Genomic DNA, 123,441 nt, shown 5'->3' on the forward strand with positions numbered 1-123,441 from the left:
ACTTCACTAAAAAGTATAAATATACTGCATAGAAGAAACTTCTTTAAACCTGGTTGCTACCTAATACATGTATAGACATATATTTCAGACCAAACTGAAATATCTTATACTAACCAAGCAGTGAAAATGCAGTGGTTAATTTAACACCATCAACATAAAAAACAAAGCAGACAATGCGTGTCAGGAATAAAAAAATCTTGTATTTTTTAATTGACAGGGAAACATCCTTCAGGACAACGGTTGGTCATCACACACAGCAACGATACAATGTAGAGAGTCTGACTGTGTGTCAAGCATTTAAACACCTCCCCTGCCCCCTCCCGTCTCCCTCTGTTATGGGGAATAATGGAGGGCTTATTATTGCAGACACGTTGGCTCTCCTCTGACAGACAGAACACACCTCCTCCCCTCCTTGTAAGGCTTGGGGGTTTGGGGGCGGGGGTGCCTGGGTCAATCACTGAAGGGTTATAAAAAAGAAAGCAAGAAAGAAAACACAAGGCTTCTGATTTATCAAAGTCAAGTTCTATCACAGTTTGAACTTTCTGGAGTCTGGTGTTGTGGTAGCACTCGTCTTGTAGCTTGAGGCCAGAGCAACTCAGTGTCAACTCAGGAAACAATTATTACTGTCCTGATCTGTCCTTTACAGAGAATCTGGGCTGAAGCTACTCCTATATAAAATATACATCAGTTCACTAGTTTCACCATCACCAGAGTTCTAATGTGTTTAGAGTATCAGGAGGAAAAGTGACAAAGGTTCACCTAAACATTAAAGAACGTTGGTTCTGAACAAAATAGAACCAAGTAGGTTTCCATGTCTCTCTATAAAACTGTATAAAGAGGAGCTATGTCCCCATACAGTAAATAACCACCCAGTATTGCATTGGACAATAAAGAATAGGGTCATTTTAATTAGTATTTTATCAGATACCAATTAATCAGAGCCCAGTGCAAGTAGGTAATCAATCTACAAATGGAAACATCTGAAAATGCAAATATCAAAATCTCTAAAACATCCAGATGATTATTTCCCAATTTTTTTTTCTTAAATCAGAACATGCAATAGTCAAAACTGTTTCCTCAAAAGCAGGATTTAAATACTGAGATCCAAAGATCAGTATATCATAAGAACAATTATGCAGTCACTCTACCAAACTGTGTTGATTATTATGGCAATGTGATGTAGACTGGGGTTGTCTGCACTAAGTCGAATAAGAGGGAGACAGAAAGAAGCTGTCTCTGCACTGCTCAAAACCTCCCACTACTGACAGTCTGTGCAGGCAGAGGACATGAAACAGGACAAAGCAGTTGCACAATGGTAGTGTTCAAGCACATACTGTATAAAATTATTTTCAACTAGGGGAACAGCCAACTTGTTGCCATGTTCAGGAGGGAGGACAGCATCTCAGAATCTAACATCAGATGTGCTTCTGAATGTCAGAACTGGAAGAAGAGTGCTATGAAAAGATGAACAAGCTGACAGCTGTGCTCATCAGCAGCAATGTTTTCAGTTTTCATTCTGACTTTACAAGATGCCAACGTGTATCCAACTTTTGCTGTTATTTTTTTGCCTCTCCTTCACATAAACTCACAGCAGCACTGTACTACCAAACGTGTCTCTATCCTGACCTGTGGGCAAATTCAACTAACACACAGGAGTTTATTTTTCTTCTGCTTTTTTTCTCATGTTTTATCTCCAAACCTGCCCACTGCATGCAAACTGCATGGGAGACATAAAAAGTAGAAGAATGATAATAAGATGAAAATAATTAGTGATATTCAGGACCTCCTTCCATCACTGACCTGGGTTTTAATGCCCTTTTTTTTTAGATCAACTATGTATCTGAAAAACAAGTCAAGTCTTCTGTCTGACTTTCACCACTCTACAGAGACCCAGCTAAGGTGATTAAGGTACAGCATCAAAGCACTGTGGTTTTCACTCAGATTACTGAGGTCTTGTGCATGTCACCTGCTGATCATAAAGCATAAAGCTGCTGTCTCAGCCAGCTGCCTCTAAAAGGGAATCAGTATCTTACAAGCATGCTTCTTGTGTGTCTGTGCCACACCACTCTGTGCACAAAGGAGGACGATATACAGTACATATTGTGCTGTGTTGGAATAAAGGTATGGCTTGGTAAAAGAAAACATTTAGCCACTGGAAGGAAAATGCTTGCAATACTTGTTGTCATTCACACCTTAGGTGTTGCATGATTTCATTTGTAGATAATGCACTGTAGTTCACGTGTGTTTGATAAATATGATGTGTTGCCTGATGTGATGTGTTTGAATTAGGGATTAGAAAAGAGGAGTGATGAATGGCTTGTCGAGCCCACAGCAGAAAGGCTTGTCAGTCTTCTGCTAACAATTACACTATCAGTGGGTGGGCCTGAGCTTTTGGAAAAATCTACAGTACCTTCTGCTGCCAGCCACACCCATGCCACTGCAGCTACACACAGGGGGCAAGTACCTATAGTAGCATTAACACTAGAGATAGAAATACTTTCAATCATCATATAAAATGGGTTTATATTATATATAGTAGTTCTATGTACGGACACAAGAATGTGGTTGATTTATGTAGAGTGGATGTCACTATATTTTCCACAAGTATATATTATTATTGCACTCTGGCTACACATATAAGTTAGTTTGGTTGTCTTTAGATGTACAGAAACACTAAGAGGTGTCAGAGCTGATCCAGCTTGAAAACAGTTGTGGAAGGAGAGGCTCAGTGATGCCATTTTCAGTTAAAATAAATAATACTGGATTATGATTGTAATGTATATTGGATTATAGCCTACAGACACATTTAATTTAGTTTTAATTTTTATTTTTTTTTAAAGAACTACAGTTTTGTATTCTTCGGGAATAACAGCCAAATTGAAATTGAGATTTTGAAGATACAGCTTAGAGGTTTAGCTATCACCCCCAAACAAATGTATGCACATTTAAAAACCATATAACTCTTTGTGTGGAAAACATATCTTGTCTTGCATCACTGAGCCCACTTCATGACACTGTTATTTGGACACCAGATACACAGAAATCTGAGACAGAGCTACAGAAACACATCACACCCCTGTTCTCTTCATTCTCTTTTTCAAAATAGAAAAATAAAATCCCAAGCTAAGCTAAGTGTGTTGAGAGGAGGCTTGAGCTCCTCCAATCTCTCTCTCGGTTCTGAAAAGAAACATACATTCACAAGAGGACAACAAAAAACAAGCAACTTGAAATTCAAATTCAAATCTGTGTGCAAAAACAGTTTAGATCTCTATAAAAATATGTGCATATGGATAGAGCTATTTTTAATCTCACCAAATACAGTATTTTCCTTTATTTACACTGCACAGATACACAGATAAACAAACACTACAGCTCTGCCCTGCTCCCCCTCTCTGTCACTGCAGGCGTAAGAATAACATGGCCGACTTTCATGACAGCAGATTTGACAATACTTGCACACACGCTCTCTCACGCACACACTTCTGCTCTGATCAATGTGATCGAGGAGAAGAGGAGGGGCAAGCAGAACTTCTGTAGAAAACCTGAAGTTGCATATCCCACAATTCCCCCCACGCTCGCATTTCACAAACCACTTCCTATAAAGGTCAGAGGTGATCAGCCAGACGCTGCTTCCTGATTGGCTTGCATGGGTAAGTACAGTGTGTCAAAAAAAACTTTGGCTACGGAGTTAGGTGGCTTTAGTCCTGGTGTGTTACTGGTCTTAGTCCAAACACACCATGTACTGCGAGTACTGTTTGACTGGTACAGCCTTGGTGGATCTGCTGTCCTTCATCCAGGGTTCAGAAAAATGGATCCACTGTCTATTATTCTAGGACAGGAGTGTACCAGCATCATCTGGAAAAAGCAATCAATGTCTTATTTAGTATTCATCAAAAAAAGTTATTCTCCCATTAAACTTATTTCTCTCATTCTCTCTCCCCAGCACCAATCTCTGCTGAAGTCAGCCGAGGCTTCACTATTCCAGCTTCAGAGATTTAGGACCAATTAACTGACTTCCTGAAGGCAATGGTCAGTGTTCACTGGGCGGTCCTCCGGTTCTTTGCACTGAATCCCGCACTGCTTCCCAGTCTGTTGTCAAAGGGGGAAGAGCAGGTGTCTTTCTCAGTGTCTGACAGGCCAGCTGATAGGCCACTCATGTATCTGGATTGCGGTTGGTCAAAGGTGAACTGGGGCAGGGGGATGTAGTCCCCTGTGAGAGGGGAGTGCCTTGCAGCAGGGGAGAGGGACTGTGTCTGTGAGAAAGGCATAGCGTTTGGGAAAAGAGGTGCATGAGGCTGAATAAAGATGTTTGGGCTGATTGGGATGTGTGGATGAGTAGGTGTGGATGGGTGTGGTGGAGTGTACGTCTGACTGTGTATCGGTGTAGATGCAAGTGAGGGTGTCAGGGTGTGTGTCAGTGAGTGCACTTGCAGCGGTATGTGGATAGGCGTTAGCGCTGTGTGCATTGGCGACTGCACTGGTGTTTCTGCTGAGACGTCTTGTGTGTTTGACCGTATGTGCGGGGTCAAGTCATAGGAGGGTGTCCTGCGTCTCAGCATCATGCTGCAGTCAGTAAGTTTTAGGGGTGAGGTGATTTGTGGGTGTTCCCTCTCTGAGGGCGGATGGATGGATATACAGGGAGGACTCATCTTCTTCTTTCTGTGGCCGCCCCCGACTGATTGTACCCTCACAGGAAATACCTGGCCAACTTTTTCTGGCCTGTGAGCCTCTTGTGTAAAGTGTTGGTCGTCACTGGTGATGACAGCTTGTGGGAGGCAAACCTCTATGGAGTGGCGTCGCTGGTCATCAGGGTAACCAGCAGACAAAGATGACGGTTTGTCCAGGAAGGCCTGGTTGTCAGCACTAAAGCCCTTCCTTAAGTCCCGGTCCTTCAATCCTGAGCCAAGCAGACTGAGCGTGCTTCTTGAGGAACAACTTGGTAGCTGAGGTGGAGGAGGTGGAGACGTGGACTTGGAGTCCGGAGAGTATGGAGAGGTGTAAGGAGAAAGGGAATGGCTGCGACCAACCTTCCCTCTGCTTTCCTGGCCTCCCCCCTCTTCATTTTTCCACCTTCGGTTGGCTGAACTCGTGATGTGATACACCTCCTCATCAGCCGGGTCGCAGAGGGAGGCAGCGGAAGGTGGTCTATGTCTCCGAAGGCTGGGATGACGCAAGGGGAGACGCGGGGAAGGAGGTGGAGGTAGAAGAAGTGAGGGAGAAGACGGTGGAGGAGGTTGGGGAGAGGGGGAAGACAGCAGAGGAGGCAACAGAGAGGGAGAGGGCGGAGGGAGCGAGAAGGCAGAGGGGGAGCATGGTGGGAGGGAGAGCGCTGAGGGGGAGGAGGGAGGAGGAGGAGGCAGGGGAGACAGTGGAGAAGGGGACGGGGGAGGCAGATAGATCGGGTTGGGCCGTTCCTGTTGCTCACAACCCTGGGACTCCATTGAATCCACTTTAACCGCCACCTGCACAAAAAACACACTTGTCAGTCACGTTAAACAGCTGCTTACATCATAATGAGTGTCCGTATGTGTGCACACATAGGCAGCTCGCACCTGTCTGTGCAGGGCTCGTGGGGAGGGACTGGGCGTGGGCGGGGCAATGCGGGGCAGGGTGAGGGTGGGAGTTGACTGACGGTGAACGGGGGAAACGTCCGGTACCTGCAGTAGAGAGCGTCTCTCACATGGCTGGGAGTGGACCGACGTCACTGAGCCTGAAGGTGTAAACGTAACACGTCTGAATCACACCGATACAATCACATGTGCACACTCTCATCGCAAACACATGCATTTTTTTTGTAGAAAACACATGCATTTTGTGCATATACATTCACAGACTGACAAAGTCCTAATAATTAGGAGTAATGTGAACTCATACATTTGAGGAAAGTTCACAAAAGCACTAATTCTACTAACACTTTATCTTGATAGTAGATTTTGATTTAAACGGGGAAAAGAATTCAACTTAACCATTTTAGTTTCTGGTTATTTCAAGTTTCAACAAATCTGCTATCAACATCAAGTGCTTACTAAACGGAAATCATCGGCACATATTTTCTCATAACAATAAATTAGCAAAGTAGTAGCAGTGAGCTGAATGTATTCGTACAGGACAGTTGTCTGGATGTCATATTCTGCATTAGATCCTGGTTACATAAACTGTTTCGTGTGAATGCATGTAAACAATCATATCAGGAAAAATGAACTTCCTGATTGCATGTAGCACCCTAATGCATCACGATGGTCAAGTGTAATTACAAGAAGACGAGAAAGAAGCAACCGTTTATGTACAATCTGTGATCAGTAACTGCTGTGAAGTTAACTGTAACCAGGGTCTCAGGCAGTCTGCACACACAGGTCCAGGAAACCTGTGAGTTCAGATGCAGAAACATGTAAGTTTATCATAAGTTTGTACTTAGTCCAAGCTGTAAAGTCACTTAATTAAATAATAAGAATTTTTAAAAAGCAAACAGCACCAAAGAGGTGATGATTACAATTTTTACATGTACAGTGTTTCTTTGACTTTGCAGCTTGGCTATGATGTTATCCATCATTCTAGCTGAGTATTCAGCCATTCCACAGCTGAGCAGATGAGCCTGTGTGAAGGTTGCAGAGATTCACGTGTATCAGCTCATCCACTTCAGTCAATACCTTGGGACAGAGCTGGGTCTGTCCACAGCCTGGCCACAACATGCCATTAGATTCTGACTGCAGATAAAACAGTGCTTGTCAGTGTTTAGAGTCTTATTCCCAGCAAATGTATTCTGCTTCTACTTTGTTTACAGACACAACTAGAAAAAGCAAAAAAAAGTAATGTGTGTGACCAACAACATGTTTCATATATTAACGAGATTGAAGTTTAGAACGATGAATGTGTGGAAATTTGGAAAAACATTAGTTTGTATTATTCCCTCCCATCAGGGCAGGGCTCGAAAATGCTGCAAAGATTCCAGGTTAGAGTTTTAATCACACTGAGTGCTAATATTTAACAACTAGTCAAGAACTACTGGGAGACACAGGAGTCCAAAAAGTGTTAATAAAAGTTCACATTTCAGTCAATTATATAGAATCACAGACCTAGCTGGCTAACAGAGCACTAAAACGATAAGGTAATAAATATTCTGTAATATCATGTGGAGTATTTAAGTTAAAGTACCGGAATGCTGGTGCTGAGGACTGAGATCCACTTCCTGCAGAGGGTAAGGGGCACTGGCGGGCCGTACAGGTCGGAACATGTAGCTGTCGTTGGGTAGAGAGTGCATTCTGGATACAGACATCTTCCTTGATGACAAGTCCTGGCCTTCGTGTTGCACCTCTTCTTCCTACAGGGGGAGACAGAGACCACACAGCTCTAAGACTGACTCTTTGCTGTACTATTCAGTGACACTACACACTATAACACATACTGGTTTAAATCATCACCTGTCCAGGTGAATTTGGACATGGCCCAACGTAGGTTCCTGCCACTGAACTGTTGTTGGAGGTTGTGCTTAATTTGCGTTGCTTCTCCATTGCCATTTCCAAGGCGATCTCTGCATCCATCTCTGCTTCCTCTTTAGCCTCCTGCGAAACCAGATGGACTTGTACTAACTACATTTTACAGTAACTGTTGATGATTTCTGGCCAAAGATGGCTAAAAACGACATGTCTTTATAACATACATGCTTCCTTGTGCTTCCTTAGTCTTTCTAGTTACTATACCTTGTTGCTTTCCTCTAGATGTTTCATCAAAACAGCCACCACCACATTGACCAGCACAAACTGAGCCATGAGAACAAAGGTGACGAAATAAATCGGAGAGACCAATGGCAGGTATGTGAGACAGTGGCTGTCCTCTGGACGACACTCCCTTAATGTATCCTTAAAAGACACAGGGAAAAATTGAGTAACAAATAAAGAGAGAGAAGAGAGAGAGAAAGAGGAACAATAGAGACAGAGAGAGCAGGAAGAGAAACATAGTGGCATACACGTCCATCACAAATTATAATTTTATAGCATAGACACTTTTAAAGACGACCTTACATTGCACTTGTTTAAACATGGTAAATAAAAACTAATGAAATTACATTATTAAACAACCCTGCCTCTACACCATTTCTACTATAAACATATCTACCCTGTGTTATATGCCATTAGTTGACACTTAATTTGAAGAATACCTTTTTATGATCCTTATATTTTCGAAACAGGAACAATTTTGTCACATTTTTTAACAAATGATAATTTATATTCGAGTGTCGACACCGTTCAGCGTCATTTATTATTCCATAAAAAAGGTTTTGAGAGGAGGTCATTACTCCCACTGTCGTTATGTGATACTCAACACTAGAGTGTTCCAATATATATATATGTGTGTGTGTGTTTATGTGTGCTCTTACTTTCATAATCCCATTCCAGTTGTCCCCTGTGGACACTCGGAACAGAGTCAGGAAGGCCATCCCAAAATTTTCAAACGTTGCATGACGACTCAGACCCTCGCATGGGTTACTGGCGTTACACTCTGAGTGACAAATGGATAAAAGTCAATGTGTGTGATCACATCTGAGTGAAATAGTTTATTCTGAACAGACAAATGAGGCTGTATTGTGCAATGTGTCCCTGTGGAGGAGAACAGATAGCCGTCTTGAAAAGGACAGGGAAGAATCTCTATTAGTCTCAGGGTCAATATGACAAAGAGTCCTCAGGAGACTTTTTATACAATCAGCCACCAGACGATATCTTCCTCTTTGTTGAACCCCGGGTCACTTTAATAGGAAGCTAGAGAGGAACAAGACAATCCATGCAGTGTTAGACATCTTGTTGTTTATTCTGAAGTGCGTGTCACCACGAGAAAAGTGAGACGATTTATGAGTGATTCAAAGTAAAACCAGTGGGACTGTGTTGTCAGCAGTTTCTCCAATAAATAGGTAAAAATAGATTGCTCTCCCGAAGCCTGAGTCATGGCCCAGTAGTAAAAGGATGGGGGTGGAAATGGAGATTCGAGTGGACATTAGGTTTCAGCAATTCGATTTAAGGCCAGATTCAGAATGCAAGATTTTCCAATATCAGCAGCAGGAATCCAACAATATGAGCATTAACATTCAAACCCTCGTTCCATCCTCTTTCCTATCTCCTTCACTTATGACCTTTTCTTATCTGTTCAGCCTTCTGCAGACACCACAAGAGTTAGTGCCGCCCCACAGTATCACCTGTGCCTTAGGTGTCTCAGCCAATTACAGCAGTTACTGATGAACTTCTGAGAAGGTTTCTAAGGTGTAGAAATCAAAATGGTCAAATTTTACAACTCTGAGGGGAGTTGACACAGACACAGACAAATTATGCACCACACTTTCAACTTGTCTGGATAGTCTCTGCCCTCTCGCTTCGAGGTCTGCCCATACATCAGCTCCTAATTCATGGCTCACTGACCAGATCCGCGAGCAACGCACCATGCTCAGGAGTGCTGAGAGGAAGTGGCGCAAGTCCAAGGCTCCATCTGCTCTAGCAGAATATCAGAGCCTGCTGGCGTCACAAAGGCAAAGACGGAGAACTACCAGGACAAACCCAGCAACACCACCGACACCAGGAAGCTTTTCTCCACTTTCAAGTCACTTCTCCACCCCCCTCCACCTCTCTCACTGCCATCTTCTTTACCAATAAGGTACCAGCCATCAGCTCCCTCTTTTACAAACAGAGACATACTACTGTACCAACCTCATCTAACAGCATCTCTCATCTCGTTTGCTACTCTGAGGACGATACATCCACCCTCCTCCTCTCAAGCCATTCTACCACCTGTTCTCTTCATCCTATCCCCTCCACTCTCCTTCAAACAACTGCATCCACACTAATCCCAGACATTACACGAATCATTACCACACCTCTCACAACAGGCACCAATCCCACCTCCTTTAAACAAGCCCCAATGACCCCTCCCTTCTGGAGAATTACAGACCTGTCTCTCTCCATCCATTCCTGGCCAAGACCCTTACACCTTCCGTCTTCAATCAACTGGCTGACTTCCTTTCTAGGATTGACCTCCTAGATTTCAACCAGTCCAGCTTCAAGAGTGGTCACTCCATAGAAACTGCACTCCTGAAGGTCGTAGAGTCCCTGTGGGCTGCACAAGCTGCAGCTCAATCTTCTGTTTTAATTCTACTATCTATCTGCACCAAATCCTCCTCTGTACACTTTCTGATTTAGGCGTCACTGGGACAGCTCTGGCTTGGCTTTTTTCCTACTTGTGTGTATCAGGTTCAAAGCGCTGACTGTTGCCTACAACGCACTCTCAACTTTCAAAAACTTGCTGAAAACAGAACTCTTCCGAATCTTTCTCTGCACACAAAACAAGAAAAAAACATCTTGCACTTATACCCCATGAAACTGAAACAGCTTTTTCGACAGCACTTTATTTTAGAGTCTCCTTGTCTTAGATATTTGCTTTGTACCTCACTTGTAAGTTGCTTTGGATAAAAGCGTCTGCCAAATAACTAAATGTAAATAACTAAATTTAAATGAAAAGTTTTTATCAAACCACTTTAATCCTCTAAAAGCAAAGACATATATGTAGAGACTTTTATTATGTTACAGCTGCCTGCTTTGTATTCTTAGTCAGCCTACAAATAATGACAGACATCAGCCCTCTGATGGAAAAAGCTAAGTTTCTTTATTGAAAATCTTTCACTGGGAATAGAAAGCATAAAAGGCAGCAAAGAGACACGTTTTGACCGCTGTTTAATGCAAAATTCAATAGGTTACCATCAATGTGAGCCTGTTTCTGTTTTTTTCATATGACAGTAATGTTTCCTGATGGTTCTTCGCTATGACGTACAGACATATTCTCCACCGAACTTCTCTACAAGCCTGTCCTAAATATAGTTCGCTCCCTCAGTTTTTAAAACAGCATTTAAAATTAGGTTCACACAGTGAAAAGGAGCGTTTCACTGTCAACATCTTCAAAAAGTCTAATTCATAGTAAAGAATGAGAAAGATTTTCTTTTGTGAATCTGGAAAACAGACATCCCTTTATTTTCGCTTCTGTGTAGAGCAGACTGAAACTAATATTTCACAGAAAGCAACCCCTTCTTCACCAAATTGTTTTCATTTTGCCACCCCAGATGCCTTTTTGCTAATCTGCTTCCCTCGCACAATGTCGCACTCTCAGAGAAAATGAGTTAGATAGAGCTAGCCTATTGAGGAAGCAATATGTAAATAAATGTGATCATGCAAATGTGATCTTTTCTTGTAGAAACAAGCCTCTGATGTGAGAATGGTGGAGAGAGACAGACACATGGAGACAGATGGGGGTAGAGCGTGAGGACTCAACAGAGACAGCTCAGGCACGAACATTTGCTGTAAGTCGTGACTGTGGTAGTAATGAGTGGATTCAAAAACCTTTACTGCAGATACTCGTAGACCGTGGTGTGCGTGTGTGTTTTTGCCAGTAATGTGACTGACCCAGTTTGCCGAAGAGCTCCACTCCCAGCGCAGCATAGATGAAAAAGAGCAGCATGAAGAGGAGTCCAAGATTTCCCACCTGGAATCAAAATGCATGTCTGATCTCTGTGCACACCAAACACTACAGTATAATAATAGTTGTTTAAAGGTGTCGAACATAGAAGGCATTTTTTCATTCTCTTTCATTCACTTCTGTTTAATCTGTTAAAAATGTTATAAATGTGCTTCATACAATTTACATTAGGTTACCCATTGCATGTTCTTATTCAACCTGAGCAATGTGCATACTGCGGGTTTCAAATAGACTACCACATTTTCTTGTGTTTTCTGTGTTTTTGCCCTGACATTTTCTATCAAAAGTCTGAGCTAAATTATTGACGGTAGCTTTCAATCCAGTGCACTCGGGAAATCTGCTGCTGAACCTCAACTGTTTTTAAAAAGCAGACATCATGAAGAATTTGGGATCAGATCATAACAAATGAACATACTGCCTAGGATAACACATGCATGATACAATAAGGAAATTGTATCCAGTTCCCTAAAATCTGTCTGTTTGTGCACCTTGTACTTGACATTTAGAAAACAGCAGAACAATGGAGTCTGTCACTACATGTGCATCATAGGTTTTGGTGCAGGTGCTCTTTGTCCATAAGAATTGTGCCATGCAGCAGGAGAGAGACCTGACATACTCCTAGGGAGGAGGTCGGCTTATAGTCTGACTCTAAAAAAGCCTGAAAAGACTCCTATATTGAGGTCCAATCTATGTAGGAATGCTGTATGAAGACAGCATCTATTCGAATTAATAACAGTTCAAAGAAATACTAAAAGTGCACATCTGCACCATCTACCTGACAGATATGTTTAAATAAATCAGATGTTAAAACAATGACGATGTTTTGTGTAACAAAAACTGGGGTTCTGAAAATTAAAATCAGACCTTTTAGGGTCAGAAAACAAATTCTGTAACGACAGATATGCCTCGTTTTAAAAATTCATCAACAAGCATGAATCTTTCAGAGGGCTGTCTATTCCAAAGCAGACCTCCATACTGGCCCTGCATTCATAAAGAAGGCATAAATAAAATAAGAAGCAAAAAAGTTTGTCTTCTGTGTGTAAGACCCTGCAGAGTCTGTGTTTACCTGTGGCAGCGCTTGCATGACAGTGTCCAGCAAAGCTCTCATCCCTGTGGCCATCTTCAGAAGTTTAAGCACTGCAGAGAGACGCAGGAGCAGGTCTTAAACGGCAGCTGTCGCTTGTTTCTACTGGTTCACTTGCTACAGAACTTAGTATGATACTGTAGTACTGCACCCACAGCAGGACAAGACTAGATTTTCTATTTATTTCTAGAGGTCGGTAAGGATACTGTAGGTCATAATTTACATGTAAAACTTTAATTTACTACAATAGACAACAGAAATTAGGGTTAACTACTGTGTCACAACATATATACCATTATTATCAGTGTCTGTCTGTAGCATCACTCACAAACTGACACAATGAGTTACTGTGTGTTCTGTGATTGTATTCAAGATAAATAGATAACAAACTGGTTATTGTGTGTGTGTGTGTGTGTGTGTGTGTGTGTGTGTATCTACCTCGTGCTATTCTGAGTACTCTCATGATTCTGATGATGGTAGGGTTTATGGGCAGCGCTGCGTTCATTTTCAGCTCCTCCAAAGTGATGCCCATGATGGACAACGCCACTATTGCTATATCCAGCTGATTCCATCTAAAGATACAGAGAAATTTGAAATGCATATAACATTACAGAACATACAGCAGTTTCTGTTGATTAACTCAGTTTCCCCTGTGATATCTACAACTGAGTAATAATGATGATTGAGGGGATGGAGTTTCTGTCTCTAAATATACCGTCTAAAGGAGAACTGGGAAAGAGGTGGAGCTGTCTGCCTGTTGAACAATTGAAAGACCACCCAATCATCCCCTATGGTAAGAGAAACACCGAGTTTACCCCTGATAAGCCTCCACCAGCGCACACTAAGACCAACCAATCCCTAAATTTAGAGATCTACACGTGTCATCAAGGAGCTGGAGTTACAATTTCTGTTTTACACAAATTGCAATTAGGAGATAAAGACATAACTAATATTAACATTCATTCAACTGTGTTACCTGTCTTTGAAGAACCGTTGTATGCCAAAAGCCACAAGCTTGAGCAAGGCCTCGATGATGAAGATAATAGTGAAGACGTAGTTACAGTACTTCAGGACCTCCTCTAAATACTGAACACATACACAGACAACACACATCAATACATCTAATAGACTAGAGGCTTAGCCTATTTTCCACATACTAAATTAATTAGTTAACCTTTCATGGAAATCACACAAAATACAAAAGTTTTCTGTTGCTTCACAAATACTGTCAACTGAGACCATAAAGGAGCAACAGAAATAAAATCAGCCCATAAAGAGTAAGTAAACAGCAGCGTAAAATAAAGTTATCAGGGCATTTTGTTAAATTTACAAAGTGTCTATACGTTTAGGTGGTAGGATCATAAATCAGTGTTTACCCTGATGCTAGTGGTGTTGTCAGCTCCAGTTTACACAGCTTACATAGTGTAGTTTTACATAACTACGTAGTTGTTTTATCTGATAATGAGTACTCCCTTGGCGATAGGTCAACACAGTCATGTAATTCTGGGAAGTGGAGCTGCTTGCCAACATACTCGTGCTGTGGAAGTGGATGAACTGACTGCAGCAGCTGCTTTGTTCAGAGAATCCAAAACACTGCAGAGTCACGACATGTTGTCCCATCGGGTTGCCGGTTTTTGGTTGTCAGTTTGCGAGACTGTTCCTCAGTTATCATTAGAGCAACTCTAAACATTTCGTGCTTGACAAAAAGCTGTGTTGAAGGGAATGTCCACTGTGTAAGCTCTTTATATGTATCTGACTAACTGACTGGAGCATTTGAGTTTGTTTGTGCACACATTACCTGTGGCTGATTGTAGTGTTCAACGCTCATAGTGAAGACATTGATGCAGATGATGAATGTGATGAAAAGGTCCAGGTAGTGGCTGGTACAAAGTGTGTGGATCCACAGACGCACGGGAGAGTAGTCCGCATAGTAAGGCCTCTGCTTCGCCTCTGGAGCACACAACCAAAAGTATAGAAAGACAGACACGAGAAGGCAAATATACAACAGTCAGAACACAGAAAGACAGATAGAGTGAGCTGTGAATTTAAAATTTTTAATATTGCATGTATGCAGTGGTGTGCACAAGGGCAGCGAGGAGCAAAGGAGGAGACCACCTTTAATTTTAACTACTTTATGGATCAAAAGGGGAAATGTGTCTAAGGACACCTCGACATGTGGCCAGGAGGAACCCAACCACCAATCCTGGGGTTTATGAACAACTGAGCTACTGCCGCTTCAATTAAATCAGGACTCACGTATTATTTTGTCACAACACAGGGGCACTTGAATTATTATTGTTACAAGCACCACTCTGATGGCACAAACACATCCTAATTGTAAACCTGCTCACGGAGGTGGTTCCCCTTTTTGCTTTTTACCCATCTCCTAGTTTGTGCACACCACTACCTGCGTGTATGTTCAAATATGAGAGGACATGAGAGTCACAGGTAGGCTGGATTATATAGGTATATATCACAACCTGCCTTTTATCAACAGGATATAAATGACTCAAAGTGTCAGATGGGTTACAGCTATGACATCCAGCTCACCTGGTTTTGTGTATTGTAAGTTATATGATAACACTGCAACATACCAGGTGTAAATAAGAAAGGAGTTTGGCAGTTTTTAGCTAGTTAAAATGATTCTCCCTTCTATCCCTGACCTGTGTACTGAACTGAAAAAAGTGGATCTTATTGCTCCTACAACAGTGACATGCACTAGTGCCTTTAAATAAAAGTGTAGATGTAACATTGAAAAACGGTCAGAACAATACCCAAAGTTTATTAAAAGGTGGTTATCACAAAACCACGCAAACATACGTAGCTATATTTCGTCAGACTGTGCACTCACATGTCCGTACTAATGATTTGGTGTAGATCTGTGAGTATACGTGCAATGGTACGTCCCCCTCCCATGTACTCCATGCCCTGTCTGTCTACTGCATGCTTACATGCCTGATGTAACGTCTATGGCTGAGAGAGGTGGCACAGAGTGTGTTCAACAGCATCATTTATCACAATCACAAATGCATGTATCTTGATTCACTGAGTTATTTTTAATAATATTACAAAAATTTAAGAACTTTTTTAGATTTAAAACGCTGCTGTGGTGTTGAACAAACACTGAAGACACTTTCCTCTCTCCACTGGCATCACTAAAGTAATCTCAACCCCTCAGAACAATCTCAGTAGTCTAAAACTCTTTAGACTCTCATTCTGTGTTGGCTTCAATATAACTGACATAACGTTGTCAGGAGCTTCTGCAGTTTTAGACCAGTGAGACTTGTTACTAACACAAGATGAAAATAATGACGTTCTGCTCACACTGTATACTGCCTTCTAGTGTAATTCTGCCGTTTATGTTTTGGGTAGATAGATTTAATTTTGCTGTTGCTTCTATCAATGTCTTTCCTTCAGCACATCATACAGATTTAACACAATAAAGTTCTCACATAATACAGGTTCGCACTTTTGCAACTGGTGGTGTGTTTCTGATGCTTATGCCGGCATCTGCTCTTATCTTCTACAAGCTGTGACTTATAATCCTCTGCATCACACATCGTCAGCCCTATTACCCAAGATATGTGCAGGAATAGCAGCCAAAATGTCTGCTATGTTTCTGAGTCTGCCAGTCAAAGCATGTTTAGAGGAAATATCCTTCGTCTGTCTGTGTCAAAAGACTCTTCAGGGTTATGGCTGTGCATGCACTGGGATAAAGGAAAAGGGGTGTCAGCATTTCACTGATGACAATTTTGCTAGCAAAGGTTCTGAGACTGATGGGGGAAAGCAGCAATTTCAAACTGATTCACATGCAGCTGCTAAAGCCAAGGTTTATATTATTTAATATTTGCAGAAATATCAGGTATTAGTAGTTCTCATTCTCTAGTAGGAACATTATATGTTAAAAAAGACTTTTCTTTTCATTGTGTGCTACTGAATAGATGCTTTCGTCTTTACACTACACTGGTGGCAGTTGTATTGTTTCAAGAGTGAGCATAAACATTTAAGGTTCATACAAATGTGGTGTTGGGTGGTTGGTTAGATTAATCAAGTGCCATTGGTTTTCCATGCAGTGGTGGTGCAGGGATGGGGGAGGGCAGCAGTCATGCAGTTACATGCATCAGGACTGGCGTAGCCCAGGCCCTCTGTCAGTTCTCTCTCTGTCATTCTATTTCTCTTTCTTTCAGGCTCTGAAAGCAGGCAGTGCTCAGAAAAATAGACTACCGACCAGCCCCTCCATTCTCCTTACTCCTGTGCTTTTTCTCTATCATTTTGAGCCTCTTCTCTTCCCGTAAGCGGGCCTCCTCCTCTTCCTGGTCCTGCCGGCACTTGTGGAAGTTCTCCACCACCACACCGACAAACATGTTGAGAACGAAGAAGCTGACGATGAGCAGGAAGGAGATGAAGTAGAGCAGCATCCAGGGATTGTGGTTTCTCACAGGCTGAGGAGAGTGTAGTAGAGTATAGCAGAGAAGAAAAGTGAAGCAAAGAAAAAAGGAGATTATTTAAATATCATCCTATAATAGAATGGTACACATGTAAAGCAATGTGCATTTTAAAGCCATAGTACTGTATGTGGTTTCCAGTGTTATTTTATAAAAGGGGGAGTCTCATTTTAGGTCTTTAATGAAATGGATCAGGCTTAATGTAGCTGACAGAGTGATTAACAAATGTTTGGTAGTGATCATTCCTCATATCATTACCTGCTGGTCCACTCCTACTGCATCCAGGCCATCATACATGATGTTGACCCAGCCGTCCTTACACGACAGTACAAATAATGACATCAGCGCCTGGACGAGGAAACACAGAGGTTTTGGTGAACTGGATTTTAAGCTCCTGTCCTGAGTGATAACAGTATGTTTTAGCTTCTCCATAGTGCACCGAAGATTGTGTTGACCTGAACACTGTTTTTTTCCTTTCCTCCATCCCTCTCCTCCTCTTCTTGTCAATTTAAAACTGTCAGTCTGTGAGTCCGTACCTGAATCAGGTTGTCAAAGTTGTACTTCCTTCGTATCCAGCGGTAATTAGCCAGCTCACAGTCTGACTTGTTGGTGATGTTTTTTGTGTCCAGGCCTTCACAGTGGTAGAACTTCCCTTTGAACAGCTACAGAGTGACAAAGACAGACGGAGAGAGATGTTTGCAGGGCTTTTTGGCTGCCATTTAGACATATTATCAGTTGCACTAGAGCTTGCAACTTTTCAGTTAAAAGCTACTTAACCTGAGTGTGAATACCTATCAATACCTTCAAATCAATACCTTACAGTGCTCCCTAAGGTAGAAATGTTGTGCTTTGTGTAAACCAAGCAGTCCTTTGTGTGTGTGTGTGTGTGTGTGTGTGTGTGACTGTGTGTGAATGTAAACTACCTGCACACCCAAGATTCCAAAGACGATGAAGAAGGCGCAGCAGATAAGCACAATGTTCCCGATGGGTCTCAGAGAGGTGATGAGAGTCTCCACAACCAGCTTCAATCCTGGCGCTCGACTGATTACCCTAAAAAACACAAATTCAGACATATGAGCGTTTTGTAGTAACAGCACATGCAGTCCAGACACAAACACAAGTAATAAAAATATGAAATATGAATGTGCCATCCCCTACAAACTGATATCCAATACCTACATGCAAATACACAACTAAACCATGTACCTCAGTGGGCGTAAGGTTCGTAGCAGGCGTAAGACTCTGAGGATGCCCAGGATCCTGTTTCCGCTAGTGTAGGCCAGAGACACCAGAATGTCGACGAGAGATACAAACACCAACAAACCATCCAAAATGTTCCAGCTGGACTGGAGGTAGTTCTGCTTCCCAAAGCAGAAACCAAGAGCCACAACCTGGTATGAAAGCACACAGAACATGGCCAAACTGAAAACGGTTACGCAATTATTCACAGATTACATCATCTGTAGGGGAGTTACTGATTCAGAAAAGGAAATTGTCAAAATGATATTCGATACAACTACACCTTTTTATCAAACCAGTGATGATAAAGCAACTATATTTACCTTAATGGCCATCTCTGCCAGGAAGATCGCAGTAAAAACGTAGTTGGACACACTCAAAAATACTCGCTCCTGTAAAGGAGATTGAGATTATATCTTATTCCAAACACATTAAAGACAGCAGCAGATGTCATCATTGAATGGAGCTAGGACTAGCTGTTGTTTTACGTGGTCAGTGTTCAGTAAATTAATTGTTTATTGCAGTTTTTGGCCTTTTATGTTGTTTGAAGATGGGGTGTTCAGTTGAAAGCTCTGGAAATCATCAAACAGCTGAATCCACTGGTTTCTAAGGAGCTAAAATCTTTGTACTATACCTATGTGCTCATAGATTCATTCATATTTCATATTTATTACTCTTTAATTTTTGCTTTCAGTTATGTGAGTGAAGCGTGAATATCTCCAGTCTTACCGTGCTATGAGCCTGTATGTCAGGTCTTTCCAGAGCAATGGTGATACAGTTAAGGAAGATGAAAACCAGAACCACATGGTCGAACATTTTGTGTGAGATCACACGCTGGCACCACGCGCGTAATCTAAACACACACATACACACAGAGTCATCTATAAAATGTCCACGGTCGACTAAAGCTATTGACCAAATAATTAGCAGTGAAAAAGCAATAAAAGAAGAAAAATGAGAGCAGGATAATTAAATAAAGCTGAAAAGAGGAGAGAAGAAAAGAAAAACTGTGAGAAAGTCAGACTGAAAATTTGTGGTGACTGTTCGTATGTGTGTGACTCACTGGTTTTCTGGAGAGAACAAATACAGCGTCCAGTCTTCGTGCTCTTTGCACCAGCGGGGCTTCATGTTGTCAATCTCTTTTTTGATCCAGTAGCACAAAGAACTCTGCATAGGTGAGAGGTAAAAATAACACTCTCATTATTAGAAATTAATCTCTAGACATTCTTATTATTTTATTCTCAAGACAGAAAGGATGTTTCTCTAAATCATAAACAATGTCAGCATCTTCTTCATTCTACACAGTGAAACTATCAGTAACAGTTATACCATAACCTCTCCTAACACTCACCCTGCCTTCCTTTGCCTTGTTCCTAACAAATTACTAAATGTAAATCTATCACAAGCACATTTAGCGATGTGTTAGTGATGTCAACCTTTCCACATTTAAATCTATGGGGGCACAATAAACAACTGTTCTCTTGCATGAGCTTCAATGGAAATATCTGGACCATAACAGGCAAACACCCAAATGAGCTAGTCCACAAGCTCAATAGAAAGTCCTGTAAAACTCATTAAAGTTTGAATTAAAACAAATAGTAGAAAAGCCTACGTGCACAGCTTCTGCATGTTTGAGTGTGTTAAAGTGTGAGTGTGTGAGAAGAACCTGCTGCTCAGATACTGTTTCTGTAGGGCCAAAATGACTGATATAGACACACAGAGAACCACATGTATATGCACATGTCACAACTGACACACCACACGCACATGCACTGATGCAGACTCTTGCGTGCTACATGAAAACACCCCCCCACCATGTTTGGCTTCTTGTATTTAGTGAAACCAGGGACTAGACCTTTTGTTTCAGTGGATTTCATGGCTTTCGAAACTCAATTTGCAGCCAATAAAACCATCAGCCCTGTTGTAACAGAGGTCAACCACAACCACCAAGGGAGGACATCCTTCTCCACTTCACACACACACACAATCACAGTGACTATACATACACAAGTTGTGTATGTACAGACAATTACTGCTTAAGCCAGCATGACAATTAGTGTCCCCCCTCAAGACTTCCAGCGTGAACACAAACATAATATCTCAGAGTAAGACAGAGACAAAGGGCAAAGAAGACAAAGCAGAGAAAAACAGAGCAAAAAACTGGTTTTAAATGCAGAAACAGAGTCAGAGAGGACAGATTAAGAGATTTGGAATTTACATAAGAAAGCAAAACCAGAGAAGCTCAGCTGTTCTGCAAAACTGTCAGACCCAGAGGGCAAGTTTAGAAACTGCTAAGAGATCTCACTGGAGTTTTCTTAAACAAGATTTGGAAATCTATGACTCATGGTAACCTACATCATCGTCCATGTCATCCTCAGGCGAGGAGTCTTCCTTGGAGTCAGAGATGGGGTCATAAGTCAGGGTTCGTCCATTACAGTCACCGTACTCTGTTGTTAGAGAGGGGCAGAGAGTGGACGCCTGCAGCAGCTCCAGAGACCCCGGCTGTAGTCTGTTGTTTCCCCCGGCCTCCTGCTTTTCATCCCTGCCATCGTCCTCTTCTCCTCCCTCCCCAGACAACAGGCTCTCCCTCTCTCCGCTGGTGTCTCGCCTTTTGAGACTTGGCGCTCGACTTAGGCTGTTCCAGCTGGAGCGACGGCTTCCCCACGAACTGCCGGGCCCACGTGGAGGAAGAGGTGAACGCCTGCCTGGACTTGAGAGGCTCTGGAGGGACAGAAACAGAGGAGTCATTATTAGAAGTTAGTGATGGCACTTTATGAAGAAGCTTCAGGATTGTCTGTCTGTTCCACAGGAAAAGGTGACGGTGATGGTTTCACACAACTCACCAGAGATCGCTGGTCATAGGCGAAAGGTTCCATTGAGGTGGAGCTTCCCCGACGAGAGTCACCATGACCAACTCCTGCCTCAGACAACCCCAGTCCTCCCTCGCCATATTGAGGCACCCCCTCTTTGTACATGAGCTCATCCCCAAGGATGGACTCAGGCCCCAGAGAGCTCTTAGGAGTGGGAACCGGTGTGGCTGCTGTGCGCATGATAATGGGAGGTGGCATTGAGCCACGAGGGTCAACGTGACCATTTGCTGTCATCATTAGAGAGTACATCTTCAGCTCTGTGAAGGAAAATAAGAGATGAAATCACTGTTTTTACCTCGTATTCATGTAGTTGTCTGTCCATTTATTGTTACTATTACTATTATTTATTGGATTTCATTTGCAGTTAAGGTGAAAGTTTTACTTCTCATTTAACCTACCGGTGTGTCTGAGCTGTTCCACCTTCTCATCTTCTTCAAAGTTGTCTGATTTCTTCTCATCGTCTGACTCTGACCTATTAGCATCACCCTACAAAATATCATGAAAGGAGTAATTAAGGACTTACATTCAGAGCATTGAAGTTGCACATTGAACAATATTGAGTTTAACAATATAAACTGTTATTGTATACAAACACTGTTATCAATAATTATTCTCACCTCAGCCTGGAAGCCCTCAACCAAGATGGCCACTAGTAAATTAAAGAGCACATAGTTTCCAAAAGTCATGAGGGCAACGAAGTAGAGAGCTGCCCATGGCGAGGTGGAAGCCATGCCGTTATACAACACTACATTCCAGTCCTCCTGGGTAAGAATCTGTAGATGGAAGACCACAAAGATAAAGGCATAAATAAAGAAGAGGCAAGAAAGGAAAATGAGCAATATTAGCCTTTGTAGATCTACATGCTTTAATATTACCCAGTTAAAAGCCGCCATCACGCCATAATGCATCAACTTCATACACATGGAATTACTAAAAGCTGACATGAATTTGTGTGTGTGTGTGTGTGTGTGTGTTTGTGTGTGTGTGTGCCTTTGGTTAAATCAATGTGAAAGATGAAAGCATTTAAAACTAGGACAGTCTTCATGAGGCAGCATGAAAGATTACTCTGTCTTCGCCCACTCGTTACACACACAGTGGTAGGAAGGCAGTTGAATGTGTCTGTGTACATATAGTATGTATGGATGCATGTGTGCATACAGTAGATTATTGTAAGTACTGTATGTAGTGAGTGCAATTCGTTCAGATCTGGAGAAAATGCTTCTTCAGCATCTCTCACCCACACCAGCGAGAGACAGTCCACTGCATTCTGTGCTCTACCTTTAGGCAGGCACATATATATCTAAAGTGACTAAACAAGATCTCCAAATAGAGCAAAGCATAGAACAAAAGTGAAAGGGAGCTGGTAATCAGACTGCACATACTGAAAGCAAAATTCTCATTTTACAGCGTTTGAGTTATGAGAACACATACAGTCCATATCAGCACTCCAGACGTGTTGATTTGAGATGGTGAAGCAGCACACTTTGTCTTTGTTGGGTCGAGTAACTCTGTCAATGTCCAACTCAATATTGTTGTAATAAGAGTAAGTAAGGAGCATTTAGGTATGTACAAGATGACTCCAAGCTAGAGATCAACTTAGAGTAATATGCATATGTCAGGGAATTCCACTAATTCAGTATCAGTATAGTTTTGGATGATCAGCATAAAGAAATCAGTAAGGAAAAAAACTGATCAGGAACAAAGAGCCTACCACTAAAATAAGGACTAACCTGGAACACAGTTACGATAGCCCAGAGTAGAGAGTCAAAGTTCTTTCGGTCAGGGATGGTGTCTCCATTCTCTGTGCGAAGACTGAATTTACAACCAAACAGATGCATTCCCAGTATACTGTAAAGACAGGATATATTTTTAAATATATGCATGTTGTGGTAAATACTCCTGCTGTAATGATATAAAATGTGTATTATCTCTGACAGATATGTCTGATACAGACGGGCTGTGTTGTACCTGAATGTGAAGATAAAAAGCATCAGCAACATGCAGAAAGTGGCCACATTGTCCATGGTCTTCATCAGCACTACGAGTTGTCTCCTCAGGGCAGGTAGAAAGCGAACCAGCTTCAGAACCCGTAGCAGACGAAATGTTCGCAGGACTGACAACCCACCGTCCGCCTGACCAATTATTTCCCAAACACTGTGGACCACAAACAACCAAATCTGTCATGTTAAGAGGTTCACTAGGAGTACACTCGTACTGATTATTATGGAAATTGCACTTAAGTACCAACCACACATATCAGGAATATGTTTCAAAATATAATCTCCATCAAACTATAAAACAGCCAAACATCACATCTCAGCTCCTGACAGCATCAAGACTCTGCTGAGCTCAGCAAGTGGACCTATGTGGTCCATCATGAAAGTGTCAGCTTTAGTTATTGTATGTGCTCATGCTGCAGCACTTGAAACCTAATGACTGACAAGCTGGAGAAGAAATAGATGATGGCTCTGAAATCAGCAGGATTTATGGTTAACCATGCATTTTGTTCCTGCATCTAATCAAAATGGTAGTTGGAGTAATTCTAGTTCTAGTCTAAATTACTGCCAATGCAACTCCAAAATGTACTTTTACCTCATTTACACATTGAAAATTAAGTATGGGTGGATTAATATTACCTGATGATAACAATGATGCTATCAAAGATGTTGTATGGGTTCCTGATGTATCCAAACAAGCCAAAAGCCAGCAGCATGAAGCCCATCTCCAGGACAAACATGCTGGTGAAGACTATGTTGCTGATCTCTAACACATCAGTCAGCTCCTTTGGCTGAAGAGAAAGAAGAAGGAGAGGAAGGAGAGAGGAATGGGGGACAAAAGAGATGAGGCAAGCAGGAAAGAAAGAAACAAAGCAAGAATAAACGAGTTAGTTAATATCTCCATTCTGTTATCACTGAGCTGAAAAACCCTTTTGGTCCCTGTGCCCTGAGCTGAGACATTATCAATCAAGTTCAGCTCGACAGTCAGGCTCAATCAATCAAATAGGACCAGCAGGACCAATCTGCCACTGCTGATCCACTCCACTCACCTTATAATATCATCTGCGATCCAGCAAGGATTTAACCAGCACCCTTTCATAAGGCTTTCGTGGAAAATTCAGCAGTTTTTCATCGGAAAAATGAATAATGGAGTCACATCCTGAGGCCACATGGTCTTCACAGAAACAGTAAGACTTTCTTTCTGTTATCTAAATGTGTTGAATATGTAAGATGTGGCACAGATTCTGCATTTCCAAACATATATGTCAACAATATAATGAACCCATGCATAAATATACATACAGATAATGAGTGCTAATTTCTTTCTATGTGTTTATTAGTATGTATAAGGTACTCCATGGCATGCTGAAAGATCTCTCTTAAGCTCTTAGTTTTATTTTAAACCCCATTCAGAATATTAAAGAATCGTTTGCTATCAGCAGATATAAACCTTTAGGTGTAGAACAATAGTGAATCTCCTGTTTTTTATCTGTATGTTGACTTTATGTATTATCCTTATGAAGCTGAAATCTCATATAAACCTCCTGCAAAATCTAGTTCAAAAGGTCATTCTAATAACCTATACTATAGCCGTATTTCTTTCTAATGTGTCATATTGCATTTTTCTCTTTTATATTCTCACCATTCCTTGGTAACAAGCTTTGGGATCCCCAGATGACTGAATCATTTGAAACCATTAATTCCTGAACTCTATATCCTACCTCACCGTCTGTGAAGGCCTTTACCCTGTGATCCGCAGTTTTATTCTCGTGTTATGCATTATGCAGACTCATTAAAACTAATTGTGATTCTTTTCATGTGTGGGATCAGCAACAAGTACAAATAGTTCAAACACCCATTTTGTGCCTTGTCTTGTGGTTATTAAAGCAGGCAGACCCTATTCTGGACTCACAAAAACAGCGATAAGATAAATATAGAACTTCCCTCACAACCTGCTTTTACTAAAGATAAGGCTTCATTGCACGTTATTTTGCACCATCAGCATCCTGCAGAACACCTTCATGTGGCCTTTGTGCTGATGTTTCTAGATTCTGCATATAATCAGTTTGTGGTTTGATTATTTACTGTTCACAATATTGAAAACATGTTTCTAGTAACACGTTCTGATCAAAATCACAAGCATTACAACACATTCAGGCCCCTGATGTGTCTACTAAAATACAATTGAAGATCCCTCTCACTCCCCCCCAAACACAGTGACAGACACTCAGAAGCACAAAGCCTCCTGTGAAGAAGCAATAATAGAAAGAGAACCGTATATTAACTTCTACATTTCTGAGGTACTTTGTACAGATTGTTTTTAGTCTCCTTTATAGCTAAATGTTGAATATTCATAACTTGTGTGATGCTGCTGAATCTCTGGACCAACAGAGAGAACTGTTTAAACTTGATTCAAAAATGATTCAGATCAATGAATGTAATGACCTGATTCTACCAGCTTAAATGATTCATTTTAAATGCGGTCCTGGGTCCTTGCTGCATTTTTGTGTCTATTTGAATGATCAGGATCTTTGAGGATGTGTTGCTACGACAATCAATACACACACACACACACACACACACACACACACACACACACACACACACACACACACACACACACACACAGGACACCAAAACGTCATTCAAACCTAGTCTTAACCCCCAAATTGCTCTTTAAACACTGTTCCCACTGGGAGGACCAGCTCACTTTGTAAAAATTTCCTCAGTCCAATGATCCAATGATAGCTACACACAAACACACACACACATTTACCCAAACAGCTCATTGGTGTCAGTGAGCGGACACTCTAAATAAAAGGAGAGCCAGTGTCATCATTGTCTTTCCTGTCATTATCAAGTACACATAAATGTGTGTCTGTGTGTGTTTGTGTGTGTGGTTCAATATCAAACCAATCCACTGATCATTAATGTACCTTTCACTTTGATTGTAGTTAATTAGATTCCTGCTAAGGTTAGTGTAACTGTGACCTCACTGTCAATATGAACTGAAGTGCTGTGTGTGGAATATCCTGTACCTGCAGCCCAATGCAGAATAGCGTTATGTGTACGAGCTAGTTAATATGAGCTGTTTAGTAAATCTACACCAACGCAGAATCACACACAAATGTACAACTTTACCTACACTTCACAATAACTGAGAAGATAATATAGCAGCGAGTTGTTTTCTGTCCTCACTGTTTGTCTTTCATTGACTGGCCAGAACATAAAGACTTTACAGCACTTCAATAATGTGTTAAAGGAGCTCTCAGACAGCTATTCTATCTCAGGCACACACGATGCTAGACTCACATTTATTATTATTTAACAGTGGGCTAGTGGCATTTTCATTACCTCTTTGGCCCACTGCCTTCACACTATAGAAATGAAAGTGCATATTGTGGACTTGCAGGCCTATAATTTCCATACAATGCTACATGCCATTTTTTTATGGCTAACAGAATGAAACATTTATCCTTACATGGCTGACATGCTCAGTTAAAATAATACTAAATAAAATACAGAAATAGCTGAAGGGCACAAATGTAGCTGTAGCCGTAGCTGAAGGTGTGCAGTGCTAGAAACTCCGTCAGGGACTTTAACTAAACAAAACCACATCAGCAAACTGAACCCTAGTTCTGTGGGCTAATGCATGACAAGCTGGAAGTAAGCTTTCAGGAGCAGGTTCTGTTCAAATCCCTGGGACAGTGGGTAAAATGTCAGTGTTAGTGAAAAAAGGAGTAATCTTTCAGGTGTTGTTGAGCTGTCTGCTCCATCGCTTAACACTCTTTATTTAGGCAGTTACACATTGTCAGGATCATTACTAACTAAGTTGTTTCAAAATAACAAGATGTTCTTAAGCATATGTCAGTATTTTCTGTAGAGTCTACTACCTGAACCTTCAGAACTATTACTTTAGGTGTTGCTATCCACTATCATCAATCCATTTGACGGGCCTAGAGCAGAGTTAAATCCTCTGTTTGTGCCCTCAGGAATCTGTTTTTCTGTGTTTCGGTGTGTGAGTACAGCTCTGCATATGACCTTGCCCTTAGAATATGAGAAAAGGAACTACAATAGGTAGAGACTTGCACGCCCACACAAACTTTCACAAAAACACGGATTCTCTGCCAATGCAGCAAAGGAGGACGTAAATAAAATTAATTAATTAAAATTAATACATTTTTAAATCAGATAATTTATATACTATATTATAAGCATACATTTAAAATTATGGACATGACATGTTGACCTAACCATTATCAAATCAACAGTTAACTGGCCTACATCCTCTCACTGGGATTTTATGGACACACACATTCAAACACAAGAATCTAAGTCCAGTCTAGAATCCGTATAAACGTGGCCAAAACAAGCCACAATCATTTCCCTTTTTCTCTACACCTCTCTCTCCCTTTTTTGTCTCGTCCAGCCTCTCTCACTCTCCACTCACATTACTCTACACTATCCCTCCCACGCTCATACACCTCTTCACACACATATCCACTCATAGTCTCATAAGGTTTGGCTAGGTGTCACATAATGGGGAGTATGGGCACTGAGGGGAGGAGGAACTCTTACATAACACTTCTGTCTGTGTGTGCACGCGCATGTGTGTGTGTGTGTTATTGGCCCAATAAGGGCATGGCTCTCTCAGTCTCTCCTTATGTTTATACTACAAAGATAGAAACACACACAAAACCCCTGGAGAGTGATTTAAGGGGAAGGCAGAAAAGAGGGTGGAATGGTTTATATGCATGCACAAGAATCTTCTCTTTGGGTTTTTATCCATTTGTTTTTCTGGTGGGAAATGGAAAGGTTGTCGGTGTGGGTATGCATATAAAAACTCTGTAGATGAATGTGTCTGTGCTACTGCACACGTTTGCCAGTGTGTGACAGTGGAGGAAGGGAAATGGGAAGTGGTATTATTAGGCTGATACTTCCCAGATGTTGGCCACACGGGGTAAACTGGAAACTTAATCCTGGAGAGTGCGTGACAGTACCCTGATGGCTATTTGCGTGTGACAGTGTGTGTGAGAAAGAGGGAGAGTATGACTCTTCCAGCCTTCTACTTCCTTCTTTCAGTCTCTCAGTGCAGCCCACACAGTACCTTCATTTCCACTCACTTAGGCCCTTTTTTATACAGAAACTGAGAATGTGGTCCTGCTTTTTTTTGTAAAGATGCTTTTGCCTGTTTACAGTGAGCGTAAAAAGACGCCCGACACGCTCTCCAGCATTGACGGCAGGGGGCTGTGATGCTGCGATGCCAGAATCGTGATGTTCTTTGGCATTAAAGACATGATTTGGTCTCAAACACAACTGATGCAGACTCTCAGACAGGAAATCAGTATTCTCGGACAGAAATACAATTTCTGAAGCACTTCCCATCAAACTACTTGTTACTCTAGAAAGGTCAACTGCCTCCCTGTATAATCGACTGTATCTTAAACCATTGATCTGAACTGTTCACAGCCTTCATTCACTGGACATCACATAGACAGTATTCTTACCTGCTCGTGATACTCTATCCCCATGCTGAGAGTATTGACAAGGATAGCAATCATGATCCCTCGGTTGAAGTACTTGCTTTCCACAATCCTCTTCAGTTTTTCCCTGAAGTCTATCCAGGCCTGAACCGCTCCATTTTTGTACTCCATGACACCCCGCCGTCTGCTCTGACCTCTGCCAGCTCTCAGATCTCCCCCCTAGAGGGAAAGTGGACAAGTGTTTACAACTAGAGAAACAAAGGTGAAAAAGCTGCATTTTAGCATTTAGGATTTTTGTATACAGCAAAATACAATTGATGTAGTATTTACAATAATTATTAAAAACAACTGTACATTATTTTATTTATAAATCAACTATATCATAGTTTTATAATGTCAAACATAATAAAATCAAATGAAATGTTTATTTGTTCATCATTGCCATTAACACCAAATCACCACTTCCTTTATCGTAACTGTTCACTATAACAAATGCACCACGGTTTTTCTGACCTGGGAGAAGTCGTGCAGTCCGTCAGCTTCTCCTCTGCCTCCTTCCAGGTCTCCCAGCTCCAGCTCCAGTGTCTCCAGGCTGCGTGCACACAGGGGGCAGCTGAGCAGCTCCAGGAGCAGAGGGCTGGGCACCACGCCTGCCAGCTGGTACAGCAGCCTCTGGCGACCTGGATGGGGAAATAGGTGGAGATGGTCAAACATGGCTAAGACTTTGTTCCACATGTATTGTATTTTAACTTATTACAAGAATGTTCAAAAATGTTTGTGTCAGAGACAGACATATTGTTTCAAAATAATGGTGTTGATCATAATGTTCAGGAACTGTTCTTGTAGGATGTCCTTTTTCAGTGGAGAGGCAAACTAGCTGGTTTCTGCAGTGAGGACTCACAATGCCAAATCCTGGCTGACTCCTCTCACCCTCTGTTCTCTGACTACATCCTCTTCAATTCAATATGGAATAACTGCAAAGCACAGCTGAAAACTAACAGAACCGAAGCTTGACTTCTGGAAACATCAGCACTTCAAAAGCAGCTTCAACACAACATGATGTTGTTTACAACGCTACCTAATACCCTAAGCTCGAACTGAGGTTGCGAGAACTGTCATCACATCGCGCTGTCTCATTATCTTTTGAATATCACTGATGAAAATAAATATCCACGTCTGCTTATTTGAATTCTTTGACTCTTTGAGTATTTGCATTCTGAAAAATCTGTTTAATAAAATCATGTGATTGGCAAAATATTTGTCTGTTGTTCAAATTCATTGCAATCTCATATTACATTATATTGTATTACATAAGGTTAGATCCAATTATATTTGTGCTACAATTAGATTTGAGAGACCTGGACATGATAAATATTAATAAAAACATTAAGGCTCTTCAACCAAAATAGCAACTAAACTCTAATTTCATTAGATTACAAGGTTTATCTGAGACTGAGTCATCTGTCAAAGCAGAAATCAAACAATTACAAACTACGCATCCAGAAATGTCCAACGATGACTTAGGGCACATTGCTTCATTTGGATTTTAGTTTTCAGTTAAATGCAAACCATTAAATCACGGCCACTCAAAGTCGATTTAATTTCTGTGATCTTCAACGCGCATTAGTCGGAGAGGTGTTGTACTCACAGGTTAATCGTTACACTCACTCCCCAAAGGATTGATATTGACTTTGTGCAGATCAGAGAGATCAGCTGACACGTTAAACACAACAGTGGAGTTAGCGCTTCTCCTTCATCGCTCGCTTTTCTATCTTTATCACGTGTCTCACTCTAGGAAGTTTAATTCATATGCATTTAATTTTGTTGAGAGTGCTGACAGACAGTTGCGTGTAAAGGTGTGTGTGCCGCTGTTGGCAGCCTCGCCTCATTACGACAGAGCAGACAGGTCTGTGATTCGACCTCAGCTTTTTCCTTTACCTTTACAGCTCTCTGTCATCTTCTCTGTGTCTGTTTAGTTTTTTTCTCTTCAGGTTTAATGCCATTCCCTGAGCTTAGCCTCTTTTCTTCTTCCTCACAGTCTCATACTTTTCTCTTACCTCTTTTGTTCTAATTTATTTTTCTGTCTGTCCCCCCCCCCAGCTTCTCTCTCTGGATCTGAGCATAACATACCTTACCTTGCTTCTCTATCTGCTTACATATTTTAGATTTTTTTCATCCAATGTTCTTATTTACATTACTCTACACTGCTTACTTTTCCTCCCTCAGCTAATCCCTCAATCCTCCCCTTCATCCACCTCTCTCCACTGATGAGTGTAACACTTGAGACATGGATTTCCTGTCAGGACTCTAAGTGCTGTTTGAGACACATGCACATACAGACAGAACACAAGACACCTCAGGTCAAACTTGAGAAGAGGAGTGTAGCTGTGATGACAAATATGTAAAGGAGCCATGTAGATGATTGTGTACACCGTGTGTCCGTCTGTGTTTGTGTCCTCTTACTGTGTTGTCCCATGAGCTGGTAAAGCTTGTTCAGCGTTTCTGTGTGTTCAGATGCTGAATGGTTTGATGGCTGCTGCTCACAGCTGGTCTCGCACTGTTGGGAGTGGGGTGGTGGCGTCTTACTGCTGTAGCTGCACACAAAAGACGGCAGAATAGTCGGATAATTCATTCCCCCGTTCAGTCGCCCGAGCAGTGCCCCCATGCCATGGGTGACAACAGATGGATTGTTGCCTGCACCGCTATTTCCATTAGTACTTCCTCTCCGGACAGAAAGCGATTTCATCTCTAGCGCCTCCTTTCCTTCTCCATCCACGTGGTCACCGGTCGCCACACTGATGGTGTGCTGCCCCCCGTTGCTGAGGCGACAGTGCTGGTGCTGATGGTGCTGTAGGAGGTTATGGATCGGCCTCAACCACATTGTGCTACCAGGACCTGAGCCTCCACAGCCCCTGTTGGAACTGTGGCTGTGTCCATTACCCCCGCCATTACTGCCTCCACCACTTCCATTAGGATTCACCTTTTTACGCCGTTTACTGGTGAAAGAAGAAGAGACATGACTATTAACTGTACATGGATATAGAAGGTGCAGTAATGCTTCCAGACCCGTGTTGATGTGTGTCTGAAGCTTTACAGCATCTGTAGTGATGTGGTTCTCAGCCATTTAGAGGAATAAACCCAACGTAAGATACGTAATTACAAAATGCTGCTAAATAATTAAAAGCTGACTACAAAACACATTCTACTTTCCCCAAATGATGTGCACGAACAATGAACTGCTGGACTCACGTAACCTGGAGAAAAAGTGGGATTATAATTTCATGAAAGGGAATTTATGCTGACATTTTTGACAGTAATTTGGACGTATCACAGAAAATCTACAAGCACTTGGGTCTGGTTGATGGCATCCACAGCAGCACAGGGACAGATGTGCAAAAAGCATTCTTGAGGGGGAGGAGAAGTATTTTCTTTCAAATCATTGCAGTCTTAGAAGTGACCTTAATTTGATGTTAGGTATATTTCACTTACTTACTCCACTATATTCTATATATGTTATAGTGTAATACTAGCAACTTTGTCCAGTCCATAGCACAAACTCTTTGAGTATAAAATTGGTTTGCGTGTAATCACGTACTGAATGTATAACGAAGTTCATGTCTAACCTGTGCCATCCAGAGTATATCCTCTGCAACCTGCGTGTTAACTTTCGATAAAGGTGACTGATGTAGCGTAGCATCTCCTCATAGCATGAGCCTGGTTCACTATAACTGGCAAGCGTGGAGTCATTGGACATGTAGCGTGCACGCTGTTCCCTCATCAGGGCGTTCTCCCTTTGCTTTGTCTCTGAAAACTGGGTGGCGATGACCACGAGGCACAAGTTGATCATGAAGAAAGAGCCCACCTGTTGGGTAAAGGGACGACATTTCAAACAGTGCCATTGAAAAAAAAAAGTGACATTAATTTCTGTTCACCCACTTCCCACATACAGTGGCAAGAAAATGTATGTGAACCCGTTGGAATTTCATTGGTTTTCTGCATTAATTTTTTTGACTTAGATGAAGATCAGATCAAGTTTTATGACAAATTAATGCAGAGAACAATGAAATTCCAAAAGGTTCACATACATTTTCTTGCCACTGTAAATCCCTTCTCCGGGCCACTCTTTTCCTCACTACCATCCTGTCTATCCTCCATTTTTTCTCTCCTTTTGTCCCTTTGAAAGCCTAATACAGAAGTTATTCTGGATTTTCTAAAGCAGAATTGAAATGAAAATGCATACACATACAGTATCTTTGAGGCAATATATGTTATACATTATATTATATTATGTGCATAAACCACAACCCACAATGCTGCTGAGTGTATAGTGCTACTAACTGTGAGGGGTTCGCTTACTGCAATAATCAAGTCAGTTTTTATTTAATTTGCTTGCTAATGTACAACAGCGTGTTATGTTAAACTGCAATCTATTAATGTTGTTATAAAGAAAAGTGTCAAGCAAGCAAAGAAATTCAAGGTGCTACTTACAATAATGAGCAATATAAAATATATAAAATTGTAGAAGGAGTGTGCATCCATGACATAGTACATGATATCTACCCATCCTTCCAGAGTGATGACCTGGTGGTGGAGATAAAAAGACACAGAGAGACAGAGAGGGAGGCGCTGTATTACTTTATAATGGATAACATGAAACAAAAGATTGATTTGTAGCTCAGCACAATGTTTTTACTTTAACACCACACCCATACATGCACAAGACTGTGCACAAACACACTCTCAGTACTCGCAGTACATTTGGAATTCTGTTTTAATAGCTTTTCCTCAGGAGAAAACCTGTTGTTTCTCTCCAACCTCCTGTGTGAGTGAGTGTGTATGGGAGCCAGGGGACCGGCACGGGTCTTTCATGTAGTCACTATGCTAATGAGCAGCCAAAATGCTAAGACCTGAAAGTGGTGGCTCAGCTCATCCAAGCCAGTAATACACTCACACCTCAACCTTTACTCAAACTCTTAGTGAGCATAACACATTACAGCATATACTACCAGAGTAAACAAAACAATGGCATGCCTGCCAACAGGCATGTGTATCCACAAATGGACCAGGTAACTCAAATGTACATTATGCATATGCACGCCCATAACCTGAGAGGCGACTAATCCAGTCTCCTCTGGAAAGCTCTGTTTGCATCTGAATAACAAAAGAGCCTCATTTCCGGACAAAAACACACAGAGCATCGTTTTATTCTATGGAAACAGATGCAAACAGCCATCAAACCTAAACATGCTGCTTGGTGTATGTTTAGTCAACCAAAATATGAATTCTGAGGTTGGATATCAAACAACTGTGACAAACAAACACACAACTTCTATCTTAGTGAAAGACAGGGCAGTACATTAAGGGCCATCAGCTCTCGAGCACATGTGATTATAAATCTTGATTCTGCATCAAGCCTTTGTGTAAAAGTCAATTGCATGTCCATTAAGGGAAGACGTTGACATTGTTCATTTAACAGAGGAGACAGAGGTGATAACCTGAATAAATCACTCCCCTAGCCCCCCGGTCTAATGCATCTTCTGCTCCTGAACCCTCCTTATTCCTGCTTTAATAGTTTTCTATTCATTTGTCAGTGTGCCACCCGGAGTATGTCCTCTGTGTGTTCACTTGTGATGCATTTGACAGTAGTGTAGCATCTCCACATAGCAAACAGGGAGTGGTTGGACGTGATTTTTTATTATTTTTATTTAAGAGAATATGCCATCTGAATATTATCCCCATGATTGAAACACCAGGTTCTAACCTGTCATTGAAATTAGCTGATAATCCTAGAGGTTCAGATATGTAAGACCATTTTAAATAGTTAAATGAGTTCCCTATTATTCTACTTATCTTGTTTGAAAACCTGATCAAATTTTTAGCTCATACTTATACAGAAATAGGAAATTCAGTGAAAATGCCACAAAGATACTAAAATAATCAAGAAAGGAACCCATAAAGGATGCTATCATGGTATATTTGGTGTATTGCCCAGTCAAACCTAGTCGGGATCCAATTAAGCCACAGGCCTCGTTGTGGTGGATGCCTGAAGTGACATGTTAACAGCTTGTTGCACTCTGCAGGAGTCCCAGGGTAACCCTGCATTAACTCAATTTGAAGCCAGGGGCTGAAATGTTTTCAAAACCCTGTACTAAAACATATAATTCATTCTTATCTTTTCATATTTACAGATACTGAGGGACTAAAGCTGTAGACTGGAATAATGAGACAAACACCTCATGACACACTCTTTATTTCTACGTGGCTTCTATGAAGTTCCCTTTGCATCTGTACGTATGGTACTCTCTATTTCTCTTCCTGTCTCTATTCAGCTATTAATATATATTATTATATTAAAATATTAAATGTTTTGTCATTATAATACTCCAGGTCAGCATGATTATTGATTTGAATCTTTCCATTCTTTTCCTGACCAATCATAACATGTCACACAACTGTTTCCAACTTCTCTAATTAAACATGTTATAGTATAATATGTAATGAAATTTGTGGCCACAAACTGTGAGTAAACAGCCACCAAGACATGGCGAAAAACTAATCTTATTTAGGACTCAAAGTAATGTATACTAAAGCAGAAAAAATAATAAGTGGTATCTAATCTTTAAAGCCCCTCACTGTGAGCTGAGACCCCCTGCACACACTACAAAGTACTGAGCAGCTATTTCTGAGTACTTAACAGGGCACGTCTGTTTGTGTGTGCATGTTTGCAGTATCGCTGCTGTTTGAAGACGGTTTGAGAAAGTTGTGTTGTGCAAATGAAAGCTCATTAAACAGAGACAGATCTAACAGTACTGTAGGTCCTGGACAGATCTATTAGAAAGGCTGGAATTCATATCACATGCAGTGCAGGCAGCATTAGCGCAAAGACTATAATAGGGAAAAATGACTATTCCTGTGTCTCAGAGACCTTGAATCAAAAAGAGAGAACAGAAAAACATGTTTTCACAACCAGTGTGTGGAGAGGGAGGCACTTTTTAGTCATGACGCGTGCTCTCTGAAGGAGTGACTGAAGGAATTTATAACTTTCCAAGACTTAAAATGTTAACATGTCTGAGAGAAAATCCCTTTCATGTTGTTTTTGAGAAAAGTGATTTAAACTAGATTTCCATTTGTGACCAGTTTCCCATTGCTGCCTCCATGTGAAAGTCTTTGATTTTAATAGTTAATACACAAAAGAGCAGTGTTTAAAAATCAAAGGAGTCGTCAGATATAGTGAGTGTTAGATGCACTCTGGTATGCCAGTCTTATTCTTCCTTCTTCTACAACAGCATGTATATGGTATAAGTCCAAAAATGCACTTTCAGCCTTTCTTACCTGGAATATGGCTATCCAGGCGTAGCCAATGTTGTCAAAGTTGACGGCTCCCTTGTGAGGATTTAAGTCTCCAGGGCGACACACATTATAGTACAGGTTCAAATTAATGCACCCATTAACACTTGCGCCTTCCGCCGCAGGGGTCGAACCAATCAGAGCTGAACTTTGGCGGGGGGGAGCCAACGAGCACTCAGCTCCACCCTCGGTGTAGGGCGGCACGTCATGGCAGCGCAGCATCCCATTCTCGCGGGGAGCGGAGCAGATAAAGGGGCTGTCTTCACCCTCCTCTGACATGTAGTAAAGAGACAAGTTGTACATTCTGGATGGAAACAGAATAACAAGAACATAAGACTGCGTTGTGAGAATGAAATGTAACTGCAACTGCATGTCAGTGTGTAAATATGATGACAATAATTTGAAGTAAAGATCTCCTGACTTGAATTTTATTGACTTCATGACTTGAACTGCTGACTTTCCTGCCTGCACAATGTCAATACAGATAATAATGTTGTTACTCTAATCCCCAGGAAGATGAACTGTTAAAGAATGTCCTGCTGCAGCAATACGCACTTTTAATACAGCAAATAAAACATATAATGAAAAATATTGGTAAGAAAACAACCTAAAAAAGACACTTCTATTCACAATCAGGTAGAATGTGTAAGCTTCCTCATGATTTCTAAAAAACAACTGGAGGACGAGCTAAAGCAAGTTTGCACATGTTGCCGTCAGATAGTTTCATACGGTACCAGAGGTCAGAGAAAACACAGCAAGCTGCTCTTCTGCTTCTTCCTTACCCACAGAAAGGATTCAGTAATATTAACTCTAGTACAATTTGTTCCATTACATCAAAAATAGAATTAGTTAAAGAATGTCTAAGTGACATTTTTGGCTTCCTGCGCTTGTGAACACTGGAGCAGTATTCCCCTTATCTCATCTCCTTCACTCCCCCACGGCTAAGTCGGTGTCTGCTATTTGCTCTGTCTGTGTGGTGTTCCTGTTTGTCCATCGGGAGATGTGGAACATATAGAAGACATGATATGATACATCTGTCAGAATAGGTTTATCTACCTCTCTTTGGGAGCTGGCTGAACAAAGTCTGTCCTCTCTGGTCCACTTCTACTACAATCTGTAGCTTGTTAAAAACTGTATCATTAGTAAAGATAATAAATGGCATCCTCATCTCCCTCCGTGTGTACATTTCTCACTTTTCTTTCTGCCTCGTAGAGTTTCTGAGGGTGTTACTCAGCTAACGTACTAGAACAAATTATAGTTTCTGTATTTTAGCTACAGGCGACACTTGACTGTTACGACGTTTTGTTTTACAGCTCGACACAAACTGTGACAAAGGAGAGAGGCAGAGAGAGAGAAGAGCAGAGAAGGACAAAGGCAGAGTGAAGGAGGAGTGTGCAAGCTGGAGGCACTGCTGGTCACCATATGGATGTAGAGAACACTGCGAGGTGTGGGGGAAATAAAAAATTTATTGCAGCTCTCTTGATGGAGTTTTTATTTTTCACTCCTTCCTGTTTTCTGTATACTCAAGGAAAACGGCATCCTAATTGTTTCTTCCAGCACATTCGATCAAGATTCGATTAGAGGAAGCCGCCTCCTTAGGGGCCATTTCTGCTACTTCCAGCCCAGAAACAAACGCAAAACCTTATCACGAGATAAAGTTCCTTACGTTCTAATGCTTTCTTCTCCCAGGAAGCAGCGGTTGCGCAGAAGCCCGGCCCACAGCTGGACCCCCACTATGCCGAAGATGAAAAAGACAAAGAAGCAGAGGAGGAGGACGTTTCCCAGCATGGGGAGCGTGTCCAACAGTAGCGTCACCAAGATCCTCATACCTACATGGTGCAACAGAAACAGTAACATAAATACATTTTTAGATTTCTCATATATTCAGAAAATGTTAACTTGACAAAAAATGATTTTGTCCCACACGCACAAACATCTAGAGTAGACAGGAGCCTTACGCTCGCATACAATATATTCTATATAGTGTTCCTCAAGGTGCAGCAGGTTGAAAACTTTATTGATCTCCAAAGCTTAGAACTTAAAATTCTATCCCCACAGTCAATATAATTACAAGCAAAGACAATAGTGAAAGAGACAGTTTGACATTATTTCATCCTCTGGTACTTGAACTCACGCTGCCCTGTGGCTAGTATTACGTAACCACATGCATTCAGCAGCGATGTCCAGTTGTCAGATATGTTTAACATCAGCAGATCGAGGTCCTTTTAGTCCACGTGTAGCTGCTAATTCTGAAATTGGCAGTGTGCTTGTGGTGTGGCACAATGTGATGTAAATTTATAACAAGTGAACAATGATTTGACAGGTTTAAGGATGAACCTAAACTGCACTAAGCTTAATGTTGTTTAGTAAATATTAAAAAACATAAATTAAATAAGTCAGGTCATACATATTTAGCCAGATTGTGTCGCCCTGTTGTGTACAAGTTGTGAAAGTGTCCTGATGTTTTCACTGAAGCACAAACTGTTCCCACTCAGAGGGAATGACTCATTAGTGTTTAGTGTGTAACTTCTTATTTGTGTGTGTCACTAAAAAGTATTTGTTTAGGACACAGCGGCACAGGAAGTACGAGTATTGTGCTGTAGTCTTCACAATGTGTACTAAATGGCAGTAAATCCATCCTTTCATCCTCCATCCATCATTCATCAATCCATTCTTTCTTTCTTAATAATTATTACTTAGTCCATCTGAAAATTGACATCCACTAAACACAATATTTCTGATTTCTCCAAAGATGTGATTCAGTAATACACATTTATTGCTTAGAGAAACACAGAAGGGGTCAGAAAACACACAGAGATCCTAGACAAAACTAGATTTATATTACATTTATGCCCAGTGGTACAATTCACTGTGTTGTGCTGGTTTAATTAAACTAATTAAATCAAATGGCCCACAAGTGGCAGAGTCGTTATTTAACACATTATTTTACTAAGATTGGATTGGAGTAGCGCTGAGAAGACAGGAAGTGACAAACAAAGATGTAAACTGATCCTTCTAAACTTTGTCTAATATTATTGTGTAATATATTATTTTTCCTTTGGAGCTTGAGATTCTCCCACTGAAATGACGATGCTTCGTCTTTAATCAGCACCTTTTCTTATGAGCCCTGCCAAGTGGCGACTCTGACCACATTTGATCATTTTCAAGACCTTCAGACAAAATGATAATTCATAAATTAAAGTTATGAAATAACAGTGTGTGTGCTGATGAGTGCTTCACTTATACAGCCCTGTATGACGTACAGGTTAAAATAACAAAACAACAATTAAAAATTGTAAGAATGACAATAAAATTACTGAATTAATGGCAATTATTTGATCTTTTCACCAAAAACAAGCCTAGTTCTAAAACCGATGAAACTATCAAACTATCACACACGTTACCAAACATTACGAGACCTTCACAGTCACATAATTGTTGCTAATTGTTAGCTGAATTGCGATGCTGCCTGACTTTGGGAGATAAACTGGTTCAAATAAAAAATAAATGCCAACCGACAGTACATGTTCATGTACATGGAAACATTATCAAACAAAGAACAACCACAAAGTCTGTCATGTGGATCCAATTCATCACTTCCAATTCATCTCACATCATTTGTAAATAGGTATTTCTTCGGTTCTTTCTTTTCTGACAGCACATGTAGTTGGGACAGGGGAAAATAGCTGAAGTGTATGACAAGACAGAGGATGTGCAGATCCCACTGCACGCAGCAGCCATGTAAACAAGAAATACACAGAGAGCGCTGCTCAATGTATCTAGGCTACAGCACAAAAACACACTGAGCGTCTGTGTAACAATGGATACTTCCCATCCACTTAAGCAGAAAGACAAACAGAGAGGACAGAGTGACAGTGTAATGTTTAAAGACAAACAGACGCTAAGTAGGAAGAGACAAACTTTAAACTGCCCATTAACCTGACTGGCTTGCAACCTCAACCACTTGATCTCAAATTAAATGGAAAAGTGCACTTCTGAATATATGAGTCTGTGGGCTTAGGGGTATCGTTGTGTCTTTTTTTTTTTTTTTTTTGTATCTACACTAACCTTGAGTTTCCAGCCTCAAGTCGTAACTCTCATTGTCATCCTCACTGGAATCCGCTCCCTCGATTTTTCTCTCCATCTGTGTACTTCTCTGTGTCAGATGCTCCAGGGAGCAACTCCAACGTCTTACAATAACAGAAGTTTGACTTCACCTTGTCCGTGGTGGTAAAGATTGTTTCTTTGGGCTGTTGTTTGAGCTTGCTGATAAGGTTATGCCTGATTTTATTATTATTATTATTATTTCCTCACAGAGAAACAGATGATCTGCTGTTTTTTAAGATCGACAAGCAGACAAATTTAACCCTGACCCAACACTCCTAGTCAGTGTACAGTAGTACAAATACTCCCATGTACAAATAACTATAACAATTAAAATAATTTTAACCTGACAAAATGATTTAAAACCTGTCCACTGAACAAAATGCCTACCAGTAGATGCAGCCAGCTTGGCCGATTGCCTAATGTATGCTGGTTAATAATCTTGGACGCTGTTATGACACCATTGTCTAGCGTTCCTCTTTAGCGGTGGATTCATGGCCACTTTTGTCACAGAGCTTTTAAGAAAATGACAAACTATGTACAAGTTCTTACTCCGCACTGGCGAGGCACAACCTCTGGAAGCGAGATTAAAGCAAACATCAACCTCAGATCATTGGTCAACTTCCTGCTAAGTGGTGAGAATACATTCACCAAAGTAAGATGGCTTGTTTGGTTCTGTTCAATGCAAACTTGTTGAATGATAACAGGTGAAATTTAGAATATAAACCTCTCCCTAGTCTTATATTAGACCCATGTAGATGATAAAAAAAAATGCCAGAAATACGTTATTTATTTAAATAAATACTCCACTTTTTTCTGTAGTTGACTAAATGATCGTGTAAAAGGATCAAATTGCATTAACCTGCAAATTCTGGTGTTAATCACTCACTAATTGCTAATTAAAAGGCCAGAATTAAGAACTATCAGTGCAGTGAATCACAAGCATGGGAGCAAATGATCTCACATTCATAATTTTTTATGTCCTCATCACTGATCAGCGACAGAATACCATTGGGCTATTTTCCAAAACAAACTTTGCAGCATAAGAAGCCCTTACTTGGTACTCTGTTGATGGCCCGCAGTGGCCTGAGCACTCGGACGGTACGGATGGCTGACAGGCTGGCATTATGGCCGTCCAGAGAATACTCCATCACCCTGAAGACACAGTCGTCAGAGAAAGGCAGAGACAGAGAGTTAATGTATAATAGTAGACAGACAGACACAGAACAGCAGCAAAAAACAGCGTGTACAGCCAAAATATAATATTACTTCTAACGACATGAATCCACATAATTACAGACATTTTATGACATTAATTACATAACATCAGAAGCTCAATTTCCTCTATAATGCAGCACATCTCAAATGTGATAATACCCAAGTAGGCAGAAAGATAGTTATGAGCCTGATTGTGCTTTTTATTTATTTTTTTGTACTCAGCTCTAATTGTGTCTGGCTGTGTGTGGAGTGTGTGTGGTCATACTAAGCTGGCCCATGGAGCGTGGGAGTAGCGTGTGAGTTCTGACCCTGCCTCTACCTCTTAGTGGATCCAGTCATCAGTCTGGGTCTGCAGCAGGAGCTGCAGACAAGCTTTGAAACTGGAAGTTGCATTTTGGAGTTGCTCAGGTGCATATTGTACATCCTTTATCTCACGAGGAGTCAAGATCCTAACTGACTGTTTTCACTTGTATTCATCTTTTCAGTTGCCTGTCTGCGAAGTTCAGTTTACAACTTGTGTGTTCACCTGAAAAACCTCTTGTTAGATGTCAATAAAGACCCGATAAATGATTTGACTGCAACATTTCAGTCTGATGAGACCTGATGGGGGTACTCTAGTTGCACTGGACAATAGTTTCTCCTACATTACATCCTTATTCCCCTAAATGGGTGAAACAGAAAACACAGTGTTCCTAAGTAAAGGACACTTCTATTTTGATAATAACAGGACATTTTGAGGACAAACACACAAAGAGGTACATAACCACATCTCCGGACCATCCTGATTTTCTTAGAAATACTGTTTGCTGTTAACCTCATGTTCAACATCACACCAACAGGCTGTTTTTTTTATGCGTAGCCAGCTGCTATGACATGACAGAAAATTCAGCAGTTTGTTGGCATGAGCAAAAAGCCCTGTGTGATACTCACCCAGCCATGACGATGACAAAGTCAAGCTGGTTCCACTTGTCACCAAGGTAACAATTGGGGCCAAAAATTCCCAGCGCCACCATCTTGATGACCATTTCCACAGCGAAGAAAGCAAATATACAGTCGTCCAATACCTGGTCATGACAGAAAACAAAGAGTGAATGGGAAATGTGGTCCACAACAACAACAAGAAGAAGAAATTGACTTCTTGCCAACAGAAAAAGGTCACATCGTTAGTAAGTTTTCTCATCAATACAGAGTCACATTTTGAGAGAAACTGTGGAAGTGCCAGAGGAGGTTGTCTGAAAAAGAATCCTTGTCTCCATTAGTTAGTTTCATCCCAGCAGGGAATAGCTGTAGCTTAGCATGGTTACAGCTGTGTCTCAATTAATTAGACATCTACCACAGCAAAAAAGAACGTCTTTGAATATAATGAGCACATGTCAGGATGCCAAGAAAATACATTACTGTACAGTAAGATCATGTTGAAGTGTGAGTGAATTACTGTTCGTTTACTTTACTAACTGGCTTTACTGTTATTGCTTTTCCACATCAACACAGACCACCACATGAAAGCAATTCCTACTATGAAGCAACATTTTGTTCACAAGCAATTATCATAAGTCCTTCACATCATTACTGTACACATTTGGCATGGACCCTTGTGGCAGAACAAGCTGTTTAGTCTTTATAATATTAAAGCTAATGCAGATCTTGGTGGCCTTAAAGTAAACTTTCCACGTGGAATTAATCTGTTCTTTATGTAAAAAAGGAAAAACTATAGTGACTCACATGCTTGTGTGGAAGAATACATGATACAGTTATTCAGCCTTGGGTTTATTTCCCTTTATATACGATGATAATGTTACTGCACTAACCTGTAGGATTCGGCACCACTCTGAATGACATTCGACATCTTCACAGGGCTGGAACATCCCCAGAGTCACGCAGTTGAGCAGGATCACCAGCATGGACACGTGCTCGAACCACGTACAGGAATGGGTTAAGGTTAAACCAAACATGGTGTGATTTCAAATAAACATCACAGGATGGAGGTTTGCATACTCAGAAACACACAGGAAGCAAAGCAAAAAAATATATGGCCTGAAATCTTCTGAAGATCATAAGACATACAGACCCAGAGAGCAGCAATAAAATCCATTGTAAGCCACTAACATCCACCATAAGAACATGTGAGTAAACAAACACCCGAGAGACGCTGGAACCTGATGTCTTTGCGAGTCTAATGCATCTAATGGGCCTAATAATGACCCAACTGGCTGCTAATCTACTTACGGACCATTTCATAAATTCACAAATGAACATTTTAATGGCTCCTTGTCTTCTGTGCATCCTGTTGTAGTGCTTCCTGGTATTGATCAGTGACAAAGAGACAAATCCATAAGAAAGGATTGTGTACCACAACTATGGATGTGTATTTTATAATCCTATATATCTGTGGTAATTATTTTAAAGATCGTAATAGAGAGAGGTATGACAGGAAGTATTCATGGAATGTTTGGAATGCATCAAAATGAAGTCCTACTTTCTTATCTCATAGAACATAATACAGATGTCAGCTGTCGCCTCTGTCCTGACTAAAAAGCACTTCTGCATAATCTTTTGTTGGTTTCCATTTGCTTGTTTTATCCTCTCTTTATCCTTTTTGAACTGCCAGAGAGATTATCTATTTAGGACAAAGCGGTTAGTTACAGAGGGCACCGCCAACAGTGGATTGTTTTCCTTTCTTTTAGCTTCTTTTCTTAAAAGGAGGCCCAAGTACCATCCATCTACAATTTCTTTTCATCAAAACAGATCAAAATCTGGTGGATTTCTTTCTTTGCAAGTGGATATTCAACGTGAGAACTCCTAAAATTCATCAGTGTAGCTGGAGTCTTACAAAGAAATCAAGTGCACTGACAACATGTTGCAGCATGATGCAATATTACAAATCACACTAGTCTATAAAAGCACATATAAAATAATAATAATACAAGGATATGTCTCATCATCTTAATGAGAAAAAAATACAAATCAAGAGCACAAAGAAAGGATGAGTGAGAAACAGGGAGAAGGTGGAAGGTGACAAGGAAAACAAGCAGGAAGCAGCCTTAAATCGTATCTCCTCAACTAGAAAAATGAACTGATGCTGCACTTTTTCTACTTTAGTTTAGCTTTAGTTACACACACACACACCCACACCCACACACACACACACACACACGGGAGTGATGCTGTTTGTTGCAGCACTGAATTCCCAGGGTGAATTCTGTTCTAATTAGAACGGGAGTTAAAGCACAAAACAAATGGTCCTCTGCATTACTCACACTGAGAGAAATACATATGGATTCACAACGTGCACACATAAATGCATGCGCACACATATTGTATGCAAATTCCATTAAGGTTTATGGTGCACACACACACAAATACAGAGAGAGAGACAATGGGGACTTGGTGCTGCGATCAGGGGCCAAGACAGGTTGTAGTATCAGCAAAAAAGTCTGACCTAAAACTTTTCCCCATTGTCTGTTAGACTAAGAAACAGCTGTGGCCTGCTGCAGATTTTCTAGCCTCACATGCAGAAAGTGTTGATAACTGATAAAGTTACTACAGAGCACTTACTACTACAATCACAACACAACTGCATCAAGTAAAAATTAAACATCCCCTCTGAGGGATACTTCTCTGTAATGGACACAAAAAGCCAAGTACACATGGAAGCTCTCAGCCCTGTCTGTAGTGAAAAATGGCATTTAGAAATAAAGTGGTGTAGTTTTAGAAGTAGTGTTTAAGGGAACTAAGTGCTAGTCTGTATTGGACATGTTAAAGGAAATGAATATATTGTTTGCAATTGCCAACAAGTGGGACATAGCAAAAAATTATTCATTATGCCTTTACATAATGGCTATAATGGACATATAACAGAAATGAAATGGATGCATTAGTATGTATTATTAATGTACATTAGGATTCCTACACACTCAGTGGAGATGCACATTGTGCATGTAATGTCTATGATAAATGGTTCATACTAGCTATCGACAGCTGAAGGAAACAACATTAACTGTTAACCCCTCAGTTTAGTTTGGGACATTTTTTATATACAATACAATTACATCTTTTTAATCCATTAATTACGGTCATTTCACATTTAGATACCAGGATCAGGATTTCCTGAGGTAACTACTTACCTCTGTCAAACCAACTAATGACTCAAACCTGTGTGCAAGGTGTTCCAGACACATTATTCATGGATACAAAATCAATAAAACTGTTAATCACATTATTGTATTTTGTATCCAGGGATGCAATATACATGTAAGCAGAAAACCTGCTATGCTGAAAACAGAATGGTCTGTGCCAATGGGCCAAAATCCTATTGCAAAGATACTGTATGTAACAGGGGGATATTCAAGTTAACCCTTGTGCTACTACAGTGGGAGGCAAAAATAAAGTTGCTTATCCCCTGGAAACACACACTTAAAAATATGAACGAGAGAAATAAACAATGGGTACCTGTGTATTTAAGCTTTTAATGTATGTAAAACAGAGGCAGGGTGAGTGGCATTTTGAAAGGAGCAGTCCAGCTTTATGTTCACACAAGAAGTGGATCATTTTATTCAATAATTCTGTGGAAGTAACAACAGCTCTGAGGCATTAGTGCTATCGTTGGTTGTATTACATGCACCCAATCCACAAATGAGTTAGCTGTGCATTTAGCTATCCCATCAGCGTGTGGTGCCCTCAGGGGAACAGCAATAAAACACTGTGTTAAGTCACAATGTGTTGTTGTGACTATTAATATAAAGAAAATAAAACATATTCACTCACACGGAAAATGCCGTGAGCTAGTTTGTGGCCATACAGTGTGTGCTTCAAACTTGCACGCAACTCACACTCTGAGGCAACGAACGTAAGGTTGATCCTTCCCTCACAGATGAAAGACTTGGTAATCTGCAGAAGTATTAAAATGGGAGATTTGAATATTCAGAGGATCTCTCTCTCTGTCCCTCTCATGTTTGTGCTTCCCTCTCTGTTTTTTCCTAAACCCCCTATAATCTCCACAGTCAACACCTCCTGATCCCCCTTCTGTCTTCTGATGCTGGGATAACTTTACCCACTGCTTATTCTCAAGCAGAGTCAGTGTTGCGTTTTATATATTTTACCATCAGGAAGTTTAAACGGTTACAAATTCTCCTACAGTTACACAAAACAATGGCATATAATACATAAAAACAACATGTAAACAGCTACAGTTCATAAGAGCTATCCATGACTGTGACAGGTCGCAGCAATAGCATGGTCATTTTAAATAGGAAACAGAACAGCTGTGGTCAAAATGTTGGTGCACATCAATAAATTATAAAAACCTTAGTGTTCTGTCATCTGTTTCATCTTTTTGTAGCACGTTGTCAGCACCTGGATTTTGATGTGCATTCAGCCAACAAATCTTTTTGACTAAACACTAGAGTAAGAAACATGTCGAGTGCTTTTCTACTGAAGGGTTCCCAACTGCATTGCCATTAACTTGACCTTCTCTGTGTACTGGTGCTCCGGTGTTTCTTATTTAAACCTTTAGGGCCAAGAGTTCAAATCTAAAAACACAAACTAAACTCTAAAAACAATTCATGACAGGGCACAGCTATTGGAAGGCTTTAGTTGTAAAGCAGATGCAGAAAGTTCAGCCTCTTTGTCACTGATCGTAGTGAATGGATGATAACTCCACACAGTGAGAGATACTGTAGACAATTTGCTGTCTATTCCATCTTGTGAAAGTTAAAGCCCCAAGGTGCCAAAAGTCCTTTTTATTGACTGGATTTATGATTCTCACTATCCTTTAGCTCCTCCATTATAACTTCAGTGGACTTTAGAGGGCACCATTTACTGCAGCGAAGGTCTACTAGAGCAGCAATTTGGTATTTCGCTCAAGGACAAAAGTAATTTAAAAAACTGCATTCATGTGATTAACAAAGGATATATCAGCTTGCAAATGTATCAAAACTGTTGGAGACAAAGCAGAGGCAAGCTACATTATAAAGGATGATCAAGAGCTCCCAGAAAAGACGGATGTATGAAGCATCAGCTGCATTTGTCACAATAAAGGTAATGAATCAATATCTGCTGTGCAAATGTGAACAATACAACCCTTCCAACGTAAAGAAGGCACCGATAGCCTAATGCAAATTAAGCATTTGTACGAGCCTGTTAAATTTGTAGCACCCTCTGTCACAACAAAGTCTCACACCTACAGGGACTGTGATAACACTTACACACTTTCACTAAGTGAACATTCACAAACGTGTTGCACTGGTACACATGTGTACCATAAGGGTGCAGCATGGTGTGCCTTTGTGTTTTTTTTCCCATCTAGACCTGAAAAGGACAGTAAACACGCTGCACCTTCACATGTTCAAAAGAGCTTTCATACCTTTGTGCTCACACACATACACAAGCACACACCTGTTTAGACACAAGTGGCTGCTGATGCATGAAAACAACAATTCCCCTACACAGCCTCTTAGGCATACATGGAAGCATACAAGTATGAATACACAGGAGAGGAGAGGTCTCAGTGCACACACACAACGTCAAACCCACTGTGCAACGCATACATAGTGTCAAGTCCACTCCAGTTGAGCTGTCAGGTCAGTGCCAATGCACCCAAGAGGAGGCTGCAGACAGCGTGGAGAGGAGAAAGGAAGGTGCATTAAACAACAAAAGAGCACTGGAGCAGTACAAACAGATGTCCAGTTGTCTTCCATCACAACAATTCATCCAGTCAGTGTGTTGTTTAATCAAATTAAAAGCACGATGTTCAGTTTTAGCTCAGGAGCAGAACTTATCCCTATCTGCTCCACGGCTTAGCTCACTTTGGTCTGCAAAAAGCTGCAAATTTAGCTTCTCCTGTGTGATTGCAGCTCTCAAACTTCCATTTGCACAAGTTGGCTTTGCTTAAAACCACTGTTGTGATGGTATAGAATTATTTCATCATGGCATCAGCGTGCACTTTTCTATCCATCCATTATTTTATTTTCTTGTACCATAGTGAGCCAGGCACTCAACCAGCACGTACAGGGAATCTAATTTTAAAAAATGTTCTGTGCAGATGTCATTGGTCACATTTATTGGTCACAATTGAAAGAGCCTCAGCACCTCCTGCCTGGAGCTTACCGGCTGTGTCAGGTGCAATTTCTTATCCAAGCGGATGCATTTTACCCTGTCTGGTTTGCTTTGTTTGCCTCACTCCCTCACATTTGGAGCTAAAGGAAAGGTATTTAATCTAGAGGTTTGGATCAACTCTGCCATAAAGACAGATGCCGAGGAGGAGGGAGCGAGTCTATGCATCCACACACAGATATAGGTAGAGAGCTGGAGAGAGGAAGCTGTGACATAAGCATGTTTAATATCGTTCTGCTATTAAGAGATCGTTGAAAATAAGATCAACTCCCCCCTCTCCCCCTACCCACTCCTCGGTGTTTTTCATCTCTCCTTCCTTCCCTCCTTTCCTCGACTCTCACCTTCACACCTTCTCTTTCTCTTCATATCTCTGAATTACTCACCCTCTATGTCTTCTCATAGCCTTTCACCTCCCCGCTTTCATCTCTGCACCCCCCCCCCCCCCCCACCCCCCTCACCGCCACTCTCTTCCTTCCTATTTTGCAATCTATTTCTCTGAAACCTCCCACCCCCTCCTTGTTTTTCATGCTCCAGACCATCCCTCTTTCATTAGAGGAGAGCAAACTCGATCCCATCAGATGTAATAACCTAATCACTATCTCTGCTCAGTTCAATCATCCGGCCAGCAGTGTGTGTGTGTATGTGTGTGTAGTACAGTCAGTAACAGACTAAGTGCACATGTGTATCTGTGTGTCTTGGTATGATGCACATACCAATTAACTAATTATTTACATCCACTGTAGTGTCCTTTGTCATTTCCATATCTGCTTTGGATATTATTACTCTGTACCAGCTGGTTTAGTATAAGCTGCCTGTATTAAATCCTGTCAAAGGCCAAGTTTAATGCAAAGAGTCAGAGAGAGGAGGTTGTACGACCAGAGAACGACCTGACTTTACAGCGCTAATGCACAGTCTGTGTTGGTTAAATATTAACGACAGATCCACATCGACCTAGTAAGTATTCACAGAAGACCACTATCTTTCCTTAACCCTAACCATGTGCTTTGACTTGCTACACATAAGCATTAAAATGTTAATCACGCTTCAGTTGGCAGCAGCGGACACTGTAAGGAGAAAAAAGTCTTTGCAGACGAGTGTAATATGAAGATTTTGTGCTTGATTTGGTGTGTAGATAGGAAATGCTTCCTCCGTATGTTGATATAATGAATATATGAACTGTGTGTTCTCACCTCGATACAGGAGATCTTTCATCCCCACAGCCGTCAGGCTCTACAACACCCTAACCAGCAGATGATCACTAACTACTTTTACTGTCTTTATCTACAACACTACCTATATTTCTCGTCAGAAATTAATAAAGTTGATCTTATCTTATCTTATTAGATGTAGACACGGTGGAGAATTATTATACTATGTATTTCTTCAGGGTAGTTTCACTGAAAGCAGCAACACCTTGATCACATTCACACACAGTTACACACTTTGACACCTGGACGCTGCACAGTTCCCACTACGCAGCATTAAGGGATTAAGGATCTTGCTGAAAGCATAAAACACTATCACTGCTTTTTCAGTTTGGATATAAGAAAATAACTATTATTTCATCAAAGTCTTCCTTTTTCTTCCTCCTTTTGGTTGCCAGTAAGGAAATGTGTGTTTACATTTTTCCTCTCCTGCATCGGGGCACTTGTAGACGATTTTTAAAGACCTTTCACTGATTTGCTGATGAGAAAATCTCAAAGGAGCTTATTGCTGCTTGAACAAGCCGACAGCTATGAATAGTTCTGCTGGGTTTCAGAGCTTCTCTAACTGCTGGCATCATGCTACAGACCATCACAGGCTGCTTCTCCTCCTTCCTTCATCCCTCCATTCACTGTTAATGAGCTCTGCTCCCCCTCTGCTCTCCTTTCTTCCTTTTTACCCTCTATCGCTCATCTCAAAAGTTTGCCGTGAGTCACTGCTGTAACCAAAATCTGCCCTTCTCGCTGTCGTGTTTGTCCTTTCCTCTTTTCTCTCCTCTCTCTCCTAGCATGTCCGTTCTCTCCACCTCTGCTTCTCCTCCTCGTCGCCTCCTAGTCGCCTCCTAGTGATCTCTCTCACTCTCTTGATGTGACAAGCGACTGCTTCCGATCCAGATTTCAAGCCATGTTTGATCGGAACGATTGTTCATTTATTTCACCATCTGTCACATATAACACACACACACACACACACACACACACACACACACACACACACATGCTCTACCTTTACCTAAAACATAAAAAAGACTCGCCCATGCTGTGATTAGAACTTTAGGGATATTTGCCAACAGAATGACTCGTTTCAGAGGCGCATGTGTCTTATGTGTCTTATGTCTACGGTGTGCGCGTGTTGTGTAAGCGCCTGTCTGTGTGAACTCCAGAGCTGCTCAGCTCACTAAAATCCCCGAAGACTTTAGCGATTCTGAAACAGAAACTCATAAATCAGCCTGTCCCTGAACTTGCTCCTCTGTCTCTCTCGTCTCATCTTTCCTCTTTCATCTCTTCCTTCCTGCATCCCTCCATCCCTCCTCCTCTAACACCCGTGAGAGGAGGCTGAGGCAGCAGTGACGCAGTTACACCAGGATTCCCTCTGTCTATCTGCTGTACGAGCTTTCATCACAGCCTTTTTAATCTTCTGTGTTGATGCCAGTGTTTGTTCATGTTGTTCCTGTTTTGAGAGCAACTTTACATCAGCTACAAGCATTGATTATATTCAACTGTTATTTCCCATTTCTCCCTAAAGTCTGACGTGGAGAGATAAACGTGTGTGTGTAATAAGACAGAGCACATAGTCTTTTTTAGTCTAGTGCAACAAAACAGAAACGGTTTCGACAAGTGTTTGTTCTCTGTTGTGTTTGAAAAGTGCAGATCCTGTACTAGATTGAACATTTTCTGACACACAACACACCTGAACCAAAGGCAGCCCAAGGTGAGATTCTCTTTTCTATGTCATCTGTCTTATCAGGTGCATGTGCAATGTGTGTGCAGGTACTGTATGTGTGTGGGAGAGACAGAGAGAGCCTTAAATAGGTCTGCATCTGGTGGGGCCTGGCCTTAAACCTGTACTGGCTCACACACACACACAGAGACACACATCAGGCTAGCCAACATGCCTGAAATGGATCAACCGTTCAGCTCAACCTTGAGGAATTGGCTCCTCTACATTTGCAGCAGTAGCAAAGGACCACAGACTCACACAAAACACTTAAGAAGGAGCCTGATGATATTCTATGTTTCTTACTATAAACAAAACCTTTGCAAAAACCAGAAGTAAGAACAAATTCACCCCATCTGCCATCCTGCTTCTATTAAGACTCATCAATACATATTAATGCATGGTTTAAAATAGACCCAAGCTGCCATGTGATTAAGAAAATTATTAAAGAAAAACTCTAACTTGTACTGTAAGATTGGGGGAAAGATTAAAAAAGAAACCGAAAATAACCAAAGTAGCAGAGACTGGACTGTTCCACGTGCCAGTGATGGTTGTTCTGAAGCCCTTTCACAACGTATTATGTTGACATAATTAATTCTGGCATGTGGGAGATATCAGAGGTCAGAAATTCCAAGAGGGATTTCCACTTCCCATTTAGCATCTCGGTTTAAATAACATGATGAGGACGCAACAAAAGCTAGTTGACAGTAAGAAAAGATATTAGCAAACTGCTTTCATAGACTCACAAGTACTAAAGCAAAGACCAACCCATTTATAGTTTGTGTCTCCCATCATCTCCCTGTAATATGAGGAGTTTACATAGGGTCTAAATGGACTCCTGCAGGCTTGTGTAAATTACATAGCTGGTGTATCTTAATAGTGACAACAAGCATACCATGGAAGACCGTCAGACATAAACACTCTGACTGATTATAGCGATTAGGAGGTCCACGTTCGTCTCTGTTGGTCTCTCTGACACAGTTTCGACAGGATCCTCGTTGCTAAGTAACCAACCGCAGTCCGAGGATTCCAGCGAACAGTCCACAGAGAGAAAAGAGAGAGGGGAGAGTTAAGGACGCGAAGGTGGAGTGTTTTGTGTCTTTTGTCTGCATGTTCGGCCACCATGTTCACATTTTTCTTTGAGCACTTCCTCTGTATTTTCACCTCTTTTCTCCGTTTCCTCACTCCTCCCTCTCATCTTCTCCTCCTCTTCCTCCTCCTCTCCCTAAACTACTCTCACGCTCTATATCGTCAAGGGAGATGGGGGAAAAAAAGATCACCTCCCGCTCATTTGTCTTGTATTTCTCCCTTTTTGCATGCTAACTACATATTAGCAATGCATGTAATTAAATTCCAGTATATGAATTATAATCTCCTCACATATAGGTAGTCTCCCCCTGGATGTATGCTTCCTTAAGCAGTTATGTTAAACTTCCTAAGAACCATTTATTAAAACCACATCAACATTGTTTAAGCTCATTCTTTTCCATAATAAATTACACTACGGCTGTTTGTAATATATTAAAAACAAGCTCCTGCAATCGTCCAGTTAATCTGTGGCAGTATTTCAGTGCTGTAGTCTACTATCTGCTGGGGAGTGTCTGACTGTGGCTCTCCAGAGGACCATAGCGCTGACCCCACAGTATTGTTTTGACTGCTTTAGTTTGTTTTATAGATGAGTCCTGCCAACTGTTTCACTGCTTGAAGGGTTACACAGGCAACGATGTAATAGAGATAAAGCCAGCGGTTAGGAGGTAAGGATAAAAATAGACAAAGATCGGAACGATTGACAGGAATACTGCAGCAATCCACTAGAAAGTAAGGTAAGGTCCTAATTAAAATACATGTTCTGCTTGTGTAAACCAATTTATACAAAGACAGGAGAGAAATAGAGGAGTGTGATTACAGTACAGTTATCGGTTGCACAGTGGGTGGTAAAATGAATAACTACATGGAGAAACCTGGAAGGAACCTGAAGAATTTCAAACTGTTTCAGAAAACTTGTAAAAATAACTGAAGCATAAATACAAGAAAGAAACACGATTAAATTAATGATGAAATGTAAAAAAGAAAGAGTGGGAATAAAATCAGATGGTGAATTATATGATATATAACATATATATATCATATGTGCACAATATATCAGAGAGTAGCACAAGTGGAGTGCAGAAAGTTATTTTGTTTAACTGCAAAAACACGAAACGCTGAACGTGTGTAAAAAGTGTACAGAATTTTCTAAATTCAGTCTTAGAAAATTTTAAAGGAAAACATCCAAATTCATTCTTACGCATCATCAAACACATGAAGAAAAATAAGGATGTTCTTTTTTTTCCTGTAGCCAGACAGATGCTGGGAGCACTAAACTTGCAGCAGCTTCACTAACTGCATTATGAATACAAGTCTCACTACAAACCAAATCAAAAGGTTAAAGCCTATTGGTTGTACTTCTGTCTTCTACCAGATGGCTCCATGCCCTGCTCTGCATGGCAGCATATGGACATCTGGACACAACCCAAGCCATTGGATGCACACACATACACACAGTCACACACATATTGTACAGACTGCCACACACAAATATATGTACTTTCGTATTTCTCACACAACTTTAGAACACACAAAATACAAAATACACATCTTTATACAGCATCAAAACTCATACCCACAATGAAAATCAGTCAAAAACCTGTGTGTACATCTACAGCAGTACACAAGTTTTTGCATATATGAACCATTGTGTGTTTTTAAGTGTGTGTGGCCATGCGTATGAGTGTCTATCCATGTGTGAGAGGTTGGCAGCTTTCTCTGTGAGCTCCCCTGATTTACCAGCTACAGCTAGCAGGTCTCTAATGGCCCGGGCAGGTTACCTTCACAGGTAACTTTTACATACACACACACATGGACTCACATTTTCTATTATAAATAAGTAATTTCTGTTATCATATTATTAATTTCTGCATGATAGCTGCATGTGCTGGCTGCTGGTTGTGAGGACAATCGCCTGTATTCCAGTTCAAGCACTGGTTTTAATGCCTGTAAAGAAATAAATAAACCAGTTTTCAATGACAGAAAACACAGATGGTTGATGTTTCCACACCTACTGTATTCTCACAGTTTGCTAAGTGACATGAAGTAGGACTTCTGCAGCAGCTGCTACCAAAACAAAGTGAGTCATGTATTTAAAAACAGTTAAATCAGTGAAAGAAGCACCCTCCATCAAATACTGACCATACATTAACAAAAGTATTGGTTTTCAATAAGCTGCTGTAAAAGCACATATCAAATTCCAGAAGCTCAAATCGATTAGTAAGACAAATTTAGTTAAAGTGAATACAGAAGTACTAGAAGCCATTAAAAAGCTGGAATATGGCCGATTAAAAACATAAAAAGTGTATGTTTGGTTCAGTTCAGTCAATCTCTGTGTGCTGCAGCTGAGTCATAATTGTAAAAATGCCACACTTAGCCTGACAACACTGTGTGTTAGATGTTAACAGTCAAACAATAGATTATTGCATATTCATGAAACATGTGCCATCCTAACCCTATGCTTAATGAAGCCCCCTTTATCACAAGAGCATTGATAGGATGTTAACATCAAAAATAAGCTTGAGGCTACTCAAAGATGATATTTGTCTCCATAAAACTTTCAGGCTCCTTGCTGTTCCTTTAGGAACTAAGAGTGTTGCTCTTTGAGTGGAACTGGAGGACCCGAGAGGAGGAGAGAGGCAGAGACGCGGAGATTAAAATTTGGATTAATCGGAAGACTGACAGGAAAACAAGAGGGAATGCAGAGAGAGAGAAAAGGTGAAAGGAAACTGCAACAAGGGAACATAGGAAAGGAAAGCGCTTTCAACATCAAGTGCTCCCACAGTAATCTCTCTCACACACACACACACACACACACACATACACATACACTGACCATAGTTTGGCGGTGCTCTACAAAATTTTCTGCTTATTGCCTCAGATCTGTAAAATAACTCCTCTTCACTGCACTCATCCGCAGCACACAAACATAAACAAACAAACACACACCTACACACACACGCAGACTGCCAAAATCATCATCTGACAGATTGGTGAATATGCTTTTTCCCTGTTCATTTTCATTTAAAGCCTTAAATCTGCGACACTTAGACAGAACAACTTCCTTCCTTAGAGTCTGCTCCAAATCACCTCTATTACTGAGTGCCAGACGGAGAGCTGGAGGAAGAGGGACGGGCTGCGGTGAAGAGACAGAAAGACACAAAATGGAGATCAGAGACAGCTGAGGGCAAAAATCGAGGGAAAGAGTAATTGAATTTGTTTCCATATTCTCAGGTCATGTTACCATAGGAACCACATTTCCTTGCAGCACATCCTTTAGTTTGTTTTTCTACACAATCCATGGTTTGATCCCCCGTTCCAGGGGGTGTTAGTTAGCAGCAGGTAGTGGAGCCCTGGAGGACAAGGGAACAAATGGCTTTTCTTATAATTGTTATTTATTAGGTACAATTAATTCAATTAGGGAAATCGTGTGCTTTAGTTTCCTCCTGGGCTCCACTGCCCACGCCTTTTGATCTCCAATGGCCAGTCCTCTGAGAGCACTGATGTCCAGGCTGAAGTGCAGTAAGTGCAAGTTACTTACAGCACAAACAAAACATTACATTATTGAGTGTTATATTTCCAGGACTTAACCAACAAAGTATTTTGATGAAATGAATTTATGATTGAGAGACAACCTGTCTGTGTGCTGCCTCTACCTTCTCCACCCAGCCTTGTTTAACAGAGAAGGAGATGCAGAGCGATACATGGCTGACTGCACAGTGACCAGAGGTCCTCAAGTTTTTTACAGCACAGCCACAGAAGAGTGGGCAGAATATTTCACTGGGTTTTATTATTAGCTGATGCAGCATGAGACACAAGAGATTAGCTTTGGTGGGACTTGTTCCAAAGAAAGCGAAAGCTTCTACTTATGACTCCTCACAGCATGAAAACAAGAGTCAACGTAAACAAAATTAATGTGGAGAAGCACACTTAAACAAACCGCTTCTCACATTAACACATAACACAATCAGGTTTCACCAGACAAAAATAAATAAAAACTGTTATGCAATCCATTTTAATGAGCCTTGTGTCATGTTCAACCTTTGTTGAGGACACAAATTTATACTGTTGCTCAAATGTGCAGGTTTATCTTGGATAAACCCTCAATTAGCACAACACATTATCTGTGCTGCCTTTCTAGAAACTTACTGTGGATGTTGAATTAAAATCGTCAGAATTGGGATTTATGTTGCTAATAAGTTTAAATTTTGATATCTGCCAGGTGTAGATCGAGCTCTAACCCTGATCTGGTCTTAAAAGTCAACGTATCCCTCTGAATTCTGCGTTAGAGCGTTGGACTCTGAGAAGTGACTCAGTGTTTTCCAGATGTCATTATCACCTCATGGCTCACTCCCCAGTCATCAGTAAACAATAGTAAAACCATATTTACAGTAACCATAGCAACAGATGAGCAACAATGGTTGCACCTGCAGCAGGTACCACCGATTACCATAGCAACCACTCCATGGCGTCATGTGGGGGGGGGGGTTCTCACAGGAAGAACAGGGGTTAATATTAACTAATGTAAATACGGCACACTGACAACATTTAGACCAAGTTTTCACGTGTTGCAGATGATTTACGTGTGTTTGCGGAATGAGCACTTTAAATTCGTCCATTCAGCCTCTTCGCAAACATCCCAACATATTCTACATTAACAAACAGACTATAAGCCTACAGAAAATTACCATGGAAACAGAGCTTACACAGACTGCACAAATGAACAGAGAAGAGGAAAAGACATTTTATTATCAGAGGCTAAAATGTGCTCTGTTTGGCTTTTGCAAAATTAGGATAGATGCTTATTCTCGTCATGGTTGTTGGAAAGGCCATGTTTTTATCTTCAGCATGAGTGATCTTGACGACACATGAACCTCTTTGAGTAGGTTATTTTGTTCTAATGTGATTAATTTTATTAAATTAAAAACTAATTTTTCCTTTAATCACCAAAGCGGAAACTTCACATTGAACAGATAACGAGTATTGATCCTGGCTGCAGTAAATCTTGTTAATCTAGTTAATGGTGGTGTTGTAAAGAACGGTTTTATATTCTGAGGTGTGTGTAATATTCTAAATCTTTAAGTATCTGCCACCATTAACTATGACCTCAGTGATGCTTAAGCTGTAAATCTTAACGACAAAGTCACTAAAAACTGATCATTATAAACTCAGAAACGGTAAAATGTATTTTTATTGCAGTTGATTAATTCTTAGGTAATGATTAAATAATTGCCATGTTCTGTATAGGATGTTTTGATTTAAAAGGCTGCATTTGCATGTATGTGTTTAATAAATGTACACCCCCCTCACACACACACACACACACACACACCCATAATTAGATATTTCCCCAAACGTAATAATTTCCACAGAAACAACAACAAGATGCATGCTATCACTTCCTGCAGCAGCGGAGCAGTTCCCTGCTACACTGCATGGTGCCTCACACACACACAAACACACACACACACTTGCTAAAACAGCAGCGATTGATTGTCGGAAGCGCAGCAGTGATTGTTAAACCTGAACTGTTTGCACACACATAATTAAAGGGAGTGTTAACTGGAAAACTAGACGCCTGTAGGAAGTCAGAAAAGATTTTTTCCTCCTATCATCTCTCAACCCTTTGTACCTCCTTTCTTTCCTTTTCTCTCCTCTGCCTTTTCTATTTCCTCTGTACTTTGTACTGTTTTTTCCTCTACTTCACCCTTTGTCCCTGTATTCCCTCGTTCCTCCACTCCAGCATCAGCGCTAAACAAGGTAGGTAGTGTTTCCTCCCGCGGGAGAGGAGTGCAGTGAAGCTTTAGTATAGCAAATAGAAAGTGACAATACATTCATTACTTATGCCCACACTCTTCTTTCCTCTCACTGCCGCCTCCTACACACACACACACACAAACACACACACTCAGTCCACCTTTTGTCTCCCTGCAAGGTACAGTACATAGTGTGAACAAGCTCTCTTATCGAGGGCAACAGGGAAATGTGGACCATTATACTGGGTTTTCAAATCACTTTGGACCAATCCTCCACTACACATAAGTGGCTACACATACAATCCCTCTACCAAGCACAGAAAAACAAATCGCCCTCTACACGGCAACAAATAGCCAGTTGAGCTCAGACACAGATTGACGCACTTCTCTGCTGTTGCACTAGCTGATGTGAGTGCAACACGAACGTTGATGAGCCTGTGATTTCCAATTTGCTGAGGTTCTGACAGCTGTGTCTTCAGGGTCAAAATTAAATGACGCAGGTGGACCTAAATCTTCCCATTACTCACCTGACTCTAAGACATGCTTTCCTTTGGCAGAAAAACAATTTCCCCCTAAATAAAATGTCTTTTCCCTCAGTTGTGCTGACAGTAGAAAAGTGCCTGGCAACCCACTGGAAGAAATACCTTTGCTTTGCCTGGCTTTATTGAGCTCTACTATATAAGCTGCTAGTCTGATATAAAATATCCTTTCTTAGTGATCTAAACAAGTTATCTCTGAAATGTGAAGAAGGTTGCAGAAACAACATTAAATATTCTGAATCATCGACACCAAACCCCCACTGCACTGCATCAAATCTATCTAGAAAAGACACAGGCGTCGTCGTGTGTGTGTGTTTTGGGGAATTAAAGGATGAATCTGCTTCTATGACAAATGTGCTGGAGTCCAAGCACAATAAGAAGAAGAAATATTGACTATGAGGATGGTAAATGTCATTAATTCTGTAGCTGACTGCATCTCAAGTTGCGGTTTCCATAGAAACAGATAAAGTATGTACAGTAGCCTCTCTGTCTCTATCTGTGTGAATGAGCTATACCATAATACTCCGACTGGTGTGGGTGGACAGGCACCAATTGCAGCAGTCTTTTCACAGTGTAGCACAGAGCTCTGTCTGCGCACTGCTGCTTTTTTTTGAGGAGACCAACTTCTTTCCAAAGAAATATTTTGTAGTGGATTCAAACAAATTGGAAAGCGTACGCCAAATATATTCTGGTGCTGCAGCTGCAGATAGCAGACATTCAATGTTGACACATGACAACAAACTGAAACGCTCAGTATGTCTATGACAAAATTGTACTTATCATCAGTGGAAATGTCACTGTGAGCGTTTTGACTGTCATGTATTATTGCAATCCAACTTAGCACTGGTGATACAGGTTACTAGCTCTTTAAAGTGCTGTGATCCAACACACTCTTTCACTGACGGGCTTGGTGTCTTTCTATACAGTCTTCTCATGTGGATGAATCAGCACAAGGTATATCAGGCTTTTAGTACATGGACAACACTACAATGAGAAGACATTGATAGTAATAAATAAAACAGTACACACACAGATGTGCTTTTCCTAGGCTCAGTCAGGAGCTAACACTTCCCATAATAATCACCCTGCAGCTTGATGTAATTTCCAGTCAAAGACATTGCCAGTTGATAAACTGTTTAAACATTTTCAATATTGTCAATTAAATGATTGGAGATTGATTCAAAAATAATTAAATTGCCAACATAATATTAGCTTCTTCACTTCTCTGAGTGTTTGTTAATTATCTTTGAATATTACTTGCTGTAAAAATGAAAACAATGTATGTACGTAAGTCACTTAGAGCCGCTCCTCTATGCTCTTCTACCGTCTGCTACATTCTGCCATGCTCTGCACAGGCCTGATATTCTGCACTATTATATAGCTAAGGACTATTATCAGCGTCCCCGCCCCCACCTCTTCCGTTAATGCTCTCAAAGGTAGACAGATAAATAACACGTTTCAAAACTAACATCTCCACGTGACTGATTTAAAACTCTAGTTCACATGAATCTAAATAAATCAGCTGCAACGTGTCCCAAAGGAAACTTTTCTGCTCTTGTTTTGGCCAAAGAGGCTTTCCTTGAGTGAGATTATGTTGACCGGAGGACCTGGTAGCATATTTGACCAGCACACTGAGATGTGCTCAGCAGGGAATATGTGGGCAGACGTGATTTTCCAAACACTGATTCACTGTTCTGTCATCCTGATGTTTAGAGGCACAAACACCTGCTGTTTATCTGATCATACTTGTTATGACTGTCCACTGCCGCCCGTCAGTCCTCAGCCATGATCCAAAACTGTTCCCAGCATGCCTGACCTTCACCTCACTCCCTCATATTGGGAAAAATGTATAGTGTTAACTTTAGAAACAGCTGCTAGCCTTAAGTTAAGCATTTCAATGAACCCCATTAACATAAACTGATTCTGAACTAACATCTTTCAGATTTCATTCCTAAACTCTAATTCAAGTTGGAAAACACTGGATGCAAACAACTCCTTCCTCATGTCTTTATTAGGTAGAATAAAAGCATGGACATGCTAGATGAAGAAGAAAGATGTGTATACTTCCGCCCTTATCGCCATGGACAGATCATGAAAAAATAGGCCCCTGGGCGTAGACTGGTAAAAACCCAACTCCCCCACCCCTCCTATAGAGGAGCAGGCTGAAAGAGACTCAAGATACAAATGATGCTTTAGCTCATTATGTGACTCTTCTGGTTCTGCTTTTTGTCTCTCTTTGTGGACATGTCTCGTTTTGGTAATTACCACAGGGGGTGATTATAGCTCAGGAGGTTGAGCAGGTTGTCCACCCATCCCCAATCCCCAGTCCCACCACATGTCAAAGTGTCCATGAGCAATACACTGAACCACAAGTTTCCCCCTTTTGTGTTCCACACCCTTGCAAGTCGCTTTATAGAAAAGAGCCAGAGCCAAATGTCCTGTCAATGTAATTCTGTGTGTCTTGTAGGTCATTTTTTGTCTCCTTGAAGTAGTTTTGCATCTCGTAATTGAGCTCTGTGACTTCCACTTCAGTCCACAGGAGCTCTGGCTCAGAGGCCTCCTGCTCTCTCATGCCCCTGGATCCCAGCCCAGTACACCCATTTGGTAGCTTAAAGTCAGCACTTTAACTTCAGAGTCATTCTTTCATTCCCAACACATATTGTATCTCACACTTACTTAACCCCCTCCCTGTCTTTTCTATCACTTTTTATTTTGCCTTCCTCTCCATCCACCAGCTCTCCACCAACTCCCTTCCCCTATCCGTCCTTATCTCTCTCCTTCTGTCAAGGAGCTGTCACATGCTTGAGGAAGCTGAACAGAACACTACAGCCCTACTTGACAGTTTCCTGCTGTACGTGTATACGTGCATAAGCGTGTGTGTGTGTGTGTGTGTGTGTGTGTGTGTGTGTGTGTGAACATAGAGAGAGATTATTGGTAGTGTGTACAGTGGAGCATGTCAGTACACAACAACCCTACTCCAACCACAGGACGGATAATTCCTTTTCGTTTATTTGTGGGCGTATGGGAATACACACACACACACACACACACACACACACACACACATATAAAGATATATAACACATAGAGAACTGTAAGGTCTAGGTGTGTGTGCATCTTCAGTTGTGGAGTCTGCATTGGGACATGAATCCATTAGGTGGATCACACATTTTACAAATAGAGCTTAAACACCAACTTTGATCCAGTTGAATACAACAGGATTAGCCTAAAGCCTTTATACACACAGACACTCACTTTGTTCCTCACACACTCACTTGCTCTCACACACGTAGCTCAACGGAAACGGAAACTCATCATCCACATAATTAGTCTCTTTACTTTACTCTGTGCTGAACCAGTGGATTCTTTGCTTCTGTTTTTTTATGAAGAAGCGTCATTTTTTTTTACAGATCTATTCTTTGCCTGTATATTGGTGACAGCAGCACCAGGTGCTTTAATTGAGGGTTAGGTATATCTTACTAAAGATATAAAAATGTCCTAAGACAAGACTATCTTTTTCACATAAGCTTCTTCTTGTGTAAAAGTGAAAAATGAACTATCTACGTAATGTGTCTATAACTCGCACACTCCCACACGTTCCTACCAGGCTCATGGAGGCAATCCAAATCATTTTCTCTGACATTTTTCTGACTTTTTTTTTTTTTTTTTGCAACTTTGGGTTCCTCATGATGACATTCTGTGAAAGCAGTAATTCTGTGCTGTTTGACAGATAATTTAGTCCTTGGTCCATTTTTGCAGTAACGTTGTTGGGAGACGCTTTCAATTCAGTAATTTATTTTCCCTGTGGCTGCAAAACATATAATGACAGCCATCAGACACGTCTGTCGGTTCAATTGGGCTTTCTAAACACTTCTACGACTCAGTTATTCTAAAAGTCAGACTATAAATGTTCTTAAATCTGCATTACCTCATTTAGTGGGACTCAAGACAAACTCACACTGGAGACTTTCTCGTAGCTTGCCTATAAATGGATATGACTGGTTCAGACAGAGCGATGGGCAAACGTTAGCTGCTCTTGTGTGCAGCAGCATTTCAACCTCAGTGGTTTAAAGTTTAGCAATTTGTAATAGTTTACAAATATTTCAAAGTATTTCCAGTGTTGTTTATAGAAACTGCATCTACTTTATTATTTCTATTTCAGTGAGGGATTAGTTATACTATTAGTAATTTTAGCAATTTTACTTTCTAGGCTTCATCATAATGGTAACATGTGCATTTAGCAATTAACTCAACTAAAATGAGTTGATACAGTATATGGTCAAGTACCAGACTTATAAGAATAGATGAGTCTGTGTTGTTCATCTTCAGATGAAGCTAAGCCAGGGTTCATTTTCCTCATGGTTCTTTTAAAACCTTTGCCAAGAAGCAGGCAGGTCTAAGTTACATCCCGTACAAAAGAAAACAAAGCCAGTATCAACCAAAAAGCTGCTTGCAGACAAACACTGTGGCAGATTTCAATTGCTACAGCTCATCACACCACTTCAAGTCTCACAGTCCCAATCATAGTAAATTGAGTTTTTAGGAAACCCCCTATCCTACCAACATTAGAGCTGCAAACAAGCCACAACAGAACACTCTCAGTAATAGCCAGGGATGTACCAGTACTCTCCATCCAACCATTATTCTAACCAAGAGATGGGCAATTACGGTCCTTGAAGGCCACTGCCCTACTTGTTTTCTCGCAATCCCTGCCCCACTCAATGCTCATTACAAGGCTCCAGTGTGTTCAGTGAACCAGAAGCTGGAAGATACCATCTTAGATGATGGTGGAGGTGAATTGGTATCTTCCAGCTTCTGACTGACAGAACACACCTAAACCCGGCAATCAGGTAGGCATTGTTAGAAACAAGCAGTGCAGTAGCCCTTGAGGACTGGTTTGCCGATCCCTGAGCCTATGTCAGCTGTCATTAGACGAGAGGCAGGGCACCCACTGGACAGGTTGCAAGTCTGTCACAGGGTTGACACATAGAGACAAACATCCGTTCACACTTATGGCCAGTTTTGACTCTCCAATTAAGCCTTAACCTAACCTCACCTAACTAACATTTCTTCGATACGGTACAGGAAGGAGGAAGAGTACAGAGAAAATTATTACCTCATATTGTTAATATGTAAATTATGGAAAAATAATGCACTTATATGTCAGGTATGCTCATTTTTAAAATTTAAATCTGTCTCCACCACCTTCTGTTGTCCACAAAAGCTAGAATTCATTAAAGTCCTCTCTTTCAGTTGATTAACTCCCTTTACAGCCACCTGAAGGCAACAGGTATGTGCTCCATCTGCAGCTTACAGTTTGAGTGGCACGCATTGTCAAAGTGTGATCAAGCATGTCAAATCCACTTTGGTTACCTGACTAAATCCCCATGCCTGGTGCAGTGGCGTAGGAACACTTGCCTGTATTTTGAGTACTTTGCCTGAGTTATAAAACTAGAACTCCTACTCCTAAAACTAAAGTAATAATCTGTATTATTACTACTTTTTATTATTAGTTGCACTCATTTAGTGACAAAACAGTCAGTGTCAGTGTCTGGCAGCTCTTTCACAGGAAGTGATGCATTTTATAGCAACAATAACAGCAGTGTGCATAAGACTAACTAGACAGACTAGGGCAGTTATCATGAACAGCACCCTCCACCCTCCTGCTCTCCTCCATCCTTTAGTCTCTTCATGATCTTCCTCCCTCCTCCTCTCATCCTAGTGGAGTTAAAGGTCAGACCTGTCTCTGCCTTGAAGATAAATCAGCTCTCATCACATCATAGTGTGTACATCTTTATGCTAAATCCCAACACACACATACACACACATACAGATACAGACCACCTGACCTTAGCGGCATTTACTGTAAAGTTGCATAAATATAAACAGAAAAACAGCCCTAGTTGCTCACAGGTTATTGATACACATGCACGATGTGAACAGAGCTGGCTGTTGAGGGCTGTAACAGTAAAAAGAGTTTTAATGTCACGTTTATATGCTCTGTCACAGGCACTTATAGTTGAATAAATATGTTTGCTTTTACTCTTTTTTCCCTCCCTGCAGAGTGAGTAAAAGACGCACTGCGTTTACAGTGCCAAAGATCATCATGTGCCCATTACTTTAAAAGTTAGAATGAGCTTTGCTGCTGGTGAATCGTCTGAACATAACACACTTGGCACTGACTTGGCCAGTAGTGCCAAAGCAATATACGCCCGCTTCCATAAAGAGACAGAGATATGTATATAGACAGAGGGAGACATTCACATTATGGCGTTCAATGTGGCTGCGAGTTACTGAGAACGAGAAGAACCAGATATGATGTGCTATTTCCTCACTTCATTTACGGTTGCGTGTTTGTGCACACGTGTTGGTCGTAAGAGTTCATTTTATAGTAATAACAAGGTGAGGCACAGAGTGATACTCTCTCCTCACAGCGCTCATTCAACATTCAAAAGCTTTTATTTCCCTCCTCTCTCCCCTCTTCTGGTGTTTCTCACTCATTCCCCTCATCACAATTCAACTCAGTCTTAATGTAATTAACCTGACTTAACTTCCTCAGCTTCTCGTCTGCTTCTCTCCAAGGCTCTTTTACTTTATTTCTGCTCTCTTTCACACCTCCTCATTAAAATCTGATCCCTTCATTCCTCTCTTTCACTTTTGTATTCCCCTGTGCTCCTCTCTTATCCTGTATCTCCAACTGTAAGTATCCTCCCTATGCTCCCTTAAGTACATTTATCACAATGCATATCATCAATTTTCCATTTTCCAAAGTGTTTCTGTGTTTTCGTCCCTTCTGAGTTCCTGTAATTTATTTTATGAAATAAAAGAAATATCTACTTTTGCATAAAATACTGCAGAAGTAACCTACTGATATTATTCAAACACCTGCAGCAGCTCCTGGTAGCTGGAAGTCATTCACTTGTTCAGAGATTCCCGTTAGGAGTTAAACCTCATACACACAAAAAGATTGCAGTCACTAATGGCTGCCAGTTTTAATGCTAAAGGATTAGAATGTTTTTATGATACCCCTTGTAAAAGTCTGTGAAAAAGGCCATTACACCCATAAACGAAGCTAAATCTTTTGACTAAACCTAAAAAGAAAATGATAAACGCAATAACGCATCCCTACTGGATTCCATTACCATCAGTTCTGATTGAGGAGTCCCCATGCACTGACCAGTGTTCCAGTAAATATGCATATCACAGTTATTATATCAACAGTGGGAGACACTGACTGGACAGAATTCAATTTATATTAAAACACCAACTATCAGCCAAGGTAATATGCCAGCAGATATGCAGGGAAAGCAGCACAAAGAGCCAAATTTACAACCTATACTTGCACTGTTCCCATCCAAACTGACACATTTAAAGGCCAGTTGGTTTACAAGTCTACAAGTATTGGTTTAGTCTAGACGCTTCCCAATATTCTGTCTTCAACACATTTCTCTGTTATAGCATTTCTATAAGTTTCTCGTTCTCTCCTCGCTCTCTAAATGTGTCTGTGTGTGTGTGTTTGTCTGTGTTAAGAGCCACTTAGAGAGGCCCTCCATTACTCCTAATGATAGGAGCTGTAAGAGGCATGTCATTTCATTAACCTCATCAGTATCAGCACACATGCACATGCACACACACACACTGCACAGACTTTGATGCTCTCGTAAATGTGCATGTGTGCTTGTATTTACAGAAATAATGATCTTCAGTGCAGTCGTCTGTGATAGATGACACTGAGAGTCTCGCACACATACAGAAACAACAGCTGACATAAATTGCAGGTCACACTGAGATACAGTCACACACATTTCTCTCCTTATATCTGTAACCTCTTTCTTTAACTACATTCCCCGTCATCAGAAAAGTTTCAAGAGCTTATAATCCATCTAATCACTTTAAGGTTGGGGAAAATGTCTTCTGCCACAAGTATGACACACTACAGTGGAAAGAAAAAGTATGTGAACCTTTTGAAATGTCTACAGAGTTTCAGCTGATTTACAGACATTCTCACATTATACTGAAGAATTTCATCTTTCACCCAATCACTGATGCAGCAAAGCAGGCCCACATCATGATGTTTCCTCCACCATACTTTATAATTGGAATAATGTCTTTGTGATGATATGCTGTGACCTTTTTATGCCAGATGTAGTGCTGTGTCCATCCATCCATCCATTTTCTTCCGCTTATCCGGGGCCGGGTCGCGGGGGGAGCAGCTTAAGCAGAGATGCCCAGACTTCCCTCTCCCTAGACACCTCCTCCAGCTCTTCCGGGGGGACACCGAGGCGTTCCCAGGCCAGCCGAGAGACATAGTCCCTCCAGCGTGTCCTGGGTCTTCCCCGGGGCCTCCTCCCGGTGGGACAGGACCGGAAAACCTCCCCTACGAGGCGTCCCGGGGGCATCCGAAACAGATGCCCAAGCCACCTCAACTGGCCCCTCTCGATGCAGAGGAGCAGCGGCTCTACTCCGAGCTCCTCCCGGGTGACTGAGCTCCTCACCCTATCTCTAAGGGTGCGCCCAGCCACTCTGCGGAGGAAACTCATTTCGGCCGCTTGTATCCGCGACCTTGTCCTTTCGGTCATGACCCAAAGCTCATGACCATAGGTGAGGGTAGGAACGTAGACTGACCGGTAAATCGAGAGCTTTGCCTTTCGGCTCAGCTCCTTTTTCACCACGACGGACCGGTACACCGACCGCATTACTGCTGCCGATGCACCAATCCGTCTGTCAATCTCACGCTCCCTATTTCCCTCACTCGTGAACAAGACCCCAAGATACTTAAACTCCTCCACTTGAGGGAGGATCTCCCCCCCAACCTGGAGGGTGCAAGTGGTAGTTGTGTGTTCTTTCCAAACAGTTCAATATAGTTTCATCAGTCCACAAAACATTTTGCCAATCCTGCTTGGAGTGTCAATGTGCTCTTTGGCAAACTTCAGGCGTGCAGCAATGTTCTTTTTAGTAAGCAGCAGCTTCCTTCATGGTGTCCTGCCATAGATACCCTGCTTGTTCAATGTTTTACCTACTGTAGACTGATGAACACAGATGTTAACCAGTACCAGTGATGCCAAATCTTTGGCTGTCACTCACTTTATCTCATTAATGAGTGTTTGTTGTGCTCTTGGGTTCATTTTGACTGGCCGCCCACTTCTTGGTAGAGTAGCCACAGTCCCAAAGTGTCTCCATTTGTAGATTTTTTGCCTAAATGTAGACTGGTGAATTTCTAAAGTCTTTGACATCACTTTGTAACCCTTTCCAGCTTTATGTAAATAATCAATTCTTGATCGTAGATACTCTTAAAGCTCCTTTTGGTGAGGCATGGCTCACATAAGCTTGTTCTTGTTGTGAAGAGCAAATTCAATAATAAAACTCAACGTAGCTTCAGTCCACACCTACAAACAAATTTTCTTAAACTTTGCTAACACCTGACTCTAATTAGCTTTTTTGAGGTCATTATTCCAAAGGTTCACATGCTTTTTTCACTAACACTGTGAGGTTTTTATGGTTGCTTTCAATAAATCCATAAAAGATCAGAATTCTTTTGTGTGTTATTATTTTTGTGTGCACATTATATTTGTTAATATTCCCAACCTAGATGAAGATCACATAACTTATTATGAAAAATAAATGTAGAAAGCCATGAAATTCCAATAATTTTCTTGCCACTGGTAATTTTAAAAACATGACATTCATACTGAGTGAGACATTTAAGCACAATATGTTTTCTGTTTATATTTTAGATTACCCAAAATTCAGTGTGACATATTGGTACTTTTGGAGACTTTAGGCAACTAGAACTTAAAGACTGTTTGACTGATGTAATGATTTATCTACTTGTGGGCCGCTGGGGGTTAAGATGTTAACACTCGTCAAAAATAACAAAAGGTTTCTTCCTTGGTTCACAGCTTTGACAACACTTGATGATTCAACGTTTAGAAATCCACTGCCAAAGAAGATGATAAGAACTGACGTTAGCCCTAGGAGACTAGAATGCCATGCAGCCACATGACATGTTTTGAGTGACATGCATGACTCACTCTTTGCCCATCTTTATGTATAACCCACAGATAGCTGCGTGCAACAAGTTGTGAACTGAATCCTATATAAAATCCTAAAATAGCATCTTGTTGAAATCAGAACCAAGTGGTGTCCTCAATCAGCAAACTAATGGAAATTTTTTACACTCAAAGCTGTGGCCATCTTAACCTACTGAACGTCTGCTATACAACTTGTGCTTAGTAACATGTTTAACATAAACATACAGATGTTCTATGTCATTATAACAAATGGCTTCTGTGCTGCAGAGCTGTGCACTACAACACAGAGTCTAGGCTCAACGGGAGAAATTCCAGGGTCTATTTTTGATACTGAATGTCATCTTCTCCTGTGTGACCCACTCCAGGCCTGAAGTGTTTTTATATTCTGCTCAGCAACGTATTTCTTCTATCTATCTGCAAGAGCTTCAATGTTAGCTATCTATATGGAGTTATCTATGATTTACTGTTACTCATGCCCTCCTCTGCTTTTATTCCCAGTCCTGCCCCACCCTTTCTGTCTCTTGCTTTCTCTCTATCTGTCCCCTGATCTCACATTTGCCCATGTGTGTGTTTTGTGTGTCTGTGTTGGATTAGCTGTTGGCATTTTTATGTTTCTGCATGCCTGTGTGCTACTGCATTTCTATGAGCACATAACTGCATAAGAAGCGTGCAGCGGTGTGTATTAGTGTGCATATACCCTCCCAAGGCATGGCTCCAGATGGCCCTAAAACAATGAACAATCTCTCTGACCCTCTCATTATTCTCTCCGATTCAATTAGCAGCTGATCAAACCAAGCGGGAGAAGCTGTGCACTTGTACTAGAGGCCCTGCAAATCACCACACATACACACACATAAGAAAGTACAGTTGCTGTAATGCACCAAAATAAATAAATAAATAAAAAAAACACAAGCACAGAATCCCCAGAGTTACCACAACTCATGCAAAAAAGTATGGGTTTCAGTTTGTGTTGGTGCATCACAGCTGAGACACACAGAGAAACAGATATTTTTAAAATCTGGTGTATCTCCTGGCTGTATGCAGTTAAAGTCACAGGGTGAAACATCGCTTGGCTTTGTGCTCCGCTGCAGTCTGTCTTTACTGCAGGATGCTCAAGTCTCACCCATCTTCTAGTCCTCTCTTCCTCTTTACTCTTCTCGTTTTATCTTTTGTAATCTACTTTTCATCCACTTGACATCTTCTGCTCGTCTCTCCGTTCCTGCATTGCCTCCTTTTGTAAGTGAATTTCAAAACTTTCTCCCTTCCACTGTCTCTTCATCACTCCTTTTTTTATTCTCTTTCTTCTCCCTACATGAATGTGCTGTTTACTTTGAACTTCATACTGTGTGAAGTTTTTTTTTCTTCACGCTTCTCCACACACTTATTTTTTTATTTCTCATTTCCCCCTCTACTCTGCATCATCATGTTGCTATACTCATATTAGCATGTTTAGATGGAGCCTGTAACTTCATTAATAATCATAGTTACAACCCAATTACAGTAAGAAATGCCTCATTTAACCACTGCGATCTAAATTCAACGCCCACTGGGCGATGTAAATTTCATTTCATTAACTATTTATAACTGTTTGACAGATGACAATTTGTTATGTAACGCTGAATCTCATTACTTTCTATTTTCAGGATGTCTTTCTGCACGTGTCCGATCACTTGAGCGAAGTCACAATGGTTTCCTTGAGACGTCTCTTCTACTGCTGCATCATTTACAATAGCACTTTGGCACTGGTGGCATTTTAAAATGTCTTCTCAGGGGGATAATCTGTGGTTTTGTGATGTTTACTTTTCCCTAAGCGACTCAAACCCTTCCCCGTAGGGTTCTGCAGGTGGCTCAACTTCTCCTGCAGTGTGGAATACCCAGACTAAACTGCAGCTTTAGTAAAAAGCATAACATTAACTGAGCCACTGCATCGGTGGAAAATATACTGCAGTATGAACAACGATTGTGTTCAAAGATACAGACCACATTTATAGCATGGCAAACACACTATCTGTCTCTGCATGCATCAGTCCCAGGCCACCGTTTCTTCCAGTCCAAGCCCTGGATGACAAGTTCCCTCTTCAGATAAGTGTGCACTTCAAACGAGTACAGACACGAAGCTAGGTGGGCTTGGATGAGTGTGAAATTAGCAACTATCCATGCTGAGCTGTTTTCACCACATCTCTCCTCCCACGGTAACTTTGTTTTATCCATCTTAGTGGATTAATATCAAATACCTGAACAAAGACAGACACATTGTGAGGTTCACTTCATTTTCAACTAGTATAAAATCAAGTTAAAGCATCAGTGTCTTATAAGTAAAATTCATATTGTGTGACTCGTTTTCTTCTCCTTCCTGCTGATATCTTTATGGCTCCCACTCTCGAATGGCTTTACGGTTTCTCGTTGCTTCACCTCTCTCTCTTTCTGCTATAACACAGGAAGCGCCACTACCTCTAAACAATAACACTCTCAAATGTGTTAGCACACACACATTCACAGGACCCACTCCACCTGATAGTAATTATTCAGAAAAACATTAGATGCTTGTAAGCATATACACAAACTCCCTCCCTCACACACACACACACACACACACACAGAGCATAGCTCATCATGTGAGTTACCAAATTAGGTAATAATATGCAAGTTCGCACAAACATCATGATCTGTTCAGTCAGGAAAACACACACATCAATGCTTGTCTTTTTATAGTTGTGGGGAGCTCACTGACATAATATACCGTCACCTAGCCACTTTACCCAAACACCACAACTCAACCCCAACCTTAAAAACTAAAATACAGCTAATTCCTTTTGGAGTTGTGAGGACTGGCTAAAATGCCCTCATAGAAATGTGAAGGAAATGTCAAAACACAACTAAAAGAGACACAGACACATGCTGTTGTTGTAAGCAACTGTCTATATAATATACTGAAGTCATATTCATTATCTATTAAACAACTGTAATCGTAACATCTGTTTTAGTATAAGGGATCAGGCTCTGAAGGGCAGCACTAATTCTGATGCACCAGTATCTTGCAAAATCAGCTTAGACAATTTCCAAGCTTAGACAGCCTGAATTATGATACTAAGGCTCCCTACAAAGATTAAGTCCTGGATTAAATCTAGCATGAGAAAGAAACATGACTAATGGCAAACTCATCTAATTACATTAGAAGCTGTCACAAGTTTCTTTTTTAGATTTTTAGTTAGTCTTCAGTGGAAGTGCACATGGCACAATTTTATCTAATGCAAATACACTATGAAATCTACTTTTAATTAAAAATCTCTTCAAAACCTTTATATAATTTAATTAAATTTAGCTTTAAACATCTAAAACTAACTAAAATTGTAAATAACTAGAGCCTAAATAATAATTTAATATTTCTTATCAGCTACACAGCTACAGATGAGCAACTGAAGACACGAACAACATGTATTCTGTTCTCTGTGATACCGAGTGCAACCGAAGTGAACCAATTACAGGATTAACTGTTAATTAGCAACAGTTAATACACTGATCAGCCACAACATTAAAAGCACTGATGAAGTGAAGCGAAGGGTGGGACCTGTGACCTGATCCCACGGAAGAGCTACTGTAGCACAGATTGATGAAAATGTTAATGCTCGCTAGCACCAACAGCTGTCACATCATGCAGTGCATCAAAGCACGGTGCATATAGTGCAGCGTTGCTGCAGCTCTGTCAGCGTGCCCATGCTGACTCCTGTCCACTGCCAAAAGCTCAAAGAATGGACATGTGAGTTTGCACCAGCATCCATTATGAGACGGTAACTGGCGGAGGAAGCGTGATGTTCTGGGCAATGTTCTACTACATGTCCTTGAGTCCTGGCATTCATGTCAATGTTAGTAAGAAATCAGATATACCTGATGTCATTGGCACAGAACTGTTCAGACATTCATCAGATATAAAGGGCATTGTCAGAGAAAACAAAATACAGGAGGCAATAACAAAGATCGCACACAACTGCATTACACATGTGCAACCTTGCCATCGTCCAGCTTCCTACCAAACTGTAGCTCACAGCAAAAAGACAAAACTTTCTTTGAGCGATCAATACAGGATGAAAAATTGTGTCTTTTGATATTTCTGACATGGTTCTCCTATAATCATCTCCTAGATTGGAAACCCTGATTTTCTCCAATTGATTTCATTCCCCTAAAATCACTGCCAGGTCTGTCATCAAGTTTTTTGATTGAGATGGGTGTACGCTGCAGGACACTGAGGATGAAGTATTTTGTTTACTTTTCAATTAAGGGCCAGAGTTTTAAAGATTGTTCCTCTGCATCAGCATCAGCGGTCAATATGGACTTCAGTTTGGCTGTCCGGAGCTGCACTGACAGATGATGCTCCTATCACACACACACAAAGACAGCACCACCACGCATCTTCCTGCCTCTCTCTCTCTCTCTCACACATACCCTCACAACCAAAACACACATGGCCACTCAGTCCGCCACACTCTCTGATCCGTTCGTTAGCACAACACCTCGTCAGTATCTGTGCCTGGCACTCAGCTAAGCCAAAGTGGGCCTGTCCAGCATCCATTGCCATGCCGACACAAGACTGCCAACCGGAATAAACCGGATCAGAGCTTCATGTGTGGGAGGTCTGTCACACACACTCTTGTTAGCAGTCCCGTCTGCGCCACTGCGTGCAGGCAGACACACACACCAGTGGAAACCCTGACACAGTACAACCAGACATACATGTACAAACACACACATAGTGTCACCATGGAGACATAAATGTCAACTACTACATAAGCTCAGGACTGCCTTCCTGATGCAATATGCACACAGACGCACATCCACACACTTTCATGCTGTAAAGTAACAAGTGACAGTTTTTAATTGGATCTTTATTTGGTGTTTTTTGAAATGTTCTCCTTTGCCGGGTTAATTGCAGGTTAAACTGCCTGGATAATGTTGTTCCACAAAGTTTGGCAGTTCAGTCTGTCCGGTGATAAGTCCTAAGTGGCTATTGGGGAACAGATGACGCTGTTCTCTAATGAGGTGTCTGCAAGCTGTAAACATTTACCACCAGAGGTCTAACATCTCTAACGTTCTCCTTTGCATTGTGAGAGCGTTTGCTTGGGAAATGTCATATTTATTTTTTTCCCCAGTGTTGAGTGATTTAGTAGATGATCTTTCATTATCTTTTCTGGAGTGTCTCTTACTTTGCACATATACTGTATATCAATGAGCATCCAGCAGGAAAAATAAAAGCAGAGTTCAATGTAAAAATTATTATATTTCCCACTTGCATGAGATTGATTTTTAACCTCAGTGAAGTTATAAACGATTCAGTAAGTTCAACTTTATTGATTCCCAGCTGGGAATTGGCTAATTGCAGCAGCAGAGAGAGAGCTGTACGTATGGATTACAGCACTAAAACATATTACACAATACTTAGCAGGTATTTCCTAAAGGCTTCCACCTACGATATATATTTTTTCCCAATAAACACGTCTTTGGAGGTTTTTTCCTTATCTGATTCTAAGGATGAAACGTTATTGTATGCTGTAGGAACTGTAAAGCTTGACCTCCGTCCTGCACATCTACTACTATAGGTAGCAGTGAATATAGAAGTTATTACACTGCTACAGAAGTTGTGCACTCAATAATATTTAAATGGTGCTGATGCAGACAGAAATTCTTACCATGCAGGCTTTTTTTAAGCAAATGTAAAGCAAAACTATGCAGATTTTGAGCATTAGGTTTTATCTGATATGTTGCCAAGAATCCTATCTGACTCTCAGGTCTATGTAAGACATTTCTGCACACTTTGATTTTCCTTTATTACATTTTCCTCTATATAATTAGAGCTGCCAAGTGGAACAACAGATTTAATTCAGTAGGTATTCTTCAGTCATACTGTGTAAAAACTAATTGGTACATAAATTCCTGCAGAGATAAAGAGGAGGGTAAGCTCACCAACACTGCATGTCCGTAAAACAAAGTGTTGTTTTATCAGAGATTGGTTTATAAAAACTTGGATGTCTAGAAAGTTTATTCCCTACAACAGTGCATTACTAAACATTGATATATACTGTATGAACATTAATGAATAAATAAACTGCAGTCAGTACTGTTATAAAGTCCAGGCGAATTGTTGGCTCTGTGTTCAGTGTTGTTCTGTGACGTATGGCTCCCTCGCCTCCAGACTAGTATATAACAGCACCATTACAGTCACTTTGGCTAAAATCAGACTCTTTAACAGACACGGCTCCTCCTGCACTTCAGCTGGGTCAGCTGCTTCACGTCTTCCTTTCATCTTGCGCTGAGACCCAGAGTGTGTATGTGTGTGTCAAGGAAAAGGCAGAAGGTGTGTGAGGTGCACTTTCCACGTGTGTTTGAACTGTGATAATAGAGGTCCATTAGAAAGCAGACAGGGGGCCAGTGAGAGCAGCGTTCCTTCATTACAGTCTAATGGACATTAAACGGCACTCTCCCACACGCACTCACACAAACACACACATACACCAGCAAATAAGAAGTGCTATTGAAAAGGCTGCCTTCCTTCCAAAAGGTGATTAATTATCATCTGAACTGCCTGATGGAGATTCATCCATCTATATTACCCATCTGTCTGTAGTAGAGACAAACAACGCCAAGTTCAATCCAGAGAACAGCAGATCATTGACAGAGAGGATCATTTGTTGGTTTGTGTAAGATCTCGTTGACATGGTGAAGTGTACTTCCTGGTTTACGAAAGATAGAACACTATGAGTTAACTGTTCCTACTGTAAGCCCCACCTCTTTCCCCTCAATGACAGATTGGTAGCACAGATTAACCTTGGAACAGCTGTGTAACTATAAATACGTCCATGTGAATCTAGTTTGAGACAAAGCTGTTATTTCTCTATACGATATTGAAAGTGATTCGCAGAAACGATCCGCGCCAACACTGAAATCCAGTGTAGACATCAGAAACAATCTATTTAATTATGATATGAAATATACATATGTTAATAAAATGTTCTACTGGTCCCCTCTGGTGTTTCAGTGAGACAATGAGATTTCTCTTTTTTCACAGTCTCCATCCTCAGTGGTCATAACTAAAGCAAATATATAAACTGACACATTTTAATATCATCCCTCTTTCTGCTGTCAGTCTGTTCACACTGCAGCTGCAAGTGTGTTAATCCAGATTTTTGTCTGCGGAAAAGCTCTTTTTTGGTAATAAAGTGTATTAATTGTTCCTCGAGGCACGAACAGTGCTGCATCTACATGCAAGCTGTGACTTATATAACAAAACCTTGACTTGTATTTGGTCAGACACCTCAGTCAAGCAGTAAAACAAACAGATGTGACGTCTTCTCACACTGGGCACATCTCTTTGAGTTCACTGTCGGCTCCGTTAGGTGCGGGTTACATCCTTGAACAGGAACCCTAAAGTGAGATATGAGCAATTCAGAGCCGAGCATCAAGGCTGGGTCAACCTAGCCTGCACGTTGCATCACTTACCGATATCTCCAACAACAACGATTTCAAAGTGAGGCAGCGCTCAACGTGAACTAATCAACACTTGAAAACATGTGTGCAGATGGAACTTCTTTTTCTGTTGCACATTAAATATCACACATCAACGTACAACCATGACCTTCGCTTCCCTTCATCGTTGTTCAGTCCCACAACACACACTTTTCTATAAAATTGACTCAGCACTCAAACACACACACACACACAGCGGATCGACACCCCTCCCTCCCCACATCCCCAATGCTCCACTGTTCAGCAGTGCTATTCTGTTGCCTAGTAACCAGGTAGAGTTCCTAGTAAAGGCCTCTTCACTGAGAGAATCCCACTGTCCTCGGCTTCTCTCTCTTCCTCTCTCGCCCACTCTATCACACACACACACACACATTACGAAACACATTCCTGCTGTGTGAAGTTACTTTCATTAAACGCTGCACATACACTTTCAAATTCACCCAGCACTTTTCTTCATCATCAACCTTCAATCACCACTCTGCTGTAAAACTAGGTTGCTGTAACTCTTATTCTTCACACCTATTCACTCTGACTATCATTCCACCGCCGTACCTCCCTCCACACACACACACACACACACACACATTTCTGTGCACACAGGCCCATTTTGTAGACAAAGCAGGTACATGTGCTGCAGAGCAGAGAAAGCAAGAGAACCAGAAAGAAGAGGCTGCAGTTTTCAGGTCTCTAAGGAAATGCAGTTAAGTATCAGGCTTTATCCATTACACACTATGTTGTAAAAGCATCTCTCGTGCTCACACATACACAAACATACACATGCACAACGCTGGGCATCCAGCATTGTATAGCCACAGATCTGCCACACGAGGCAAAGCGGTAGTTTTAAAGCCGTGCGGAACTGAAACTAAGTTACATATATATGCTAAAACATTGCAGTGATCTGAGCTGTGTCTGTGTTTCTCACTCACACACACTCTGTGCTGTGCTTACCACATTGCCATGACAACCCAGTGCTGGATGCTGATGGGCTTCCTAGATCTTTTATTTATTCATCCATCTCTACATTTTTCTTTCATACTACAACACCCACATACACACAGATGTGCCTCCCTCACGTCTCCATCCACGTATGAACTCGTGCACACCCTTCCTAACCTTCGCAGGTCCTCGTTTCTGGGCTGGTTTGATCATCAGAGGTGAATAAATCTGAATAAATGATAAATAAATCTGTATCTGTAAATGTCTTTGTGCAAAGAAAATAATAACATGTCCCTGTGGTTATGCAGGCTGTCGTAAGCAATTTCTGGTGCCTCCAAAACATTGTTGTGTGAAATGAAAAGCTGTCCGTACAAAGTAGGCCATTAAACTGTCTCTCTATTGGTGAGTGCTTCTCATTTCAACCATCTTTCAACAGAAATGTGATCAGCAGCAAGGTGCAGGCTGCTGTGTTATTTATGTGGCGCTTGACTGTTGGGAAACGGCTCAGAACAGCAGGAACTCACAGACACACATACATCAAAAATGCATGCACACACACACACACACACACTACCAAGCAAAAAAAAAAAGCTCATTAGGAACAGCAGTGCAGCTACTAAACAGCAAACGCAACAAAGCAATATGACCTAAAAACATAACTGAATACTAAACACCCCACTGTAGATGGGATGAAGAGAGGGAGCACCCGAGGGTCTGCTGATGATCCCCACCCCAGCACGATGCAGAGTCCCTGGGGAGCCTGGCTGACCTCCCCCTCCTATCATCTCCTCCTCAAAAAGAAATACATTATCGCCTTTTCAGGTTATTTCTCACATCTTGAGGATCCTGCCGGGCGTGTGTGTGAGCGAGTGTGTCAGTGTGTTGTTTGGCGATGCGCTGTGACGTATAGTGGTGCCTCTGAATCTCTGCTAGCTCAGTTTTTCAATTATACCTCATGTCGTCCAACCTCTTATTTTACAACCATGACTGTGGATAAATCTATTTCTACTGAGCTCCAGCTCAACCCCTTGACCACCATCATGGACCAAGTCATGCCTGTAAATCACTGCAGCTTGGGAGAAAGTCTAATGTCAAATGATGATAAACGTAGAGATGACCAGAAACATCCTGATAATTCATTTCATTTTTAAGTGGTCTCATTATCTCACTTGTAAGTCGCTTTGGATCAAAGCGTTAAACGACTAAGTGCAAATACATATTTTATGCTGCAGCACAAAACAAAAAAATACATACTATAACTGATCTCTGTCTCCAACAGTGCTACAAGAAAAAAAAACACTGAAATAGGAATAAAACTACAAGTGCTTTGGTGCATTTGCAGTCAGGACTTGTCAGGACATGTTTTAGCAGCAAGAAAAAAGACAAAGGGATGAGATGCGAATACGAGAGAGAAACAAAGAAAAGCACACACTATTTAGCTGCAGCTTTTTGGATCAAGACAGGGTGAGGGAGGGGGAGGATGGGGTTGGTTGAGAGAGCAGTTGTGTGTGCATCTTCACTGCAGCAACCATCAAGTAGCAGAGAAAGACAATAAAAAGCCCGGTCGAGTCAGAAAGAGCTGAGAGGTGCTCGCTCTTGTCACACACTTGTGATTGGCTGAACGGCCGTGTCCAGTTGTCAAACAACAGAGTCGTGTTAAAGTCCACACACTGTGCAGAACAGACTGGATTTAAATGATCCTTTTAACTCCTCGCCGTGTTCCTGTTCATCTTTTACCTCATACAAGTCTTTATCCTGATGCTTTATCCTCTTTATCCCTTTTATGCCCCCCTTCTCTCATCGTCCTTGCCTCTACTTTTAACTTCTTGTCCTCTTTCTTTGACCTCCCTCGTCTGTTTTTGTCATCCTTTGCTTCCTTCTTCTTGCATTTCCTGACCTTCCATTGTCTTGTCTTTCTTTCTCCTCTCCTCAGTTCTTTGTCTCGTCCGTCCCTGTCTGTCCACACTTGTGTCAGCTTTGCCTGACACCTACCTACCACCTGCTGCACTTGTGTGCTCACATCCAGTCATTACTTATCATTATTCCTTCGTCTAATGCGAGTTTTGATCAAGAGAAGCGGCCTCACATGTTCAGTGTGGATTTTCTTGATCGAAGTGACAGAGCGGCTTTTCGATGGGGGAGTTGAGACGTGGAAACACAGAGTACACTTCTAGACCATCGTCAACATGACGCGTAGCCATGGTAACAGATGCCCAAAAAGCCCTCCCACACTAAAAGTGGACCAATCAGGCTCTGGCACTACAGGGAACTTAACTGACAGCCTTCTGAGTGAAAACACTGACTGCGGTGCAAAGCAGCTATTCTACAGCATCTCTGAACACCACTAAAAAGCCCCATAAATGACCTGTTTTACTGATTTCTGACACCACAGAGATTGACTATTCAATATTTGACTCATTAATGTGTTGACCTCCTGACCCTGAACACCAGCTGCGTCACTCAGACTGACCTCTAACCTCTGATGCAACAGACTCATCAGTATGCTCTTATTAATCACACAGGCAAAGCATGCTACCACCACACAGAAAGGACCAGAGCATCCTTGATGTGCAAGCCCCCCCCCCCACACCTTATGGACATTTTGGTGCCCTAGGCGAGACACCCTCTGGTTTCCCTGAGGGGCCCGAATTTTTTATGACAATATTTTATGATACATTTCATAGAATATCTTTAATTTTAGAATAAATTTTATTTCAATTCAACTGTATTCTTCTGTATCATGAAATCAACTTTGATAATTATGTGTCTCTTAATGTGCACAATATAATAATTATTTAAATTCTGATTTTTACTAAATGTCCAATGAATACTACAGCTGTCAGTAATTGATGCTTTCTTCACCAAAATGCCTGGTTCACCGCCTTGTGACATGTGATTTACTTTGACATAGCTTTCATTTCAGAGCAGGCTAATTGTTGATCATTCTGTGCTTTGTTTTGTCAAACCTATAGATCACTGACTACAGGACTCGAGTTAAAAATCAGTATCCCGATAATGATTTATACTGATGAGGATCATCTATTCAATATATGAGCAGCGTGGGCGTGTCGGGAATGGCGGCTGGGTTACGGTGGTGGAGGCCTGGTATTGATGCATTTCCTGCAATGTTGCACAAGCTTGGAGCTTCACATTTGTTTCTGTTGTGGTTGCAGTTCTTAGTTTAACTTCCCTCTGATTAATGAGTGGTCGTTTTACTGAGCAAATAAACCACTTTGGGAGAAAACTGCAGGTTTTATGAGATTCAGTCCCCAGACAGATGACTGTCTGCCAAGTCAGTGGTTCCCTCATAGGAACAAATGCCTAATATTTCATAGCCTATGTCTTAAAACAGCTCTGCTGCCCAACATATGTTTGTCCTTAAAGAAATACTTTGACATTTTGGGAGATATGCTTATTAACTTAAAAATGTGACTACAGCCAGTTCCCACTTAACTAGTCATTATCCCAGCTCTATCCAAAGGTAGCAAAATCAGCCTGCCAGCATCGTTATAGCTCATTTACCGTTAACACGGGAACTTTAGAGGAGCGGCACGGTTTTGTTAGCTTCAGAAAGACCTAGGATCTGTTTTTATCGAAGCCAAGCTAACCAGCTGCTGGCTGTAGCTTCAGATTTGCTGGACATGATACGGGTTTCCCAAAATGTCAAAAATGCTTTCATCTTAACTACTAAACCTTCTGGACAAAAGCATGTGGTAAATGAATGTACTGTAAACTAAACCCAGTCACGCTGGGCCAGTCGCAGTGTTTCTGTCCACAACCCCGATGGCATCCATAATTTCACACCAGCATTCATCTGGTCAGCAGCACAAACACACCCAAATAGAGAAACACACTTCTTTCCTGTGGAGTGCCTTGTGGAGTCAGACGCTCTCTGCCTGGGGCGGGACAGGGTCACTGCTTAAATCATGGTGTGTGTACACATACGGTTGAGTATACGCACTGCATGCACATGCACTCCACGTTTACACACACGAAACCCAGCGCCATTAGTTCCAGATCATTTTGCGAGCCAGTCTGTAAACATTGAGCCGGAGGATAAGCAAAGATCCTACTGTACTGGAAGTAATCCCACAACACACACACCTTAACATCCTGTCCACACACACACACACACACATATATAAACCACACAAAAATCCAACTAATGGGGGGAGGGGGCAACAAACACTATTACAGTGCACTTGTTTTCTTATGTTTAGCTACACAAAGCGTTTTGGAACTAGATTAACATTGAGCCACACTAGACTGAGTATGACTGGATCATTTGCAGTAATGATGCTGGACTACAAACACACTTTTAAATGTTAAATGCTGTCAAACACGAGGAGTTCTGCCAACTAAAATTGACAAAATAATGTTTGTATCGATCAACATTCAATAAGTAACTAAGCATGCATTAATGTCCGAGTTAGAATTCAGGATTTAGAGGTCTGTTTACAGTTTCTATGCTCATTCGGCGCCATGTTGACAAACATGGAGGATTTGTGATTATCCATGATAGCACAGAGGCAAAGCATTTATGTATAAGAGACTATGTGAATGCTCTGTCTCCCTCTAATTGCAGGGAGGGTATGGTGTTGTCATATCTGATGCTCTGCAACAAAGTGCTGAAAGACAGTTCTGGGAGGTGTGAGGCTTGTCCATTATACAGCACAACACGAGCTAGTGCCACTACACATGCACTCGTACATGAAGAGAGATCCACGCAGCCACTCACATTGTGAGGACTGTGCAGCGTGTGCCAGTGCTTCATACGTCACAGAGGCAGGATCCCTCTGTCTCTGCAGTGATACACGACTCATGACCCCCAATCTGCTGTTATCATGAGCACAGCCCAAATATAATGAGTCACCAAACACACACACACACAAACGAACTGCTGAATATAAATACCGCAGAACAAACATCAAGTCTGGCAGAGAGGCACAGAAGCACGTCTGTGTGCATTTAGACGCACACATTCGTGATGTCTGAGTGACAGTAGGGGAAAGACAACTGGCTGAAATCAAGGCTAGCTCAATTTGTCCCACACACCGCAGAGATGAAATCATTTCTAAGACATAAATACTGTACACACACACAGACAAAGAGAGCGAAAGGCTTCAAATGATGTGAGAGTGAGAAGAAGTGAGACCTCTCATGTCTTGAAGTGGATACTTATCTAGGCTACATGTTGAAATCCTTCATGCAGAAGATTTTAACTTCAACAAGTTGCCCTCCGCGTCACACGGCTTTAAATCCACCTTTATTCTTATCTGATGAAAAATGCCTAGATGGCTGTGATCGTTCAAACAAGCCAACACAACAGGTTGCCTGCTGTTCCCTGTGTGTGAATGTGTGTATGTGTGTGGGAGTGTGTGTCTTCGCGCGGCCTCATCTGTATTCATTTATGTAGGAAGTGCAAGAGACTCTCTCAACAGGTTTAGAATATAGAATGACTAATGGAGACAGATAGCATAATGAATCCACTCATCTGTAATGGATTAACTCTGTCTGGCCCCCAAATCTGATCTAATCAGCCTGAAACAGCATGTTATTCTATCACACCATCTAACCAGTGACTGATAACTGCTCAGTCCACTCAGGTATGAAACAACTTTACTGGATCTACTGGACAGACCAGACACCTCTACTGGTTTTGCATATTATAGTAGACAACAAATCACTTTGCATCAATGCCAAAGAAGCGTCATTGAAACATTTTATTATTCAATATAATCTAATAAAGTGATGATATTTTGTTAGGTTGTCTTCAGATTATTTCTTTTATGATGTAAACAGTTCAAGATAAACCCAAAGAGCAGAAACCGGATATTTATCTGATGCTTTAAGAACAATGAGCATCAATAATCACCACAGCTCTAGACTTCAGCAGGCTTAAAAGTTGCTCAAGACGGATAATGTTGTCAAAGTCAACTATTAAGATCACTGCTGTCACTTATAAGGAATCTTTTTGTTGTTTGCTAAACACAACTGATCTGACAGTGTAAGCTATGAAAACCAAACGAAAGCAGGAAAAACACAACTGATCTACCACATCTGAGCTTCAATTCACATGCAGCAACAGCAGCAGAGCACCTCAAAGAAGAGAATAGTTCCTTTCCCTCACAAAGTGAAAATATTAGTTATATATTATATTATATCAGTTTTCATCCTTAGCCTGGCTATTTGACTTCCTGTCTTGTCTTCCTTTGCCTCAGCTTCTGGATAGATTCATGTGTATGGGGGACGTGTTGAGAGCAAAGCAGGAAATAAATAACTATGATAGCTGTAATTGCAGCTTGAGCACAGCCGTGCATTTTTCCTGACATCCTTATATGTTTACAGCCAAACGAGCAGTCCAGCTGATCCATGATGATGAACATAATAAATATGATGAATGAGAAATGCTGTTCTGTAATTGTGAGCAACTGCTGATTTATTTTTATTGTCATGTGATTAGTGGTTTCCCAAAGACCGAGTACTGTAGATATTGTGCAGCACAGGGAATGGGACTGTCAGGACTCTGGATGTGATACAGCTTTGAAAAGCCAATCAGTTTGTCTCTTTATCTTGTTTCCTCTCCAGACTCGCACTTAAACCAGCATTTGCATGCCTTTGTGTGGCTGAGTGGCAGGGCATTTATGCTGTGAATAATATTTATATATCCCACTGTGGACCACCAACTCTGCACTGCTTACACCGTGGGCCCTGCACACACACCCACATGCTCGCAGACGCTCAGGAGTAAAACACATAAAGCTGTCCAGTGAGATCAGCTCTTATGACATAACCTGGTTCCAGTCTTAAACAAGCAGTTATAATGCAATGCCAAGCATGTGACAGCCTGCGTCTCATTCATTAGACTGACTATCTTAGGACAAACAGTCCTCACCACAATGGACAAACAACAACACAGCACCGAGCCCGACCAGAAATGTCAGAAATACAACCAGCAAAAGAAGAAATAAAAAAAAACATGCTGACCACAGAAGCATCTGCTTAACGGTAGTTGGCTACCTGAGCAGCTACTGCAGTATTATTCCTGCTACGCTGTTGTGTAGACAACAGACTTAATGTAATGTAACATTAACATCTGTAAAGAAGCACACTATCAAACCATATGTCATATGTGTTTAAGTCTACATGTCTAACAGGAGAAAGTTAATTTTTAGTCTTTGCCTGTCTCCTCTACTCATTTGTGCTAAGATGCTCTTATCTAAAATAAGTCTGTATTTTGCTGTATACTGTCATTCACCATCTAAAATAAGGACAGTATGTGTAATGTTAAAGCTACTTTCCCCACTTTGGGACAATCCTCCAAACTGAACAAGCTCAAAAACAATAATTCAAGTATAATCAATCAAATCCTCACACTGGAATCGCTGAAACTACCTTCAGTTGTTGCATGTAAGCACGAGCATAAGAAGAAATAGACTTGGCCAGAATCCCTGCAACAATACGTCGTATTAATTTAAAAAACAGCCAACAAGATGTGCATTTGTATAATTTCCAAAATGCAGTGCAGGTCTGCCAATTCAGTCCCCTTTAAATTATTTTCCAACCAACCTTGGATGCAACTGCTCAGACATAAACCACACTGTTCTGCCAAAGAGCATTTACAAGTCTTTCACTTCCAGTGGCCACTATACAGATAGAACACTGTCATATCAATCCCCAAAGGAAAACTCCCTCTTTGTGATAGCAACAAAACAAAAACCTTGGAGCTAGTAGAGATGCTCTGTCATACTCAGGGACATTTGATGTAATAGATGATGGATGACACTGTAGTTTGTGTCAAAGGTCACAAGTTTTAGGAGTGTCTCTGAAGGCCATTGCTGGAGGACACCCACTACCACACGACAGCACACTTCTTAAACCTGGGACTGGCCTGGGATTCACTCCAAGGTTAAGTATCTGGGGCCATAAAAGAGTCATGTCAGCAGTATTATACATAAAGAAGACCACTACTGATATATTAATATTAGGGATGTTAAAGGACTAAAACGTTGGACTCTCTGCTGCACTGATTTTCCTTGAACCTGTCCTAGGAACTTCATCTCGTAAGCAAACTTTCCTGGTCCCTATTTACCAGATTGTTCAACCTTTCTTAATCTTTGTCGTGATTACTCGTGCATCGGTTTGTTAAGTCGGCAGGTTTCTGTTTTGTAATCGGAAGTTTAGAACTTTAAAGTCGGTAAATCTATGTGTAGATTCCTGCACATTTTAGATGCACCAAGTGTTATGATATGTCGAATCACTGGGCATGACAGAACATGTCAGTCAGATAATCCTTTTGTAGTTTTGATATGTGTGTGTGCCGATAAATCAGTTTGACGATAGATGTGATAGAAACGGCAGTAAACCACACCAGGCAGTGTCAGATCTATGTTCGACTCTTCTTGAGAGCAGATTCAGACAGATTGTTGACATGGGTTTGACTGGCTTCACTGCGCTGTTCTCTATGGGGCATGATTCATCAACTCTACCTTCAAGAGCTGACAACAGGAAGCCAAGGAAATCAATCTTCACATGCAATGTTGAAGCTATGTACTGATGAAAATATTTTGGATGTATCTGTTTATCTACTGCTCCAAACTATCCAGTTCCTCCTATTTCCCCCTGAGATTTCCTTCCAGAAGACCCACTTCCACCTCCACCGCCACTGGCCTTTCACTAACACAAACATTTTAAAACACCATGCAGCACTGTTCAGAAATCATCTCTACAGAAGTCAGCTTGCATCATCTGCTCCATCTTCAACACTAGAAGATCAAAGAAAGATTTGTGGACAATGCAGATTATTCCAGGGTACACAGAAATGTACTTGCCAAATAAATATGACTCAGTTCCTGATTTAGTTTTTACACCACCCACTTAACCACATCAGGGATAAAAACATATTGCAGTGGTTCATCTTCAAATGCTTTTCATAGTGCTTGGATTTGGAAGCACATTATGTTTTTTTTTTTTCCTTCAGTGTGTTAAACATCCCACAGATGAAAATTATCGAGGTAGGATGTTCAGCTGAGAGGTAATAATAGACGCTAAAAAAGATGAGCATCTAAAAACTGATCTGGTCTTTTTGTCATGCTAGTTAAATTTAAATAAATGACTTTTAGCACAAAATGGCTGCCTGAAAATTAGACAGAGTTAATACTGGACGTCTTAGGTAACTGATTTGTATTTTGATTTGATTAAAAAGCTGCTTCAGTGAAAGCTGCACCCAAGATAAACCCAGGTACAGTATAAAAAGCAAAAATGAAAGGAAACAGGAAACAGTGGAAAGTGGACGATGCCTTCATACAAACATTCATTTAGGTATTTATACAAGTACAGCCAGTGAACACCACCCCAGACTGAACCCCAGTCAAATGTCATCAGTGTGGAGTCACCACCAGTGGAGTCTGTTTAGTCTCACAGAAACAAGCAAGGTGCTAATTTACGTAGATTTCAAAACCATTAAAACTCAACAGCTGATATCTGGCGTTTCAGATGTGTGTTTTCAATCAATGATTCACGATAAGCACAGAAGAGGACTGTGTGTGGTCTTACCACGTGTCAGACAGAGTTGGATTCCCAGTACGTGAAAGGATATGGGTTACAGACGATACGAAGACACCAGTTGCGAGGCCTTGTTGTTTGCTTCAAGCAGAAGAAGGCCATGGGGGACAGAGCTGGATATGGCTGCTGCTCCTCCTCCTCTGAGACACAATCTGGATCACGAATAGGAGCCATGATGCGAACTCCCAGTGTTGGTCCAACTTCCAGCTCCGGTTCCTGCTCTTCATGCTCCTGAACCTCAGGGCTCCATTCATCTCCTCCTTCTCTCTTCCGCCTCCTCCTCCACTCCACCTCCTCCTTCTCCTCTTCATCACGGCCTGGTCCAAGGTCAACATCCTGACCCGGAGGGTCATTCCTGTAGGGCGTCGGTATAGCGAGCCTCACCTCCTCCTGCACCTCGTCCTGCTCCTGCCCCTCTGGGCACTCTGCATACTGAAAGCACGCTCTCCCCTCTCCATCAGTCATGATAGAGCATCAGGCAGAGCCACTCTGAAGGGAGGTCAGACAGAGAGAAGTTAGACAGGGGGACAGACAGACAGACGGACAACAGTGCCATCACAGAGGTGGATATGGAGGTAAGGTAGAGGAAAGAGTGCCACAGGGAAGAGAAAGAGGTAGAGATCAACTTAGAAAAGAGCAATTGGAGGCAAATCACACAATGAGCCAAATAAACACTCTGGCCATTTCCTCATCCAATTCCTCAGCAGCACTTGCTGCTTCCAAGCAATCTACACACATATTTTCAATATTCGTTTACAAACCTGGCAACTATGAGGCTTTCAACAAGCATTTAATTCACAAAGCTCTTTGTCAGTCCTTTATTTCTCTGTCCACTTAAAAAATATTGAGCTTAGAGAAAATCAGACAAATCTGATTTATGCAGAATGTCATAAATATGTTTTGAATATTATATGAGAGATAAACTCACTCCTATGTATTTACACACAGACAATTCATTGGTGTTTAAGGTAGTTAAACATGGATCCAGTGCACTACTGTAATAAATAAATCCTAAATACTATGAGTACCACTGAATACTGCAATATTATGGGAATAGTGGGGATTTTTTCCACTCTGTCTCCCTCTCTCTTCCTGTTGCTATGTGATTGAACAGATGGACTGCTCTGTCTCTGGTCTACTGGAGGTTTTTAGCCCACACCACGCAATGGTGGGCAGGGAATGCGCAAAAAGAAAAAAAAAACTATAAATGCCACACTAATCCCGATTATTATAATAAGTAGAAAAACATAGAGAACAAAACATTAGTCATCATAATCCAACTAACAGACTTTTTTTCTTTTAAAGGCTTTTTAATGGGCTTTGTTGTCCGTCGTTTTCCATTACAAGAGAAAAGGCGCATCTGATGCTTGAGGCAGTTCTGAAGGGATTCGATGACAAAGAGGGGAAATATTAAACAAGCTGTAATAAGACTGTGGAAAAGTACTTACACATTTCAAACGGTGTCAAAGCAAATAAAACCCGACTGAGGGAGTAGACCACCCACCACCTGTGTTTTCTTTTTTCTTTTTTAACGTGGTTAAAAGTGGACTCGATAGATCCTAAAAGGTGACAGGCAAACAGAGCAACTTCATATTTTTAAATACCTTATCGAGACGGAATCGGAAGTTCCCATAAGCATGATCCGTGACTTTCCGTGTTTCTAGCGCACCCAGCCTTTCTCAGCAACCCGGAGCTTTCCTTCCCCTGTGTTTCTTTCTTTCTTTCTTTCTTCTCTCTCCTCGAAAAAAAAATCTTCTTTTGCCTCTTCTGTGATCAAAGGTAATCCGAGAGCCAATAAAAAATCACTGTAAGTAATAAAAAATCACTTGAAATGGTCTTGGTTTGCGCGTACGGTTAAATGGGAGCATCTATCCACATCCATCCGTCCGTTCTCGCTGAGGCGCTGGTTACGCAGCGTGGAGCGGAGATGCGCACAGGAGGGTCGCACCGTGTGCTTTGCTGTGCTGAAGCTCCGTGGATGATCTGACTCTGAAAAACTTGGCCCAGGACCCGGGAGTCCTGGCACGTGACGTGATGCCTGGCTTTGGAGACGTAGCGCACAGCAGGAGACACACACACACACACACACACATACATACGCGCGCGCGCGGAAAAGACACAACTGCTGCGCGCACGCAACGCGGTGTTTAATGCTTCACCATTCAGTCAGCAACAGATCATGGAAACGGTATAAAAAATATATAAGCCTGTCTCCATGAGAGTTAGGAGAGAGTCATGGGTTATATCATCATCATCATTATTATTATTATTATTATTATTATTATTATTATTATTATTATTATTATTATTATTATTATTATTATGGAAATGTAATCATAGTACTATTAGGCTACTGTATTTGTTCAAGTATATTTAATCATATTCCTCTAATGTGCTTCTGACTTCTAACTGAATTGGTTTGGTTTTGCTGGGCTGATCAGAGGTTTACAACATTGACCGTGAGCTGGATTAAAGGACAGGCGACGCTCATCAGCCTCCACTAAAACTTTCAGTGATCAATTCTGGTGCAGTGGCCAGCAGTGGTATTGCAACTTCCGCGTTGACCACGTGATGCACACTAGCCCAAAAAGATTCATCAGGAAGAATTATTAGAAAAACAGAGGCTTTAAAACCATGAATATACTTTTCAGAGTGTCACAAACCCGACGACGTGAATATCTGGTCTGGACGGATAATAATTCTTCATGCTCCACAATTACACTCTGATCTTGATCAATTTTGTAGATCATAACACACCTCATGACGCCTTAAGAACTCAACCTGTGCAGACTCAGTCTGTGAGCTATCTGGTTGTGTGTTTACTTGCATTCGATTCACTATTAGATAGTAGTTGGAAATATTAGCCAGATAAAAGACTACAAACTACATCAAACAGCAGAAAACTGCACTCAGCTGTTTTACAGCTTTTACAGATGCTTTAATGTAATTGTCATTGTTCAGTGCCTCTATTCCATCGGTAACTGCTCCATCTGTGTCGCCTCAAAGTCTTTACGGGGAACTTGATGTGACAATCAATTTAAACTCCCTTGCTGCCTGAATGATTGATCCAAAATACATACACTATATTTAATGAAGAGTGTATTGGTGAGATAAAGGGAAAGGAGACTTACTGTAAGAGACAGCGACAGGGTGTTTGACAGAGGTTTACTCTGAGATAAAGTTTATTACTGGAAATTTGGATCCTAAGCTGCTGTCAGGGCCCACGCTGGGAAACCCTGCAGAATGAAAGAGTTTCAAAGCTTCTCCATGGACTCAAATCCCTCAGGGTTCATTTAGATCCGACAGCTGATTGGATGAAAATCTTACCAGTAAAACACGGTCACGGCTAAATGAAAAGTTGCATGTCATTCAGATATAAAAAGTTTGTGGGACACTAGAGGCTGAAGGTTGAACAGTCAGTCAGTGTTCCCGGTGGAGCATTTGCTCCGGCAACGCCATGCCGATAAAACCAGTGCGGGTTTTAGTCACAAGCAGCAGATTCAGATTTCAATCAACTCAAATAAAGTTAGACCTGGAGAAAGGCCGGGGTCCGTTTGACATGATAATTGTTGTATTTATTGTTGGCAGCGGGATGCTGTGGCAAACCTGCCCTGAATCTGCAGTGAAACTGGACATGGTGAATCCTGAACACCTCAGCTTTTACTTCAGTTGAGTTTCTTAATCTAAGTAAAATAAGGTTGGGTTAATGTTGGCTGAGCGGCTCTTGTGTAAGAATATAACATTCAACATATTGATTCAGATGAACTGTCTTCTTACTTCTCCATCGATTGCATTGTTTTGATTTGTGTGCTCATATCTCACAGTGGACAAGTGCACCAGCAAGCAAATCTCCAACAACCTGAGTTCCTTTTCCTGTTGTTCCTCATATTGTACATACCTGGTAGCTACGGCATCTCAGCATCAGTGTAGTTATTGAACTTGGTGATTTCATGGTGATGGACAAGAAGCTGTGTTTTTTCACTTGTGGCTGGGGGTTCAGCGTCTTGTCCGGGGACACACACAAATCAAGAAGCCAGGAGTCAAACCACCAACCCTGGGGTTCGCACACGACTGCCCAACCCTCTCAGTCAAGGTTTCCCAGGGAGGTGATAAAAATAATGATTTGCCCGGCTGATGTTATCCTTCAAGACCTTTAGCAGCCGAGCTGTGTCCCTGGAAGACAATTAAGGAGTTGTTTGAAGCAGCGAAACTAAAAAGACAATGGCCACTCCAGTGGGTTTTATTTAAAAATGGTGGCCTTTAATAATGTTTAATCTGTTGATTTTAGACAAGATGAGAGTTCCTTTATCTATTCACACATTTTATCCTGGAGTCAAATCAGTGTCCCAAAGCTGATTCTTTATTTGAACCTTGTCTCTGCTGAATCCCTCCTTTCCATCATCTGTCTATGGAAGATGACATTACCATATTTATTTATTATTCAATTAAAATCCATCATAAAGCCGTGCTGGTCATAACAACAGAAACACACTCTACATGTGTGTATGTCCATTCATTCTCAGCTGTGAGCAAAAGCAAGCGGTGTGCTGACAGACTTAGCTTTGCAGCACATACCTCTGTGACACCTGTCACTGTGTCCCACCTGTCTGCCGCTGCCCCCAGCCTTTCCATCATGCACAGAGTTGGAGCTCGTATCATCATTACTGTAGGCTTGGCCCCAAAACGGCTCCCACAAGGCTTTTGCTAATGTTGGCTCCAGTTTCACTCGACTCTCAGCTGTGTGTCCAAACCCTGAAAGCCTGGTTTCAATTTGCCAACGCCAGCTCCTAATAAATTATGTTCTCTACCTTCAGCAGTACGTTCTGTCCAGTCTCACATCTGACAATACCTGATTTTGTCAGTTTGTTTTTCTTTTATTATAAAAGGGACGTCGCAATTCCGACAAGGGAAACAAAAAACATACCGTGTTATATCGTTAGAGAAGAAAACACCTCTCCCCACACAAATACACCTGTGTAAATCAATAGCAATCAATACTCCTCCATCAGCCTGCACACTCTGGCCTTCCATTCCCTTGCTGTCCCAACCACCTCCCCATCCCCCCATCCCATCATCCACCATCCGTTCCTCCTTTCTGACTCCTACGCTTTCATCATCCAGCCTTTTGTTCCTGCTTTTCCTTCTCATCATTGGTCATCACACGATTCAGTAAGGTTGGACTTTTGAAGTACAGTGGAAGACAGAATAAAGTCAATGCAAACACACACACACACACACAGAAATTGACTTTCATTTCAGTGCATGTACAAATATGAAAAGGTGAGACAGATTATCAATCACAGAACTTCACAGATTAAATATCGCAGGATGAGAAGTAAATTATTTATTTTAAATATAAATCCCTGTGTCATTTTATAAGAACAAATAATGTAAATTATAATTTACAGTAAGGTGTAAGGTGCGTGTACATTATGGAAGAAATGTTAATTAATTAATGACTAAAATAAGCAGAAATGGCTCAATACACTAAGAAAACTATAGCATATAGAACATTTTTGACAGAACCTTAAAAGAAAAATCATGTCCTGCCCACACTGACTGACAAGTTATCTCTAGAGATGTGCACGGCAGAAACACAACAAAGACATCAAACACGTCTCCAAAGTAATGGCTAAAAAAGTTTTGTAGTTCTTAAAGATGTCAGTATCGTCTTCATTGCTCTCCCTCGCCTCGTTCTCTGATCTATCTACATGGTGTATCCAGCCATCTTTTCCTCAACCATTCCTCCCCCTCATTCCTCGCTCCCCTGGGTGGGTGGGTGGAGGGGTTCTTCTCATTAGGCCTGCTGACGTAGGGGAGGAGGGGGAGACCCTGCATGTCATCTGCTGGGCTTTCCCCACCAGCAGCACGGGAACATCTCTGATGTACATGTGCACGTATGAGTGTACTGCACAGAGCCCCTGAAATATGCACATTGTCTATCTATTATTGAAATTAACGTATGAAAACTGCACTGAGATGCACTGAGGGAATGGCGTAGCTAGAAAGAGAGACAAAATATGCAAGAGAATTCTGGGATTTCTTTTTGTCATCGCTCTTTCCAGCTGCATGCCAAAATAATCATTCTAATTAGAGTATGGGAGAGACAAAAATATGTGTGCATTTATAAACACAACAGGAACAAACAGTTACATAATCACACACAAACACCAGCAGACTGCCTCACACACACACACACACACACACACACACACACACACACACACACAGTATGGCACAGCATCACAGACAGCTTTAGAAGCAAATCTGTCATGCTGAGCCCACTCAGCCATGCAGCTCAATCATACATGCTGACATGCGTTAGTTGTAGCTAGGTGCACCTAATGAACTGCCAGCTTAGTGTGTGCGTGCCTATAACTGCACAGACTGAACACTGAATTTACTGACATGTATGTACAAGTGCCAAGAAAAAGTATGTGAACCTTTTAGAATTTCGTGGTTTTCTGCGTTAATTTGTCATAAAATGTGATCTGATCTTCATTTAAATCAAGAGTATTAACAAATACAATGTACCTACCCTTCATGTCTTTATTAAAACAACCATAAAACCTCATAGTACTAGTGGAAAAAGTATTAGCAAATGAATTTATTAGTAAATTCACATAGGGTTCACATACCTTTTCTTGCCACTGTCAGTTCATCTGATCATATGTTTAAACCTTTATTTAGACAATGGCAGCAAATGCTGTTAAGCTAAATAACCAATATACATCCTGTTTATCTGTATTCTCATTGTTTAATGAATAAATACAATAATCAAAGACAAATAAAATTAGTGTCTCTGATGCCATCCTGTCAGACTTAGTGTAACTTTCTGCATGAATAAATAATTTAAGTTGTGTTTGCAAGATTACACACCCCTTTATCTTATCTGCTTTCTGGTATTTGAATAGCTGTGAATTGATTATTGTATACAGGAATGTCTCTGAATGTGATTCCTGTCTTTCTGTTTCTTCTCTGGTGTGATTCTGTTACGTCTGCAACCTGCCTGCTTTCATCTTTTAAAAATAAAAAGGAACACACACACACACACACATAGAAAAGCTGGCTGCCTGCTGGCCTCTTGAAAATATAAAACTCATTTTCAATACAAAGACCTGCAGGTTGTAGGGCGTTGTCACCCACATACACCCCTACTGGCAGACTTCAAAACGATTCCGAGTGAGACAGATGCTGAGACCAAAACAGCAGAGAGAGTGAACAAAGAAGAATGAAGGTATACAAAGGCAAAACGGAGATGGAGGAAGAGAGGTAAAAAGAGAGACAGGAAAAGCACTGAACGCGGAGACACAGGGAGTATGATGTGTCATAGAAACAGTAACATCTGGATTATAATCTGGTGTTTTATAACAGCGTCTGTCAGTCTTCAGCGTGACGTTATGTTAACATGTGGAAAATAACATATAGACCAGCAACCCTCCTGAATACCGATGTGAAACCCATTTACTGCAGAAAAATCTATCTCCATTATCATCGTCTACATGCATCAGTCACCAAACCGACACCAACGTCCAGCATAACAATAATAATACACTGCCGTGCAAAAGTTGGGGGTCACTATGAATTGTTAGCAGCTAACACGCTCTCAATACCTATTGTAGGTTTCATGCTCAGTATTACCTCACTGTTCCTTTTACACTATGGGATTGGGGAGACTGTGAGCCAGTTGGAAGATTATGTTTGTAAACCCCCGGAATCTACAGGATAATTCTGGCAGTTAATCAGTACCGAGTACAGATAATCAACATCTGAAACACCCCAGCGATCACTAGGAGACACAATCTCCCCAGTTGTCTACTAGTGTGGTGCCAACATTAGCCATATTAAAGCTGTTTTCACATATTCACAATGTCTGGAGAGTTAAGTCCGAACACTGTCTGGAGTTGCTTGTTCACATGCAGCACATAGCAAAAGATAATCTGGATGAGACATGTTCTCACATGGGGAAATAATCTGTTTGGTTCCTGGGTATAAAAAGTACACAGTAACAATCAATTGTGTGTTTTGTTTACATCAAAGTAGAGTCAGTCACATAATTAGAAACAACGTGTTTTGTATATAACCCCAGTTTTCTGAAGAACAGACGTGCAATAGAACAGAAAGTTTGGTAAATGTTTCTTTTACTTTCTGGTGTTGAGCAGAGAGACTTTCAGATCCAGATTGAATGTTTTCTTGTTTTCCTGTTGACACTACATTGTGTAAATCAGGTCTGCATAACTCGATGAAATAATAATTAAACTGGGACACTGAAGTAAAAAGACATCATTCAAGGACAGAGGACAATCATTTCCTGAGTATCCACTTACAGTATAAATTCCATCAGTCACAGCTTCAATTACACTCTATGGCTTTAATATTAATAGGATTATATAACTGCAGAATAACACTCTTGTCAAACCATCTCTTCATGCTGCTTATCTGGTCACGGGGCCACAAATTTGAACAGATACCGAAATGAGACATAAACAACTGAGTAGAATATAAAACGTGATGAAAACATTAAAACTGTGAACTTTTGATTGTCATCAGTGGTTTTGTGTGATGTAAATCTACAGTGTTCTGTATAGAACATGTTGCTGCCTGTTTGTGCTGAACTTGCGATGCCTCCTTTGTTTTTTAACCTTTACATCTTACAATGTTGTTTTGTTAAAATTGCATTGAAGTGTGTGTGTTATGTTTTATAACCTAATCCAAATATATGTATCTACTCTAATGCATTATTGAATAAAAGGTGGGGAATATATAATGCCCTTTACTTTAATAATAATGCATCAATATTGAAATTCCAGTCAGTTAAAAGAGATGAAAACAACAAAAGATGTCAGGTAACTTGCTGTAGGTGGGCTACCCCTTTACTTCCCTCACTACCAGTAGCCTATTGGTCTTTTAAACCCATCATTGTGCTTCTGCTCAACTTTCCACTCGACTGACTGGGTCTGAAACAGTTGTCAGATGAGTCTTCCACTGTCTGTCACATTATGAGCTCCTGCAGAGACACAGAAACAAATGCTGTAAATACTAAGACAGTGAACTGTATGTTTAAAGTGAAAACAAGCAGGCCAGCAACGCACTGGTAAAGGTGAGACAGTGAAAAAGACATGAGGGATCTAGAGACCGAATGAGATGTAAATGACTCAGAGATAAATAATAAGGGCAGCTGGCGGTCACAAAGGAGCAGATTTTCACTGCTGAGCTCCTAAGTCGCTCTACACTTCCAGAAAGTTCAGTGCAGTCTTTGCATACTCAGCTGTGTAACGTTATGCATGTGCATTTGTCTGGGTATGTGTCTGTGTGTGTGCTGGTGCAGCTGTGCATTCCAATCAGAGAGATTAACCCTCTCACCCCCACTGAACTGCAACCCACCACCACCATCTCCTTCACTCTATCCACTAATAACCCCTTCTATACATCAGTGCTAACAACTACTATGTGTATATCTGTCTTCATCCTCATGCCTCAGGAATACCCTAAATGACAAACAATATAGCAGCTTTAATTAAAATCAACATACCTGACAAATGTAATAATTTACAATGTACTGGACAACACAGACACCAATATACCATACTAATGAAAATGATTTACATATGCATCCTATAGACTATAGGATCTTTACATCAGTGATGTTCATGATCTAAATCTGCTCCTGACTGACTTTGATTCAACCCATCACTTATACTTTATTGTTGTATCTCTCTGTTTTTGCCGCCTTTCACACTACAACCTATAGGTTATAAGCTTCTGACTGACTTACATACACCTCTACATACTGTATTATACAGCAGGACTTCTCATTCTACACCCAATGGACAACTTCTGTGTGCAATAACTGCAATGTGCATTACAGCTCTACCTCCATTCCATACACAATATTTATATTAATGTTAATTATGTTTTTTTCTTGTACTCACTGCACCTTTGTATACTTGTACATACTTAGATTTAGATTTATAGTACCACCACTCCAAGGCTGCTACAATTTCGTTGTATTCTGCTTAATGACAATAAAGGCTTCTGATTCTGATTCTGATTCATTCAATCTTACCTCCAGGTTAATGATTAAGTCCTGAATTTGAAGAAAAACAAGAACTTTAACTGAATGCGAGTCAGAGCGAAATGTTGCTTTGTCTTTTAGCAACAATTTCCCCTTCCAATTTCCAAGTGGCATATATGCATAACAAAATTTAAACTGTCAGTCAAAGGTCCATGAATTCTTTGTTTCTCTATTGCACTGCTCAGGGAAACAGAATATGCTAGATGAAACAGCTGTTTACAATTTCTGCAGTGATGCATTTAAAACTCCTGTAAACATGACTACAGCTTTACATCATCAGCCACATAATAGACACAATTTATCACTGGGTTAAAATTTTTTTAGTTTGAATGCTATAAGCAGAATAAACAGTGACCAAATAACTAAAAATGACTCTGAACTAATAATCCACAACCTAAATTCAAATACAGAACTAAAAGCTGGAAGCTACTGTGTACTAGCAGGAAATGCTCTCTCGTATTTATCTTCTTTCAGTCTCAGTTGCTCCGTCCTCACTAGACTTTCAGCTAAGTTTCATCATCCTTCTTCCTCTTGACAAAGACGAGCATACACACACACCCATTCACACACGTCTAGTGGACCTACAACTCAGCAAAAACAATACAACAACAATATTAAACACAGTTTTTTTGAATCTCTGAGTCAAGGTTAGCCTCTGTTTCAATGTACAGCATCTATGAGGGGCTCCATGTGCATGTGTAAGTGCGTTTGCGTGCTCTGAGGCTTGTGAGGTTAGAGGAGACGATTCATAACGAGGTCTGTGGCGGCATCGCCTCCATGGAGCTGGCTTGACTGTTCTCACTAATGAGACAGTGACACACACACACACACACAGAGAACCAGCCCCCTAAAACTTTGAACAGACACAGTGAATCACCATTTCATCCAAACAACCCCACTCACTAATCCATTTCCTGGTTTGCGAGTCTGTGTGTGTGTGTGTGAGACAAAAAGGAAAGTGTGTGCAGCCAAAAGGTCCTTGTCCTGGCAGGTTCTCATGGTTAATCCCCACATCTCTCACTCTCCCAGTGGCACTTCACGGTCTTTATCTGGTTCTCACTTTCCATCCTAATACTTGACTTTTTATTTTTGATAATAAACTCCTGTTCCTGTTCCTTTTTATACATTTTGACAGCATAGTGTGTGTGTGTGTGTGTGTGTGTGTGTGTGTGTGTGTGACTGTGTGTGGGTTTGTGGGTTTGTGGGAGGGTGTAAGACTAAAACATATGTTCATCAAAGGAGGATTACTGTCCACTGGTGTGATTTAATCTGAATCCAGTCCTTGTAGTAGAACAACCTGCTGATACTGATCTGACAGAGTCATCGGGTCATCTGACATATACACATCGCCCAATCATAATCAGCTCCCCTTTCAGCTAACCAATCAAAGCGCTGCTTCCCACAACAGATGGCATCAACATGTAATCTGTAGGACTGATTTGCCCTTGAACTTTGGAGTGGTTTTCCTGGCATTGCTAAGTTTGATATTGAGATCCTGTGTTAACCTGACCACAGTGTCACTACTGTCCTGGAACCTTGACTCCACCGGCATAGACACTAATGATCCGTGGGTAGCTAGTTGACATTAGCTAATTAGCAGGCAAATCCATAGTGAATCCATAGTGAAGTTAGAAAGGTTCAGGTAAAAACCTCTGCTCTACATCCTTTGGATACAGAGGATGATACAGAGGATGCCTCTTCTGGTTCCTTATGCACAGTACGTCAGCACGACTGAGCTGTGCTGCCTAGTTCACTGGCTGCGACTCGAACACTGTAGTTTATTGAATAGCTAAAAAAATCATTTCTGTCAAAGTTTCAGTTTATTTGTTTAACCCACTCCACCTGAGCCACAGCTGCTCCATGCATTGTAAAGTGACAGAATAAATCTCTCTGACACCGTTGTTCTTCAATATTGCACCAATCAGCATGTCAGTATGCACTTATTCTTTTACGTATGCTCTTATACGACTTCGACGTACCACTAAACTTGATGCATTCCTTTGAGATTTGTAACTAACGTGTGTTTGTGTGTGTGTCGTGTGAGAGAAAGAACACTTGTCAGCTGATTTATGGGCATCTGGGAAGCTGCACAGTGCAGCTGCTGTCATACCACACATCAAAGGGGATTCCTGGACAGACTGGAAAGAGGAAGGGAGGAGGGAAAGAGGACATGATGGTTGAAGAAGGAAGGGTCGATGCATTGAGGAGAACCTAACGAAGCTTGCTGCAGTGATGTCAGCTGAACTTCCCATGATTCTTCTGCTCTGACGTAGTGGTGAGCTTCAGCCCTGACAACCTTTAGCTTATTAGTTGTGACCACATTGTGCTCACAGAACCAAAAGTTGGGACAGATGCATGTGCACCACTGTGTCACGAGACATTTCCATTAAATTATACTTTTAATAGTTTGAGAACTGAGGATTGTAATTGTTAAATTTGCTCAAATACACAAAATGTAATTAAGTTGGTCAGTGAAAACACAGCTGTTTACAGATTACAGCTGTGAAATTAATCTTTACTGTGTCAGGGTTTAAATGCTGCTGTTGAACACATACATATAAGAATAGTGTTGCTATATTAGACTAAATTAAATTAGCTAGATGCTAATAAATGCACAACTGAGTATAAATTAAATTAGTTTCATAGTTATTTGCCTTCCTGAGTTATATTACAGTAAGTTTGCTGCAACATTGATTCTGATCATTAATCATCTAATCTATTCTGCTCTGCTCTTTTCTGCTCCTGGTTATGTAGACTTTGTAATCCAATTGGTCCGTCAGTCGCTAAATCTGCGAAACAGCAGACGTCAATCCAGATGGCATTAAAAATCACACCAAACCATTTCTCTAGAGTATAAAATATTTTTCTACACCGATTACATTTCTTTTGTAGGGATTGAAACAGGAGACAAACAGCACCTTCACCCATCCAATCCAACCTCCTCCAGACAGAGATCTAATCACAGCCTTTACTGTGTCACCTGACTTTCTGCTTTGCTTTCATCATAATTACTACAGGTGCTAGAGTCTGCCTACAATAAAACATTAGGTATAGGGATATATTTCAGGGGAGGACAGTCCTTTTACAGGATCTGAAACCAATATAAAATAAATAAATGAGCAGAAAATGTCAACTGATAATCCAGAAGAGGAGGTTATAGAAGAGAATTAGGAAGAAAAGGAGGAAAGGCGACGAAGGAGAAACAGACGGGCGTCAGAAGGACTGTCAAAATCGAAGTGGGACTGTGAGATAACGTGGTCAGCGAAAAGAGGGTGAGTCAGACGAAGGGAATGAGTGGGGGGGGGTTGAGAAATAGTTTACAGACAAGACAGGCTAAGACAGTGTGAAGAGTGTGTAAGCAGTCGTTTAACACTAGAGACAGGTGAGTTCCAACATCAGAGACTGATCGCACAATATGTTAATAAAAATAACCTTTATATAAAAAAGTCCAGCAGTAGAAACACGACATTACAGAAAAAATACTTTCTAAATACGATTAGTTTAATTTAATAAGCCAGACAACATGAAATGAGTCTGAGTCTGAGTCATGTCATGTGTGAGACTGCAGCTACAGAGACAGAGGCAGGACTGCAGGACAACTGATGGTCAGGTCCAATTACCAGGAAAAATACTCCTTCAGGCAGATGACGCAGTAGGTAAACACTGCTCTCTGACAGGTGTCAGTGAGAGAGAGAGAGACTGGAAGTGTGTTGGAGTGGGTGGAGGGAGCCATTACAGGAGGAGAAACTGTGCATTCATATATTGCTTGAGGTTTTAATTTATTGCTCGTGTTCTTTCTGTCTGGCACCAAACTGTTAGCGCAATTTGCTCCAACATTTGAATGTACCCTGTTAAGTAAAGTGATTGTGATTCAGAGCACAGTGCAGGATTTTATTTCTTCAACAGTGAGAGAGGTACAGCAGCGATGCACAAACACACAGGCTCTGCTGAATTATGCTCATTTGCTTTTGTTCCCTCATGTAAACCTCCATTTTACAGCAGAGCTTTATGTTAAAAATGGAATCGCCACATCTCTTTTTATGCATTTTTCAAATGCATACAAACCACACAATTTGTCATGTGGTCTCACTAATTACCAGCCCTGCAGCCTTTAATAATTGAATCATTGATTTATAATTAACTATGCTGTTGTATCATTATCATACTGTGCCATCGCAGCCATATACACTTGTATTAACATTGAGATCGTATCTAGAGGGAGGTGTAGACGAGCCTCGAAACACAATTCTATGTAGATAAAACACAACATGAGTGAAGTAATGTGGAAATGAACTAAATCATTTCCCTGTTTAAAATGAGATGAACTGTTTCCTACTCTTATTACTGTATATCAAAGATTTAACAGATTTACAATTAACACGAGTGTCCTCTGTCTCCTCTACAGCACTTCCAGGCTTAATGAGATTGTGGTGGGCAGCCACTTTACTATATTAGGATGAGAAATAAGTGGACTCATAATAACTTTTCTTATGACAACAAGGACTTTACTAGGATATTTAAATTCACCCTTCCTGCGGTCTTTACACCACCTACCCCGCGACTGGACCGACATGCTGACCAGCCAGGAGAAATTACTGGTGCAGAAACGGTGAAGTGATTGCGTCCCTTCTTCAGACGATCTATACAGCCAGTTGATTTCACAGCGACCCCCATCCAAGCCTGAGGCACTGCTGCTGGGAGCTGAATCTCATTTCCTGCTGAGGGTGACTAGCCTTTATAGTGTTATATTTGACTCCAATACTCACCAGCTGCTAAGCAGCCCAATATAGATGAAATGCTAAATGATCCTGCTGGAAGCTCCTGACGATGCTTAATAACTGTGAGTGAGAATGTGAGTCAAGCTCTGCTAGACAATGAGTGAGCTTTAGTATCAGCAGGGATAACCCCTGTCAGCCTGAAGTGGCCTTCAGCCTGCTTTAACACAATGCTTCTTCAATCACACACACCTGCAGACGTGCCATTCATTCACACAAGAAAATGTTCAATCCCATCCTTGAGTGTTTTCCCCTTCATGCTCGGTGTGTTGATGTGTTATTATACGCTCAAAATGTATTTACTGTGAGTGCCCGACCTGTGACAATAGGGGAGACAGATTGGAGGCAGCATGTCATTACACAGGGCCACAGTGGAAAACGAATCTCTGCCATTCAAATGCTTCACTCCTGTGACATTATCAGCCTTTTTGACATGATCAGCTCCACTGAGCAGAATTCAGAAAAGTGACGTGTGGCTGCTGCGTGCTGGCAGCTTTGTTGTAACGCTGTGCAGTCATGTAGAATAAAGTCCTGTAACACTATGACTGGTTTTATCCAATATCTAGTAATTATTATTAATCCTATTTATAATAATGAAAGTATTTTACTCACACACTAATTGTCCTGGTCATGACAGTGCTTCAAAGTAACTGTTTACCGTGAACGTCTAGCTTTAATTTGTTTGTTTGTTGTTCTTTATAATTCAGAAAGGTGTTGACCCTAATACTGTACGTTAACTGCCCTGGGATGATCTTTGAATTAATTTTTTAAAATTAAACTGAGTTTAATAACTCTAACAAAAAGTGCTGATGTGCTTGGGGAATTATTTGGTGCTTGCATTTTACCATTTTTATTTCATTTTATGCCGCTTCATATACTTTTAGGAGACAGATGGAGCAAAGCACCATACAAGGAAGGAAAAATTCACTTTTTCATGTGTTGCAAACTTTATAAAGCATAAACAGCATGAACTTTATTTTTTATTATACAAATGACACGTAAAACACAAACTTAGAGTTTCTGTGATTATGCAGAAGGCGTCTTTGACCTAATAAATATAATAAACATAAACATAATGGTTTTCTTCATGTCAAATATTAATTTTATACTTATGTTTATCTTGATAGTCTACATCTCAGTCTGGTTTGTGAATAGCACTGTAATTAACTAGGTTATTTAAGCTTGTGCACTGCTCTAAGCTTTCCCCTCCTGCACCAACTTGCAGGAGGGGAAAGCAAAAATAACAATGATGTCGTTTACACAATCTTTTTCTTCTGACTCTTATCATCATTTAATGTCAGGAGTTAAAATCAACAGGGTTTCAACAGAGATCATGCAGCTTCTGTGCTCATTAAACTACATTTAAAGACAAATTTAAGTTAAATTTTCCTCATATTCTATATGATAGCCCCTTACTCAGTGTGAGGACTCCCACAGAAACGCGGATATTAAAAAAAGGAATGGTGCAACGGTGCAGGTATGTTACTAAGTGGCCACATCCATCAAAGACTTTTCATTGAATTAGTGCCATGAAACCTCTGGGAGACTCAGCAGTAAATTGAAGCTTGAAAATTGTGCATTGTGAGTCAGGATTTAAAGGACTTAAAGAGTGGCGGTGAAGTCACCAGAGTTGGGGGCTGTTAATAGTTCTGACAGCTATCCCTGCTCTCACTGACAGGCCTCCCCGCCTGCAGTCGTTTTATTTATGTTTCTTACCCTGTGTCAAATAAAATCAATCACTCACTTATTCGCTTTCTCTTCCCGCTCACTCGCTCATACAAGCGCACACAGACACACGTACGAATGCAAAGACATATACACGCACGTGTGCACGACACACACTCCAAAAAACAGAGGTGGGTGATGTCATCAGGGTTTCTAGCCGACCTATGATTGAACCCTCGGGCCTCTTGTTACAGTAGAGATGGAAGGCTGGAGTTGCTCCACTGCCAGTAATAAATGAACTGTAACTAATGGTGTGTGTTGGTGTGTAACCAGCTTATATACAGTTAAGTGCACAACGGGAAGAGGAATTCACTTTGTGCATGCTCTATGTGTGATTGCAAACGTGTGTGTGTGTGTGTGTGTGCCTGTGTGAGTTCTAGAGGCTCGAGGTAATTAAAACGAGGGGTTTATTATGCGTGTGTAAAATAAAACTGTTTACCTTTCGTCGACACATCAATCCCTAGATTACCTAAATCTCTCTAATGGATGCCGGTGTGTGTGCATGCAGCAGGAATTGATCACTGGTTTGGGTTTTCATTAATGTTTCGCACGTCTGGATTCACCAGGATTTGTTCTTAAAGGGCCAATAGTAGTTTATACAGTCCAACAGTAAATCATAAAATACTGAACGCCTTTCATTTCAGCACAACAGAGCCAACTACATCCAGCACGTATTACAACAGCATGGTTCTGTAGTAAAGAGTCCAGATGCTAAACTGTGATTGGAGGAGAAATAGTTTTATTATAAAACAGCCGCAAAATAAAGACCAGTCTCTTAAAATGAACTCCTAATTGGTCGGCTGCTCTTCTAACATCTGCTACATTTCAAGTATTAATATCATAGAGTACATTAATACTATAATTAGAATTAATACAGTATATAATATCATTTAATTAATAAGAATGCTGACACACATACTATAAGATTCTGCATCTGCTTAGAAAGGGGAGTCTCACTGATAAACTTTTACTTTCTTCTTATGTTTGTCTGGGGGTGTCAACAGCACCTCATCACATGACATCTTCACATTTTGGAGCAGATTTCTATTTAAAAAATTGTAAATGTTGTATGTTCAATGAGTGCAGTGTGGTTTCCAGCTGAACCTTCTTCACACATAATGTTAAATCTTCTAACGTCAAACATCAGATCGCTGCAGTCCAGTGTTAACTTCATCAGATTCTCGGATCACTGCCAAGAAACTCTTACAGTAGTTTTGCTCTCACTCATTCATATTCTCAGGTGTCAGACAGTGAAGGACAACACTGCAAGAACAACTGCTAACAACCACAGGCTGACAAGCTCAGCAACAGGCTGCATGTTTCCCAGCACTAAGGCAGAGTTCCCTGCTGTGTATTTGCACACACTGGGGTCAAGAGAGGTCAGTTCTGAGGACAGGTTATTGATGAAATTATCAGTTTCCAGCTTGGAGGAGGAGCTTTTACACCTCAACAATCCACTAAAAGTCACTGGTGTATAACACATTAAGAAAAAAAAAAATACATCTCTACACCAAACTGCTTCCTTTCCTCAATTTTACTGCTCAACTGATACTGCTGACAGTAAACACAAATACACATAATAGACAAAATGCAGTGATTTACTGCTGCAAAGCTTTGACATTTTGCTTAGAAAGGCTTTTGAGCAAAAGATAAAAGCTTGCACAACACTGACCTAAAGTGGAAAGCTAAGGGATTCATGTTCAATTAAAACTATGTAGTAAATGTCTGACTCAGCCGCTGCTGTGCTTTGCATGTTTGCTTGATGTATATTGAAACATAAGGGGCTAAAGTCAGGATTACACACACAAAGTCACATGTGGCTCATGTGGATGAAGGTCAGGACCCAACCACTGATCCTATTGCTAGAAAGGCAATTGTCCATAATGTTTTAAGCTTTTTAGGGTATGCATCCCCGCTGTTGACCTGTTATTAGTCATATGCAGAGCCACTTCATAACATGATTCGTCTGTGTTTAACTGCGAGGAGCAAGATTAGGACGAAGCACAGGAGACCAGGAAATCTGTTCTTTGTTCTTCCTGCTGTCTGTGACAGTGATTACATAACCCTGACCTCACTTACATAAGTGTCATTAGTCAGCTGTAAATTTCAAATTGTAAAAATGCATTTTAAAAAGCATCCAGCCTGCACTCCTGGTGGCCTAGATTTATTGCGGTAACATAAATACTTTTGGTTCTGGCGATAAACTATAATCCTGGAGACCATCTTTGCACAGCCGGGCAGAAACACAGTGTATTTATTTAATATGTGACAGAATATCCCACATGGTGCAAAACATTCTTGCATATGACAAAGCGTAATATGAGCAAACTATAAAATGCAAAGGTGTGCAGTGAAAAGTTCACTTTGTTTGGAGAGATGTGTTGGTGGATGCAATAAAATGACACCAATAACATATTATCACTATTCAAAACTAAAATGCTGATCTTCTCAAGGACAGCATATGCTGCATTTTAGATTTTGTCTCCTGTGTTTCTACTCTTTAACTGTAATCTGACTCCAGTATAATGCTGGTCCCTGACAGTATAGTATGACTGAGGAAATCAATTTGTGCAGCTTCACACCACGTGTCAAGTCACTAGCCACTTCTCAGCAACATTGCCAAGGCTTAGAAACGACCAGCTGGTGCAGAGAACATTATGGCCAAAGCTGTGTGGCCAAGCCAATTTGCATTTGCATGTCAAATTATTTAATTCTGTTCCCCGAAGTGCCCTAACTCTATGAAATGGTGACAATTACATTAAAAGCCACAACACTGTAAAACTGGCATGACTGTAGATGTAGAGAAAGCAGTTTGAAACACATGCTATGAAAAGTGACATGAGGAAAAGGCTCATTTCTTTTTTCCAAACATGAAATATTAATGTTAAGATTTTTTTCTCCACATCACATAAGTGGGACTCAAATGAGGATTTAAAACAGGATGAACTTATTTATTAATTCAGGGCAAAGTAATTCATGTAAATAGGGAGGCACCACCCACTATGACCTCAATAATAGAAGAATTACCACCTTTTCAACAAAACATGAGAAATTACAACAGTGCTGTTGTATTAGATGCATTAGATTGTACAGGTGAACTTAATAAAGTGGCCTGAGTGTATCATTTATGTTATTGAACTTCACACAGAACAATCTAAACACCTTTAAGGCACCTCTAATGTATTCCTATCAGTAATATGCAGTTTCTTATGTTGCCATAGTGTGTTGTAATTCTCATGAGGGGGGAAAAAGAAAAAGCATCTGTCACTGCAGACCGAATAATCTGCTCTCTGCTCTCATTTTGTGCAGGTTTGGGAGTTCTTAGACTCAATTCTCTGGCAAAAATCCCTTCTGAAGGGCTGTCGCAGTGGGGATTTGGGAATTGTTCTCACGCTGTCAACCTCTTCCTCTATATATCTTACTGAAACAAATCTCCTCTTGTTTCATATCGGTAACATTTCTCCGGCCACATCAGGCCACACAGTCAATCCAGGTAATGAACCATCTTAGGCTCTAGCATGGGAAAATCGTCTTCATCAACTGAGAGCTTAAAACGTAAGTAGTGAAACACATTTATGCTTTTACTGGAGCATCAGGTCTCAGCGAAAGAGTCTAAGTGAGACACTGTACTGAGCTGTACCGGTAAGAATCTGTCTAAATCTTCACAGGAAGTTCGTGGTAAAACACCCATTTCCTCACTTTTGGTTTTAGTTTATGTCATTTTTCTTTCTTTCTTTCAAGCTGACCTTTTCTGATCCTCAGCCAGTTGAACATGGTGCATGTGCATGCAAATATCTCAATACAGTTCTTTACATTGCAACAACTAAGGAATCCACAGTTGTAGTCGTTGCATGATAAAAAATACATGTAGTAGTTCAGCCAAAGTTAAAATTAGGCTTCAGCAAAATAAAGTGTTCTGGGCTTAGAATACAGAGAATGGGAAAATGGACACACTGAACTCCAGTCTTCTTAAGTTTAGTCAAGAAATAAGATGAATTTCAATCAATCACTACCTCATTAGTAACTCCAACTTAGTTAGTCACAGGACATCTAGTCAAGAACATGAGGTAGACACGTCACTGTCACTGTCAAAGTCTAGAGTGAAGAGAAGTTTTATGAATGTAAATACAAACCATCAGCATGCTCATCGACCACAACCAGGTATCTTCTTGTCAAACGAGACAGAACATTGCTACCACTATCACGCCTTCACATTTACATATGATGGGAATGTTTAACAATATCTGTCTCATGAATAATATATTGCACTAGACTGAACTGCACACATTTATTTGAATAGATGCTTTTTTAATGTGCCTGTTTAGTAGCGCTCTATCTACCTGTTAACTCCCATCACCCTCTGCATCATACATTTCTGCTTTGACACTGTGTAAGTCATGCACACGCACTAATGTGTTTGTTGACATGGAAAGAATGATGTCTCTAAAGCAAATAACCAGCTGCAATATGAAAGACGACTGCGTGCAATCATTATTTTATAGGTGGGAGACAATGTGATAGAGAAAAATCTTTTCTGCAGCTCTGCTGCTCATGTGGTGAATGGAACAGGTGCAGAGACCAGATACTATAAGAATAACATTCATGCAGAGCTTTTTTACTGCAGGATTAAACCCAGATCCCCGTTCTAATGTTAACTCTTAATCCAAGTCCTGAACCTTCATATAAATGAGTCTGCAACATCTCGTTCACATATATCTACACATAGACAAACGGCTTCTGAACCTGTCTGGCTTTTTAAAGTAACGGATAGCAATTCACACCCATCATCCATACCTCTCCCATGTGCCCAGTCTAACAGCTGCAAATGTTACGATCCTTTCCCTCAGCCGGCACTCACACACTCAAACACAAATGTACATAATGAACAGGCTGTCAGACAGACAACTGAAGTCGCATTCTAACATAACCAAGTGAAATTTGAAGCTCTGCTAATGAGTGAAGCAGGTTTACTCAAAGTCTGAACAGCCTAACTGCACAACAACTACAAGCTGTGTCACCTCGAGTTTCCTATTGAACATGTGGGAACTGAACAGGTGAGCAGACCTGAATGATTTCAAGTGTCTCTACCAACAAAGTCGCCAGGGGCCAGTAGCAATCAATAAATCAGGTCAGGTAATTAACCTAGTGGCAGGTTAACATTTTCTTGTTTTGTTTATAATCAAAGTGATATCAAGAAGATACAATTATTTATTTATGGAAATTAATGTCTGTTTTCACATCTTTAAAGGGGGACAGTACTATATATGCATATTAAAATTGGTAAAATCTGAATAATATTAAATTTTGTCCTGTAGAATATGCACTTTAAATAAAAATAAAGCAGACCACACCACACAGCAGCTGTACATACAGTGTACTGGCATTTAATATAATATAGAGACTCAAGATGTCGGTACAAACATTGATAACGCTCATTCTCAAGTGAGGAAGGAACAGTTGTGGTTTCCTAGTTACAGATATTTTTCAACATAACCAGAGTTTTGTGTCCTTGAAACTTCCACTAATTTTACTGATGAGTGAACATCCATTAGTTAAGATGGTTAATGTGCGTTATCTGAGCTAACGCGCTGCCTTAACGACCTTGTTACACTTAGTTGTCTTGGAGAGCCTCAGTTTAGCTATGTTTAATTCATAAGCCTCCATCACTGAGTCTGGATTAGAAAGTGGCTAATGAATATGGATCAAAGCACTTTCTGCTTTCACTCATACACACACACACAACTGAAACCAGGCATTACCCAATAACCTCAGGGGTCAGATGCGTACATGAAGTTCAGTCCTATGCACAAAATGTATCATGTATATTTCCCCACACATCAACATTGGCCTACGGTACTATTCTGTATTTGTATGGTAACAAACAACATTAGAATATTAGTGCCATGCTAGAATTGATAAACAATGTGTGTCCCTGTTAAAGTGACTGAGTAAAACAAGCAAGCCTGCACTTGAATCTGAATTGCAAAATGGCACAAATTGTGCTGTTAAAAACACATTATTTGTTTGAAGGCATATGGATTCAGAAAATTGACCTGTCAAATTCCAACCCTGTCACACAAAATGCTTCTGGCTGCAGGTATCTAAAGCTCTCCTGATACTAACTGCACCACTGAGCAATTTTTCAAGACAACATTTACCTGCCTTTATTTTTTACTGGTGTCGGGTGGGTGCTTCGCAGGAAATACGACAGGAGCACCCAGGGTGGTGTGTGCATTTCGCAACTACACAACAGCTGGACAAAAACTAAACAGATTGCTGCATCTTCAAAGACTCAAAAGTCCTTTAAGTCACAGTGCCGAACAGTGTTTGAGAAATGATCTCTGCAAAGAGTAGCACAGCCCCAAACCTGTAATTTTAGTGCTGCTTACTTGCAAGGTGGATCGTACGACAGTGTGAGTGGTAGCACAGAGAGAGACAGACGATCCTGTCGGCCAGGCCATCAACATTTAAGAAGTTTAGATACTGAGGTGACACCCCCTCTCCTCTCTTTCTTCTGTCTCCTGCTCCTCACCTTCCTTTCTTAGAGAGCAGATGCTCTGAAGTCGTTTAAAGTCGCCCACATCAGACAATAAAATTACAGTCATATAAAGTTCACAGTATGAAGCTTTCAGAACAAGCTAAAAGAGCATTCAGATTTACAGCTATGAAGAACATGAAGTCACTGAGAACAAATGATGTGTGTTTATGCAGGTTGTATCTGGGCTATATGACCCATATAACAACATGTCTGCAGAAAAAATGGCTTCACCTTGTAAAGCCACAGCTCCACGAGGGTGTGCAGAGCATCATTAACCTGGCAAGGATGGCTCAGGTAGTAAATGGTACGTTTCCAACTTCCCCTTTCTAATCAATTTGTTATCTGATCTCCCTACTGAAAACCGCCTCTACAAACAAGATCTGGACGGACATTAGGCTTTACAAGCCAGGACTGGCAACTGTATAATAGTCAAACTGCATGTGCTTCCTCCCATGTTCATAATTGCTGTGGTGTGCTACACCTACAACAGGTGGAGTGAGATTAAAGCTGATGAGAGTGAAGATGCAGGATTAAAAAAAAACAAAGCAATCAGCTGTAAGAAGCTAGAAATCTACATAAATCTGACAATTTGAAAACAGTAAGTCATTCATTAAAGTTACAATTTGCAGCACTAGCATGACACTAGCCCTCTTTAACACCACGTTCTTCCCAGTGTTATAAAATATTCACCACTATGAGATTACAATAAATAAAAAGGCTTTAAAAGCTGTGCACAACAGGCTTTGACAGCACCTCTCCTCATCAAGATAAGTTTAAGAGGATGTTTCTAGTAAAAGTTACACACTAGATATTTAAGTATAAATCTAATTTCCTGCTCACATGTTCTTAGAACTTGAACACTGTCTCTCTTTACTTTCTTTAATAGGAGCTTTAAATTAATGTGTTACCATTCTTGGAACAGTTTGACAGACAAAATAAGCATTAGGGAGACATTGCGATGGATATTTGTCATCATGTTATTTTGTTATTGAGCTTCTCATGATGGGAAATACTGGATATTGTAAACAAAACCAAATATAATCATAATGACCACATATAACGTACCCAGAAATATGTTGAGTCATTAAACCAACAGCAGTCAGATCATTATTAATGTTATGAAATGCCGTTAATCTAGACAGGCACGCTTTATGCAGAGCAGTGTGGCTGACAGTATTAGCACTTTGCAAACACGGCCTTGTTTTGACTTCCTCTGGAAGGAATTAGCTTTTTATTAATGTTTGGATTACTAGGTCACAGCAGCCTCTCTACTAGCTGCATGGTGAGACACCACATTACAGTTTGTGTTTATCCAAATCCAATCTTCCCATATTGTTGACTGCATGATACTGCACACATCCTGCACCAGAGCCAACACAGATCATTCCTTCACTTCAGCGCTCCCTGCTCACAGGAGATGCATGCAGAGGCACCACTGTAAACACATAATTACAGATATAAGCGTAATCTGATGCTACAGTTGTGTGGGTTCGCTGTTCTGAAATGTGCCTATGATTGTATTCCATGTCGTGATTACTGTTCAATATGGAGATGATGCCTCTGGGCGGCATATGTCACACATCAATGCATCATAGCAGCATCCGGTGACAGAGGCAATAACACAGCAGCACAACAGCAGTCAAATAGATGATAGAAGTTTAGCAGCATCTATTGGTTCAGTGAATTACCCAATGTACTACTTTGGCTGCAGGGGCAAATGAAGAAGTTGTGCATCTTTCTCTAACTAGGCCACAGGGGAGATGGAGAGGGAACAGTGGGTGACTGGGGGATGGGGGGCGAAGGGGATAACGTGATTTTCAAGACACACAGAATTCCCATTTTGCTAAGTAAGCTGAGGCTGATGTGTGAAAGGGAGGGAGGAAAAAGAGAGAATGAAGGAAAAGGAAGAAAGCAAGAGCTGAAAAAAAACAAGTGACTGTATAAGAGCAGAGCAGACTTAAAGCCCTCAGTGATGTTCAGACTGAAAACATCAATATTCACCCACAGCGCGAAGCTGAACTGCAGGCTCGATTTGAGTTCTGTGTCTCTCTGTCAGTGATACTGCAGAGCTGCGAGGAGGACTTTTTCCTCTTTCATGTGTTCCGCTCTGTGGAATCCACAGATAACCGGCATACGTAAAACACACACACACACACACACACATGCTGTGGTGTTTTTTAGATAAGGCGGTGCATTCAGAGGTAAGTGTGTGAGCGTGTTCAAAATGTTTTCAGGTTACCCTGTTGTTCAAACGCTTACACAGAAGAGAAGAAGAAGGAGACGAGGGGGATGGAGGGGAGTGGGGGGATTTTGTTGCTATGCAACCAGACTGTGCTGTTTGAGAACATAACCATCCTCTCTGCAATGACTTAATACATGTGAGCGCACACACTCATACACACTTGCATGCACCCACGCACATGCAGAAAGCGCACAGACAAATACAAACACTCCCATGGCTGATTCCCACCAAGAGTTCAGACACGCTAAAATGTTTGACGTGTGTTTCATTACACCACGTCAGACTCTCTCTGATCCATATCCATGTTGATGCATTCAGCTGCTGGTCTGCTGACTGGAGATTCAGTCAGAATGAGGCTCCTAACCTGACAGAATTTTATTCCAGACAAAGGTTTGTGCAGAAAAATTATAATGCATGTAGTAAATTCAGGGAGCGTGGCATTCTGATGTCAGCCACCAGGACATATCATGCAAATGCATGAATAGTTCTTATTATTCAATTCTAAATGAACTCTGTGCCCCGTGGTGTTGTGCTCCAGGCATAACAATATTTTGGATTTGCCAATATCATTGCCAGTGGTGAGATAACCAGAATATCCATCACACACCAAATTACAGATCCACACTTGCTCCCTTTGTGCTGCACAATGCTGCACTAATGTGCTATCATTGATGGCAGCCAGCCATAATTTGAGCCCATTTAATTATCACAAATCTAATCAATAATGTTATAAAATGATTTAACATCAGCTATAACTAAATACTGAACAACGTTGCTCAAAACTATATATATGCTTATAATATATCAGCATGAGTAAAACTTAATTTAAACTCGTGTCACATAAGTCACTTAGTTTACAAATATTAAGCAATGTGGTGACATCCACACTAATGCTTTGGTAATATATGGGCACACTCACTTTAATAAAGTAGGCAACAGGGGAAACTGACAAGATCAAATTAACATGCAAATGAACAACTTCATCAGTTCAATAACGTACGACAAGGCCGATTCATTTGTGTTTGCTGTAGACTGATGGCATTTGGGTTCAAGATCAAAAGTTGAATGCTGATTCTCATTTTTTAATTAAACATAATATAGATGTGTGGTTGGAAATCCATTGTTTGCTATAACTGCATCAAGCCTGTGACTCACTGACATGACCAAATTGTTGGTTTCTTAATTTTGACGTGTTTCCAGGCTTTTACTAAGCGTTTTTGTTTTGTGGGGTTTCTCCTTCCTATTTCCTCTTCAGCAGGTGAAATCCATGTCCAGCTGGGTTTAGGTGATTGACTTGGCCAAAGCTGTGCACTTCTTTTGTGCTGGCAGTGTGTTTTGGATCATTTTCCTGCTGCATAATGAGGCTCTTCCCAATTAATTTACATGGATTTCTCTGTAAATTGGCAGGCACAATGCTAATGTCCACTGAATTAGTCCTGATGATATCATGAGGAGTTATACCACCAGGAAAAGTTTAGTGAGCCTGTTCCAGAAGCAGCCATGCAGCTCAAGTCATGACCCTAACTTCACTGTGCCTCACGTGTATGGAGGTTTGGATAATGAGCAGTTTCTTTCTTAAGTTAATCTGGTTTCATCAAGTCCTTAAAACGTGGTTCCAAAACTTTGTTTGTGTGATGTCACTGTTTTATTCACTGGTCTAACAAAGCTCAGTGCACCAGTGGTTTCTTTTTGCCATAGACGGGTGCTCTGGGTTTTGTGTTAATTCTTCCTTCTTAACAACAGTTTCAGAGATAAATACCAAGGCTAAAACAGTAGTAGTCATTTAGAGCTATTAATTGACCTTTCATCGTACATTCATCTTTCAATCTTAAACCCAAATGTTTTCATTTTACAGCAAATACAAATAAATTGGCCTCGCCATTCCAATAAATTTGGAGAGGAGTATGCAGTGAGTTTCTATAAACCAAAAGCTACTTCTGCACGTTATAATTTTTTTTCTGTATTATGAATATTCTGTATCAGACAAACATTACTCAAAATGAATAAAAGCAGACTTCTAAACCAATATTACTTGTCTTTAAAAGTCTGACCGATAATGGAGGTCCATGTCAACACACTAAATGAACAACAGAGGTTTGTGGTTCCAATATCAACACTTACAGTCAAGTTTGTGTACTAACAAACACAGTAAGCTTATAATAATTAAATAAAAACACTCATCACTTTAAGGTGAACCATAAAAGGAAGCAGTTAGCTTTCACAACACCACATCAAATTGTATCACACAAAAAGTTTGTTTGTTCTCATAACTCAGCGAGCTAATGTTTGACTATTTGTGCAGCTTGCAGTGAGTCAGTTACATAGTAAAGGACTGAATCAGACATCCGAAACTCCCCTTGTTTCATCGTAATTTACAGCATTATTAAATATTATTATGCATAAAGAGTCAGACTCTGTGTGCAAACTGTGTGCTGCGGCCCCAGAAATGCTCAAAGTGTGTCAAGGGGGTATTTGTAGACAATGAAGGGACAGCAGTTTAGTGAGTTATCATTTCTATTTATCTCTCCTCTAATTTGCTGAGCAGCACAGTGTGATGACAGCTACCGTGTGGAGCATCGGTTTTTCCTGCATTGAATCTGCCAGGATGTCGCTTCAGCAGCACTTGTTCTTCCTGCTGCACGCGTCTGGTGATTATGATCAGTTCACGTGTATCATTTTCTCTCAAATCCTTCTCTAATCATCACTTCGTGTCATATTCCCCAGTCTATATCTTTCCCTCCAGTCCTTGGCCTCAACTTTCCACCACCCTCTCCTCATCCTCCTCAAACCCGCCTCACCCCCACCGTCCAACCCTCCCCTCTAGTGCTGGTTCTTCAAAGCAGCAGGCAGAAGTCTACAGCAGCTCTTGAAATATAGATTTTATTGCCTATGGGAGCCTGCCTGCTCCTCTGCACACTTCTAACACCAAAACACGTGCAGGGATACAGCTATATGTATTGCTGTGCACATGTTCACTCACACAAACACACAGTTTCCCATGATGTTACACACACGCACATCTTTCATACCTCCCCATCCTTTTGTAATAAGGTTTGTACTCCGATCAATGAAGGGTGAACTGCAACCTTTAATAATATCTTTCTCATTTCCTGCACTCCTCTATCTATAGTCTCCTACACTTATGTTGATAACTTATCTCCCTTCTGTTGCCCTCTCTATATAAACCAGTCTAAAGGGACCAGTATACTTTATCTATTTGATAAATGTTCTGGCCGCCCTCCACACCTTTCCTACATTGGAACTGGGATGGCTGTGTCTGACAATTGTCTGCACCACTCTGAAACCTACAATCACACCCATTTTACACAGCAATTGGCCAGCTGTGCAAGCGGAAAGAAAGTGTGAACTTTCCCAAGCTCTATTTTTCCTCCCAATTCATTGCACAACAATCTCTGATGCTTTTCCTGTGTACAGCCAAGAACAATGCTGTGGAGCTGGTCTGAAAATCTGCTGTTCCAAATAAGAAAGTAGCAACTAGGACCTATTGTCTTGTACATATAGACACCTCAATACTGACTCAGACTATTCCAGTAATATCTGTCCAATATCGGTGCTAACTTTTATGGCACTGCATCAAATAGTTGTGGAGGTAATTCAGTCCAGACAGACTGAGTAGCTAGCGTGGCTAAAAATACCAATTTACACGTCACCGCAGCCATTTGTAGCTCACTGACAACAAAAAAGTCAAGTAAGCCAAAATCAATATGTCTCGACAAAACAACCAAATTGACCTTTTTGCTAATTAGTGGTGGTGGATACATATCCCTAGATGTGGAGTAAATACAATAATAAATCAATAGACAGCACAAGTTCAACCAGCACAATGGATGATTGCAGCAGTGGGAATAGTGGTGACACAGTGTTTAATGTCCAGACATGATTTGGAAGATGTCATATTTTAAAACCACAGAAAAGGGTTTGTAGCAGGATGGTTAAAAACCCTCTATGTCCCATTTTGTATGTGTACATGCACATATATATATAAAAGAGCAGTGTATAGATAGACACAGATCTGGTTTTGAGGTCTGCATTATCTACCCATCAAAAACTTCAATGTGTTTTGTCTTTCTTCATCCATTTGTCTTTCCCTGCCTCCTTCTTCTGCCTTTCTCCTGTAACCCTAGAATCCATCTGACTCATGTTAGAGTAAATATGAGCTGGATCACAAAACATCTTGGGCACTTCTTAGTCTATTGGGTCATAATGGAACAGATCATCTTACCACTGAAGAACTTTTTTAGGAAAATGGGCCCGTATAACTCCATTGTAGCTGTGCTCTATTGGAAGCAACTCTCATGGGAGAGCTCTCCATCGCTCTCTCTCACTTTTAGCCACTCACCACTTCCCCTCCAGTCATCCTCATTCACTCACTTGTTCAACCGCCTTCTTTCATTTCCCATCTCGTTTGCGCTCTTTCTTTCATTTCCCATCATCCCTTTCATTATTGATTAGTTCGAAAACCTCTCAAATCTCAAAGAGTTGCCCTGCCCCAGGCTGAGTGCATATCTGTGTGTGCATTTCTGTATAAGTGGGATTTCAGGACCCACTTTGTTACATTGACATCAGCGGTTGCTGGGTGTGTTCACAACTACAGTGTCCCTGTTGTCCAGGCGACAACCATTACGTTGTCATGGAAGCACTCAGGCTAATGGAGGAGCCATATTAATGATGATCCCCCGTCCGACCACCCTCTTACTCTCTCTTCCTTTCCTTATATATGCATACAGATGAGCATAGATTACTAAAGGTCTTCATAAGTCTTCATTCCTCAGACGCCAGCTGTAAATCAATGACCCTTTTCCCTGACGTCCTTTCTTTTACTTATTTTCCTATGTGCGTTCAGACACAATTGCATAGACGGAGACACAAAAGTGGCTGGATACTAAAATAAAAGTGTCTAAATGTAAATGTACAGCAGCTCTGTTTACTAGACAGTCATTTCATCTATTGATTGAAGTTTTATTGATGCCAGTTATCTGTAAGCAAAAAGATGCAGACAGCTGCTGATTTAATAGACATGGGTTGTGACAGTTACAGGAAAATATATTATGCACAGGACAGGTAAATGATTCTCAGTGCATGAAATGTTTGTATACATAGGATACGGGCGTGTAACAGGACAAAAATATGGGTCTTTAAATTGATCCCAGTTTTTTTTACTGGTAGCAATTGTGTAAAGCAGATGAATGAATGATGGAGTGTCCCAAATTCCCAACAGACCAGAGGACTGGTCTTTGTGTGCGTACAGTAGGTCCGTGCACAGTTTGGGCCTGGCTGAGACTGGATATAAGGCTTTGCAAGTGACCAGATTTCAAAACACTGCATTCTTAAGCACTGTTGGGTTGTTACTTTCCACAAGATGGATGTTATAAAAAGGGAAAAATGACTCAAAGCAGTTGTATGATTTCAGAGTTGAATTTCACTTATTTGCTTTGTTAAATCCAGGTGGTGGCTTTTTTGAATGGGCCGTGTATTTCTCTCATGCCGTAGGGGAACTTCTTCAAGTTTGGCACAAGCGATAAGAAATTATTAGATTTAGATGGTCAAAAGTAACAGGTGAAGGTCGGTGTGACATCATGTATGTCCCATTTTCATCACAGCTGTATCTTCTCTACACTTCACTCCATCCACGTGGACTAAGCATTAGAATATAGGTCTGGTGATGAGTCTTGTAATGTAAACTGTAACTTTGATGATTGGTGAAGCCTTACAACTTCAAAGAAGTAATTCTGGTGTAAGTTAGATATAATGACCTCAAACAACAAACGTTTGGTTTCCATTCTTCAGTTTTCTGTAATTCCAGGCTAGTTATATTAGAGTTTCAGAAACACTGATGTTTCCCAGTCATACTTACTTAATGCTTGACTGCACACTGGTAATTATGGTCAGTTCAACACACCATAAATATGTCATGAACCAACAGTAGGAAAACATAAAAAGAAACCATGCACTTTCATTTCTCTGGGTGTCCACTTGAAAATCATACCTTGCCAAGTAATTAATTGCTTTTGGCTTTTTCGTTTCTTTAGACCTCTGTCATAAGACAGAAAAACTTGACACATCTCTACATGTGAAAATAACTAAGTGCTAAATGATGAGTGTTGATGTATAGAACCTGTCTCATCCACAACTACTCTCCCGAGGCCATTTCTGCAAATACGAATGGGTCCGTAAACAATTTGCCTGCTTAAATGAAGGCTACAAATCCTGCACAGGCCTCAAGTTCCAAGAAATTACAGAAGAAAAGCCCTCAAAGCTCCACCATTCCCCATTAAGATGTTGAGATCAGGTGACTGAGGAAGCAAATGAAGCCACTTGAAACCACTGTTGTATTAGATTAACAGTGTTTCTAGGAAGGATTATTGTCTTGGCAAATTACACCATCATGAGGAAATCTGTTTTCACACTACATGATGCATTTGCAACTGCAAATGTTCTTAGTTCTTATAACTATCCAGAACAATAATCTAATATGATAATTTCCCCAAAATTGCATCAAAACCACTATAGACTATATCTAACAGCTGGGAACTCAAAGTTGAAGACTTTCATTGGCTTCCTCCATCTGTTCAAATATAGAAGGAAAGATTTTTCTTGCAAAAACCAGCTTAAGGGTCACATGGAGCAGAGAGACAAAATGTGGCAGAACACATTTTTATTTTTTATTACACAAGCCGTGTTTTTTATCCTTAAACTAGGCTTTAAGTCAAAATGCATGGGATGTAAACACTGAAGCTCCCCAGTGAGCAAGCTCCAAATCATTACTGTACAGCCTGCAGCTTTCAGTAGTCATTGTGAAATCAGATGCATTACATACAATATATTTAGCAATTATTTTGTTAGATTCTCTTCTGTCTCTTCTATGAGATTATCTGCCTCTTTGAGTGAGTGTGTTTCTCTGAACTGAAGCAGTATGAATCATGTTGCTTCCACAGTGTTTCCTACTGGACAGCTGTACTCAACAGTCAGAAAAATGTTAAGTAGACTTTAATTAATCCCAGGTTAAAGCCCCAATATGCAGGATTTGATATTGTTTGCTACTTGGCTCCGTTTGCAGTTGTTGCGTTTATTAACCACTGTTGTAATTATTGTCACCATGTGTCGCTATGTTCAGTGTTTTGTTTCTTTTATTTTGTCCGCTCTAGCTCTGTTCAATCAGCAAACCAAGCTGTGTTTCGGGAATACCAGGTGTTGGAACAGATGTGGGAGATTAGCAGGTGGAAGTGGACAAGCAGATCACAGCACCTCTCCGGCCTCTGGATCTCTCTCTGACTGCAAATAATGCTGTGAAATTATAGTGGCAAGAAGGGATTTGTGTGTTTGTGTGCTCTTTTACTAAATGGTTATGGTCTGGTGAGCTGTGTTACAGAAGTAAAAACGACATCTTAATATAACTGCATTAAAACAAATGTCCAAGGTGTACTAAAGTTATGACTTTATGGTGATATGGTGAACCCAGCTGGTACATGATGACCCAAACGAAAATAGAGTTTTATATTTAAAACACTATAAAACATGGGGAAAGGCTGATTACATTTGTTGGAACTGTGTTATTGTTTGTAGCGTGTTACTGACTTTCACATTGTTTTGATCATCATTATAAAGGCTGTAAATTAAAGGTTATTTTTAATCATCAGTTTTAGTCTTTTTTTGATTAGTTGAATCTGATTGTTTTGTGATCAGCTGACTAGTGATTTTGATACCACACCAGTAAATAAAAAACGTAATTTCTGTCGGAAAAACTAACTTATTATTAAGTATTTGTACAAAAAAATCTATGAACAATAAAAAAAAAAAAACATTTCAAAGTTGATCTTTAACATTATGACACTACTCATCTCCAATGTTAAGATTTATGCATGCGTGTTGTTTACTATATTTTGCCATTGTGGGGCACAGGAGGGAGCGTCATATTGAAGGTACAGCCATTTGGGCTTTGGGGTTGTTGGGCTAATATGGCTAGTGCCATTAGTGCCATATGCAAATGGGAATCAACATCGCTTAGTTTTACAGGCCTATATGTGCATCAACAAACTGCCTGAAATGTGTAAATGCACCAGAAAGTAGCGCTGCCATATTGGCCATTAGCATCTGCTTTAGTCAGTCTTCAACTGAGTTCTTGACAACATAATCCACTGCCACAATGTGCGGTTTCAGCTCTAATACAGCACATTTTATACAAGAGGCATTTATTCCATTCTCTAAAACACATCGTTATTCAGAGTGTCCACAATAGAAAACATCAATAGAATAACACAGAAGATTGAAAATCTAATTTGACTCTAGATGTAGAAAATGACCTTGAATGTTTAAGTAGCAATTGTGTACATTAAAGAAATGAGGCCCACAGAAACCAACTCGTCCTGATTGGCAGGAAACATTAAAAACTCTCCTGGTTGCTTTTTCTTTTCTACCACAGCCAACAGCATTATGACTTATTACTCCACCACTGGAGCTCAGTGGACCAGCTTGACCTTAAAGACTCAGTCCACTGATGAATACCTAAGTAACCTCCTCTATGAGTTCTTCATCTCTCTCCCCTTTTCCCTACTCCCCCTCATCAGCTGCTTGATTTTCTGCTCTCCCTCATCGCTCACTCCTTAATGGTCCCTTAAAACAGCTGTCCTTTTCAAGCAATAGCCTCCATGTTTTCTGTCCCCGTAACTTTCCCCTTTACTACTTTGTTCCCTCCCCCTCCTCTCGCTCTTTTCATCTCCCTCTAAGTGAAGGACGGTGGAGGTTACAGAGCTGGGTGGTGGCCTGCGGGCAGAACAGGCTCTCAAGAAAAATGCTGCCTGGAAATGTAGGTGAGTCTCTGACCACTTGTGTAGTAACTTAGCCTTTAATAGCTGATTTTACTCTTTGCCAAATGCATATTGCATACTTGTGGCTAGAAAATTGGCAGGTTTATGATGACTGCAGATGGGCTTCCCATTTATAATGAATGATGTGTGATGGCTTGCAAACAAACAATGCATAGAAAGTTAGCTCTTTAGTAAACAAAAGCTTTTTGTCCAGTGTGTTCATTGGTGAAATGTAGAAGTGCTAGTGCACAGATTTGGTAACTCCCTAACAGAACCAGGTTAGTCGTTTCTCCTGATAAGCTAAACTGAACTGAAACATTATATTTATGCATTGACATTCTTATTTAACTCCCAGCAACAAGACAAACTTGGCTACTGGTCGACGTGGGTTTAAATGAAATGTGTCTTTAACTGGACAACCCGCTCTAGTGTTCACAACAGCTCAAAAGAAGCCTTCAACAGTCTGACTATGGACAGATGGGCCCCTGGGAGCCAAGAGGACTCAGAGTCTGAGGTACAGAGACATTTAGGGAGAGGAGTGGGGGTGGAGGGGAAGGGATGGAGAAGTTTAAAAATATAATGTGGAGCTTTGGTGCCACTCCCAGAGGGAATAGAAGATTCAAACTGGGCCAACGACAGACCACACACACTTACCTACAGTACTGTACATGCGTGCACACCGAACACACACACACACACAGCCTCACTAGAAACCAGTCCAGGACATGCAGACAAGTAGACGACTTGGACTGCAGACAGTCTATCAGAAACAGAGGCAGAGCAGGAGACAGAGAGGCTCGACGGAGGCAGAGACAGCCAGGAGAACAGCTCATTAAAGTGAATGTGAAGGGCAGTTTAGGTTTTTTTTTTGTTTTTTGTTCTAGACAAGCTGAATGTGTCTACTGTCGCAGGTGTCACTACTCAGGTCGTTGTCTTCATAAAGACACGGAGAACAAGGGGAGCAGTAATGGACGGTTTTAATAAAGGAAGGCTGCAACACAATCTGCCTTATTAGTTAGGTAGGTGGTAACTTCATGTTCAGACACTGTCATAGTCATGGATCTGACATCCAGAGATGGTTTCTCATGAACCCAGTCAAGAAGATGTGCTACTGGAGCAAATTCCTCCTCAAAGCTGAAACCTACGCTGACTAAATTGACATCACAACACAACTTTGCTGTTTTAAATTCTGCTGCGTCCAGGCTCTAACTTATTTCATCTTAACAGGTGAAACGAAGCGAGCGGGAAAATGAGGGAGTTGTGAATGATGAGGAAGATCCTGAGAGACAGGATTATCATTCTGTGTTTAAACCAAAGACATTATATGTGCCTTAAACGCACAGAAGATCTGCTCCTATTTTAATCAATCTTGCTGCTTTTTCTCTACACTCTTTGCACTGGACACTAACAGGGCCAAAGGTGCTGCTGTTGCACTGCTAATGTGTTGAAATGGCTTTGGAAGGTATTTAACTATTAGCGAATTTCATTTTTAATTTAAATTTTCTGTTCATCTTCTCTGCATCTCTAGTCTTTCTTTTGTTCTTTACTGCCTGTATCACATTTGCCTTTTTTTAATCTTTTCATTTCTGTCCTCTCCACCACTAAAAGTGTTTTTTTTTTCCTGTGCACGCGCCTGGACACCACTTTAAGCACTGAAGCCTCCTCTTCGAAGCAAATGCAGCGAAGCAGTGGTCACAGACGATTAGTCACACGCAGTTTGAGACGTTAACCTTCACCAACATCTCTCACTTCTTTAAGCCTATTCTGTGTGTGTGTCTGCACCCATTTGAAAATTAGATAAATATGACTCAGTAAATTATGTTTGCCATGCATAATATTTTGTGACAGTTTGTTAGTGAGCCCAGATTATCTGTATGGTTAGTGTGTTTAAGCTATAAAGGGAAAGCAGCTGTTGTCAGTGTACCTCTCTATCACTCTCCTTTTTAAAAATATATTTCCCACCCCTGTTCTGGATGAATCACACTCACCCAGCAGTAGATACCTGTGAAGAGCACTTTAGTGATGCATTTTCTCCAAGATGCTGCAGCCTCCAGGCATGACACCATTTTATTCTCTTTAACATAAAGAACATGCATAAGGAACACATTTAAAAACCGTGTAACCTTACTTTCAATAAGGTAGATCCCTGAGAAGGAGAAGGGCGCTAGGTCCCCAGGGAAGTGTGTGTCGCCACGTTCAGTGTCATTGCAAACAGTCCCACTTTGTGTTGCTGCATCCCCCAAAGCTGTGGACCTTTAGTTCAACATATACACATGCAGATTGTGGAAATTGGGGAAAAACACTCCACGTTTTACAAATGTACCAGATGAACCCTTTGGACTTGTGACTCTGCAGCAACCGTATATAGGCCGCTATGCTAGTCAAGAGGCGAACTGACTCTAAATCAGGCATTTGGCAGGAAGGAGGAGGACTGGAGAGATGGATCACAAACAAAACAGGGTCAGAGAGATGAGGGGGTGAGAAAAAAGAGGGACAGGAGGGCAGTTAGA

At 40.9% G+C, this 123,441-nt stretch overlaps 1 protein-coding gene across 1 annotated transcript; it reads right to left on the reverse strand.

Annotated features, from left to right (window-relative positions):
* Window positions 1-223: 223 nt before the first annotated feature.
* cacna1ha (calcium channel, voltage-dependent, T type, alpha 1H subunit a) lies at window positions 224-88,715 on the reverse strand. The gene is made up of 38 exons (XM_026354716.1): window positions 88,356-88,715; window positions 86,786-87,240; window positions 43,101-43,212; window positions 42,223-42,356; window positions 41,132-41,229; window positions 37,637-37,799; window positions 35,956-36,274; window positions 33,112-33,204; window positions 32,247-32,485; window positions 31,087-31,619; window positions 29,137-29,303; window positions 28,648-28,842; window positions 23,780-23,931; window positions 23,112-23,297; window positions 22,874-22,991; window positions 21,761-21,916; window positions 21,542-21,629; window positions 21,117-21,400; window positions 20,629-20,994; window positions 19,337-19,440; window positions 19,003-19,126; window positions 18,597-18,665; window positions 18,241-18,425; window positions 17,958-18,084; window positions 17,571-17,696; window positions 17,293-17,382; window positions 16,839-17,031; window positions 14,388-14,539; window positions 13,566-13,675; window positions 13,028-13,161; window positions 12,572-12,642; window positions 11,433-11,511; window positions 8,375-8,496; window positions 7,698-7,856; window positions 7,419-7,559; window positions 7,153-7,318; window positions 5,553-5,710; window positions 224-5,462 (listed from the first exon to the last, which is right to left on the reverse strand). The coding sequence occupies exons 2-38, from the start codon at window positions 87,214-87,216 to the stop codon at window positions 4,038-4,040; spliced, it is 7,569 nt and encodes a 2,522-aa protein (XP_026210501.1). The 5' UTR covers window positions 87,217-87,240; window positions 88,356-88,715; the 3' UTR covers window positions 224-4,037.
* Window positions 88,716-123,441: the final 34,726 nt, after the last annotated feature.

Source organism: Anabas testudineus, chromosome 8 (genome assembly GCF_900324465.2).
Source record: "Anabas testudineus chromosome 8, fAnaTes1.2, whole genome shotgun sequence".
Classification (NCBI taxonomy): domain Eukaryota; kingdom Metazoa; phylum Chordata; class Actinopteri; order Anabantiformes; family Anabantidae; genus Anabas; species Anabas testudineus.

What these genes read in the sequence shown, in the direction of transcription:
- cacna1ha (XM_026354716.1), bottom strand. Translation starts at nt 87,216, where the DNA reads ATGACTGATGGAGAGGGGAGAGCGTGCTTTCAGTATGCAGAGTGCCCA. An exon ending in CCAGCTCATGGGACAACACA is followed by an intron (nt 29,304 to 31,086) that starts GTAAGAGGACAC and finishes TTCCCCATCCAG; the next exon opens with GTCGCCAGAGGCTGCTGTAC. An exon ending in TCCTCAGCACCAGCATTCCG is followed by an intron (nt 5,711 to 7,152) that starts GTACTTTAACTT and finishes TTACACCTTCAG; the next exon opens with GCTCAGTGACGTCGGTCCAC.